Source organism: Pipistrellus hanaki (genome assembly GCF_964339955.1).
Source record: "Pipistrellus hanaki genome assembly, chromosome: 14".
Taxonomy (NCBI): domain Eukaryota; kingdom Metazoa; phylum Chordata; class Mammalia; order Chiroptera; family Vespertilionidae; genus Pipistrellus; species Pipistrellus hanaki.
The window spans coordinates 50,009,867-50,122,078 of NC_140516.1; the positions used below are offsets into that span (position 1 = coordinate 50,009,867).

The 112,212-nt window shown below is 59.1% G+C and overlaps 10 protein-coding genes across 17 annotated transcripts; 7 read left to right on the forward strand and 3 right to left on the reverse strand.

Annotated features, from left to right (window-relative positions):
- Positions 1-3,003: 3,003 nt before the first annotated feature.
- Positions 3,004-9,642, forward strand: ECHS1 (enoyl-CoA hydratase, short chain 1). The gene is made up of 8 exons (XM_084904607.1): positions 3,004-3,163; positions 4,866-5,063; positions 5,736-5,863; positions 6,866-6,965; positions 7,269-7,373; positions 7,768-7,887; positions 8,608-8,675; positions 9,501-9,642. Exons 1-8 carry the CDS (start codon positions 3,076-3,078, stop codon positions 9,564-9,566), a joined length of 873 nt encoding a protein of 290 aa, XP_084760733.1. The 5' UTR covers positions 3,004-3,075; the 3' UTR covers positions 9,567-9,642.
- Positions 9,643-12,908: 3,266 nt separating this feature from the next.
- FUOM (fucose mutarotase) lies at positions 12,909-16,747 on the forward strand. 6 transcript variants are annotated; one of them, XM_084904629.1, is made up of 6 exons: positions 12,909-13,026; positions 13,660-13,728; positions 14,969-15,039; positions 15,202-15,300; positions 15,990-16,063; positions 16,302-16,721. In XM_084904629.1, the coding sequence occupies exons 1-6, from the start codon at positions 12,942-12,944 to the stop codon at positions 16,366-16,368; spliced, it is 465 nt and encodes a 154-aa protein (XP_084760755.1). In that variant the 5' UTR covers positions 12,909-12,941; the 3' UTR covers positions 16,369-16,721. The 6 variants fall into 6 exon arrangements, with proteins under 6 accessions (XP_084760755.1, XP_084760759.1, XP_084760754.1 ...); XM_084904633.1 differs by lacking the exon at positions 15,202-15,300 and having other exon boundaries at positions 16,302-16,747; XM_084904628.1 differs by lacking the exon at positions 15,990-16,063.
- A 2,000-nt stretch (positions 16,748-18,747) lies between these two features.
- CALY (calcyon neuron specific vesicular protein) lies at positions 18,748-28,836 on the forward strand. Its single transcript, XM_084904611.1, has 5 exons — positions 18,748-18,960; positions 24,332-24,483; positions 25,556-25,669; positions 26,823-26,936; positions 27,953-28,836. The coding sequence occupies exons 2-5, from the start codon at positions 24,352-24,354 to the stop codon at positions 28,373-28,375; spliced, it is 783 nt and encodes a 260-aa protein (XP_084760737.1). The 5' UTR covers positions 18,748-18,960; positions 24,332-24,351; the 3' UTR covers positions 28,376-28,836.
- An 849-nt stretch (positions 28,837-29,685) lies between these two features.
- Positions 29,686-34,938, reverse strand: LOC311632750 (uncharacterized protein). Its single transcript, XM_084904578.1, has 2 exons — positions 34,688-34,938; positions 29,686-33,082 (listed from the first exon to the last, which is right to left on the reverse strand). Exon 2 carries the CDS (start codon positions 33,013-33,015, stop codon positions 31,789-31,791), a length of 1,227 nt encoding a protein of 408 aa, XP_084760704.1. The 5' UTR covers positions 33,016-33,082; positions 34,688-34,938; the 3' UTR covers positions 29,686-31,788.
- A 15,838-nt stretch (positions 34,939-50,776) lies between these two features.
- On the forward strand, positions 50,777-52,422 carry LOC311632776 (homeobox protein MSX-3-like). The gene is made up of 2 exons (XM_084904625.1): positions 50,777-51,070; positions 51,679-52,422. The coding sequence occupies exons 1-2, from the start codon at positions 50,854-50,856 to the stop codon at positions 52,089-52,091; spliced, it is 630 nt and encodes a 209-aa protein (XP_084760751.1). The 5' UTR covers positions 50,777-50,853; the 3' UTR covers positions 52,092-52,422.
- Positions 52,423-54,734: 2,312 nt separating this feature from the next.
- Positions 54,735-57,897, reverse strand: ZNF511 (zinc finger protein 511; the record flags this gene model as incomplete). The annotated part of the gene is made up of 6 exons (XM_084904621.1): positions 54,735-54,993; positions 55,686-55,820; positions 56,243-56,367; positions 56,510-56,711; positions 57,489-57,562; positions 57,745-57,897. The coding sequence occupies 6 exons, from the start codon at positions 57,895-57,897 to the stop codon at positions 54,915-54,917; spliced, it is 768 nt and encodes a 255-aa protein (XP_084760747.1). The 3' UTR covers positions 54,735-54,914.
- A 12-nt stretch (positions 57,898-57,909) lies between these two features.
- Positions 57,910-74,199, forward strand: TUBGCP2 (tubulin gamma complex component 2). 3 transcript variants are annotated; one of them, XM_084904427.1, is made up of 19 exons: positions 57,955-58,042; positions 58,450-58,645; positions 59,754-59,936; positions 61,177-61,305; positions 62,001-62,177; positions 63,239-63,398; positions 64,228-64,435; positions 64,639-64,838; positions 65,103-65,292; positions 66,221-66,366; positions 67,819-67,999; positions 68,464-68,644; positions 70,056-70,228; positions 70,438-70,566; positions 70,981-71,101; positions 71,637-71,780; positions 72,366-72,494; positions 73,345-73,508; positions 73,988-74,199. In XM_084904427.1, the coding sequence occupies exons 3-19, from the start codon at positions 59,787-59,789 to the stop codon at positions 74,121-74,123; spliced, it is 2,718 nt and encodes a 905-aa protein (XP_084760553.1). In that variant the 5' UTR covers positions 57,955-58,042; positions 58,450-58,645; positions 59,754-59,786; the 3' UTR covers positions 74,124-74,199. The 3 variants fall into 3 exon arrangements, with proteins under 3 accessions (XP_084760552.1, XP_084760553.1, XP_084760554.1); XM_084904426.1 differs by lacking the exon at positions 58,450-58,645 and having other exon boundaries at positions 57,910-58,042; XM_084904428.1 differs by lacking the exon at positions 58,450-58,645 and having other exon boundaries at positions 57,992-58,042; positions 61,985-62,177.
- A 2,090-nt stretch (positions 74,200-76,289) lies between these two features.
- ADAM8 (ADAM metallopeptidase domain 8) lies at positions 76,290-87,765 on the forward strand. The gene is made up of 24 exons (XM_084904457.1): positions 76,290-76,624; positions 77,402-77,505; positions 78,536-78,612; positions 78,721-78,799; positions 78,880-78,956; positions 79,276-79,459; positions 79,740-79,802; positions 79,878-79,946; positions 80,169-80,338; positions 80,450-80,531; positions 81,005-81,153; positions 81,251-81,428; positions 81,690-81,779; positions 81,914-82,103; positions 82,186-82,267; positions 82,547-82,706; positions 83,065-83,142; positions 83,501-83,585; positions 83,920-84,034; positions 84,503-84,671; positions 85,111-85,176; positions 85,365-85,415; positions 86,763-86,840; positions 87,241-87,765. The coding sequence occupies exons 1-24, from the start codon at positions 76,564-76,566 to the stop codon at positions 87,286-87,288; spliced, it is 2,505 nt and encodes an 834-aa protein (XP_084760583.1). The 5' UTR covers positions 76,290-76,563; the 3' UTR covers positions 87,289-87,765.
- A 362-nt stretch (positions 87,766-88,127) lies between these two features.
- LOC311632690 (sperm flagellar protein 1-like) lies at positions 88,128-93,970 on the forward strand (the record flags this gene model as incomplete). Its single annotated transcript, XM_084904394.1, has 7 exons — positions 88,128-88,272; positions 88,918-89,029; positions 90,013-90,181; positions 90,689-90,755; positions 91,156-91,243; positions 91,328-91,430; positions 93,525-93,970. 7 exons carry the CDS (start codon positions 88,128-88,130, stop codon positions 93,618-93,620), a joined length of 780 nt encoding a protein of 259 aa, XP_084760520.1. The 3' UTR covers positions 93,621-93,970.
- An 11,501-nt stretch (positions 93,971-105,471) lies between these two features.
- Positions 105,472-108,483, reverse strand: VENTX (VENT homeobox; the record flags this gene model as incomplete). Its single annotated transcript, XM_084904395.1, has 3 exons — positions 105,472-105,837; positions 105,932-106,086; positions 108,246-108,483. The coding sequence occupies 3 exons, from the start codon at positions 108,481-108,483 to the stop codon at positions 105,472-105,474; spliced, it is 759 nt and encodes a 252-aa protein (XP_084760521.1).
- Between the last annotated feature and the right edge of the window lie 3,729 nt (positions 108,484-112,212).

A 112,212-nucleotide genomic window follows, 5' to 3' on the forward strand; every position in this document is an offset into this window, starting at 1 on the left:
CCCAGGTAAGTGTGCAGCTCACCATTTTACAGTGGGTTTATAGAGGTGCGTGACAATCACCACTACCAGGCTTAGACCATTTCCGTCACCCCGAAAAGAAGCACCTGAACGGTGCTCCACAGCCCCATCGGCGGCCTCTGGCACCCCACGAGCCCACTCCCTGCCTCTACGGATCTGTCTGTTCTGGACATTTCCTATACACGGAATCATGCACTTTGTGGCTTCTTTCACTCAGCATAATGTTCTCAGGGTTCGCCCACATCAGAGCGTGTAGCATGTGTCAGGACATGTAATTTCTTTTTATTGCCAAATAACATTCCTTGGTATATCCTCATTTACCACTATATGGAGAGCTCACATTTTGTGTATTCATTCATGAACCGATGGGCAATTTTCCTCCACTTTTCAGCTGTTATGAGCATTCATGTACAAATTCTGTGTAGACATATGTGTTCACTTCGCAAGTATATGTAGGGATGGAATTGCTGGGTCATATGGGGACCTTCCTTTAACTTTTGAGGAACTGCCACACGTCTCCAAAGTGTCTGCATCATTTTTTACATCCCCACTGGCAGTGCATGGAGATTCCAGTTTCTTCACACCCTCACCAACACTTAACATTGTCTTTTTAGCCATCCTGGTAGGTATGAAGCAGTATCTCATGATTTTGATCTGTGTTTCCCTAACGACTAATGATGTTGAACATCTTTTCGTGTGCTTATTAGCCATTGGTATGTCTTTTTTTTAATTTATTTATTTTATTGATTTTTTTACAAAGAGGAAGAGAGAGGGATAGAGAGTTAGAAACATCGATGAGTGAGAGAAACATCAATCAGCTGCCTCTTGCACACCCCCTACTGGGGATGTGCCCACAACCAAGGTACATGCCCTTAACGGAAATCGAACCTGGGACCTTTCATTCCATAGACTAGGGGTGTCGAACTCAATCAGAGAAGGGGTCAAAATCTAAAATCCAGCCTAAATCGCGGGCCGAATGGTTTACTGAACAGTCATAAACTGACAATGTCATAAACTGACAGCGGAGTGCAGTGATGACAGCGCGGTGCGGGCCACATTGCAAGGCCTGGCTGGCCGGATTTGGCCCACGGGCCTTGTGTTTGACACATGTGCCATAGACCGACGCTCTATCCACTGAGCCAAACCGGTTTTGGCTGGTATGTCTTTATTAGAGAAGTGTTTGTTCAATACATTACCCATTTTAAAAAAATATATTTTATTGATTTTTTTTTTTAGAGATGAAGGGAGAGGGAGAGAATTAGAAACATCAATGAGAAACATCAATCAACTGCTTCCTGTACACGCCCGAAACCAAGGTACATGCCCTTGACTGGAATTGAACCCGGAACCCTTGAGTCTGCAGGCCGACGCTCTATTCACTAAGCCAAACCGGTTAGGGCAGGTTACCCACTTTTAATTAGTTTCTTTTTTTGTTATTGAATTCAAAGTGTTATTCAAATAAACAAAAATGTTCATTATTAAAATTTAATGAAAGCTTATATTTGTAAAAACTAAACTTTTCGTAGTCTAGCATTCAATAGCTATCTAGTTGCCAATGTAAAAAATCAGCATTGTGTCGCCCAGCTTGTGTGTCAGTGGTTGAGCATTGGCCCATGAACCAGGAAGTCATGGTTTGATTCCTGATCAGGGTACATGCCTGAGTTTTGGGCTCAATCCCCAGTCAGGGGTGTGCAGGAGGCAGCTGATCGATGTTTCTCTCACCTTTCCTCTCTCTAAAATCAATTAAAATATATTTTTTAATCTTTATTGTTGAGAGTATTAGATTAAAAAAAATTTTTTTTAAATCAGCATTGTGCCTGCTCCATTTAGACCTATAAATACATCCATTTCAGAGTGATATGCATTGTTTAATGTTTCTCAATCATCTTGTGCAACTGTTGTGAATAACTCACTACTTCATGAGTACCTCTGGGCCACCAGACAGGCAGAGGAACAAGGAATGTCTGGCCGAGACCAGTTTAGCTCAGTGGCTAGAGTGTTGGCCTGTGGACTGAAGGGTCCCAGGTTCGATTCCGGTCAGGGGCATGTACAATACTTTGGTTGCGGGTATATCCCCAGTCAGGGAGTGTGCAGGAGGCAGCTGATCTATGTTTCTCTCTCATCGATGTTTCTAACTCTCTATCCCTATCTCTTCCTCTCTGTAAAAAAATCAAAATATATTTATAAAGAAAAAAAAGAAAAGGAATGTCTGTCTTTTCCTTGTCTAAACACTCAGCTCTCCGCACAGCAGATTCACCTGGTTTCTACCACCAGCCGCTCTTCATGGGGGGCACTGGGTAAAAGAAGGGAAGTGCGGGAGCCTGAGCTATCGATCCTGAGAGCAGATTTCAGGCTCACAGGTTGTGTCCCTCCGGCAAGGAGGGCGCTCCAGAGCCTATTCATTCCCTAATACGGTTGGATTTCTGTGCCAGACAGCTTGAGTGCAGCTCAAAGTCCGGGCTTCCTGGGAACCCAGGTGTGGCGGGCCCTCTCACACCCGGGATTGTGGTGGGGCGAAGGGCCGAGGGCCGAGGGCCAAGCCGGCACACACCTCTGCCCAAGGGAAGCGAGGAGGCAACGGCCCCAGGTGGAGACCGAGGCGTGGCTGGACAGAAGCAGCGGGCCACGCCCGGCGTCCCGGGCCTAGGTCAGCCGGGGTCGCCGAGGTCCCCGGAGGACGCTTAAACCCCGCCGGGCTCGGGCGGGCGCCCTCCATGCGGGGTGGGGCACGGCCCCGGGCAGGCGGGCCCCCAAGGCACCAGGGGTCCGCACTCAGAGGCCTCGGGGCTACTTCCAACCGCTAGGAGCCAGCCGGCCGGGGCGGGGGTGTGACACCACCGACCCAACTTCCGCCCCCAGACCCTCGTCCCCGCCCCGGACCCTCCGCCCCTCCCTTCCGGCTCGTGGCCACGCCCCAGTCGCCATGACTGATCTCGCGATACGTGCGCGGCCTCGCGAGGCCGGGCTGTGGGCGGGGCCGGGCTGTGGGCGGGGCGTGCCCTGAATGGCTCGGCCGGGGGCGGCGCCGTGGGCCGGGCGAGTCGTCCCCGGAGCGCCATGGCCGCGGTGCGTGTCCTGCTGCGCCGGGCCCGCGGCCCGCTGCTCCCCGCTCCCGGCCGCATGGCGCTGCGCCCCTTCGCCTCGGGTGAGTGCGCCGAGCTGAGCCCTGGGGGTCGGTCGGGGCCAGTCGTGTTTGGAGCCGGCTGGGTTCACCTGACCAAGGGGCTGTGCAGGGAGCGCCGCGGGCATGGCAGTGGTCGCCGTTCGGTCCTGCCCGGTCCTTTCCCTTCACCCCTGTATCCAGGTCACGACCCAAGTGTAAGGTGATCAGACGTCCCGCTTTTGGCGGGACAGTCCCGATTTCTAACAATTTGCCCCGCGTCCCGCAGCATTTTAAAAAAGTCCCAATTTTTGGAAAGATTCTTTCCCAAAATCGGGACTGTTTTAAAACGCCGCGGGACGCGGGACAAATTGTTAAGAATCGGGACGTCTGGTCACCTTACCAAGTACCGAGTCGTGTCGGTGTTGCCCCGAGTCCTCCTTGACCCTCCTGCACCCTGGCTGCAATCAGCCACCGTTTCCAGGTCCCCTACAGGCAGCTGGCTGCCGCTGAACACCTTACCTGATATTCCCGTTTCTCCCCAGCAAGCCCACTGTGATCCCTGGGCAGGTACTGTGATCCGTGTTACCGTTCACGAAAGCGGCCTCTCCAACATGCAGACACACACACACACACACACACACACACACACACACGCCTTTGTCTCCTCAGGGTAACCCTCTTCCTCTCCAGGTCATTGCTGACCCCCACGTCTGAGCGGACTGCCCTCCGGGGCACTGGAAAGTCACCCTCGCCTGTGCGTGTCCCTCACTGTTAGGGTCACGGAAGGAGGAACGCACGAGGCCAAACAGGGTGAAGAAGTATGAATGCATTAGGGTCATCTGGATACCCAGATGGGCTGAGCCCCAAATGGCACCAGCACCCGAAGACTGGGAGTCAGAGGTTTTTAAAGGCTGGGCTTTTTCTAGGCAGAGATTCTCTGTGCAGGTCCTGATTCTGGGGGAGTCCAGAGGGGAGAGAGTATGGTCTTAGCAGGTGGAATGTGGTCTGAGCAAATGGAATGTCCACTGTGAAGTGGCCTCAAGGTCAGTTCCCAGGAGAAGGGTGTGGAGTCAATTATTTGATCAGACCTAACATCTTGCCAGCTTGCTGCCGCTAAACCTTACCTATTATTCTCATTTATCCCCGGCAAGCTCACGGGGCAGGTACTGTGATCCCTGTGTTAACCGTTCACAAAAGTGGCCGCTCCAACATGCAGACACATGCGCACACACGCCTTTGTCTCCTCAGTTAACCCTCTTCCTCTCCAGGTCATTGCTGACCCCCACGTCTGAGCGGACAGTTGCAGGTGGTGGAAGTCACCTGTCTGTCCCTGTGTGTGCCCCTCACCGGACGGTCCACTCAGCAAGGCCAGAACTCTGTTCTGTTCACAGTTTAAGCCCCTTCACCTAGTTGGCATTGGTTGAAAACATGAATTCCTCCTTCCCTTGTTTCTGCGGAATCACAAGTCTCTCATGCTGACAGGCCTTCAGAAGGAAGGCTGCTGTTCATTGCTGTTTTGTTGTTGTTGTTGTTGTTGTTAAGGAAAGATTCAAACATCAGTGGAAGCAGAGCGGTGGAAAGGCCAGCATGTGGCGGAGAGCTGCGTGCTGCAGCCTCCAGGGACTAGTCAGGGGTCCCTCAGGTCTGTCCAGGTCACTGTGTCCACTGATGGGGATACAACAACCCCCCCCCCCCCCAGTCTGATGCCTGTATGAATAAAAATATCTCCTTTCTTCGGTCCCAGGGGCTAACTTTGAGTACATCATCTCAGAAAAGAAGGGGAAGAACCAAAACGTGGGGTTGATACGACTGAACCGCCCCAAAGCACTCAACGCGCTCTGCGACGGCCTGATCAAGGAGCTCAACCAGGCGCTGGAGGCCTTCGAGAAGGACCCAGCCGTGGGCGCCATCGTCCTCACGGGCGGGGAGAAGGCCTTTGCAGGTGCGGTGGACAGCGCGGTGGCAGGTCGCCCGGGTGTACGAGGGGGGGTCTGACCGTGATCATGCCCATGGTGTGGTGTTGTAGACAGACTCACACCTCTGAGGTAGGGTCAGAAAAGCTCATACAACTTGGGGTTGACTTACATGTAAAACGGAAATGGGCTGGGGCAGCGGTCGGCAAACTGTGGTTTGCCACTCTGTTGACTAACAAGTTTGCCGACCACTGACCTAGACTCTCGATTCCAATAATTACAGGCTCTTGTTGTTCCTTGCGATGAAGCCCCTATCCCAGTGATCGGCAAACTCATTAGTCAACAGAGGGGCAAACCGCGGCTCCCGAGCCGCATGTGGCTCCTGAGCCACAGTTTGCTGACCCCTGGGCCGGGGAATTGCTTGGATGAGCTGCTCGGTGTGTTTCAGGTGTGCTCTGGCAGCAAAGCACGTCTATTCGGGTCCTCCATAGTCAGGTGTTGTGTGTTGAGGGCTCAGTGACCAATGAATAAGCCCAGCCTTCTCTGAGTCCACCCTGAGTCCCTCCTCTCACCTCTGTGAACATGTATCACAGCCATTTGCCAGGCCCCCCCAGGAGCCCCAGTGCCCGCTCACAGTGGACACTCCGTAGCTGCCTCTTGGGGTCTCTGCACTCTGGTAACTGTGGCCTCACTCCCACCAGCTGGAGCCGACATCAAGGAGATGCAGAACCAGCGATTCCAGGACTGTTACTCCACTGGGTTCTTGAGCCACTGGGACCATCTCTCCCGGGTCAAGAAGCCAGTCATAGCTGCTGTCAATGGTTACGCTGTGAGTGTCCGCCCGAGTCTCCTCTCACTCAGAGTTCCTTACGGAACCGTGCTTAGGAGTGTGAACTACAACCGATTTTATTTTGAAAAGGCCTTAGTTCCCAGGCCAGGAGGCCTTTCCCACTGGATGCCAAAGAGCCAAGGACTATGAGGAGAGGAGGTGTTTCAGAATCTGCTTTTGTGAGCGCCCCCTCTCCCCCTGTGACTCCCTGTAATGCTCCTCCCCTCTCCTACGTTAAAGGCATACGTGTTGGCTTTTGTACAGTGATAGTGACTTTCTGCCCTGCTCTGCACCTGTCAACTAACCTGTTTAATTACTGCTGGAAGCTGTGTGTCCTCTGGTGCACTGAGGTCTCCTGCAGGCGTGTTGGCTGCTCAGAGCTGCTGGGCTGGTTGTAGCCCGAAGAGAAGTGATGGGAGCATTTCACTCTGTGACTATTTAACAAAGCTCCCTTGGGGTAAGCCAGGATCAGCGATTAAGGTGTATCGGAACAGCCATGCCCGTTGGTGCTCACTCCCTGTAGCTGCCTTCGAGCCTCCGCAGAGAGATCTTCGGACCCACAGAGCCGGAAGTGTCTGCTGTTTGGCCATTTACAGGAAGAGCTGGGCAGCCTCAGCCATTTTATAGGAAATTCTTGGGAACGCTTACCTAACTTTGCACCAGCGTACTAATCTTTGCTATCCCCCAGGCTATTTCTTCATCTTCTTTTTTTGCTTTTAGAAAAATGACTTATTTAATTTCTTTTTAAACATATGTTTTTATTGATTTTAGCGAGGGAGAGGGAGAGAGAAACGTCGATCTGCCTCCTACATACCCCTTACTGGGGATTGAGCCCCAAATTCAGGCCTGGGAATCGAACCTGCAACCTTTTGGTGCATGGGACTACGCCCAATCAACCGAGCCATGCTCGCCAGGGCTGTGATTCATTTTACTAGACTATTTAAGTAAGAAAATGGAGTGCTTTTGCGATTGGGTTCCCTGATGACACCTCGTGTTTTGCAGCTCGGCGGCGGCTGTGAACTTGCCATGATGTGTGACATCATTTATGCTGGCGAGAAAGCCCAGTTTGCGCAGCCGGAAATCCTCCTGGGAACCATCCCAGGTAAAGCGGGGTGACGTCTCCGGCATCACCTCTTCAGGTCACTCCCCAGAGTCTGCCCACCTCTGAGGAGCTTGAGGGCTTTTCCAGGAACAGACAGGGCCTGTGGCTTGCACATGAGGAGGGACGTGAGGTGGTCGTGTGAGCACCGGACAGGTGGCTGCCTCTGTCTGCCCATTGCTCCCTCTGTTCCCCGCTCACTAAGTGTAAGTGGTCACAAAGCACTCAGAGTCATGGGACTCTGCTGGCTCCTTGGCTTAGACTGGCCACAGAGCCAGCTGAGACCACGGCCTTCTGCCCCTGCAGGTGCGGGGGGCACGCAGCGGCTGACCCGGGCTGTCGGAAAGTCTCTGGCCATGGAGATGGTGCTCACTGGTGACCGGATCTCAGCCCAGGATGCCAAGCAAGCAGGTACAGGCTGGGGTCACCCCACGAGGAGCGGAGAGGGGAGAGTTGCCTGCGGGTGCCCCAGGGGTCCTGACCACCCAGGGACCGCTGCCCGTATTGACATCCCATCTGTAAAAAGAGGCTGAAGCCTATGCACAGGTTACAGACGGTGTTAAACCACTCCTTTCCCAGAGCTCAATGTAAGCATGGGGATGCTCTGACCTGGCAGCACACCTGTCCCCGCTGCTCGGTGACATGGTCTGTCAGAGTCAGTGACCACACATGCAGCCAGCGTGGGGGCGAGGTGGGACCCTCCCTGTGTTGCTGCAGCCCCTTGCTGATAGCCCCAAAGACCGCTGCTGTCAGAGTGTCGAGACGTAACCAGAGCCGCTTCCTCATGTCCACCTTCCTGTTTTAGGTCTCGTGAGCAAAATTTTCCCTGTGGAGAAGCTGGTGGATGAAGCTATCCAGTGTGCAGAAAAAATCGCCAGCAATTCTAAAATTATAACGGCGATGGCCAAAGAATCCGTGAACGCAGGTAGGGCTGTGGCAGGGGGGAGGAGAGGCCACCGGGACCTGTGCGGCTTCAGCGGTTGGGCTCTGAATTAGGCACCCATCCTGGACAACAGTGGTTGGGATTCTCCGTATTTCCAACTTGGCTCTTTGTGGAGTTTTTTTTTTTTTTTTTTTTTTTTCTAGTTGCTCGCTCACAAATTCTGTTCTGAGCTCCCGTTGGTGCTGAGACCAAGAATATGTCATCCTGGGGGACAGACAGGCACGGGTGCTGGCTGTGCAGGGGGAGGGCCTGATGTCGGCTTCTGAGAAACTCCGTTTCCCTGGGAGCCTGGGTGGAGAGACTGCTCCTCAGTGGTCAGAGGCTGTGCAAATAGCCTGAGGCTTGGCCCAAGGGGTGCAGACTCCCTGGACCCCATGAGAGCCCGGACAGAGGCCACACGCTGCTGTCGCCCTGCACTCTGTTCTCTGATGGAGCTACCTGGCCAGGACCTTTCAGACTTTTAAAACAGTTTCATGGGCTGCCTCAGGTCCTCTGCGTTTGGACAGTTTGCATCCCACCTTTCATGCAGTTTCTCGGCCCTTTTTCTGGGGGAGGCACTGAGCTGGGGGGGTCAGGCCTCCCCAGGCCACGTTCTGCATCAGGTGCAAGTGCATGGGGCTGTGCAGACCGCTTCCTGCCACCTCAGAAAAGCACTCCCAGCTCCAGCGTCTCACTGCGTAACGTCAGGGTCCTCTCTTTCAGCTTTTGAAATGACGTTAACGGAGGGAAATAAGTTGGAGAAGAAAATCTTCTATTCAACTTTCGCTACTGTGAGTAAACAGCATTCAAGTAACGAATCACACGTGTTCCAGCCGTACAAGCGGCTGGGCGTGTCCTGGCAGATTTTACCAGCCGGCCCTGCTCCCCTTTGGTCAGCGCTGCTAGCGTCCATAGCTGGGTCAGGGGCTCCGTCTGTGAGTGGAAGTTCAGAAGGACGGACAGAGCAAGGCCATTTCCTGCCATAACAGGTCTTCCGGGCCCTTAAGTGCAGTCCGCTTACCCATGATTCCCTGTCACTCCAGTCATGGAATGGGGTTTAGAACAATGTTTTCTAGGATTTCTGCCAGTGGCAAAGGAAATTATTCTTCTAATACAGACTTACCTCTTTTATCATCAGAAGGTCATCTATAGGTGTTTTATGAAAGAAAGATAAAAAATGGCTTTGGCTCGTGAGGAAGTGCAGATGTGTGTGTGCAGGCATGTGCACACACAAGGGCATACACACATGTACACACAGGAAAAGAGGCAGATGCAGAGTCTGAATTCCTGCCTCGTGGCACCCAGAGTACTGCTGAATTCAGATGACGATTTGGTGAATGACCCAAATAGCGTGCATCTGAGGTTCTCTGTAGATGAGCGTGTATTTGACACAAAAGTTCGTGGTTCCTGAGTGAACATCCCCTGGGGGTGAGGGGAGGGAGCAGGTAAAAATACCCATTCCCAGGCCAGCCCTACTCGGTCAGGGAATTCCCAGGCTTCCAGGTGGTCCTGTGGCTACAGAGCCCTCCCCATTCCCCGCCTGTGAGTGTGGAGAGCCCTGCGCCTGACCCACTAGGACATGTGACGGCCAGCTCTGCTTTGTCCCCTCTCTCCAGGAGGACCGGAAAGAAGGAATGACTGCATTTGTGGAGAAGAGAAAAGCCACCTTCAAAGACCAGTAAGAGCTGCTGCCTTTGCCTTAAACCTCCACTGAAAGAGGAACGATTATTTTAGAACAAATAAACCCTCTCTTTTCAAGAGGCGTGTCGGTGCGTGCACTTTCTCTGCAAGTGGAGCTGTGAGAATCGGTGTCTGGAGAATCTTCATATTCTGACCTGAGCGTCGTCGTCTTTTTTCCCCCCTGTGTTTTTATTGATTACTGGGAGGAAGGGAGAGGGAGAGAGATAGGAATATAAATGATGGGAGAGAATCATTGACCGGCCGCCTCCTGCACACCCCACGCGGGATCAAGCCTGCAACCCAGGCTTGTGCCCTGACTGGGAATTGAACCGTGACCTCCTGGTTCATAGGTCAATGGTCCACCACTGAGCCACGCCAGCTGGCTAGAATTCTTTGTAATTGTGGTAAAATATGTTCCAGCCATACAAGCTGCTGGGAATTTTTCACCATCTTAAAATGTACATTTCAGTGGCATTGTGTCCGCAGAGTCCTGCAGCCATCACCACCATCCACCTCCAAGCTGTTCCATCCGCCCAAACAGACTGTATCTCCATGAACTCCAGCCCCCTTCTCCCCACCCCCGCCAGCCCCTGGCACCCTCTACACCACTTTCTTCCTGTCTCTGTGAATCCAGTGTAGTGTTTTCAAGGTCCGTCAATGCCATAACATGTAATATTTTCATTGCTGAACAGTATTCCTACTAGCATTCTTTTAAGTGGCCCTGGAATGTGTTATGATATCGGTATGTTGGAATTTACGCTTTCCCAGGTGTTGAGTATTCAGACTGCAGCGTTTCTTGCTGTCGGAATGATCATGGATAACCCTGGTGACTGCTGTGGGCAGGAAACCATGCCCTTGACTGGAGCATGTCTGAGATCGTGACAAGGCACTGCCCGTTGCAGGGCTGCACGTGTGGGAACTCGGGCTGTAGGTCAGCAGGGCCTCTTCTCGGTGCTGGGCTGGCTGAGTCTCCAAGACTGATGTTAGGACTTGCGTCGGGATCCCATTCCCGGGCCTGGATCGGAGCTGCTGTGTGCGTGGTGTAGGAGGTGCCCGAACAGAAACAAATGGCACTGAGTGTGGTGGTGGCTGTCACACTCAGTGCCATTTGCTGGGGGAGACAGCTTACGTACTGGATTCCCTCAGCTGGCCTCATCCTTGGGGCGGGCCAGCCCCATCCCCTGGGTCACTGTAGGGTCTGATACCACAAAGGACACTGGGTATCCGAGTGACCCTATTGGAAACCACCCCTGCCCCACTGGGTGTCTGCCGTTCAATTCTCACATCACAGCCCAGCTCAGAACTCGGGACCCTCCATCTTAAACCAGGCTCTCAAGTGGAAGAGAAGTCCTGGGCCCTGGGAGGGAAACCCAGGTCCTGCCACTGGGGAGGGCTTCACGGGTGAAGGGGGCAGTTACTGCCCTCAAGCCCCAGAATACCCTTAGACCTTCCAGGGTGAGGCACCCTGCTGGCTGCCACATGCCCCCCAGTCCTGCCCCGTGGCTGAGGTCACTTCATGTGGGGGTCATGGCCGTGGGCTGGGCTGGAGCCGAACACCAAGGAGAAACCCACCTGCATTTGAGAAAGAGTTGAAATGATCTGGAAGCTTCAGCTATCCGAACGCCTTAGACCACACGCCCTTGTGTTTTGGTTATATTTATGCAGCCAAGCGGGGCCCTGGTCAAAACAGGAGTTTGACGCCCTGTGCAGACTATTGGCCTTGCAGGCATTAGCTCTTCAGTCTCCACCAGATCTGTTTGGTGTTGTGATCCGAAATCCCGATCAGGCTGCAGAGGGAGCAGTTTGAGGAGGAGGTGGCGGGGTCTAAGTGATCAGCCCTGCTTCCTGGTGTGGGAGCGGAGACATTCTTCGGAGAAGCTCGGGTCCTCACCCTTCGACACGTGCTGATGACAGAAGTAGGTGCAAGGGGAGCGAGCTACTTGGCGCAGGCCGGCCCTGGGGCATCGAGCCCGGGGCAGGCTGTGCTGCACGAAGGCAGATGTGGAAATACTCACTCACTGAAGCTGAATGTGTGACCAGGGCTCTGCTGCGGGACATGCCACCTGGCCTAGATTTGAGTAGACAGGCTGAGTATCCAGCATGGAGCCCTAACCCTGAGAAAACCACCCGGCCAGCATGGCTCAGTGGCTGAATGTCAACCTATGAACCAGGAGGACTGGGCACGGGCCTGGGTTGTGAGTTCAGTCCCCACTGTAGGGCGTGCAGGAAGTAGCCAATCAATGATTCTCTTTCATCATTGATGTCTCTCTCGCCCTCTCCCTTCCCCTCTAAAATCAATAAAAATTAAAAAAAAAAAAAAAATAAGTAAAACCGGGACCGGTTTGGCTCAATGGATAGAGTGTCGGCTCGGGGACTGAAAGGTCCCGGGTTCGATTCCGGTCAAGGGCATATACCTTGGTTGCGGGCATATCCCCAGTAGGGGGTGTGCAAGAGGCAGCTGATGGATGACTCTCATAGATGTTTCTAACTCTCTATCTCTCTCCCTTCCTCTCTGTACAAAAATCAATAAAATATATTTTAAAAAAAAAATAAAAATAAAATAAAATAAATAAGTAAATAATAAAATAAAAAGAACCATTTGTTCCCTGGTTTACTTTTCACATATTTTGGACAGTGGCCTCCACACTTTGATTTTGAGCTGCGGGTCCCCAGAGTTGAGTGGGGCAGGCAACAGTAAGTACTCGGGTACTGCTGGGCAGGTAGGGGGGCAGGTAAGCAGGGCTGCCCTGCAAGGTGAGGGTGGAGGAGCCAGAGCAGGGAGGGCTAAGGCCCACTGGAGCTAAGCAGGAGCCCCTCTGCAGGCTGAGCAATGAGTCTGGTGGTGGGTTCTCATGTGGAGGGTGTGACTAGGCCAGTGCACTCAGGGGCCTGCTGCTGTCTGCCCCACAGCCTGAGTGGGGGGAAGAGGCCACAAGAGAGCAGACACTGGCGGAAGGCCAAGGGCAGAGTCAGCAGGGCACAGGAGCCACCTGCATTGGTCAGCTACTGCTGCATAACAAATGATCCCTAAATTTAGGGGCTTAACCCCAAATCAGGTATTCTTTCTGACAGTCAGAGTGGGTCAGGAATCCAGACAGACCACAGTGGCTCTCAGCGGTGCTCCCAGTACACAGACCCAGGAGTAAGTCCACCACGGGGTCTTCTTACCCCAGGACACCGGGAGGGAAGGGGGTAGGGAGCCCCGGCCAGAAACACACGCGGGTGTCCAGGTTTTGAACTGGCCAGGGATGAGGCCCTTAAAGGTAGGTGCGCCTTCTGGGCTGGGCCTTCTGGGCTGGGCCCCGCCCTCTTCCAGCTCCAGCGGCCCCGCCTCCCCTGCGGGCCCCGCCCACAGCCTCACCCCTTCCTCCGGCAGCATGGTGGTGCTTAGGGGCGTCCCTGCGCTGCTGTCCCCAGAGCTGCTGTACGCCCTGGCGCGGATGGGGCACGGGGACACCATCGGTGAGTGGGCGGGGGGCCGAGCGCTAGGATCGGGAGCCCCATCCTCGAGGCAGAAGTCAGGGGAGGCCCCGGGGCTGGGATGGGGACTCCCTGCAGGGGTCCTGGCCCGTAGGGTTCCCGCGCCCGGAAGAGCCGGGTCTGGAGGTGGAGGCCGCCCTGTCCGTCCTCGGAGCAGGACTCCACCCCCTCCGGAGACTCGGCTGGCCAGCGCCACCGCCCTGGCTTTGGTTGGCCCCAAGCGGTCAAGGTCATGGGGACAAGTGCTCTTGGCCCAGGCAGGGTTAGGTCGGGGCTGGGGCTGGTCGCTCCCGCAGCCGAGTAAAAGGGGTGGGGAGGGGCCTGACGGCCACGGCCCTGGGTGCTGCTCCTGCTCCAGACCCCTCCCCAGATGGCCCTGGAGGGTCACATCCCCGGTCCCTGTGGCTGTTTCTCTTCTCCTGGGCTGTGGGCGGGATTCAGGGTGCAGGCTGCAGTCCAAGCTCCGCCCTCATCCTGCTGACACCTGGACAGTTTCTCCTACACCTGGTCCCTCCCTCTCCGCCCTGGCCCTCGGGGTTCCCTGTTGGGAAGCAGATACGGTGTAACATAACGCCCATGCGGACCCCAGCCTGTCTAACCCGGCTGGCCCTTCAGTTCTTGCAGACATGAACTTCCCCTCCTCCTCCATCTGCAAGTGTGGCCCCGAGGAGATCCGCGCAGATGGTGAGCAGGCCTCCTGCAGGCGGCGCTGGAGGGCGGGCGGTGGTCCTGGCCCCAGCTCCGCCCATTCCCCAGGCACGCGCCAGAGACCCATGTGCCAGGACCCTCAGGGTGCTCCCTGCAGCCCCCAGCCCCCCGAGGTGACCTGGGCCTCCTGCTCCATCTCTGACACCCCTTGGTGACTTCTTGAAAATGGGGAAATGGAGGCCAGGCACCGTGGTGGCTGACTGAGCAGCTTCCCCTAGGTCAGTTAGGTTTTCAGCCTTTACCCTGATGTAAACATCCCAGTGCTGGTGACCTGGCCTCACAGGCTCCAGGTGTCCACAGACTCAGAGACCTCTGACCCTCAGGGTGGGTGGGAGGTGAGGCTGGGAGGGACCTTGAACCAGATTCCAGAGAGGATGGTAGGAGCAGAGTCAGCAGTACTGAGTAAGGAGGCCATGGGTGAGGGCCCCATCCTGACCCATCGCGTGCCTACCACTCCCCTCTCAGGGAGCTGAGCCAGCCTACCCGGGCCTTGGTGAGATCCTGGGCCAGGTGCTCTCCTTCCCCAGGAGGGTGGGACCAGGTGGGCCATGGGAAAAGCTGGAACATAAGGGGCGTTTAAGTAAATCACAGTGCAGCCACCAAAAGTCACACATACACACACACACACACACACACACACACACGGTGCAGTGGAGAACAAGCAATTAGGATTCAGGAAAAAACAGACAGAAAAGTCTAATCGTGTAGAAATGCGGAGGAAAAAGGCAGAAGAAGATGAACTTGGATGGTAGCAGGCTTCCTTTATGTGGTACCAGATTCCTTCTTTCCATAGGCTCCTGTATTCCCCAATTTTGTGTCACTCTATGGGCCTGGGAGCCAAGTGGGACAGGTTTGGGGGCACCTTGGGCAAAAGAGGCCTCGTCCCAGACCCCACTGTCCTTGTCACAGGCTAAAGGTGCTAACCCGCGGCCTCTGGGGTCAAGAAGATGGCGGGGCGCTCCTCCCGGTGGATAGGGTACCGCCACCAACCCTCATGGTGAAGGGGATGGTTAGGGCTGCCCCGGTGCCAGGACAGTGACAGGGGCAGTAGCCAGGGCGAGGAGACACCAGTGTGACCTCCATGAGTGTCACCAGGTGGGCAGCAGTTACCAGTGGCCCCTCTATCCTGGGACCGTGTGGCCAGGCCCAGCCACCAGGTGGTGCTGTGGGCACCTGGGTTGGGAGGGCTGGAGTCAGGCCAGCACTCTGCCCGCAGGCCTGGGCATCCCGCAGCTCCTGGAGGCTGTGCTGAAGCTGCTGCCACTGGACACCTATGTGGAGAGCCCGGTGAGCGCCCCTTTTCCAGACCTCAGAGGGCCCGCTGCCTTTGGGGGGCGGGGGGGGGGGGCATGTGTCCTCAAGGGTTCTAACCTGATCAGAAGAGCCCTGACCATCACCCAACAAGGGGGGCCTGGCGGCACCGGGGACAGACAGAGCCCTCTGTCCCAGGCTGCTGTCATGGAGCTGGTGTCCAGTGACAAGGAGAGGGGCCTGCAGACCCCGGTGTGGGAGAGCTACCAGTCCATCCTCCGGGCGGCCGGCTGCTCGGTGAGCCTGCTGCCCCACCGCCAACGGGGCTGGGCCCCTCTTCACTTCTCGGAGGCCTGGGAGGAAGGCAGGGCAGGCCCAAACTCTGCCCCAGGGCTGTGTGAGCGCCTCTTCACCCGCAGTGGGAGCCTGACCCTGGGCCACCCTCCTGCCCCCAGTTTTCCCGGGATCCTGACCTGTCTGCCTAGGCCCTAGGGGCCCTCACCCACCCCCACCTCTCCTAGAGAAACCAGGGCAAGTAGGGTACCCCAGGCCCCCATCTGTGGTCAGAGGCCTGGTCTGATTTTGTGTGACACCCCCCACGCCCTCCCATCCTGTAAGGGGTCGAGCCTGTCCTCCCGGGACCGCCCACACAGGCAGGTCTTGGGAAGGACCTACCTACCTGAAGAGAGGACACCTGGGGCTCCTGTCCCCAGTGGCGCTCCTACCCCACTCCTGGGGCAGATCGGGGCTCAGGTCCCAGGCAGGCGGCCACCAAGCACAACAGGCATCTCACCCACCACAGCCTGCCCCCCTCCCATCCCCACTCCCAGTGCCTGGTCCGTACAGGTAGGAGGCCGAGCATCCTTGGGACCCTGGCCTGCAGAACCAGAGAAATGAAGCTCAGAGAGACCATGCCTCCTGATGCCCCTGCTGGGCCCATGGGGTTTCTGGGCAGGGTCCCTCAACCACGTTGGTTTGCCTTCCAGAGGCCCCTAGAGAAGATAGAGAGGTTTGAGTTTTATCAGCAAGCCAAGAAGGCTTTTGCCGTTGTAGCAACTGGGTGAGTTCTGGCTGGACCCACGGGTCCTGATGGGTTGGCTGGGTCCAACCGGGTCTGGGCTTAGGGTGAGGCCCTCCCCATCCCCACTCCAGAGCCCCCCCTCCCTCGGCCCACTCCCTTCCCCCACTGAGACAGACGGTCCCCAGGCAGTGGGGTCACTAAGCTGTCTAGTGGTGGTGCCCAGCGGGGTTCTGGGCACCCTGGCTCGGCTCTGGGCTCAGCTCGGCTCCTTACGCAGGGAGACGGCCCTCTACGGCAACCTCATCCTCAAGAAGGGGGTGCTGGCCCCCGAAGGCCTGCTCTAGACGGCAGAGGAATCAGGACCCCAGAGCCGGACAGCACTACCAGCAGGCCCTGCCCTCCTGGCAGCACCCAGACCTCACCCAGCCAGGGCGCGTGGCCTGGCAGGTCCTTGGAGGGCTGCTGACAGCTGGGATCCTCTATCTGAAAACTGATGGAGCCCAGCCGGTGTGGCTCAGTGATTGAACCAAGAGGTCACCGGGTCTATTCCCAGCCAAGGCACATGCCTGGGTTTCGGGCTCGATCCCCAAAGGGGGCGTGCCGAAGGTGGCTGATTGAAGTGTCTCTCTCATCAATGTTTCGATCTCTCTACCTCCCCCTTCCTCTCTTTTTTAAAATCAATAAAGACATATTTTTTAAGAAAAGAAATATGATGAAAAAGTGTAATGACTTGTCAACGTTCAGTCCAAAGTTTCAGGCAGCAGCACCATTCTCACAAAGGCAGGGCGCAGGGCGGCTGCTGGCTCCCGAGGGCAGGTGCCCGGATGGAGCCTCAGATGGGAGGTAGGCCTCCACCTACCAATAGGTTTGGGCCTCTTGCCTCGGTGAGTTCCTGGGTGAGAGACCAGAGGTCACACAGGTAGACACCCTCCTGCAACCTAAGGACCGGGGCCCCTGGGTGGGGGCTGGTGACTCCGCACACTGCGGGAGGCCTGGAGGTAGGTGCGGCCGCTACTCAGGTGGCCCTGAGGGGAGTGGAGGCCTATGCATCCGTTCCCCCAGCTGCAGACACTGGGGTGGCCCTTAGAGAGGGGACCACGGCTTCTTCAGCCCCAAAGGAGGGCAGGTGGCAGGGCTGCTCTGGGGGTGGTGGTGGTGGGATGGGAGTGGGGTGGCCCAGGGTGGAGGGCTTGAGCTGCCTGGGGTGCCAGCTGGACCCCATGCCTATGTTCTCAGCCCAGTGGTTGAGTGCCTACTGACTGTAAAGAAGCCTGAGCTGTGCTGGGAAATGGGGGAGGGGTGGTACAAAGGAGGGGAGGAGAGGGGCTGCCCAGGCAGAGGGCTGGCCTGAGGGGTGCCTGCGAGGCTCTGATGGCACCGGTGAGATGCTCAGGCTGGGTCTCAGGGTGGAAGAAATGCCCACCAGCCATTGTGTCTGGTGTGTGGCTGTTACAGTGATGCGTGCTGTGCCCGTGCACACCCAGGTCTGTGGACAGACGGGTCACGTGGTAAGTGTGTGTGTAACTTTGTAGGGAACTCCCGTTTCCCACAGTCACCGCCCTGATGGACATCGCCCCACAGGAGTGAGCGCCCTCACCCTCCTCGCCCTGGCAGCCCTGGGTGCTGGTCCTTCCTGTCAGTGCTCTGGTGGGCGGGCGGGTGGTTTGATTTGCGTTGCCAGGTGATTATTTTTATGTCTTTAAATCTTCACCTGAGGATATATTTTTCCACTGATTTTAGGGAGTGTGGAAGAGAGAGGGAAAGACAGAGAGGAACATCGATGTGAGAGAAACACATTGGTTGGTTGCCTCCTACACGCTTCCCGACTAGGGCCTGGGCTGGGGAGGAGCATACAACCATGGTGCAGCCACTTTGGAAAATATTTTCACTTTAGCATTTTCTTTAAAGTGAAATGTGAACTACCATCCTACCTCGCAACTCCCCTCCTAGGTGCCCACCCAAGAGAAATGAAGCTGTGTCCACAGCAGGACTACGAGAGCACCCATGCCACACATCAGACAAAACCAGCATCCATCCAGAGGCCTGTGTGGGTGGGTGGATAAAAGGAGGCCCATCTGGCCCTAGCTGGTTTGCACAGACCATCAGACTGTGGACTGAAGGGTTCCAGGGCCGATTCCAGTCAAGGGCACATGCCTGGGTTGCGGGCTTGATCCCCAGTTAGGGGTGGGCAGGAGGAAGCCAATCAATGATTCTCTCTTATTATTGATGTTCCTCTCTCTTCCTCTCCCTTCCTCTCTGAAATCAATTTTTTTAAAAAAATTTTTTTAAAGGAAGCTCATCTTATCATGGGATGGTATTCAACAGCAAAAGGGATGGTGTGCGGATCCAGCTGCTGCCATCGCTGTCCCCCAGCTGTGGGCGGGGCTGAGCCCTCGGGGGAGGAGGGTCACGGTCACGTCTCCCATGACACGCACCCAACACCTGCTGAGCGCCTTCTCTGCACAATGAGCAAGTGCTGGGGCCACAGTGACCAGGGGGGCTGGCCTGCCCAAGGCCAGCGGACCGCCCGGAGCTCCAGACGCTGAAACAGGAGGAGGCCCTCCTCCGGGTGGTGGGGGCCAAACCCAGCTGGACCTCAACCCCGTTGTCCAGCCTGAGAGCTTGACCGTAGCCAGGACGGAGCGCCCGCACGCCCGGGCTCGGAGCAGCCAGGCCGGGGCTGGCAGGGCGCCTGTGCCCTGCGTGCGGGGTGCGCGCGCGCGTCTGCGGGGGCGGGAGGCTGCGGTGCCGCTGCCGCTCGGGTGGGGGGCAGGCTCCGGCTCCCCGCCCCCAGCCCGCGTCTCCCCAGCAACAGCAGCCTCGGTCTGGGGCTCGGCCCCTCCCCCGCCCCACCCGACTGCGGCGGAGAAGCGTCTGGAACCGCATCCTCCTCCTCCGGAGCCGCATTCTGCCGCAGCCGCGCGTCGGAGCCGCCTGTGAGCCATTCCCCCTTCATCCCCGTGGAGCCGGTGGGGGCGGGGGAGGGCGGCGGGGGGAGGGGGTGCGGGGGTGCAGTGCGTGTGCGGGGGAGGGTGTGGAGGGAGCCTGGGCGGACGGGGTCCTCCTGTGGGGTCTGCACGGCGGGGGGCCGGCGGGGCCATGCTGCGGGGACCGGCTAGGAGGGCCGCGGGGTCTGCCTCGCACACACCCCGCGTCCTCGGCAGACGGTGGGTCAGGACCGCTGGCCATCAGCCCCGCCATGGCGACCGCAGCCCCTCCCCGAACCGCTCCAGCCTCGCAATGTCAGCGGCACGGCCATCCTGAGATGGGGGGGGGGGGGGGTTCCAGGACCCCAGCTCTGTCTGGGGGGAGGGGGTCCAGGACCCCAGCTCTGTCGGGAGGGGGTTCCAGGACCCCAGCTCTGTCTGGGGGGGGGGTGTTCCAGGACCCCAGCTCTGTCTGGGGGGAGGGGGTACAGGACCCCAGCTCTGTCGGGAGGGGGTTCCAGGTCCCCAGCTCTGTCTGGGGGGGAGGGGTGTTCCAGGACCCCAGCTCTGTCTGGGGGGTGGGGAGAGGGGAGGAAGGGGTGCACAGGAGCATCACGCCACAGCGCGGAGAGACGCTGGCTCCCGGAGGGGGTGGGGGCGGGGGGCCGCGGGGCCGCGGGGCCAGGAGCGGGGAGAGGGCCTGGCTCCGAGCCACCGGCCGCAGCAGCCTCCGGATGCGGGGCCACAGGTGACGGGCTGGTGCGTGGGAAGCCCAAGCCGCCGGGTGCAGCCCTGGGTGTCCCCACCCCCGCACCCCTCCCCGCCGGGCCTCTCGGGGCTGGGCTGCGAGCCCGAGTCCACCTGCCCTGAAGCGGGAGCCACACCCCCGCCCGGCCTGAGGGCGAGGGGCAGGGGGGCGCCTGGGGGGGGGGGGCCGGAGGGGGGCGGCTGGGCGGGGAGGCGGCTGAGGGTTCCAGCGGAGATCGAGGCCCCTCACTACGCAGTTGCCGAGCGCGCAGAGCGCTGTGCCCGTGCCCAGGGCGCGCGCCTCTCCTGACGCAGCATCCATCCGGGGGGAGGGGGTGCGAAAGCCAGCCTGCGGCTGGACCTGCATCCACCTAAGAGTCCGTGGCCATCTCCCTATCACCATCAGCACAGACCCGCTCATCCTATTCCCCCTCCCCAAGCCTCGGAGAAGAGGCTGCACCACCCCCCGACCCCCGACTCCCGGCCCCCCATCCTCCCAGGAGCCAAGGGGGGGGGAGCAGGCGCCCCGCCGGAGAAGACACAGTTACCGCGCGTGGAAGGAGCGGATGGGAGGATAGAGACGGTCCCTCCCCCATCCCAAGGGGTCTGTGTCTGTCCTGTGAATGCGCCCAGCCCGCCTGCCCATAGGTCCCGTGGCAGCGAAGGAAGGCGTGTGTGTGTGGGGGGGGGGGGTACCTACACGCAGCCAGCCCCCCCCCAGCATTCTGCCCGGGGGCGCGGGGGCCGGAACCTGATGCGGAGGGTCCAAAGGGCCCCACAGCCTCTCCCCCTGAAGACCAGGCAGCAAAGCTCATCTCGTTGCCGTGGAAACCGCGATGATGTAACCTGGACCTCAAGCTGCTCTGGACCTTACGCTTGGCTCAGAGGGGACGGACCCCAGAAGCGGAGCTCCTCAGGGGGTGGGGGGAGACTCTCGGCCTCCAGGGGCATGGGCGCCAACCTGACCCGGACCACGCTTAGTCCTCAGCCTCAGCCAGGGGCCTTGAGCCCCATGGGGCGTCCACTACGTGCAAGCCTCCATCTCCTTCCCCGGCGGGCGCACCCCTCCCTCCCCCCAGCCCTGGGCATGGCCGCCCCCCCGCTGCCCCCTCCTCTGCATCCCCCGCGGTCTTCGGGCCGGAGTTCCATGTCTCCCGCGCTGGGCCTCTTCCTAGTCACTCTGATGGCTGCGTGGCCACCTCTGCGCCCTGAGCGCAGACAGGGCCGCCTGGAGAATGCCCGCCGCCTGGGCCAGGTGCCCAGGTGCCCCCGCGCCCTCCGGGCTGAGCCTCGGCCGGCCCCGCCCCTCCTCTGGAAGCGCCCCGCCCCCAGCCTGGAGTGGGTGTTGGGGGCGCTTTGAGGATCAGTAAGGGCCCTGAGCTAGGCTCACCCCCCTCCCCGCCAGGAAGGGCCGTAGGCCTCCGGGGAGCGCTGAGTCCATGATGGGGGCAGCCTCTCTCTGCCCAGCCCGCGGCTCCCAGTCTGCTTACAGTGGTGGTTCCTGACTGCCCCCACCTCCACCCCCAACCCCACCCCCATCCCCAATACACACACCCGGCATCTCTCCGTCTCTCTGCCTCCTGTGTTCCCACCCAGCATGCCACCTGGAACCCGCAGGGGCAGACAGTGGTCACCTGAGGCCCTGGTGGGAACCAGCGCTGGTGGGGCTGTTACAAGGAGATGGCGGGGGGTGGTGAGGTCACCCTAGGACAGCAGGTTGGGGGTTGAGATTCACAGAAGTCTTTGCAGGGGGGGGGGGTGCAGGCAATAGAGAGGGAGGGGTGATGTTCAGAGCCGTTGGCTTCCTTGGGCTTTAGTGATAAATTACTACGATTGGGTGGCTGGAAACAACAGACATTGATTCTTTCAGGGCTCTGGAGGCCGAACGTGGGAAACCAAGGTGTTGGCATGCTCTCTTTGAGGTTCCGGGGGAAGTGCTTTCCTGCCTCTTCCAGCTTCTGGTGGCCCTGGTGGCCCGTGGCTGAGGCCCATCACTCCAATTCTGCCTCCTTCACTGGCCTCCTCCCCATGTGTCTGTGTCCAAACTCCCGCTTCTAAGGAAGGACATCAGTAAGCGTGACCTCAGTGTGACCTCATCTGAGCCTTAGCACATCTGTAAAGACCTTATTTCCAATCAGGGCCACATGCACAGGTGCCCAGAGCTTGTTAAACCCATAATAAGCCCTTTGTCATTTTCGGGGTGCAAACACCTTCTTGGTTTCTGTACCCATTTTTTGAAGGCTATGTCTCCTGTTTGTGTGTTTGTTCTTAAATATATTTTTATTGATTTCAGAGGAAGGGAGGAGAGAGAGAAATATCAATGATGAGAGAGAATTATCGATCGGCTGCCTCCTACTGGCGATTGAGCCGGCAACCTGGGCATGTGCCCTGACCAGGAATCGAACCATGACCTACTGGTTCATAGGTCGATGCTCAACCACTGAGCCACACCAACGGGGCTAAAGGCTACGCTTTGATGAGCAGAAGGTTTTTTTTTATTTTAAGGTAGTCCTTTTATCAATGGACTCCTTATGGTTAGTGCTTATTTATCACATTGAAGAACTTGTTCTGTCCCTGAGACCAGGAGGATATTCTGCATTATCTTGAAGACACTTTTCCAACTTAGGCTGGTTTACTGAGAGTAGGCTTCTATGTGTGGTGTGAGGTAGGGGCTGGGGTCATTGTTTCCACATGGGTGTGTGTTTATCAAAAGGTAGTCATCCTCCTTGCTTTGCAGTGACATCTCTCATAAATCTGTGGTCTGAATGTGTAAGCTGTGTCAAGTAGGTCTTTGTCTACTACATCAACACTGAGCAGCTTAGTCCCACTGCATGAATTCCCCTCGTCCTTCTCAAGAGGTCAGGTGTGTTCTTGTTCCTCTGACTTCCGTATGAAATTACAAGGTCATACACACAAATTCTGTTGGAATATTTATTGGGATTTATTGATTCCACATACACATATACATCTTTTTGTGTTGTTAACCTCACCCGATGATATTTTTCCACTAATTTTTTTTTTTTTTTAGGGAAAGTGTAAGGGAGGGAGGGAAAGAGAGAGAGAGAGAGAGAGAGAGAGAGAGAGAGAGAGAGAGAGAGAGAGGAACATCAATGTGTGAGAGAAATCGATTGGTTGCCTCCCAAACAAGCCCTGACCCGAGATGGAGATCAAACTTGCAATCCAGACACTTGCCCTTGAACAGAAATAGAACCTTTGACCCTTTGCTCCTTGGGCTGATGGTTTTCTACATGGAGGTCCTTCTCATCTCTTGTTAGACCTATTCCTGAGCATTTGCTATTTCTGATACTGTTTAAGGAGTCTTTCAAAAAAAGCATTTTCTAATTTTTGTCACTGATATATAGAAATATAATTGATTTCTGAATTCCATAAGTCCATCAACTTGCTGAGCTCTTTTTAAAAAATAAGTTTATATTGATTTTAGAGAGAAGGGGAGAAATAGAAACATAGATGTTACATCAATCGACTGCCTCCTGCACTCCCCCTGCTGAAGATTGAGCCCACAACCGAGGCATGTGCCCTAACTGGGAATTGAACTGAAGTCTACACTCAACCACTGAGCCACACTGAACTCACTTTTCAATCTTCATCATTTACCTGTAGATTCTCTTGGATTTTCTATTTCATATTCTAGTCATGCATGCTTGACCTCCTCTTGTCCAGGCCTCTCCTCTTCTTCCTTTTCTCTGCCCCGCAGCGTGGCTAAGCCCTCTCGCACCATGATTTAGAGACATGGCAAAGGGGCTTTGTCTCCATCTCCCACTCATCCTCCTGACTCTCGCTCTTGTCAGGGATGCCCGCTTTCCAGGTGGCCCAGCGCTGCGTACACCACTGCTCCTCTGTCCTCCCAGCTAGCATTTGGGTTTACTTACCAACATCCTCTCCTGTAGATCCTGTTACTTCTTGCATCTTTAGGAGGGTTGCCAGTTAAAACACAGGATGGCCAGTTAAATTTGAATTTCAAATAGACAACAAATAACTTTAGAATCAGTATGTCTTATATTGCATGGGATGTTCTTATACAGAAGAAGAAGAAGAAGAAGAAGAAGAAGAAGAAGAAGAAGAAGGAGAAGAAGAAGAAGAAGAAGAAGGAGGAGGAGGAGGAGGAGGAGGAGGAGGAGGAGGAGGAGGAGGAGGAAGGAAGGAAGGGGAGGAAGAGGAGGAGGAGGAGGAAGAGAAGGAAGGAGGAAGGGAAGGAGGGGGGAGGAGGGGAAGGGGAAGGAGTAAGAGAATCCTTTTTGTCTGAAATTCAGATGTCCTGTATTTGTATTTGCTAAGTCTGGCCACCCTACGCTCAGGCTTCTGTCAGAGATTGTTTTCTGTTGCCTGGAGTCACTGCCTTTAGACTGTCCTCTAGCAGGTCAGCCAGTGGAAGACTCTGTAGCCCTTGTGTGCTGGGCAGTCACTGGTTTGAAGTGCCACCCCTGGGCTGTAGGGCCCTGAGGGAGCCCAGGGGCCAGGAAGGGAGTCTGGCCTGGCCACTCACGGCCCACCCCAGCTCTGGTATGAGGAGCACTGGGCCAGTCTTCTCTGAACCCTCTCTGTTCAGAGCCTGCTGGGGTGGGCATCTGCTAGGCGGCCAGTGTGCAGTGACCCCGTGTTTGCCTCTGGACAGGACAAGGACCAGCATCCACCATGGTGAAGCTGGGCTTCAGCTTCGGGAAGTTCGGCAGAGACTACGGGTACCAGGATGGGGTTACCATGGACAGCGTCCCTCTGATCAGCCCCCTGGATGTCAGCCAGCTCCAGCCACCATACTCTGACCAGGTGAGTGGCCTGGGCCAGCGGGGGGGATCCTTCTCAGCCTGCGCTGGGAACAAAGGGGTGCAGAGAGAGATTTATTTAGATATGGCCTCCTCCAAGGTGCAGGAGGGCAGGCAGAGGAAGGGCTGGCTGGGTGGAAACCTAGAGCCACATACAACCAGCTCCCTCATCCCCCAGAGCCACCCTGTCCTCATCTGTAAACAGGGTGACCTGGTCACGGGTGACCGAAGATTCACACACTGCTTAGAAGACAGCACCCGGCCCGGGGTGCTGCCCCGCAGGGACTCAGCAAGCAGCATTCCCGCCCTGTCCTGCTGGGCACTCTGTGTCTTGGGTCAAGCCTCAGACGGGGTCCTGGGGACAGTGGCTGTAGTGGGGGAGCTTTCAGCGGGAATCTGTGAGAAGCAGAGCTCCGCGGAGCCCTGCCTGATCCCCTGTGAGCTCCGGAGTATGAGTGACAGTGAGGCTTGTCCTAATGGGGGTGAGGAGGTGGCCATCGGAACCCATATCTGCCAGCTATGGGCTGGGGACCATGAGGACAGCCCCCCCTCCCCGCTCAGGCATCGGCTGAGAGCAGTTCTCCAGCCATCTGGGCTTCCACTGCATCTGCCTCAGTGCTGGGCCCGGGTCTCAGTGGACTCCTTGGGAAGGCTCAGGCCTTGCTCCTAGGTGACACAGAGCACGGGACCGCACCTGCCCAGGCCCTCTATGGAAAGGCCCTCAGGCTCTGGGACCCAGAAGAGGAAATCAGGGTGACTCTCTGGAAGGGGAGGCAAGCTGTGGGGCCACTGAAGGGGAAGCTTCTGGCGGGAAGAGGTGGGACCCTCAGAGCTGAAGGCAGCCAGCAGACAGAGGGGCTCCGTCCATGGTTTGGCCAGGCCTCCTGGCTGCCATGGGCCCAGCAGACGTGCAGCCCCCACTTCCCCTTGGCCTCCGCTTGTAGTCACTGGATCCCAGCCATTAGACAGCCCTGGCAGATGGTCAGTACTCTCCCTACTGCTGGGCAGCTGAGCCCTGCCCCGCCCCTTCCTAGCCCTCCCAGCTCAGGGGCCTCCCGGGTCATCTCTGTGCACAGGTGGTCATCAAGACACAGACGGAATATGGACTGCCCCCCACAGAACCGATGAAGAAGTTCCCAGACCTGGAGGCCCAGAAGCTGGCCTCCACCAACCTGGACGAAGGACGCGGGGTAACCGAACCCTTCCCACCCAGGGCTTCTGGGGCTCAGTCCCGTGGAGAGGCAGATGAGGATCGAGGTGCTGAGGCAGCCACAGGCCTGAGCACCCAGGGCCGGGCCAGGTGGGCTGGGCCCCCTTCCTCAGGCTGCTGCCGTCAGGGAAGTTGGACAAGGAAGCGCCATGCGGAGGCACGCTGGGTGGGAACGAAGGCTGGGTGCTCAGGGGTGAGGGTGCTGAGGGAGCTGGGGCTGAGCAGCGCCAGGCTGACCTGTGGCCAGTGGGACCCAATCCTCCCTCCTGCTGTACAGTGGCTGACAGCCACTGTGGGCCGTGCGTGCATCCGCCTTCCCAGCAGGCCATCTGTCTCTTCCTTAGTGACTCGTTGGTTTCCTTTCTTTTCTAAAAAAAAAAAAATATTTTTTGATTGATTTTAGAGAGAAAGGAAGAGGGGGAGAGAGAGATTATTGAAATATCAATGAGAGAATCATTGATCGGCCACCTCCTGCAAATCCTACCCTGGGGATGGAGCCTGCAAACCTGGGCATGTGCCGGGACCAGGAATCAAACCGTGACCTCCTGGTTCATAGGTTGACGTTCAACCACTGAGCCATGCTGGCCGGGCTTGTTGGTTTTATACATACTATAGACAGGCACGTTTCCTGCTAGGTGCTCCCACCCTTTTTTTTTTTTTTTTTTTTTGGTAGCATTATTAATTTTTTAAAAATATATTTTATTGATTTTTTTTTTTACAGAGAGGAAGAGAGAGGGATAGAGAGTTAGAAACATTGATGAGAGAGAAATATCGATCAGCTGCCTCCTGCACACTCCCTACCGGGGATGTGCCCGCAACCAAGGTACATGCCCTTGACCAGATCAAACCCAGGACCCTTCAGTCCGCAGGCCGACTCTCTATCCACTGAGCCAAACCGGTTTGGGCTATTAATTTTACTAATAATGATTTTTCACATTGTTCCCTGTACTATTTCTAAAGCCTTCATGTTTCAATAGTAAAACCTGCCTCTTCTCCCCATTGTTTCTGAGAAGGAAAGCCAGCCTCTCCCGGCCCAGGCTAGCAGGGTTGGGGGAGGGGGGTCTCAGCTGGGTTCTCAGCCCCATCATGAGGACTGCCCCCCCCATGGGTTCCTCTCCTCCCCTCCCCTGCAGATGCCCCCGGCCCGTATGCTGGCCTTCGCCATGGCGATCATGGGCTGCCTCCTGATCATGTACAAGGCCCTCTGGTATGACCAGTTCTCCTGCCCAGAGGGCTTCCTGGTTCGGGTAAGGAAGGCAAGCTGGGCCCGGAGTGGGGGAGAGGGGGTGTCCAGGCAGAGTACCAGGGAGCGGCCCTGGGGGTCTCCATGGGGACGGTGCCCCCGGGGGAGCCCAGGGCACGTGCTGCTCCTGTGGGAATATGATCTCCAAAGCTCCCTGTGCTCCCGCTCCCTTCCCCGAAACATCCAAACCCTCTTCTGAAAGATCCAAAGAGAAGGGTGAGTGAGGACTAAGGAAACCTCAGGGAGGAGGGCAGGGACAGAGGTGAGCGGGCCAGGCAGTGCTTCCGGTCAGGTCAGCACCTGCTCTGCACCGGAGGGAGGTGTGGGGGCTCCTGGTCCCTCCTCGCTGACCTGTGCTGGGGAAAGGGGGGGGGGCCTGCTCTGTGTGACATTAACATTTCCCCACGGCTGGCAAACACTCTCTCCCTTCTCCTTTCTCTCTCTCAGCGTTAGTAAGGGATTCTAGCCTTTTTAGTGTCTTTTCCTACCGCCTCTAACTTTTCAGTGGTGAAATCTGCTCAGCGATCCTGAGATGGGGCCTGGGAGGCCTGTCTGTATTCCCAGGGGCTTTTTATTTATTGGGATTTTTTTTAATGTTTTCTGGGTGGCGGTGGGCTGGGGTGTGCCTGTGGGGCCCCCTCCCCTTCGCTCCTGAGGAGGGGCCGCCACCCTCCCTCTGAGAGGGGCTGACCTCCATGGACCCCCACTTCTGAATCGGGGGCCAACTTGGGGGGCTGGACATTAGGGCAGAAACAAACGTGTTTGGGGTGATTGTGCGCAGTATTATTGAACTGCTCCAAAGCAGAAGGGACAGGAAGACCTAGAGGTCACGCCCCCACCCCCAATCCCTCCATCCTATGGCGCATACATGAGGCTGCCGCTCAGTGGTCAGTGGCACAGGGACAGCTTGCCCCCATTTTCACACCGGAGCCCAGGGGCAGCCCCTCCCCACCTCTGCCCGCCGGGGACCCTCTGGCCCCGTCCCCTGACCCCCCTGACCCCCCCCCCCCCGCCCCACAGCCGCACAAGATGTGCACCCCGATGTCGCTGGAGATGTACTACGCCGAGATGGGCCCCGAGCGCCACCGCAGCATCCTGGCGGCCATGGGCGCCTACCCGCTCAGCCGCAAGCCGGGCACCGAGGCGCCCCTGGTCTGGAGGAAGGTCCACCCCATGTTCAAGGAGGGGCTCAAGGCGTCCGCCCCGGCGGGCCCGGCCGCCACCGAGGCCCCCGCGAAGCCGGTGGCGGGCGCCGGGGAGGAGAAGGAGAAGGAGGAGGAGAAGGAGAAGGAGAAGGAGGAGGAGAAGGAGGAGAAGGAGAAGAAGGAGGAGAAGGAGGAGAAGGAGAAGGAGGAGAAGGAGAAGAAGGAGGAGGAGAAGGAGGAGGCGGTGGCGCCCAAGGCGGAGGGGAGCGCCCCGCCCCCGGCCCAGGCCCCGCAGTGAGCCCGCCTCCCGCCCGGGGCACCAAGCCCGGTAGGTGAGCCCCTGGGGACCCCACCCAGAGCCAGGGACCCTCCTCCCGGCACCCCGCCCCCTGCGGGACCCACTCTGCCGGCGGCCTCACCCTGGGGCGCTGTCCCCCCTCCCCACGCGGCTGCTGGGACCGCGTCTGAGCGCCCGAGGCGGTGTGTGTGTGTGTGTGTGTGTGTGTGTGTGTGTGTGTGTGCAGTATGGGGTGGGGGGACCCGTGGCAGGCGAGGGGGGTCCCCACGGAAGTGGGCACTCTCACCCCTCTGCCCTTCTCCGCAGCGCCGCTCATCCCCCCCACGGCCCCCCTGACCGCTGCCAGATGCTGCCCCGCCACGTGGTCGTGCCCCCGTTCCCCGGACCCCGCTGCCGCCTGCCACCCGGAGCCTCCGCTCTGTCTGCCGCTTTTCTCTAAATAAAGAGTCACACCCACCAGGCTCCTGGCCTCCTGAGTATCCTGGTCACTCCGGCCTGTTCCTGACCCCCCCCCACACACACACACACACACATACACCCGCCATGTTCCCCTGAAGAACTGGGTGGGACGGTGAGCTGGGCCCTGGGCACTGCGGCTCAGGAAGTCAGGAAAGGGGGGACCCTGCGGGAGGCCTGGGGGTGAAAGCCACCCAGACACGGGCCTGTGGTTTCTCTCAGGTGCAACACCTTCACCTGCACCCCCCGAAGCTCCCAGGCCTGGGGGCGGGGGTCTGGGCGGCCTAGGAACAGTAGGTAGTGCCAAAAAGGGGGGCTGTGAGGGAAACCGGGGCACGATGGAGGCGAGGTGGGTAGTGGAGTGGGAACAAACTTGGAGGTGTGAGGAGGAGGGTGGTCCTGCGGGGTCAGGGAAGGCTTGGCCATTCACAGTGTCTTTAATGGTTGGGCTCCTATCTATCTATCTATCTATCTATCCATCCATCCTTCCATCCATCCATCCATCCATCCATCCCTCAGTCTATCCATCCATCCATCCATTCATCCATCCATCCATTCCTCAGTCCATCCATCCATCCATCCATTCCTCAGTCTATTTATCCATCCATCCATCCATCCATCCCTCAGTCTATCCATCACTATCTGTCAACCCGTTCACGTGCCTGTCTGTCTGTCTGGCCTGTATCAGCTCTCTATTTATTCAAAGTTTTTTCTGAGTCAATGGAGAGGCAACTACTTCTTCAACACCGAGCCCGCCGTTGGCTCACCCGTGGGCCTCCCCGCTGAGCTGTGCGGTGTGGCCCCGGGGACCTTGAGCCCAGCTCGCAGACCAAAGGAGTCTCTTGGAGAAGGTGTGAGAGCAGGTGAGGCTTTAATTGTGTCAGAGAAAATGCCAAACGTCAAACCCACAGTTCTTATGCACAGAGTGCATCCCAGGTGCATGGGCTCCCTGGCGGGGGCCCGGTGATGGTGGGAACGGGTTCAAGGAGAAGGTGAGAAACTCCATGTGTTCATCAAACTGACTCGCAGAGAGAGACGGCGCGGGGGACAGGGGCACAGGGGAACCCTGGCCTTGGGGTCATCCTCTTAGGGGTCGGACCGTGTACAACATGTTAGTCACCTCCCACTCTGCTTCCCCACTTCCTGTCACACCCTCCATCCCTTCACAGTAAATCACAAGCGCAATCCTCAGGTGCCCATGTCCTCAAGGTCGTTTCAAGGTTACACGCCCTTATTCATCAGGCAAACGCTCACCAGGGCGGGGCCTGGGGACACGGGTGGGATCCAGGAGGTGGCGCTCCCTCTCAGGTCAGTCATCACAGCCCCTCACGGAGGTGGCTGCCCCAGAGACACACGTCCGCCGTCGGGTCAGTCCCCAGCACAGAGCAGGCTCTCCGCCAGGCGCCTAGGGAGCAGCTGCGGGAGGCAGGAGGAGCTGGGACCCTGCAGGGGGTGATCCGAAAGAGGCCAGGTCACGGGGTGACGCCATGCCTGTGCCCCGGTGCTCAGAACCTCCTAGAACTGCAGGTTCCTGTGGGACTGGGCAGGACACACTGTGGGTCGCATGTTGGGGTCATGCTGAGAGGCCACGTGCCCAGTCCCACAGGGAGGTCACTCCCAGGGCCCTGGGGCGATCAATGGGGAACTGCATGTGCGACTGCAGCTACTGCCTGGACCTGTGCCTGAGGGAGGGAGGGAGGGAGGGTCACTCTAGGGCCCTGCAGGCAGCGAAACCACAGAGCCGAGGAGCTGCTCCCACCAGCACAGCGTCTGGTCAGGGCCCACAGGCTATCACCTGCCACTGCTCTTTCGCAGAGGGTCCACGTTATCCTGGGGCCAACCCTCACCTCCAACGCCCTGTCTGTGCTTGGGCCGGAGCAGAGAGGGGTCTTGGGGAGAGGAGTGAAGCTTAAGGTGTGGGGATCACATTCTCCCAAGGGGGGCAGCTCAGGGAGGACTCAGCCTGCTGCTGCTCCCTGCTGTCCCCAGCGCTCAGAACCAGTTCCTAGTTACCGCCCGGGGATGCTGCCGGCTCCTCTGGGATGACTGGCAGGTTACATGCGAGGATGAGGATGCTGGCACCGCCATGGTTGGCCACGGTTCTGGAAGGCACTGCTGCACCCCCCTCCACCCCCCGCCTGCACACTCTGGAGACCCAGAGGGAGGATGAAGACAGGCTGGGGTCTTTATTTCAGGGCCCAAGGCAATGCAGAGCAGCAAGGGCTCACAGATCTGGATCAGAAGCCACAGACGCCAACCAGACTGTGCCCAGTACAACCCAGGTCTCCCATTTCCAGCCAAGGATGGCTGTGGCTGGCACCCTACAGGCGCTCAGCACTGAAGGCAGGAGCTCAGCGTGTGTGTGTGTGTGTGTGTGTGTGTATCTTTCTCTGTGTATTTGTGCATGTGTGTCTGTGTGTGTATCTCTATACATGTGTGTGTGTGTGTGTGTGTTTGTGTCTGTGTGTCTGTGTTTGTGTGTGTCTGTGGGTATGTGTGTGTGTGGTGTGTGTGTGTGTGTGTGTGTGTGTGTGTTTGACCTGTTCCCATCTCCGTGTCCCAGAACAAGGCGCAGTGCCTGGAGGAGCTGCATTCTGCTCTGGCCCCTGGACACTAACCGGACATCCCGAGCGGGCCAGTGCCTGCCTCCCCGGGGGGTGGGCCAGTCCTGGGGGCCCCTGTGGGGTCCTAGGCGAACACACTTCTTCCCTGGCCTCCTCTCAGGTAGTCTGACCAAAGTCCCCCTCCCCAATCTGTCGGGACAGAGCAGGACACCAGGCCCAGGACTGGTGGGTTGACAGCAGTCACCTCTGCCCTCAGAGCGGGCAGTGCAGGCTGCCCTGCTTGGCACAGCTAACCGGCGGTGAGAGGCCGTGCACCAGGCAGGCCTCACGGCGGCCACGGCCACGGCCGAGGGGCGCTGGATGTCCACACCAGGCCCTCCCGCCTCCACGGGGCTAGCCCCTCTCCAGCTGCACAGAGACGTACTGGCAGAAGCACAGGCCAGGCTCCAGGTGGCCCCGGGCGGCAGGGGCGGCCTCGCAGTGCGGGAAGTGCGCCTGCACCAGGCAGCACGCGTAGGCGCAGGAGAACCGCAGCAGGGCCTCCTGGAACAGGGCCTCGCCGTCGCCCTCGGGGGCCTGCAGGAAGGTCTGCCGGCACTCCTCCAGCTGCACGAACACGAAGGACAGCTGGTTCAGGGTCTCGCAGCCCATCAGCACCGAGTGCGGCGCCAGCAGCAGGTTGGCCTCCCCCACCCGGAGGCCCACCTCCCGCATCTTCCGCCTGGAAAACCTTCTGAACCAGCACAGACTGTTCACCGCCAGGACCAAGGGGAGGAGGCAGAGGAACACGTGGGCGGCGATCAGCAGGAAGGCCCTTTTGTGATTTCCCTGATGCGTTGTAATTTCCCCGATCCCAAATATCACAAGTAAAAACATCGAGATCACGGAGAGAAGGATGAGGAAGATGCTGAGCGGGATCCTGCAACCCAGATAGCGGAGGCAGGACCTGGGGGACTGCACCCCGTTCAGGATGCCCACCGCGTGCTTGTACACCTCGGGGTCCAGCAACACCTCCTTCAAGGGGTCCGGGATGCTCAGGGTGCTGAAGGTCCCCACCTTCCACGAGGGCAGGCTGTCCCTGTTGACACAGTTCAGGGTCAGGAGGGTCTTCCCGCTGTAGAAAGAAGGGGCGGGGCGCGGGCCGGGCAGGGAGCGCGCCATGCAGTGGCTGGGCGTGCACAGCAGCTGCGCCACCTTGCTGTAGAAGCGGCTGTCCCTGGCTTCCAGGTAGGTGAGGTGGCTGAGGTGCAGCGGGACCTGGCAGGGTCGCAGCAGGACCGGGATGACCGGCTTCCTCTCCAGGCAGTAGCCGAAGAGGGACAGGTCGGCCTCGAGGAGGCACCACCTGCTCTGCACAAAGTCCTGGCTCAGCACCAGCAGCACCTTCTGGCTCTGGTGGATGCACTCGGCCATGTTCTCCAGGATGTTCCTGCCCGGGGTGAAGTCCCGCTCGTGCAGGCAGACGCGCAGCCCCGCGTGGTCGGCCTCCAGGCGGCCGATGAGCCCGTGGGTCCACGTGGCGTCCATGCTGCTGTAGCTGACGAACAGGTGGAACTTCTCGCTGGGCTTCAGCGGGGGGACGGCCACGGCCACCCCTTTCTCCTCGGAACCGGAATCCATAGGCGCTGCCCCTGAGCTGCTTCTGCTCAATCCACCCGGGGCTGCGAGAGATCAGGACAGGCTCATTCTGCAGAAAGACAAGGCCAGCCAGCCGTAAAGGTGGAGCCAGGTCCACCACCGGCAGCACCCAGCCTGGGCAGCCACACACGACCCCTGCGATGCCCTAACAGCTGGCCCTGAGGCATAGTAACCTCCATCTTGGGTAAAAAAATTGCTGTTTAAAATTTCAACCCTGCTATTCTTGCTTCTGTAAACTCTTGCTTGCTTAAATAATAGGGAAAATAAGACTGCTCCCATTCCAGAGAGGCCATAAACTGTGCCCCAGACAGAGCTGTCAGTGCTGGCGCCAGGTCAGGCCTTGAGATGTGGTCTCTCGGCCCTGACCCAGCACAGAGGGCTTTTTCTCAGAAGGTCCGGAGGTCTCATTCCACATTTGGAAAACAAAGAGCTGAAAAACATAAATTGGAAAGACTTCCACCATATTGGGCCCCAGAATTTGAGAGGCAAGAGTCCTCTGGGCCCGCTAGCACTAGCGGAAATGAACAGGACTCCAAATAAGTTTGGCTTATTGATTAAGGCGTCTTCTGATTTACAATATACCTGCCCCGGTCCCCAAGCAGCACACAGACCACAGAGCATAGCACAGAGAATAGCACACAGCACACAGAGCATAGCACACACAGCACAGCACACACAGCACACTCAGCACACACAGCACACACAGCACAGCACACAGAGCACAGCACACAGAGCACACACAGCACACTCAACACAGCACACACAGCACACACAGCACAACACAGCACACACAGCGCACACAGCACACACAGCACAACACAGCACACACACACACACAGCACACTCAGCGCACACAGCGCACATAGCACACACACCGCACACAGCACACACAGCACACACAGCACAACACAGAACACACAGCACACACACACAGCACAACACAGCACACAGCATGCACACACACACACACACACACAGCACACACAGCACACTCAGCACACACAGTGCACACAGCACACCCAGCACAGCACACAGAGCACACACAGCACACACAGCACAACACAGCACACACAGCATGCACACACACACACACACACACAGCACACACAGCACACTCAGCACACACAGCACGCACGCACACACAGCAGGCACACATACGCACGCACACACAGCACACTCAGCACACACAGCGCACACACACACACACACAGCAAACAGCACAACACAGCATACACAGCACGCACACACAAACAGCAAACACAGCACAACACAGCACACACAGCACGCACACACAGCACGCACACACACACACATACACACAGCACACACAGCACACCCAGCACAGCACACAGAGCACAGCACACACTGCACACACAGCACACACAGCACAGCACACACAGAGCACACAGCACAGCAGGAGTCTCTGCGACAGGCCACCCTTTCTGCCCAGCGAGCCCACAGGTCTTGGGCACCGTTCCTCTGACCTCACCCTGTCCCTTCCAAGAGGTGAGCGTCAGGTGAGCAAGGCTCTGAGGGACACGTGGGAAAGCCCTCCCCTGCCCTCTGTCTCACCCAGCAGCCCAGTGGGTAACAGCAGATGCTCCTCACCATGTCCCAGCCCGGCCCCCTGCAGCCCTCCACACAGGAATCTCACCAGGTCAGGCGCAGACCGGCCCGAGTGCAGAAATGCCACAGCCTCTCAGGCAGCCGCACTGCCCACCGCACCTTCAGTCCTCAGAGCACTGTGGGCAGCCGGGACCCTCCCCCAGAAGGAATTTTGTGAGCTACGCTTTCTGGAAATCTCTCTGCTGGAACTAAGGGTGGGAAACGAAAGAAGGAAGTGGGCAGGGGAGGGGCCCGTTTGGGAAGGGGAGGAGTCTGGGAGAAGACAAAAATCTGCCTCGGGCCTAGGAAATCTGCCTCGAAGTGCCAGGACGCTCTCAGAAGCCTCTGCTGCTGATGCTGGCCGTTCCCTGGCGGAGGCAGGAGGCAGGAGGCAGGGACGGGAAGGGCCACTGGGAGCCGGGAGCCCCTGGTTGGATCCAGCGGAGCATGTCCAGCCAGGATCAGGGTGAGAGTCACCCCCCGTGTCCCCAGCGCTGGCTGCATCCAACAAGGGAAGATTCTGGGTGACCCTCCCCAAACAGCCATACTCCGGGGTCCAAGGACAGGCAGCAAGCACCCTGGCACCCAGGCCCCTCCCAGGGGCTCCCCTAAACCCATCCATAGCTTGTAACTGGCCTCTTCACCAATTCTGCTCGGTCGCCCAGGGGACGGGCTCTCTGTGTCCCTCTGGGCCCTGCCTCAGTTTCCTCATCTGTTCTGCAGAGGCTGATGGGGGTCCGAGGTGGTTTACTAGAATGCCTGCAGGCATCCAGGGCGGAAGGGGGGTAAGGAGGCCAGGTGGGAGGGGGGCAGGGGTGACGTCAGGGCAAGGCGTCACTGCTCTTTGCTCCAAGCGCAGGGTGGCTGGGGCGCAGCTCCCAGGCTCCAGGGTGGGTGTGCACCAATGGCTCCGTGAGGCGCAAGGCTGCAGGTGAGCACCCTGCGGGCCCTCTCCACGTGGATCTGGTAGATCCACCTGGGCCCAGGGACAGATTCTGGGGGAGCTCTGGGCCCTTGGTCCTGGCGGCACAGTCATGGGGATGTCCTAGAAGCCCCACCCCCAGCGGTTATGCAGAGATATGGACCAGGCAGCTGGATCTGCGGGGCCTGGGCCCGCCAGCGGCTGAGTGAACCTTGCAGCCAGAGAGCCTGTGGTGGGGGCCGGCTCTTCATGGGTTCCCTTGGAGCCAACACATCACCCTATGTGCTGGGTACCTGGCCTAGCAGGTCCACTGGAGGGAAGGTCCGGGACCTGGGTGGGGCAGAGGCCCAGGGCCGCATTTTGAAGTGAACAGAAAGCCCCTGCAGGTGGGCGATGCTGTCCCCTCTGACGCCCCTCGCTCACGAGTCCCATGTTCTGGGACACGTCCCATCCTGCTGCGGAGTGAGAGGGGTGGGCATTGTCAGGCTAGGGCAACCATCCCCGCATCCATCCCAACACACACGAGTTTGTGTGCTTTTGTGTGTGTTTGAAACGCTTCATAATAAAAAATACCTGCCGAAGCTGGTTTGGCTCAGTGGTAGAGCGTCGGTCTGCGGACTGAAAGGTCCCAGGTTCGATTCCGGTCAAGGGCATGTACATTGGTTGCGGGCACATCCTCAGTAGGGGGTGTGCAAGAGGCAGCCGGTCGATGTTTCTCTCTCATCGACGTTTCTAGCTCTCTATCTCTCTTCCTTCCTCTCTGTAAAAAATCAATAAAATATATTTTTAAAAAAATAAAAATAAAAAATACCTTAGCCCTGGCCAGTTTGGCTCAGTGGAAAGAGTGTTGGCCCTGGGACTGAAGGGTCCTGGGTTTGATACTGGTCAAGGGCATGTACCTCGGTTGCGGGCTAGATCCCCGGCCCTGCTCGGCAGCCAATTGATGTGTCTCTCTCACATCGATGTTACTCTCTCTCTCTGTCTCGCCCCTTCCTTTCCACTCTCTCTAAAAATCAATGGAAGAATACCCTCGGGTGAGGATTAACTAAAAAACAAATAAGCACACCAATACCTTAACAGTGATGAGGAGGGGGAAGGGAACCGGAGGGTGGGGGAGTGAGATGGAGGCGGGGAGGGGCCAGGCGCTTGGGGTGAGTGTGGAGAGTCTGGCTGGTCGCACGGGTGCACAGACATCTCTCGCCCAATTGGACGTGAGCCTGAAGCCGAAACCTGAATGAAGGTGTCAGGCTGCTTCGCTGTCTCAGCTGCCAAGAGCTGCTTCCATGGTCCTGGGAGGTCAGAAGATGCTGGGACTGAAGCCATTGCTGGAAGCTGAATTCCCAAAGGGTGGTACCTCCTGGGGCGGGGGGAGGAGGGGGACTGGAGAGAAAACCCACGGCAGCAGAGGCACTCAGGGGGCTGTCCTCCTGGCCTCAGCCCAGGTCTGGGTGCTGGAAGCTGCAATCACAGGACCTAGGGGAGGGCTGGGTTGTAACTGACTGTGCGGCTCAGCAAGCAAGCGGCCCTAGGTCCCTGGCGGGAGCAGCCCACCGCCCTTCTGGAAGAGCGTGGCCCTCCAACCTCTCACGGCACAGGATTCCTCTGCGAAGCCACCCAGCTGTGAACTCACAGCCAGCGCCACGGAACACAGAAGCAGGAAACGAAATTCAGCAAAAACAGCCAACTCAGCAATCTTCAGAAAGTGAAATTAGAGGATTTACAGATGAAATACTTGTGTTTAAAACCTTGACAAAGAAAAGAACTGAAAACATGAAGCAGGGTCGAATGCATTTAGAAAAAAACAACAACAAACAGGCAGATTTGAAAAAGAATAAAATACTTTTTAGAAATCAAGAAAATATATTTGCTGAAAACTAAACACTAGGACAGTTAAAAACTACTAAATACGCTGGAGGGAAAAAAACAAAAATGGGGATGTGAAAGGTACAGCTGACGAAATGGCCCAGAATGCAGCGTGAGAGACAGAGACAAAAAATGAAAGATGTAAGGAGGTTAGGAGACCCACAGATCACATTGCGAAGATCAGGCCTGTTTTTTATTGGTTTCTAGAGGGGGAGAATTAGGGAAATAGCAATATTTGAAAAAGTGGCTGCTAATAACTTTTCAGAATTACTTTTTAAAAAAATTGACCTGCATTTTCAAAAAAACACCACCTGTCCCAAACAGAAATAAACAATAGAAATAGTGTTCAACTTCCAAGCCACAGGCAGAAAAATAATTATTATTTATTTAAAAATATATATATATTATTGACTTTTTTACAGAGAGGAAGAGAGAGGGATAGAGAGTTAGAAATATCAATGAGAGAGAAACATCGATCAGCTGCCTCTTGCACACCCCCTACTGGGGATGTGCCTGTAACCAAGGTACATGCCCTTGACCAGAATCGAACCCGAGACCTTTCAGTCCACAGGCCGACGCTCTATCCATTGAGCCAAACCGGTTTCGGCGAAATAATTATTTTTTGAAAGTATCTAAAGAAAAGCAGAGGGGGGGGGGGGGGAGAGCAAAGACACAGTGAAGCCAATAGAAAGCACACAAAAAAGATCTCACAGCTAAATCCACATAGGTCAGCAATTATATGAACTATCAAAGGTATTTGATATCTCAGTTAAAGCAGAGAGTTGCTCAGGTTGGCTAACAAATAAAATTCAGCTACATGCTTACAAGAGACCTGCCTTAAACACAGACACAGAAAAATAGGAAGTAGACTGGGCGTGTGTCCAAGAGCCTGCGGGCCGTCTCAGAGGGTGCGTGGCAGCCAAGCGCTGGGCGAGGAGCCGGAGCCGGGCAAGGGGCAGCTGGAAGAACGGGGTCATGGGGAAGCAGGCCCCAGAATTGAGGAACTCCCCTCCTTGCTGGGCACGGGAAGTGAGATTCCCCCTTTACTCCCTGGTTTCAGAGTCGGGGTGGAGGCAGGGCCGGTGGACGGGTGGCGGCTGGGAAGGTGTCTCCAAGGTACATGCCCTGACTGGAATCAAACCCGGGACCCTTCAGTCCACAGGCCGACGCTCTATCCACTGAACCAAACAGGCTTCAGCTGAAATGTATATTTTAAAAGGGTAAAATTTATGGGTATATTACATCTCAACTGAAATTAAAAAAAACAAAAAAAAAACAAAAAAAAAAAAAACCAAAATGGCACATGAGGAAGAAGTTAATGGAGCCCTGGGGTAACCAGAACATTGAGTGCCACCGCTGGCCGCTGGTCACGTGCAGGGCCTGGGAGACGCTGACCTTGCAGAAGCTGCTGGAATGCAGGGAGAGGAAGTGCCACCTGCTGGAGCCCAGCCGCCAGGCCCTCTGGGCCTCTGCGTGTTTTCCTAAAGCAGAGCCAAGCGGGCGCCGCCTCCGGGGGACGGGCTTTCCGTTTCTGCTGGGGTTGCAATTCTCCCCTGCCTCCCCTGGCCCTCCGGACCTCAGCCTGTCTGTCCTGCTCCATCACGGCCTTGGATCTCCTTGACCCCTCCCTCCCGAGGTTGGTGGTCACCCCTCCTCATTAAGGATGATCTCAGCCCGTGGCCCTCTGAGCCTCTTTGAACAGGGTCTGGACAGCCACAGGAGCTGCAGGGAGTGGACCCCACTGGCCTACAGGACTCAGAACGGGCTCCCCTGGGCTCCCAGGGCCCCGTGGCCCCTCCTCCTCCGCACCCCTCGCTTCCAGGGCTGCAGCCACACCACGTGCTCAGTCCCCAGGTTCACCCCTCCGCCAAGCCTCCGTTCCCCGTGCTGGTGCCCTCCGCTCTCTGCTTCTGGGCCCCAGGTTCAGCCTGTGAGTTAGGCCCCACAGTATCTCACCCTACCCCCAGCACGGGTGCTGCGCCCCAGCTCCCTGGCCCTGGCTGACTGGGCCCCATGAGTGGACACTGTGTCTGTCCCTCCCCCTGCCCCCAGCCCGCCCCACTCAGCGCGGCCTCTCACTTTCTGGCTCCTGAGGAGCTCTCGCGGTGGGGAGCTGGGCACGCACTTCCTCTCTGCTTTCAAGGCCGCAGTGGGATGCTGCCCCAACCCCAGGCCTGGCATTTCCTGGCCAGCAGGGCAGCACCAGTCAGCTTTCGGCCAAGCAGCGACACTGAGCACTGAGCTGGTGTCCTCCCTAGCCACAGCCCTGGGGGCCCGGAAGGAGCCCTGGGCAACAGAGTGTGTCCCATGATTGGGGTGTCCCTCTCAGCACTGGCCCTTGGTCTTTCTCCTGGGGAAGACTCTCCAAGGATTTATGCCAAGGATTCAAGGACATCTTCTGCCCTACCAAGGTGCCACGTGGACACCTATGGCACCGTGTCTGAGTGTAGGACAGGTGGGGGGACAGGCCAGGGCCAACCCTGAGGTCAGAGGACAGGAAGGACGTGAGGGGTTCCTTGTCTGTGGGCCCCGGGACTGACCGGATGCAGCTCTGGGCAGGTTGGTACTGACCAGAGCAGGACCCCATGAGTCTGAGTGCAACTTTAGAAAAACTGAAGCCCTAACCAGTTTGGCTCAGTGGATAGATCATCATCCATGGACCAGGATGGGCGGGGCAGCCTCCCAGACCTTAGGCCCCGCCTCCCCCGCCACGGCCCCGCCTGGCCGGGCCCTCCACCTCCGGCGAGCAGCCCCTCGGAGCCGCGCTGCAGCCCGGACCCCGGGCTGGTTTTAATCAAGTTGAAAAGGATGCAAAGGAGCTGAAACCGAGCGGCCGGCCGGCAGCCCCGGGCGCAGGGTGGGAGCGCTCTGGGCGCCGCGCCGTCGGCTGGGCCTTCAAAGGAGCAATGACTCCGGGCGGGCGGCGGCGGGATGCCGGGGCTTGGGGGGGGCGGGGGGAGAGTGGAGGGGACAGGGTCCGAGAGGAGGGCCGGGGAGGACGGGGAGGAGCGGCCGGCGCCTCGCACCCGGGCTGCCCCTCCCCGCCGGAGCGCGCGGGCGGGGCGGCCGGGGCCGTTGAGTGGCGCGTCCTTTGTGCGGCGCTGCGAGCGGCGACACGCCCGGGGCCCGCTCTGCGGCGCCGGCTCAAAGGGCCTTTGACGGGCGCCCCGGCGGGAGGGCTCACCTGCGGGGCGGCTCTATGGAGCCTTTGAGCGCCCGCAGCTGCCGGGGGCTGGCGGCGGGGCACCTAGGGCGCCGATGAATGGAGGCCGCTCGGAAACAGCCGGCTTGTGCCAAGCCCGCGGGCTGGGAAAGAGCAGCCTCTTCGGCGGCGGCGCGGCGTCTGGCGGGGACCTTTCTCCGCGGAGCCTCATGTGCATGACAAAGGCCCGGCCGCCGGGCGGGCGGCGGCGGTGCGCACGCTCGAGGGTGGCGGGTCCACCCCGACGGAGATGGAGCCCGGCCTGTGCCCGCCTGACCCGGGCCTGTGCCCTGGCCGGTGCTGCCCTGAGCCCCACACTCCAGGGCGCGCCTGCGGGACGCGGAGGGTCTCCTCCAGCGGAGGGTCTCCCGCTCCGCTCCCTCGGGAAGTGGGGAGCGTTGCCCCCGGGGCCATCCCCGATGTTGCCCAAACCTGCACTGCCTGCTAGGTACCCACCAGGAGAAAGTGGGCCTCGGAGCCCTGGTGGCCACGGCGCCCTGAAGGAGGGAGCCTTGTTTTCCTTAGCCCCCTGAGACCGCCCTCGGGAAAGACAGGCAGGCAGTGGCCACCTGAGGCCAAAGGACTGAGGCTCTAGGACAGCCTGAGCCTGGGGGAGGGGAGAGCAACTCCCCACACACACACTCAACCGCCCCCCAACACAGTTAATAGACCCAGAGGTGCTGGACCTGGGCCTTCCTGCCCTCCCCCAGCCCAGCACCGCCCCTGCCCTGTGAAGGAGGAGCGGGAAGGCTCTCTGGGGAGAGGCAGGGCAGTGGAAATGCTACTCACCAAAGTGTCCTCAGGGGGAGAGCCCCCTGGGAGGGGACACCTACACTCAAGCTCACCCCTCGGGTATCGGGGACCCAGGCACCCATCCCCACCCCGTCCTGTCCGGTGGGGTGCCTTTTGGAGCACTGTGAACCCCAGTGCACAGGGAGCCCCTCTGCGTTGGCCCTCCAGCCCTGGCATCCTGGGCTGCCTGCTGCCAGCTTCTGGTCGGACGGGCGCCTCCAGGGTTTCACACACGCGCCCCAGAGCTGGTCCAGTGACTTGGTGCCAGCAACGCAAGGAATGGGATCCCTGCTCAGGCTTGGCCATCAAGAGAGTAAAGAATGATCTAGAACCCACGTGTTAGACAGGGCCCAGTCCGTGGCTGGCCCAACATGTACAGGATAAACGCTGCTGGCTGCCAGGCCCCGGCTGCACAGAAACCACACGTGTGGGTCAGAGGTCTGGGACACATGAGGGCACCTGGGCCTAAACACTCCAGGCAGACAGGGGCCAACTTCCATGCTGGCAGTGAGTTTCCCCCGCTAAGATCCTGTTACCCCGTTCCATGTGGCCTATCCCATCTCCAGCCCAGACACCCACCCAGCAGCCTCCTGCCCGCAGGACTGGGGGAGAAATGGTGGGCGGGCAGACCCACAGTTCACTCAGCTGCTCAGTCTTAAGTGGTCTTTTAAACCAGAATTAAATTAGATACTCGACTGGTAATGTCCCTGTATCTTAGATTGTTTTCAAAGTAACAAGCCCTGGGCCAGAACCATCTGCAGACATGCGCCACTGCCTGCTCTCTTTGATCAAGAGGAATTCCGCAGGCCCTAATTGGCCCCTACTCCCTGCAGAACTCCTGATTGCAGCCCCCTCCTCCCACCACTGAGGGAGGGGGTGGGCTCTGGGGCAGGTCTCAGCAGTCCCCGAGGAGGACGGGGCAGACACTGTCAACTGCTGGAGTGAGCTGTTTGGCAAGAGCAGATAACAGCCCTCTGATGTGAGCACCAGAGTGATGCTGACCCCCACCCCCACCCCCACCCCTTTAGAACAAAGCTCAAAATCCCAACATGGTTTCCATGACCCCATGATCCTGCTTTCCCTCGGCCTCATCTCCTCCTTCCGCATGGCCTCCCTGGCCTAGCCTCTGTCCCTACAACACTCCGGCATCAGAGTCTCTACTTCCCCCACCCTGTCATTTCCTGAGTGTGGGGAGTGTGCCGGTGTGACCCTCTGCCCAGTGCCACCCTGGTGTACTCTGTCCCCGGAGCAGTGGAGGCACTTACCCAGCAGCCACTGCAGAGGGTGGCCAGGGCCTAATGGCCTGGGGCCGCCTTCCCCGTGACCGGGCATGGGCCCGGGTGGTAAGGGGTGGCCTGGGGAGGCTGCCCCCTCCAGGGCTGGCCTGTTTGGCTCCCACACCAAGTTCCTGCTTCCAACTTGGCCATTCCCAGGAACTAAGGCCATCAGCTCAGAGACACACTTCTTTTCGAGGGCTTCCCGCGTGCCCAGTGTGAATGATGAAACTCCAGGAGAGCCCCAAGATCTCCCATCTGGTCCTGACTCACCGGCCCAAGATGGAGGCCCCAGCTCTGGAGTCCGGAGATCCTGGACCTTGACCAGGCTGAGCATGAGCCTCAGAGAGCCGGCCTGTCCGCTCGATGCCTGTGTGTGCCGGTCCTGGACCCAGACCCCAGGACCCCAGAGGCTCGGGGCTGAGAGAGAGCAGCTGCCCTGGCCTGTGGCCATGGCCAGGCTGCATCATCCTGAGGCCACATGTGTGGTCTCGCAGGGATCTGAGGCCCAACAGGATTAGGCCGGATTACAAGCCTCCCACAGAGGCTCGGCAATGACTGGCCCTCCCGCCGGCCTGTCCTGGCTGGGCGCTGCTATCCATGCTGCGAGGTGGGTCCGGGAGGGCTGAGGGCACTTTTGCAGCACCCCCATGGCTCAGTGGGCAGGGAGCCTGTTGTTCGTCGGCGGACCCAGAGGCTGGCCATCGGTACCCTCTCCCCTCGAAGCTCAGGCAGCCAGAGCCGGCACCATCGGTACAAGATCCGGGACCCGGATGGCTGTACCCTTCCCTCCTGTGGGCGGTAGGACCGAGTAGCACCTGCTTCTCCATGAGCTCACTGGAAACCGTCTGGCTGTTGCTGACTACCCATCCTCCTCAGGGCCTCTGGGCCTGGCTAATGGCGGGGCGGGGGCAGGGGGGTGAGCAGGGAGGAGGGTGGGAGGGAAGTGGGCAGGGACCTTGCTGACCAGACTAATGGATTGCTTTGTAAGTTTGCTTCTGCTTATGTCGGGGAGACTGAGCAGGAAACTGAGGCCCAGAGAGGTTAAGATGGCGGGTCAGATGTCACAGCCCCTGAGCAGAGCCAGGATGAACCAGGAATGCAACTTGAGCTCCAGGTCTGGAGGCTGCAAGCACCACCTCGGACCCCCCTTGTCACCCCTTTCGAGTCCCATGTACCACCAGCCCCTGTGCTCAGCTCTGAGCTCCAGGAAGGTGGGAGAGACCAGAGCTAGCACGTGCCGGCAATGCAGGGCAGTGCTCAGGGCGGGTGAGGGTCTGAAGCCTGGGCACCTCTCAAATGCCAACTCATAACCACAGGCCTCAGCAGCTAGGTCCTCCAGCGTGTGGCGCTCGGCTGGCCTGCTTTTGGCCCAGGACGGTGGGCGGATGGGCAGCCCCAAGCAGGGCTCCCAGGCCTCTCTCCCCAACCTCAGGCTTCTCACAGTCTGAGTTCGCTCCTTCCTGGGGACACAGAGATCTTCCCTTGGGATGGAGGGAGAAGGAAACAGAAGACTTTGGAAGGAAATGAACATTAGCAGAGTTGAGACTGCATTTGTTTTGAAACTACATTTTTTTTTGTTATTATTATTATTATTGATTTTTTTATAGAGAGGAAGGGAGAGGGAGAGAGTTAGAAATATTGATGAGAGAGAAACATCAATCAGCTGCCTCCTGCATACCCCCAACTGGGGATGTGCCCTCAATGAAGGTACATGCCCTTGACCGGAATGGAACCTGGGACCCTTCAGTCCATAGGCCAATGCTCTATCCACTGAGCCAAATGGGTTAGGGCGAAACAATATGGTTTTTAAAGTGAGTGACTAGCAATAAGGAGAATTCAAGAAGGGGCTGTGTCAGCCCTCAGGCTATGGGGATTCTCCCCTTGGCATGGAATTCTGAGGGTGGCACTGCCCTCCTGTGTCCTCCATGGCCCGCCCTGCCGAGGCCAGAGCCCCTCCTTACCCCTCTGTCTTGAGACCACGCCCCTCGGAGGCACAGGCCTTCCTTAAACCACGTCTAGGCTTCAGGAAACCACCGGAGTGGGGGTCTGGGACCAGGTCTCAGCTCTGAATTCCAGGCTCAACTAGGGAATGACCAACAGATCTTCCGGATGCCACGTGAAGGCCTGCGTGGACTGCCTGCGGTGGCCGCTCCATTGGCACGGTCCTGGGCCCAGCTGCTCGGCCGCAGAGAGAGGTGACACGCCCTTGGACTTCCCCTCCCCGGCTCAGCTGGCCGCCCCCCCCTCCCGCCACCAGCAAGCCTGTGACAAGAATTCCGAGGCCAGCTGCCCTGAGTCAGCCTGTTTTTCAGAACATGCCCGTCCACAAGAGCCAGCCCTCACCAACGTCACTGCCTTTCATGTCTAAGCGGAACGTGGGGAGAGAACAAAATAAGCACCAAAGTGGCAGGCACTTTCTGCTCGGAAGTCGGTGACATGTCCATGACCCTGTGACCCCTTTAAGGACCTTTCCTGTGATCTGGATGGGCCAGGGACATGCATCGCATGGTGAATACGGTGTTTGGGCCATGCAGGGGCTAAGTGGCAGTAGCCGCCCTTCTCCTGGGGCCTGGGGTGGGGCTGGCCCATGTGGACCTCCTGGGGGAGGGGCCAGGCCGCAGTGTCCATCCCTAGGGGCTGACACAGGAGCAGAGGAGCCTCTCTGGCCTGGTCCAGGGTTCCAGGGCTGTCCTTCCCACAGGCCCGCCTTGGGGGCATGTTATTCCAGTTTACAAAAGCGGGGACAGGGTGGGGGAAGTGCAGAAAACGGGGAGGCAGGAGAAAGGCGTCTGCTGTTTTGTCTGCTTTTAGAGCCTTCTTGTCCCGGGTTCCTGGCCGAGTCAGTTCTTCGAAGGCGAGGCGGAGCTCTTTGAGGTCTCCCCAGAGGAGGCCCTGGGGGTGGCAGCCTCTGCAAGGATGTGCTGGCCCCGGGGACAAAGGAAATCAGTTCTGGGTTCTCCCAGCAGCGAAGGGATCCGCTGCCCCAAAGCGATTTTCACAGCCCGGGATGCCCAATTGTATTTTCCAGCTCATTAACCCCGAGCACAAAGCGCCGAGTCCCCAGGCCCCAGCCCTGCCGGTGCTTCCACTCCGGAGCTGGGATTCCACCGGTCCCTCCCCCCTGGAGACCGAGCTGCCCATTGTCCCCGCAGGTCCTGCCTGTTTATTCAGCCCCTTTGAGCACTTCTCCCACACCGTGGGCAAGTCCGGGAGGGCCCTGCTTCCCCCAGGTGACACCCCCAGCCGTGGTTAAAGGAGCCGGGCACCACAGCAGAAACTTGGATGCAGACTTCTCTCTAGTGAAGGTGTGCGGTGCTCCAGGCGGGGCTGGGAGAAGCCTTTGGGTGGGGAGCAGTGACCCAGGAAGACCCCTCTGTCTCTTCCTCGGGTGGGGTTTGGAGTGTCTGCCTTCCCAGCCCATTCGACTGGCCTGGCACCCATTCGTGGCACATTCACCCATGGTCCTTGAGGGCAGGTCCCTTTAACAGTGAGATGGCTGGGGTAGGGGTAAGCCTGGTCCCTGGCAGCAACCAGTTCGGACCACTTCTTCCTGCAGCGCCAGGAAAAGCCAAGCAGTAAGGCCTCGAACTACAGAGGCCTGCCTCTGCCTTCCCTCTTCCGGAAGTGGGAGGCGGCCTCAGGACTCCTGGCTGGGACACCAAGCTCCAGGCTGGCCCTTTCTCCAGTGGCCACATCATCCCTCTGCCCAAGTGCCATCGACAGACGTCCGTGAACTTCCCAGAGTCCTCATAGTAGACTTGCAGGTGACCTGTAGGTAAGAGGGGACCGGGGGCACCTCAGTCCCTCCACGTGCTTCCAGAATATAACCCCAACTGACAGCCCAGGACCCACCCTCTCGCTCCCCTTCCCCCATGCCCACACTCCAACACAGGGCCTCCTACTGCCCTGCATTTCCTCTTTCCCGGCTGCTCCTGCAGGTCCCTCCTCAGCCAGAGGGTCCTGACAAAGGGCTCTTTTCCAGAGAGACCTTCCATGTGCAGTGCGTTTTCCAAAATGGCCGGAGCAACACACGCCCTTTCATCCCCTAGGCTCTAGGCTAGGGGAGGCACTGACAGCTCCTCAGGCTTCCACCTGGCTCGCTCCGAGCACCTGGCTTCTCTTTTCGAGCACTGAGGACCCTCCCTGGAGACCCATGGCCCCTCCTCTGAGCACCACGGCTCTGGCCTCTGCCCTCAACACCTCTTTTTCCAGCTTTCCCTGTCCTCCTCCTAAGTCAAGGCCTGTACAAAGGCCACTTAGCATGGCTTGCCCCCAGAATGGACCCTTAGCACTGCCTTGCTGACCTCCCTATGGTTTCTGCTCCGAGTGATGCAAATGCACCAAAAATTGTAACTACGTGGAGAAATAGAAAAGACTTCTTAAAAAATCTCTTTAAAAATAACTGCCCATTTAAACAAATGACAAGGATCAGCGTGGGATTTATAACATATAGAAGTAAAAAGTCTGACAATAGCGTCAGGCTCCGGAGGGAGAAATGGAGATCCCAGATATCACGGTAAAGTTCTTGTACAGATACAAAGTGGGATGACATCACTGGCAGGTGTGCTGTAATAAACTGAAGATGTATACTGTCAACCCTAAAGCAGCCACTAAAATAATAATAAAGTAACTAAGTCAACAACAAAGGAGATATATTAAAATAAAAAAAATATTCAATTGATCAAAAAAAGAGAAAAGACTGAACAGAGAACAGATGGGAATTTATAAAATAATTAGTAAGGTCACAGATTTAAACTTAACCATATCAATAAGCACCCAAATGTAAATAGTCTAAATACCCAATTTTTAGAGAGAGAGGAGGAGAGAGGGAGAGAGAGAAACATCCATTGGTTGCCTCCCACATGAACTCTGACCCAGGAAAGAACCCATTACCTGGGCATGTGCCTTGACTAGGAATTGAACCAGCGACCTTTTGGTGCAAGGGATGACCCTCAACCACCTGAGCCACACCAGCCAGGGCATGAAGTACTCTTTAAAGATAAAGACACAACTATGTTTAAAGTAAAAACATTAAAAAGAGAAACCATGCTAACATGGTCAAAAGGAAACTGGAGTCTCTATTCTAATATTAGACAACGTTGATGTCAGAACCAATAAATTAAAGCAATAAAGACTACTTCATGTTGATAAAGGAGTCAGTTTGTCAAGAGGGTATAACATTCTTAAACATTTGTGATCCTAATAATGAGTGAAGTAAAAACAAATAGAACCATAAAGAGAAATAGACAAACTCACAGTTACTGTTAAAGATTTCAATACCCCTCTCTCAATCACTGATGGAACCAGTAGGCAGAAAATCAACAATGATACAGTGATGGGTGCATATCAACCAACTTGACCCAAGTGACACTTACTGACCTCCCCCTTACCCCCCCAGCAGGACAACAGAACACTGACTAATACAGGCTATATTTGGGGCCATAACATAAGTCTCAATAAATGTAAAAGGACTTGTGTGAGACAAAGTGTGTTCTCTGACATGGGAATAAACAAAAAATCAATACAGAAACATCCCTGGAAAATTCCCAAGTAAATACACTTTAATCCAGGGCTAAAGAGGAAATCAAAAGGGAAATTCATATTTGGAATGGAGTGAAAATGAAAGCATATCAAAACTGTGGGATGCCAGCCCTAACCATTTTGGCTCAGTAGATAAAACATCAGCCTTCGGATTGAAAGGTCCCAGGTTCGATTCCAGTCAAGGGCATGTACCTTGGTTGTGGGCACAACCCCAGTAGGAGATGTGCAGGAGGCAGCTGATTGATGTTTCTCTTTCATGGATCTCTCTCCCTTTCCCTTCCTCTCTGTAAAAAAATCAATAAAATATATTAAAAAACAAACAAACAAAAACTGTGGGATGCCACTAAAGCAGTACTCAGGGGGAAATTCATAGTACTGGGTGTTACCCTAGAAAGGAAGAAAGGCTTTGCCATCATTTCAGGGGCACACCTGGGATGGGGATGGGCACCAGCCTGAGCATCTACAAGCCTCAAGAAGGACCAGCTGTGCCAGCCTCCGGTCCACACAGCACACCTGGCTGGCCTGCTCCTGGGCCCTGCTCTTTGTCCCACCTGGGTGCCAGACACGGTGTCTAGGCTCCCTTTACACATGGGACATGGGTTTTTGAGCCCAAAGCCTCCATAGGACAGAAATGGGGTCCCTTCTCACCCCTACCACCCCACGCTCCACCTCCCATCCCAGGGCCTCTTCTGGCCAGTCCCCCATCCTCAGGGGCTGGAGGCTGTTTGTGCTGAGCATTGGGTCTGTGTTCTCGTGGCCAAACCCCCTTTTTTTCCCCCCTAGGGGCTCTGCCCCACCTGCATCCTCCCTTCCTCCCTCCTCTACTTCCCCGTGGTGCCATGCCAGATAGGGGCTTAGTCAGCACCAGCCCAGCTTTACTTTCTTCAGGAGGGTCAAACATTAATTCAGACACCCACCACAAGGAAGGGCAAGACTGACAAAAGTTGGCACGCCTGCCTGGCCCTGACACCCCATCCTTCCCTTTTGCCAGCCAGGCCACAGCTCAGGCACCCACTCATCCACCCAGACACCACCTTCCCAGAGTCCTGAGCGGATGTGGGGCAGGCTGGGGCAGCTGGCTGTCATCCTTATTAAAATTCTTCTTCAAACACTCCCGTGAGTGGCCTGCTAAAGATAAACTACCAGGAGAGAGACCTTCAAAGAAAATGCTTTAATGATGCAATTATCTTCAATCAACTCAGAACATCTTTATTACATTAGTAAGGGGCAATCCATCTTGGGATACAGAAAGAGCTGATCCTGCAGCAGACACCAGGCCTGGCCCTGGAGCCGGCCGGAGGGCCCCTTTCAGCCTTGCTTGTACATTTGCATGGAGGGAAAAAAAAAAAAAACTTTCTAATTGAATTTTTCTGGCTGAGCTAGACGGTTACACTGTCCCCAAAAGCTGGATTTCATTAAGGCAACGTTAGTTTCTCAAAAATAAATATAAGTGGGTTTGGGTTGCCGTTTCTGTGTTCTGGGATATTAACAAGATAGTAAGTCGTTACCCGCAAACCAATCTCACGGTTTATTCGAAAACTCAATGGGAGATTGCGGAGGGGCGCCTCCTCTTGTAGCACGCAAGAAAGGGTTTAAACCAAAGGTTGGTCCAGTTTTGGAAAAAGAATCCGAGGAGGCACGGGTTTCTGTCGGGCCTCCGCTTTTCTTCCGAGCCAGGTCCCGGGTCTCAGGACGATTTTCCGAGCAAGTGCGGGGCGAGAGAGACTGAAGACGAACCCAACACCCAGAGGCGGACTCCGCGCTCCTGCCCAGGCGCCCCTCCAGGGTCCCCAGCCCGGCGGGCGGCAGAGGCGGGTGGGAGGCTGGGCCCTGTCGTCTCCCCCTATAGACCCCTACCGGCTGCTCCTAGAGCCGGGCCTGGACGCCCGGGCAGCGGGCGGGGCGGCCCCTGACCCCAGGACGCTCTGCAGCTACAGGTGCGTGAAAAGCGCTCAGAGGCGAGGGCACCTCGGCCTGCTTCAAGGCCATGGTGGCGTGGAGGAAGCCCAGTGTCCAGTCTGCGTGCGGGGTCCGTCCAATGGGTCTCCAGGGCGAGGCGAGAGCGCCTGGGCCAGAGGAGGCACGTGCCTCGGGTTCCAGGTTGGGTCGGGGCGCAGCGGGAAGAACAGCCTGGGGTTGGGGTGCAGCGGGAAGAACAGCCGGCGCGGGACCGGGAGACGGCGAGGCGGGAGGAACCTGGCGCCAATCTCTTCTCTGCGCGGGATGCGCGCGGTCAAGGGCGGGTGCTGGGACCACGAGAGCGCCCCGTGGCCATCGGCCCCCTGTCCACCCTTCGGAGTGGGGAGGCCGGGGTCAGCTCCGGGTGCTCCCCGGGAGCCTCAGCAGCCTCCTGGGCAGCAGGAGGAGGCCGGGCACGCAGCGGTGCCAGGCGGCGGCCCCGCCCTCCCCATCCTTCCGCCCCCGGGGTCAGCAAAGCCAATGGCCGCCTGCCCAGGCGACAGCGGCCGAGGCGATTGGACCGCGGCTCATGAAAAGGACGCCGCCTTTTTATAGGGTGCGGAGGGCGGGGGCGCCCCCGAGTCCCCGGCAGCCGCACGCCTGCAGCCCCCGCGACGCGCCCGCCGGGCCCCGCACGCCCCGCGCCCGCCGGCCTGCGCATGGCCCCGGCGTCGCCCTCCATGAATCCCTCCGGGCTCGGGGCGCGTGGCGGGGACGGCGCGGGGCCCGGCCCGCTGCCCTTCAGCGTGGAGTCGCTGCTGGAGGCGCAGCACCGGCTGGGCCCGGAGACCGCGGCGCCCCGGGAGGAAGAGAGGCCGCGGGGCGCGGCGGAGTCCGGGGCCAGGTGCCCGCCGGCCGCCCGCCCGTCCTCCCCACGTAAGTGTCCGGTCGCGCGGTCCCGGGCCGAGAGGGGGCCCGCCTGGGGCAGCTCCAAGGAGCAGGGCGGGAGGGCGCTGTGGCTTCTAACTTGGGAAAGTAACCAGCCACTCGCCGCCCCGCCTTAGGACCGAGAGAGGAGCCAGCACACCCACCCGAGCCCCCGGGCGCGCGCCCCGCAGCTGCTCCCGCGCCCCACACAGCTGGGCTCTCGCTGTCCCTGGGCGCGGAGTGGGCACCCCAAAGCCCCGAGGCTTCTTGGAGCCCCGGCCGCCCCCCGGACGGCGAACTTACGCTTCGCCAAGCCCCCCTCTCTGCGCTCCCCGCCGCTATGGAGGCGCCTCCAGCACAAGCTGCTCGCCTCTCCCAGTGGGCAGCGTTCCCCTGCTCCCGGGGGTGCGGGGCCGTGGATTTGGGGAGCAGAGCCCGAGTCCACAGTGGCCCGGCCCCTGCAAGCACTGTCTCCCCGGCGCCTGGCTTCTTACCCCTGTGGCGCCTGGGGTCTCATTTCCGCGATCACAGAGCCCGGGAGGGGATCCGAGAGCGTCGGAAAGGGGAGCGCAGGGCCCGGGGTACCCAATGTGATGTGTGCTTCTCTCCCCTCCCAGGCGCCCCCAGTCCTCCGCCCTGCACCCTCCGAAAACACAAGAACAACCGCAAGCCGCGGACGCCCTTCACCACGGCGCAGCTGCTGGCGCTGGAGCGCAAGTTCCGCCAGAAGCAGTACCTGTCCATCGCCGAGCGCGCCGAGTTCTCGGGCAGCCTGAGCCTCACCGAGACGCAGGTGAAGATCTGGTTCCAGAACCGCCGCGCCAAGGCCAAGCGGCTGCAGGAGGCCGAGCTGGAGAAGCTGAAACTGGAGGCCAAGCCGCTGCTGCCCGCGTTCGCCCTGCCCTTCCCCCTGGGCGCCCACCTTCCCGGCTCCCCGGGCGCTTACGGCGGCGCTGCGGGCGCCCTGCCTCAGGTGCCAGGACTCTTCGCAGCGCCCGTCACCGCTTACGGCGTGTATTACCTCTCCTAGGGGACTCGGGCACATGCCTGGCCAGGTGGTGGCCTGGGGGACTGCGGGGGAGGGAGGCGAGCTGCGCGCCCCAGTTCTCCAGGCAAACCCCCTGCATCCCGTTGGTCCTTTTTTGTTTTGCTTTTCAGGTTTTGTTGTTGATACAATGTTATTATTGATGCCTCAAGCCTATTTGTGGGTATCTTACAGCTATTTAAGAACTTTAAAAAATCATGTTCGTTCTAGACACTTTGCTGAAAGACAGTGAACATAGTTTCGTGCGGTGCCCTGGACATGGGCCGGGTGGAGCTTCTATTTTGTACAAGGCAGCCAATAAGTATTCTGGAGTTTCCTCTGTGAGACCTCCCTCCGACGCAGCCGGCTCCTCTCAGAAGGATTGTCTTGGGGCAGCAAGAAGCAGATCCCGCAAAAGAAATGAAAACAGTTTGGTGCCAGAATACTGAAATGAAGCGCACTGATTACTAAGGAGTGCGTTGCCATCGTGGCAGAATGGAAACTTTCACTCGTAGTTGAGGGGATTTTTTCTGTATTTGTTTTTTATCGAAGCCTGGGGTAAGGTGCTGTCTGTGGACCGTGTGTCTGTGTATGTGTGGGGATGTGGGTGTGTGTCCACGCAGAGAGGCAGGATGGCCACGGAGCTGCAGATGGGCGTGGAGAGCAGGCTGGCGGTGTGCACCACACGCCCTGTCCCTGGGCTCCCCAGGATCCTGGGCTGTGGTAGGCTGGGAGCAGGAGGAGTTGCTAAGGCTCAGGGTCCTTACAAAGGGCACTGGCTAACTCGGCCAGGATGGCCAGGACCTGCTGGTCATCCTGCTCTGCTTCTTTGCAACACATTGTCAGCTCAGGTCTCCAGGGCCGGAGGGAGGAAGGGGCGGGTCTGACCCTTCCTGAGGCTTCTCCCAGCTGCCTCAGCTCTCCTACTAGACCCTGCACTGACTGACCAGGTGCCTGGGGCTGGTGGAAGCCCCCTGGGCCATTCAGCCTGATCCTCGCTGTGGGCGGCCCCTCTCCGCCTTCACCCTGCCTCCCAGCTGTCGCCAGGCCCTGGAGGTAACCATAGGGAGGGGACCCAGGCCCCTTCCCCTGGGTCACTGGTGCTGGCTCTCCCGGGCCTGCCCCTCAGTTTTACTCACTCAGGGGGCTGCGGAGGTGCTGCCCCATAGGGAACAGCCACGGGGAAGTCCCAGAAGTAGTGATGATAGTGCACTAAACTGCCTATGACTGGCCATTCTCCCTGTATTTCTGGAAAATAATTCATGATGGATTTTAAATGGAAACTAACCCAATTCTTGAAGTAGAAGCTGCTGGAAATGAAGGCTGATAATGAGAGAGGCGTCCTCACATCCCACACTGCCATCCCTCCCAGGCCTGTGCCCAGGGGGCTGAGCTGTTTAAACTCAGGGCCCAACTCCTGTCAGGGTCTTCAAGGACAGACCCACCCTGTAAATACACCCAGAAGGGAGCATGAGAGGGGCCAAAGGGCCTGAGAGCCATGACCCATGACCCGACCTGACCCATGTGCCTTACGCCTCACAGAGCATAGTTGTTGCTTTTTAAGGCTACTCAGAACCTTGATCCTCTTCTCACATCTGAGGTTTTGTTGTTGTTTTTTAATTATACTTTGTATTGATTTCAGAAAGGGAGATAGAGACAACAGTGATGAGAATCATTGATCAGCTGCCTTCTGCACACTGGGGATCCAGCCTGCAACCTGGGCATGTGCCCTTGACTGGAGTCAAACCTGGGATCCTTCAGTCTGCAGGTCAATGCTCTAGCCACTGAGCCAAACCAGCTAGAGCACATTTGAGGTTCTTAAAAGCACTCCAGCCCTACTAGAGAGGAGGCCTCTGGAGGGAGGCCCTGCAGGCGGTCCCCACTCTGCCAGGCCTACCCCCAAAACCCCGATTTGATCAAAAGAGAGCTGACCCGTTGTTTCTGTCCACGGGCTACCTTCAGCATGGGTCTGGGTTCCACATGCCTACCCAAGCCTGCTTCTCCCTGCTGTGGCTCCACGTGCCCCTGGGGTGCGCTCTCTCCTTAGCCAGTTGGTGACCACTGATGGGAGGACTGCAGACTCTCATCTGCTCTGTTCCCTCCAGGAAGACACAAGCCAGGCACTGAAGCTCTGGTGCCAGCCCTTCCCTCTGCCTGTGGCTGTCCTTCCTTGGGGAGGCTGACGGCCCTGCCCCAGGCGCCACCTGCAGGTCTTCTCTGTCACTGCCTCTAAACAGGTTTGCTCAGAGCTCAGTAGAGGATGACCCAGGATCTCTCAAATAGGCACAAGGTCTCACTGATGGCACCCTGCCCACTCGCCCCTCCAGAGGTGCCAAGACTTCACAAATCTTCCCGAGAACTGCCCAGGCCAGGTGGCTCAGTTGGTTGGAGCGTTATCCCGCAAACCAAAAGGTTGCAGGTTCAATCTCTGGTCGATGTTTCTCTCTCTTTCTCTCTCTTTCACTAAAAAACAAAACAAAACAAAGAAACATATCCTCAGATGAGGATAAAAAGTAATTATAATAAATAAATAAGTCTTTCTGGAAGCTGAATGCTGAAAGCAAAATGCTCAAACGTAATTAGTGCTCATTTCCCTGCTTAGTTCAACAATATAGAAATGACGACTAGAGACCATAAATAAAACATAAATAAAACACATATGCTTTATAAAGAACATTTGTAGGATAGTCCCTACAGAGGGAGGGGGGTGGAGCAAAGTCACTGCTGAAATCTGTGGTCTCTCTGACGATACTGGCAGCTGGTGTCATCCGCCATTCCCAAAGGACCGAGACACGAAGGGTAGCAAAGGCCCGCTCTCCGGCTCAGTCCTCACTGGTGCTTGTTTCTGTTCTTGGTGCTTTTAAATCCTCGCGATGCACCTTGACCAAAACAGATGGTGGAAGGTATTCTGAAATGGAAAAAATCTTTAGACGAGAAAGTCATACTTCTACCAACTAACAGCCCAATTCCTGCTGTCTTTTCCTCTTCTCCCAGAATGCGCTTTCACTCATGGGACATTGCTAATGGCGGCTCTTCCTTCCTGCAGACTCTGCTCTGGGGCCCTGGGGCAGCTCCTTACTGCAGCTGGCCAGTGCCTCTGACCCGCTTCCTATGGGGACCGGCTCCCACCAAGCTCTCCAGAGCTGACTTCCTGTCGCCCTCCCTGTACTGAAACCCTAACTGCCCACTGGCATCTGGACTCACTCACTGGCCAAAGTCCAGGCAGCTGTGTAACAGCAGCAAAGGGACACAAGTCCTTTTCACATTAGTCTGGATTCCTTGGTGATTTTTTTCATTTGTCCAACATTTCCCCCAAATCAGATGTGAACTCAAGTTTAACCCAATAAAAATGCAGTTATACTAGAAAGACAGACTCACAGTTGTAACCTAAGCAATTACAACTAAGCTGCTCTCTAGCCAGAAGAAAAGGGGGTGGTGGCCCGCATTCCTGCGCTGCAGGGCTTCTCAAAGCAGTAAGCCAGAGACACTAAGTTATCCTGGAGAACCGAAACAGCCAGACTCCACCTCCCACAGATGCTCAGAGGAGCCGGCATCTTTTTCTCCTGGTGCCTGCACAACCTCAGCAACGCAGCCACTGACCTGTGGCGGGAGGTCCGCTTCTCGCCCACGGGTTCTGGGGGCGGCGTCACGTGGTCAGAGCAGACTTCCATGGTGTCCCCATCGTCCCCCACGGCTTCTGTCGGCACTGGCGTGGCAGCCACGGGAGAGGCTGGGCTGTGGGAAGCAGAGGGGCTTGCAGGGCTCAGCCGTGCTTTGGGGCAGCTCAGTCCCATCTACCGCAGAAATGAACTCACCAGAAAGAGACTTTTCCTGTAGACATTTTACAACTATGTTGGCATTGTGTGATTTTTAGGCTACCAGAATAAGGAGAAGGATTATGGCAAGGTCAAAAGTGAACATTATGATGCCACTTTTTATAAATTTAGGTATAACAATTTCACTTTGCCTTTATTTATTTATTTATTTATTTACTTCCTGGTTAAACGTCACCAGAGGCTATTTTTCCATTGTTTTTTAGAGAGACTGGAAGGGAGGGGGAAAGAGAGAGAGAGAAACATCGATGTGAAAGACATATATCGATTCTGTGTGTATATACTCAAAAGACTTCTCTGAATTCCAGGGGCGGCCACACATACCCTTTGGCTTTCTTTGGTTTATCAAACCGGAAGTCCCCAGGGTAGAGGTGATGTCTCACGAGGTGGTCCTTCCTGTCTTTGCTGGTCTTGAACTTCTCTGTGCAGCCTTCCACCAAGCACTGATACTAAAACAGAAATGGTGTCCTGCCATCCACGGGATGGGGCTGGAGAGGAAAGGTGCCCTGGTCCTGCCCCTCCCAGGAGTGAGAGCTCTGACCCTTAGGCAGACTGCTCCAGCCCAAGCCCCCGGCTGACTGCATCACCCACCATGTCCTGCCGCTCAGACAGGACCTGGAACAAGGAATCGTGCCACTCCAGGATGTGGATGTCCAGCAGATGCCCCGAGGGGAAGGCCCGCTTGCAAAAGGAGCACACGTTTCTGTGCAGAGTGTGGTAGTGATGCTCATAATCCTCCAGGGTGTCGAATACCTGGCAGCAGCCCGCCATCTGACAGGTGAACTCAGGCACCCTGGCAAAGGAAACCACGGCTGGCTGATGAAAAACATTAGGCTGTTCACAACTTCCCTTTAAGTGGTCTGTAAAGCTCGGAATGTTTCTTTCCCAGTTCCAAATCTTGCTTTCTTTTTTGTAGATTTCTTTTGCTTTCTTTTAAAAAATTATTGATTTTTATTTTTTTAAATAATTTTTTAAATTTCATTTTATTTTAATATATTTTATTGATTTTTTACAGAAAGGAAGAGAGAGGGATAGAGTTAGAAACATCATGAGAGAGAAACATTGATCCCCTGCCTCTTGCACACCCCCTGCTGGGGATGTGCCTGCAACCAAGGTACATGCCCTTGACCAGAATCGAACCTGGGACATTTCAGTCCCCAGGCCAATGCTCTATTCACTGAGCCAAACCGGTCTCGGCAAAATTATTTATTGATTTTTAGAAAGAGAAAGGGAGAGGAAGAAAGAAACATCAATTTGTTGTTACACTTACTTATGCATTCATTGGCTGATTCTTGTGCGTGTCCTGACCAGGTTCCCTGAAACCTTGGCCCATAGGGATGATGCTCTAACCCACTGAGCTACCCCGCCAGGGCCCAAATCTTTCTTTGTTGAGAAGTTAATTTTCAAAGACCAGCCAGGTAGTGGAGAACTCAACAAAGCGGGGCTGGGATGGTGGTTCAAGCAGAGAGTGAGCGCTGTGACAGGACACCAGGGAGGGGCAGGACTGGGGGCTCGGGAGGGGACAAAGTGGGGTGCGAGGAGAGGCAGCGCTGGATGCAAAGCAGCTCACCTGGGCCTCTCGGGGACCCCGGCGACCCCCGTAAGCACATCCTGGAGGTAGAGGTGCCGCTGCACGTCCCCTTCCTGCAGAACACGGTGGGCGCAAAACTCAAGGTCCCGCCCAGCCGGGCTCCGCCCCCGCCCCGCCCGACAGCTGTAGGCCCCGCCCCGCGGAGCCACAGGCCCCGCCCAGACCCCGCCCAGGCCCGGGCCCCACAGCTGTAAGCCCTGCCCCTAGGTGACTCCCCTTTCCTCCACTGACGCACCTCAAAGAACTCATGCTCCCGCGGGAAGCGCACCAGGCGCGCTGCAAAGCGGAAAGGCGCGGCCCCGGCCGCGGGGTCTCGCTCCACGGGCAGCGGCTCCGCCGCCCCGGGCCCCGCCGCCAGGCGGGCGTGCACCGCGGGCGGCAGCTGCATCGTCCAGTTCGCCGCGCAGCCACAACCTGTCGGCCACCGTCCAAGCGCTTACCGGGGCCGGAAGTGACGTTGCGCACCGCTTCCGCTTCCGGCTCAGGCTGCGCGGCGGATTTCGGCGGGTGTGAGCAGTGGCGCGGCGCTGGCGGTGAGTGCGGACGGGCGCTCGGGGGCCGTGCGCGGCGGGGCTGCCTCGGACCCGACCCCAGCCCGTGCGGAGCAGAAGCCGTGCTTTGGGGCAGCTCAGTCCCGGAAGCGAGCGCCGCGGTCCTTCCCAGATCCCAGTGGTGCAGGATTCCTCTCGCAGGGGCTCCCACCCCGTCCCTCCCGGGCCGCTGCCGGCACCCTCGCCCGCACGGCTTTGCCTCTGGCTTCGGCGGCCTCTGGGCCATCGTCGTCTCCAAATCAGTCAGCAAAGAGGTCCCCAGGAGACTCAGGCTTTATTGGAAGCCTTCTTTGTCCAAGGCCTTCAGTGGCTTTCCTTGCCTTGCTCGTACGTCCTTCTCGCGGCTGGTCTGGCCCTGCACGCTCCGCTTGCCTTTCCGTCTCCTGCAGCCGCTCAGCGCTGTCAGCGCCTCTTGTAGCAGCTCCTGTGTTGGCAACCTGGGTTCCAGCTCGCGCTGACTCTCTGCCCTCATGTTTGGAGACATCTGCACCTAGCCGGTGTTTGGTGCTTGTACATTGTGGACTGTAATTACATCCGGAGAACCTGTTTTCCACCCCCAAGATCACAGTTACAATTAATTCATTGGTAATTAGCTGTGGAGTGTGGGCTGGGTCTGCTTGGTGTTTTGTTTGACTTATGGTGTCTTCACTGCAGCTGTCAGCACAGGGGCTCCTAACCTCTTTTGGGTCACAGAGCCTTTGAGGATCTATTGAAAAAGCCTCTCAGGAAATTCACAGAGAGACTTGACTTTGATAACAGTTTTTTGTTCATGAATCTGAAGTTAAGAACATGACGTAGATAGATTGAAACATTTATGTGAAGCGTGTAAAATTTGCTCATCTTTATTTTTTTAATCTATAGTTAATTGCCACTGTGTGTTTATTCACTCCCTTTTATCAGCACTGTTGATGGTGATGGCTAACTGGGCCAGTCATCAGTGAGAGAACAAGCTGCTGCTCAGGCCACTACTGTCCCCTTGGGAATATAATATCTCAGTTATGACTTTGGTGCCCGAGGGTTCTGTATCTAATGGGAGACCATGGGACAACTGGTTGACAGGGTAGACTGAGCTGAAGTGGAATCCCACCCAACTCAGATGCACAGGAAATGTGTAGCAATTTTCCCCAAAGCTGCTGCATACACAGCCAAGCTTGGCCAAGAGAAGGAAATGTCCTCGGTACCAGAGTGCAGAGAACACACAAACCTGAAACCGCGCAGGATTTGAGAACCAGGTGTGGGCCTCGTGGACTGGAACAGTTTAATACCCACCTGGGACAGGGGGCAGTAGCTTAGGCCCGTGTAGATCAGGTCCACTGGTCTGCCCAGCCAAGACGAGAAAATTGTCTGCCAGCCGCTGGCCCCGAGCCCTGCGTGGTGATGTCGCCCGGGGTGAAGGAGGGCCCAGGCCTTGGAGTCTGCACTGTGCACCTGCCCGCTCGGAGCTGAGGAGTGGGCCTAAGAAATAACAAACCCTACCAGAGGGTGCCGCCTGCAGGGAGAGGAGAACACTCCAGTGAGCCCTACGGGGAGTAGACAGCCGGCTGTCGGTGGTTATGGTGGGCTACGAGGGCCATCGTGTGGCCCACATGGTGATTTTGTTTCTCATAGACCTGACATTAGCCAAAACTGGTTGCTTTCAAAATTTCTTATTAAAAGGGTTTTGTTTTATAAATAGCTTTCCTCCTGTCTTTAGGAGAACATACTGTGATGTCTCAGGGCCAAAACCATGAGTGAATTTCGGATTCACCACGATGTCAATGAGCTGCTCAGCCTGCTGCGTGTGCATGGAGGGGATGGGGCCGAGGTTTACATTGATCTCCTGCAGAAGAACAGGACCCCATACGTCACAACGAACGTGTCCGCACACAGTGCCAAGGTGAGTGCCCATCCCCGCGCTGCTCTGTCGCTGGGCACAGAGCTCACCTTCCTGGCTCCTGGGTGGTGCTAGCAGCGCAAGTGATGATGTCAGACAACATGGCAAGTGCTTTCCATGGACCAGGTGTCTGCTCAGCTCAGTGCTTCTGCTGACGCAGTGGCCACACTGAAATCTCTTTAAAGTGTATTGTTTTTCTTTATTCAAAAAATATGTGGTCCAAAATCATAGATCTGCAGTAAAAGGTAACTTTGAAATCTTTTTAAAAACACATTAAGAAGCTTCAGTTATTTAACCAGTTTAATACTGGCACAGGATAATTAGAAAAATTCACTGAGTCCTGGCCAGTGTTGTTAAATGGTTAGAACATTGGCCAGACACCAAAGGGTTGTGGGTTCGATTCCTGGTCAAGAGGGACAGGACGTATTCGGATTGCAGATTTGATCTCCGGCCCTGGTTGGGGAATATGCAGGAAACAACCAATTAATGTGTCTCTCACATTGATATTTCTCTCTTTCCCTCTCCCCCTCCCTTCCCTCCTTTCCACTCTAAAAATCCGTGGAAAAAATATCCTTGGTGAGGATTAACAAAGAAAAGAAAAAAGAAAGACTCACTGAGCACACTAATTGAGGAACACACGTTACGTTTAATCTATTTCAAAGGGAGCATTAACAGCCACTGGGAAAACTTAACCCCTGAACCAGTACATGATAATAAATAAATTCAAGAAGGAACAGAAAAATTAAGGCATAAGCTACCAGGGGGAAAATTCATGGTTATTCTGTGACATATGGCTTGGGAAGGGAAACCTTGGAGGGAAACGTTTTCACAGATTATTTGAGGAGTTTTCTTAGTTTTATTTCCGCAATATATGATTTTTTTTTTAAGATTATGTGTATTTATTTATTTATTTTAATATATTTTGTTGATTTTTCACAGAGAGGAAGGGAAAGAGTTAGATAGCCAGAAACATCGATGAGAGAGAAACATTGATCAGCTGCCTTCTGCACACCCCACACTGGGTGATGTGCCGCAACCAATGTATATGCCCTTGACCGGAATCAAACCTGGGACCTTTCAGTCCGCAGACCGACGCTCTATCCACTGAGCCAAACCGGTTTTGGCTCAGCAATATATGATTATTATTTAGCCTACCTAATTTTACTCCATTTGGTTTTTTGTGTTTAATTTTCTGAAAGTTCTTAGTGATCGTCACTAAATCACTTGTATTTGTTCTTTTGAGGTTAAAATAGCAGAATTTTCTCGTACTCCAGAAGACTTTCTGAAGAAATATGATGAATTGAAATCGAAAAACACAAGGAACCTTGACCCACTGGTGTACCTGTTGTCAAAGCTCACAGAGGACAAAGAGGTAACTGTGGTGCTCTGGGTCAGGCACATCAGGGAAGGCGTGTGGGGAGCTTGCCTTGTGGGCAGTTCGGCGAGTGTTGTAAGCACACAGGTTTGCACGGTGGGGGTAACGCCTCGTGACCCTGCTGTCGCAGGTGCCCCTCCTGTTGCTCCGCCCGCCGGCCAGAATGAAAATAGCTCAGAGTGGTAGTCAGGAACACGGGAAGTACTGACAGTTACTCAGGGTGGGGGGAGAGCTTTTTTGTTGTTGTCTTGTGCTGTGTTTTTTGTTAGTTTAAAGTTGTGTACTTGATGCTAAGGAAAGCACATATCGAGCTGGATGAGCCGTGGCACATGGGCGCGCTCAGGAATGCATTAGGTCCTTCCTCCTGCTTCCCAAGCTCAGGGTCTATTGAGAGGTGCAAGCCAAGTACAGATAGGGGGCCAGTCATGTGTAGAGAAAAAGCAGTGTCCCTGGGAATGGAGTTTGGGAATTGGCTGTGAAAGCAGCTATAGTGTCCCTCCTTGTGAGCAGAAGAGTTGAACCTGGTGGCAGGAAGCATTGGGAGAGCAGACTGCAGCTTGAGGACTGACGGGAGCCCCTGCTCTCGTGCTTCATGTGGTCCTTGGGGCTGGGAAAGCGAGGGGTGGGGTGTCGGTGCCAGGCAGAGTGCAGACGTGTGCGGCCCCTTGTCATTCAGGGTTCTGTGTGCGCAGACTCTGCAGTATTTACAGCAGAATGCGAGAGAGAGAGCCGAGCTGGCAGCCACGGCGACCGCCGGCAGCACCACCAGCTTCAGCGCCCCCGCCACGGCCTCCAGGATCTCCATGCAGGAGCTCGAGGAGCTGAGGAAGCAGCTTGGCAGCGTGGCCACGGGCTCCACGCTGCAGCAGGTACTGTGACCCGCCGCCCACAGGCCCACACACACTGCAGCGGGGCGGGAGCGCCAGCAGAGGGTGCACGTCTCCCCGACATCTGTTAAAGATGAATCTGAACGTGGAGAGCTGATCGAGCCCAGCGGGGTGTGGACAGGATCCTGGGCACGGTGAACGGCAGGAAGTTCTGTCCCACCCAGGCAGTTGTGTGGGTTCAGCCAATGCAATTTCCATTTCCCTCTGTTAATTTTTAACCATTAGTTCTTTTTTAAATTTATACCTCATAGACATTTTTCTCTAGATCGTTTTCTTCTATACTTACTGCTCTTCCTTGCTTCTGAGTTTATGTACTGCCCTCTCCCTTTGATGTATGTCATCCCCTCACAGCACTGCCTCTGGCCTTCCAGCCCCACAGAGCTGTGTCCCCGTGAGGGTGTGCGCTTAGTGTGTGCTTGCTGAGCACAGCAGCTGTGAAAGGGACAGTGGCCAGCACTGGTGGGCACGTGCCTGTCCACACCTCACAAAGCCCTCACACCGACACCCGGGTGACAGATGAGGAAACTGGGTTGGCACCTGCCCTTCTCACTACTCCTGAGCCAGTGCTTCTGAAAGCCACCTCCATGGCCCTGGTCATCTTCTGGCGGCCAGTCCCTCAGGAGGACACTGCTCCGTGCATGTGCCTGGAGCCAGCCTTTGCTGGTGTGGCCCTCTCCATTCGTCCCTTGTACCCAAGGGGCTTCCCTTCTCCAGCCATCTGTTTCTAGGGCCTGTCTTCACCCAGCAGCTCATGTCTAGACCTTGAACTGCCAGGAGAAAGCACAGGTGTTCCGAGGGTCAGCCTGCCCTGGTGAGGTGCCCTCACTGCCAGTGCTCCTTAATATGTGGGCCTGCACAGACCGACACCCTGTCAAGGGCCTGGGTCCCATCTCTTTTGCCCCCAGCCCCTTGCATGGGGACGGACTGGGAGTCATTTCATTGATACATGTACTTATCGAACCCTCGTGCTCAGTGATGTTAGTTTTAACTGTTTGTACTAAAAGTATCTCTTTGTTTTTCACTTTAAAAAAAATTCTCACCAGTCTCTGGAACTTACAAGAAAGATGCTTCGAGACAAGCAGAACAAAAAAAATTCAGGCCAACGCCTCCCCGTCTTCCCTGCCTGGGTGTACGAGCGGCCCACGCTGGTCGGGGATTTTCTGACCGGCTCAGGCCTAAGCACGGACACAGCTGTGCCTATAGGTACGTGAAGCAGTTACTTCTAACTGCCTGTGTGGTGACTCCATGGGCAGGTGGCCACTGTGGTCAGAGCCCGTCCTGTGCCCACAGGTAGAAGTGGGGTGGGGTGTGTGCTGCCAGCATGTTTGTAACTGCAGATGTGGTGCTGTGTGATCATGCTGCTGGGCCGTGGTCTCGAGGGCCCCAGGGAAGCTTGTGTATGGGCAGCAGGGGTGATTCTCAGAGACACCTTTCTCCTGGTGCTGCCTCTAGCTCCCATCTGACCCAACAGATGTCAGGGAGGACACTGAGGGTCCTTCTAGGGCTGGGAGCTGCCTGGGCCCTGAGGTCAGTCCCAATGGCCTGGGACTGACCTCAGGTCTGTTGGATGGTATCTCATTGTGTGTTTAGTTTATGATAGAAATTGTGTTTTAGGTCTTTAAGGAAGACCTTTTATCCCAGAGCAACCAGACTTACTGAGTGTAACAAACACTGCATGCAGACCCCATGGGACATGCTTTTCGGATTCCTGACTGTTCTTTTAAGTGCAGGCAGGTCCCTGTGTGTAGAGGTTTCTGCCTGCCCAATGCTTTCAGGCTCCGGTGGGCGCCCAGCCTGCTGGATGGTCAGCGCTGTTCCCCCTGGTGGTTTGGAATCTCGGCCTTTGGTGCCCTGATGGGATCACTTGAAGCCAAATGAACAGCTAGTTCTTACGTCCGTAGTTATTTGAGGCGATTAGAGGAGAATGAGTGAGAGCTTGACTCCAGCAGGTAGATTAGGTCAGAGAGAGGCAGTGGGAACGGGGAGCTCTGAGTCAAGGCGTGTGGCCCCAGCTGGTGTTTGCCACCCACAGGCTCCCTGCCCCTGGCCGCCCAGGAGTCGGCCGTCGTGGAGGACCTGCTCTACGTGCTGGTGGGTGTGGATGGCAGATACATCACCGCCCAGCCCCTCACTGGGAGGCAGAGCCGGACCTTCCTCGTGGACCCCAACCTGGACCTGTCCATCAAGGAGCTGGTGAACAGGATCCTCCCGGTGGCTGCCAGCTACTCCACTGTGACCAGGTAGGCGCTGCACACCGGCCTTCTCGGGCACTCTTGGCCCAGAGCCTGTGCCAACCAGCTTCACTCCTGGCACGATGTGAAGGGCCTGGGGACAGGTGCAGGGAGCCCAGTCCGGGCCTGAGAGCGGACACAGAATGTCTAACCTCATCTGCAAACGGAGCTCGCAGCTTCTCCAGGGTGCTGGATACTTCCTTTCCTCGTAGGTTCATTGAGGAGAAGTCTTCCTTCGAATACGGGCAGGTGAACCACGCGCTGGCGGCTGCCATGAGGACCCTGGTGAAGGAGTACCTGATCCTGGTGACGCAGCTGGAGCAGCTGCAGAGGCAAGGCCTCCTGTCGCTGCAGAAGCTCTGGTTCTACGTGCAGCCGGCCATGCGCACTGTGGACATCCTGGCCTCCCTCGGTACGTCTCCCCCAGGCCAGGTAGTGTCGCAGGAGGGACCCCTGGGCCAGCTTGCTAGTCATTCGTGTCTTGCTTTTGTCACTGTGGTTGTGAGGCCAAAGCTGTGGAGCTTCAGGTTTTACTGATTCTCGGGAGGAAACCGGAAGCTCTGCACCTACAACTTTGGGTGTGTCCCATAAGGAGCACCCGTCCCATGGCGAGGTTGGAGGCGAGGCTCTGCGTGGCCTCCCCCTTCTCCGCACTGAGCACCCCTTCCCCTTGCAGCCACCTCGGTGGATAAAGGTGAGTGTGTTGGGGGGTCCACCCTGAGCCTCCTCCACGACCGGAGCTTCAACTACACGGGTGACAGCCAGGCGCAGGAGCTGTGCCTGTACCTCACCAAGGCCGCCAGCGTGCCCTATTTTGAGATTCTGGAGAAGTGGATCTACAGGGGGATCATCAATGACCCGTACAGGTAGGGCTGGGACTTGGGGCCGGGACGTGGAGGGCGGGCAGGCAGCTCTTCAGCTCATTCTGTTGTGCGGTGACGTGAAGGACCCAGGTTGGACTCTAGCTGCCTTTGTGTGGGCTCCTCAGTGTGACGGATATAAATGCATACGATGAAATATGTCAGCTCTCAGAGTTCTGTTAGGTTGAGATTTATTTGTCAGAACATTATACACTTGATTTTAGCCAAAAGGCTAAGGAATGTATTTGTCAAAATATCTTTTTTTATTATTATTATTTATTTATTTATTTTTAATCCTCACCTAAGGATATTTTTTTCCCATTGATTTTTTTTTTTTTTTTTTTTAGAGAGAGAGGAGGGGGGAGTGAGAGAGAGAGAAACATTGACATGAGAGAAAAACATCAAATGATTGCCTCCCGCATCTGTCTGAACAGGGGCTTGGGATAAAACTGCAATGGAGGTACATGCCTTTGGCCTAGAATCAAATCCAAGACCCTTAAGCCCATGAACCGACGCTCTGAGCACTGAACCAGATGGCCCAGGACTTGTCAAAATAGACTTGTGGTCTAAGAATAGTCTCTTTTCTAACGACCCAAATAAAAGCTGTTGCGATGGGCTGAGTAAGGAATGCAATTTTGAGGTCCTGGTGTGTAGATGATGTGAGGTGTCAGCTCTGGTGGACAGGAAAGCGTCCCCAACATGTCCTATTAGCCACATGCATGGTGGAAGGACAGGCTGGTTCTGTTGAGAGGTGAACCAGCCTCCCAACCTGCTCTGTGACCCCAACTCTCTCTGTTCCCAGGTCACCTTGCTAGCCCAAGTGAGGTTGGCAGGTTTGATTAACTCACAGTTGAGAATTAACGGTAGTGAGACTGTGCTTGGCCTCCGTGGTTGGCCTCCATGATTGTGACCCAAGATGCCTTTCTGTTTTCAGCGAGTTCATGGTCGAGGAGCACGAGCTGCGGAAAGAGAAGATCCAGGAGGACTACAACGACAGGTACTGGGACCAGCGGTACACTGTGGTGCAGCGACAGATCCCGTCCTTCCTACAGAAGATGGCGGGCAAGGTGCTCAGCACAGGTGATGCCTGGGGCGGGGGAGGGGGAATAGCAGGCCTCAAGAGGGGCCCATCCTCCCGGACATGCCCAGTGTCCCCTGTGATTGTGTCCTGGGGTGGGCAGGGGTGGGTAGGCAGGCAGGCGCCGGGCTGTGCAGGCTGTGTCTGGTTCCTGTGGTCTGGTTGACTGCATTTGTTCCCTGAGCCTAAGAGGTTGTCTAAATAAGTGCCTCTTCTTCCTCATAACTATTGCATTTTTAGAACTCTGTTGCTATAAAGGAAAACTTGCTCACAACACTGCACCAGATTTACACACCAACACCCAGGTCCCCAGTTCTCTGTGGGCAGCAGCTGGGTGTCCTGCAGTCTGACTCAGTCCAGACACTACCCGATGCCACGCAGGCCCCATAGGTTAAGGGCTCAGTCACTCAAGACTGTCCCACTTCAGATACCAGCCGTGAGTCCCAGGCCACCAAGTTGACTACAAACTGGGGATTCCCATGGCCCCTCCTCACGTTTGATAATTCGATAGAGCAGCTTACAGAGCTCAGGGAACCAACTTAGCAACTAAGCTTCTGGTTTATTATAAAGGATTTGATAAAGGATTCAGATGAACAGCAGGTGAAGAGGTTTGTGGGGTGAAATCTAGAAGGATCCCCAGTACAGGAGCATCTGTCCCCAGAGAGCTGGGGTGCACCACCTCCTGGCAGGTGGACATGTTCACCAACCCGGACGCTCTTCAAACCCCTTTGTTTAGGGTTGTCCTGAAGGTCCCATCCTATGGGCACAATTGGGTAAAGCAGTGGCCACTGGTGATTAGCTCAGTCCCAGCCCCTGGCCCCTCCCCAGACATAAGGGCAAGGTTAAAAGTTCCAGCCTTATCATCACTTGGCTGGTTCCTCTGGCCACCAGCCTCACCTTCAGCTCTCTGGGGCCTGCCAAGAGTCACCTCATTAGCATAAACTCAGGAATGTGTGAAGGGGTTTCTAAATAATAAAGATTTCAAGGGTTTTAGGAACTCAGTGCTGGAAACAGATGAAAACCAGTATTGATTGTTATATCACAATATTGCACACATTATAGGGAAAGCCACCAAGGACACAGGCCCACTGGGTTCTTAGTCACCCCACGGGGCCAGGAGCCTGACTTAGAGACGTGAATGGGGAGTGACTGAAGATGAGCTGGCAGCAGGGTCTGGGCATTTGGTGAGCCCGGGGCTGTCTGGGACGGGTTGGAAGATGGTTTAGAAGCTGGTTCTCAGGGCTTGAGATTGCTTCCGTGCTCTCCATTAGAGAAATCGGATGTAAACAGTCACGGCAAACCACTGCTTCCGACCTCGGCTGGTCACGGTGGTGTCTCCACTATGGCTAGAGCAGGCTCCAGAGTGGTTCTCACAGTCTGTTCTGTGCCCAGTCCTCTAGCTTGTGTGTGGCCACTACAACAGAATTCTTAATTTTGCCTCCATCTCTTTTCAGGAAAATATCTCAATGTGGTCAGAGAGTGTGGTCATGATGTCACCTGCCCAGTGGCCAAAGAGGTCATCTATACGTTGAAGGAGCGAGCATATGTGGAGCAGATTGAGAAGGCATTCAACTACGCCAGCAAAGTCCTGCTGGACTTCCTGATGGAGGAGCAGGACCTCGTGGCGCACCTGAGGTGTGCGCTTCTACCCTGTTAGTGCGGGCAAACGTGCAGAAGGTTTGGCCAAGACACGGAGCTCCCAGCAGTTCCATGTGTCGTTTCGCAAATGGGCACATGGTCAGGTCATCTCCAGTCTTACTGCCTGACACCTGTGGACACATCCTACCCAGCCTGCTCCCTGCCCAGGCTCCTCCTTGGCTCCCACAGTGACGCCTCTGCACTTCCCTCGTTGGCCTGCAGTGACCCCTTTATGGCAGCTGTCCTGCAAGTCCTGGCACAGTGGTCTTGTGCCCCTGCCTGAGAGAGCTCATTGCAGCTCATCATAAGCTGACCATGCATGTCGCTTTGCATGCATGGGGCTGGAGCCCTTTGTGTGCATGTGGCTTTTTCTCGTCAGTCACCTGCCCCCGTTTCTCCAGAGTTTGGGCTGGCCTGCATGCCCGGTGGTCTCACTGATGTCTGCCTGTCACCTCTCCAAGGTCCATCAAGCGCTACTTCCTGATGGATCAGGGGGACTTCTTTGTGCACTTCATGGACCTCACAGAGGAGGAGCTGAAGAAGCCAGTGGACGACATCACGCCCACACGCCTGGAGGCGCTGCTGGAGCTGGCCCTGCGTATGAGCACCGCCAACACAGACCCCTTCAAGGACGACCTCAAGGTGGGCCTTCACCTGAGAAAGATGCTTGAAATAAAGCCCAGGAGCCTGGCCAGTGTTGCTCAGTGGTTGAGTGTCGACCCATGAACCAGGAGTTCATGGTTTGATTTCCAGTCAGCACACATGCCCGGGTTGTGGGCTTGATCCCTAGTAGGGGGCGTGCAGGAGTAAGCTGATAGATGATTTTCTCTCATCACTGATGTTTCTATTCCTCTCTCCCTCACCTGAGATAATAGTCTATTTTCCCCTTTCATTGTGTATTAAACTGATTTTTGTGGGTTGAACCATCCTTGCATTTTAAGTCCCACTTGGTCATGGTGTGTAACCCTCTTACTGTGCAGCTGAATTCAGTTTGCAGCGTTAGGGATATTTGCATCCCTGTCCTTCAGGGTCATTGGCCTGGAATGTCCTGTGGTGTCTGTAGCTTGGTTCCCAGGTAACACTGGCCTCATAGATTGAGCTGGGAAGTGTTCCCTCCTCAGTGTTTGGAAGTTTCAGGAGGAATGGTGTTAGGTTCTTTAAACGTTTGGTAGAATTTTCCATTGACGACGTCTCAGTCTCCTTGCTGGCTGCAGGTCTGTGCAGAGTGTCTGTTGTTTCTCAAGTCAGTTTGGTCATTTGTGTACCTAGCACAGGTGCTAGAATTAGCTTTCATGATCCTTTTCATTTCTGTAAGGTTGACATTTCTGTAATGTCTCTGCTTTCATGTCTCAGTTTCTCATTTGAGTCTTCTTTTTTAGTTAATGTGGTTACAAGTTTGTTAATTTTATTGATCTTTCAAAGAACCAATTTTTGGTTTCAGTTTCTCTGGATTCTTGTTTTGCTTGTTTTTCTTTTTAGAGAGAGAGAAGCATGGATTTGTTCTTATTCATGCACTCATTGGCCGGTTCTTATATGTGCCCTGACTAGGGATGGAACCTACGGCCTTGGCTAATCAGGATGGTGCTCTAATCATTGAACTACCCGGCCAGAGTGAAAGTGGTATTATTTTTGAAGCAGTATTTATTGAATGGTTGGTATTTTTAAGCCAGCCTCCGAGATTTAGAACCCATCTTTAGAGGAACTTACCTCAGTCCTGGGTTTGCTTTTCTAGCTGAGATGCACGGGTTGGGTAAGGGTCACGACTTAATGCTTTTTAAATATAAGTTATTTTAAATTTTAAGTGAAAAATTTTGTGCTCGCTTTGGCAGCATGCATATTAAAATTGGAACGACACAGAGAAGATTAGCATGGCTCTGCACAAGGATGACACACACATTTGTGAAGCGTTCCATATTTTTTTAAAAAACACACTTTTTTCAGTTACAGTTACCGTACATGACTGCACTGCCTCCAGGTGAGAACACAGCGATTAGACATCTGTACACTTTACGGAGGGATCATACTCCATGTCCTTCTCTTTCTCTCCCCCAAGATTGACCTGATGCCTCATGACCTCATCACTCAGCTTCTGCGGGTTCTGGCCATTGAGACCAAGCAGGAGAAGGCGATGGTGCAGGCCGACCCCACGGAGCTCTCTCTCAGCGGCCTGGAGGCCTTCTCTTTCGACTACGTGGTCAAGTGGCCCCTGTCGCTGATCATTAACAGGTGAGTGTGGGCCTGGGCACCAGCTTCAGAGAATAGTTTGCAGGGAGAAGGATCAGAGGTGCCTGCCCCCGGCGTTGTTTTGTAGCCATTTGTGTGCTGTGGGGGTTACCTGGCAGCCTGGTGCCCTGGATGCAGAACGGTGTGTCTGACAGCCGGAGCCTGTATATGATGTCAGGTGTCGGTGGGATCCCATGCCCTCTCCTCCGCAGGAAGGCCCTGACGCGGTACCAGATGCTGTTCCGGCACATGTTCTACTGCAAGCACGTGGAGCGGCAACTCTGCAGCGTCTGGATCAGCAACAAGGCCGCCAAGCAGCACGCACTGCACTCCGCCAAGTGGTGCGTTCTCTGTCCTCACGGGGAAGCGGTCCTAGGTGCACACCATGCAGTGCAGGGCTATTGCCGACCACCAGGTGCACCGGCCCTGTCCCCCAGCCGCCTGCACAGACCTGTGGGCCTGCCACCACCCCTGTGTGGGCGGGAGCCCTCAAAGGACCGTGAGCCTCCTCCTGGGATGGGACCCTTGTGGTTCAGCACTCATCTGTTTAAGCCCGAGGCACTCTGCTCACTGGTCTGCGGCCCCAGGGGTTGCTGTGCCTGTGTCTGAGCCTCAGGAGCTACATCATGGGTTGTGCTCAGAGCAGGGGTACCTGCCGACCACCAGCACATGCTGCGGCTGGGTGGGTGGGGAGCAGGAGAGTTCCGTACAGGTGCCAGCTCCATAGCGCCGCTCGGATGTCTCTGTTCACCCAGGTTTGCCGGCGCCTTCACGCTGCGACAGCGGATGCTGAACTTCGTTCAGAACATTCAGTACTACATGATGTTCGAGGTCATGGAGCCCACCTGGCACATCCTCGAGAAGAACCTGAAGTCCGTGAGTCCTGACTTTACTGTGACACTTGGGCTCTGCAGCGACCAGGCCCTCACATTCAAGGCCCTCAGAGAGGAAGGTGCTGGGTGGGTGTCAGGGCGATGCCACCAGCGAGGCCTCATCGGGAGAAGCTGCGCCCCTGTACACATGCTCTCCTTCCTCACGTGACACGGGGGGTTTGTGTGTGTGTGCGGGATCTGCCCCAGGACCGAGCTGTTGAACATCATGGGTGCCTTGTCCTCTGGGGGCCCTGCACTCCCCCCAGCACGTTTTGGGCCCTCGGGGGCTTCTCAGCCAGAAGAACCAATTGTTACCAAATTCCAGAAGCAGGGAGTGGCAAGTGGCAGTGTTTCCTTCTTGCTTCCTGTCGTTAGGAATCAAAGCTTGGACTTTGGGCATGTTCAGTATTATTGCCTTTGAGTGGTGTAGGAGTTTCCCCCAAAAGACCACAGGGCCAGTTTTTAACTGGGACTAACACAGACGTGCACAAAGCCAGGGCTGAAGCCCCGGGCACACGACAATCGGGGTGCTCCCGCAGGCCTCCAACATCGACGACGTGCTGGGCCACCACACAAGCTTCCTGGACAACTGCCTGAAGGACTGCATGCTCACCAACCCCGAGCTGCTCAAGGTCTTCTCCAAGCTCATGTCCGTGTGCGTCATGTTCACTAACTGCATGCAGGTGCGTGCCGCAGGCCTGCCCACCCTGTCCCTCTCCGTCCGTCTGTCCGTCAGGCAGCAGGTGTTCCTGAGTGTCCTTCCTGAGCCCACCTGGCCCGTGGGCCGGACCCCGGCTGCAGGTTCTGTCCTGGCCTGTTCCTGAATACCTGGCTTCCTTTTGTTAGAGCTTACTGATTCCATTTTTATTGGGCGCCTGTCAAAAGCAGTGGCTCCAAAGCAGTGGTACCGAAAACAGTGCCAGGAGGCAGAAGGGGTGACGTGGGGGTTCACAGGGCTGAAGGCTCCTGGGACATCTGAACCAGTGGGAAGGTGGAGTAAGCCTGCGATGGGATGGCTGATGACCAAGGGGTCAGGAGTAGGTGAACTCGGTTCTGTAGATATTTAGGAGCCATATTGGGTTGCAAACTGGAGAACACCATGGGAAGCGAGTGTTTCCAGAAAAATAGGCCCATAAGCCTGGAAATGGTGAGGCCCGTCTGCAGCCTCCCTGAGGGCCCACCCTCTAACCTCGAGTCTGCAGGTGTCCGGTGTGCAGGGGGTCAATGGGAGCAAGTAGGTTGTAATGAAAGGTTTTTGGGGCCCCCAGAGGTTTACACAGAGCATGCGATTGGACGACGAGCTGGGCCGCCTGACTCTGGAGCATGGCACGATGCAGGGGCCGCCCACTGAGGCTGAGCGGGCGGAGGAGCGCACCCGGAAGGAGCTCGCCAGGAAGGTGCGTGGCCTCGGGGGTTAGTCCAGCGGGTCCTCCATTTTCCTGAGAGATTGGCAGTGTTAGGATTCTAACACTTAAGAACGAAACCTGCTACTACCCTTTCGTTTCTGCCTTTTGTTTGGTTAAAAGACAACCATCTTAAAATTAGGTTCCAAACACAAGCCACAGAAATCCCCTCACCCTCAAACCCCAGCCCAGCTGAGCGCCAGCTTGTCTGCACAACAAGCTGTAGGGCTGCCCTGCAGAACCTGGCGCTCAGCAAGCGTAGGTTAGAGTTTACTTACATGAAGGTCAGGCCGCTCTCAGATGCCAGGATGCGGGGGTGTGTGTGGGTGTGTGGGTGTGTGTGCACGTGTTCATGGGTTCAGGTGCCAGCTCCAGTGGTCCCTGTTTTGTCCCCCTCACGAGCAGGAGAGAACATGGACTGTACTGAAGTCTGAGCTGCACAGAGAAAACCCTGGTGCCCTGTGAGAGGCCCAACTGCCCGGGGCGGCTCCATCCTGTGGTCCCAGGAACTTTATTTTATTTTTTAATATATATTGATTTGAGAGAGGGAGAGAGAGATAGAAACATCAATGAATGATAGAGAACCATTGATCGGCTGCTTCCTGCACGCCCCGTAGTGGAGATTGAGCCCACAACCTTGGCATGTGCCCTTGACTGGAATTGAACCTGGGACCCTTCAGTCCACAGGCCAATACTCTATCCACTGAGCCAGATCAGCTAGGGCGGTCTCGGGAACTTTTATGGTGCCCTACCAATACTGTTATCACTTGGACACTCCCTGAGGTCCGTTCTACTGGAAGAACCTAAAAGGACGGTAAAGGCGAGCTGGGCTCCTGTCTTCCAGCACCTGGCCGAGCACGTGGACACGCCGCAGCTGGCCTCCAGCTTCGAGGCCACCATCAATAAGTTCGATAAGAATTTTTCAGCCCATCTACTTGACCTCCTGGCCCGGCTGAGCATCTACAGTACCAGCGACTGCGAGCACGGCATGGCCAGCGTCATCTCCAGGTGGGTGAGGGCAGCTTTCCTGTCCTGGGCACTGTCCCTGCCCCCCTAGACTGCGAGCCCCAGGCTCCCTCGCTGGCTCCCTGCCGTCTTCTCTCACCTCACCCGCTTGGGTCACCACGGGCGACGTGAGGCCAGTTCTGCTCAGGCCTGAGGGTGTCTGTCCTTGGCCTCCTTACGCTGCTGCTGGTCCCCCGTCACTCCCTGAGGTGACAGCACGCATCTGTCGCCTGGTGTGCATTCCCCAAGCCGCCCGGCAATGCCCCCATCGGTCCATGTCCACAGGCCTAGGTCAGCCTCACTCTCCGTGGTGCTCCCAGAGCCAGGACCCAGGGAGGACCCCCTTCAGCCCTCTATCTTCCCCCATCAGCAGTGTCCCCCGAGTCAATGAGCAGTGAGAGGGGGCCAGTGGGAGGACGGGGATGGGAGGGTGTCCCTGCCGCCTAATGCCCACACGCTCCCGCTCTGCCCTCACCCTTCAGGCTCGACTTCAACGGCTTCTACACGGAGCGCCTGGAGCGCTTGTCTGCAGAGAGGAGCCAGAAGGCAGCCCCCCAAGTGCCCATGCCGCGGGGGCCCCCAGCACCAGCGCCCAGGGTCGCCGTCGCCGCCCAGTGAGGCCCTCGGAGCCCTGCACCACACGAAGGAGGGCCGGAAGATGAGTTCGGGTTTCTAATAAACTTCCTGAAGGACGTGTTGGTGCGCTGTTACCATTCAGTGTGGAGTCTCAATGTTTCCCCGCTCAGCTTGTCTTTCTCGGGCCGAGAGCCTCCCAGACCAGAGTGGCACTCCGGTGGGGTGCTTACCTGCGAGCTGCTTAAGTAGAGCAGGGGCACTTCAGGAGGTTTTGTTGTTGGCCTCAAAGAAAAAGGCATTTGAGCAACATTAGGGTTAATGGCCAAGGTGCCTTGTGGAGCAAGTCCCTCAAACCCATGTGCTGGGTTCGCTCCTGGCGCTAGGGGGCAGCAGCTCCTCGTGCTGTAGGTGAGCTGTGATCTGCGTCCACTGATACGCAGCCTGGGGCAGTGGTTGAGGCGACTGCCCCCAGGACAGCCCGGAGTGGGCATGCCCCCCGCGGCCCATTCCACAGACCTGGCTTCCCCATCGGGCAGTTCCTGCCCATCGGGCTGCCCCATCAGGCTGTTCCCACCTCCCCCGTTTGGCAGTAGATGGCACACCAGCTTGAGGATGCTGCTGCCACGAACACCTCTGTGCCACTGCTGGTTCATACATGTCACTTTTGAAATTCAGTTTGAACCACCTGCTCCAGGTGGCGTCCTTGGCAACTGAGGAGGAATGAGACTAGAAGCAGCCTGGGCACACAGGTCCCTGGGGTGAGGGTGGGAGTGGCGCTTGGCCTGGGCTGCTGCCCTGCAGGGCTAGGCAAGCCACAAACGGTTCTTATTTGTATGTTGCGTAGATACCATCTGTGAGCAAACAAGCTTATCTGCCAACCCCGTTGCCGGTCGTGGTGTTATGCAACTTGGGGATTGAGCAGGGGAACCCCCTGGCTCTCAGTGAGAGACCTGCCTAGCCCTGAAGCCCAGGTACCCTGTCCCCGTCCTGGCCTGCACCTCCAGGCTGCAGGTGGTGGCACCCCAGCAGCACCTGCCACTGGTTGGGGGAGAGTTAGATGCATCCTATGGGTGGGTGGAGGGTCCTGTGTGACAGGAGCCCCTGGACCCTCGTGGGTCCTGCTGCTGCTGTGAGGTCCCTGCCAGTGAGCTGCGCACAGGCGTCTGGTCAGCTCGCTGGAAAACCTCATGGTCACGGCAGACAAATTTCTGTGAAACAACTTGGAATGTGTGACAAAGGAACAGAAGTAAAACTGCGATGGGGGGGGGGGGGGGCTTGAGGTTCACACAGCATTTACCAGTGAACAGTCATGAGTAAGCACAGGGACGGTCCCCACGGGCCTCCGCAGGGGCCCACTCGGTCCAGGCCTGGTCACTGTGCCCGCACTGCTGCTGTGGCCAGGGCTTCCCTGGCACCTCTGCCCAAGATGCCCCCAAAGTCTGGGCCGGCCCCTCTGCCTTTCCTTTGATGCCATTGCCTCTGGGGGAAATAATGGTCCATTGAACTTGAACCTCTGGTCTGGAACCATCTGTGGACACCACCACCACCTGCGTCCCTGGCATACTCTCCCCCCAGCATCTCAGGGGGCATGTCTGGAATGTGGGCGAACGCACTTGGCTCAGCTGCAGGAGGCCTGGACCCCAGCCTCCATGTCAGGCCAGAGTGGGGTGGCGCCATCCAGCAGGACAGGGAGGGCAGAAACCAAGGGGAGGCCCAATGGAAAAGCTGCCTCTGCTGCTATTTGGCGACCAATAGAGCAAGGCTGGGTGACCCCCATGGACAGGCTCACCCGGAAGTGGCCTCGGCAAAGAACAGGGTCTGTGAAGGTGAAGTGGATGGCACCCCAGGTGCTCCCCTCCCCACTGGGTGGATTCCATGCTGCTGCAGAAGCTTTCTGTTCCCCAGGAAGTCGGGGTATCCCCCACCTTCAGAGGCACCCACCAGACAGCCTTTCACACGCCACTTCCCCCACCAAGGCCCAGGCTGTTTGCCTCCCCCTCCCTTAATTCGGTCCACATTTATGAAGCTTTTCCACGTGCTGGACAGCGGGCACCATCCAGGAGCCCCCAGGGGACCAGCAGTAGCCACAAGAACACCAGAGCATGGGGCAGGAAGGATGAAAGGGAGGGGCGGGGCACCCTGACTAAGGTGCCCAGACCCCGCCCCTCCCAGCATCCGGGGGGCGGGGCCTAGTGGGTAAGGGCTGGTCTGGGGCGGGCCGCCTGGGAGAGCCTCCGGGCCCAGCGCTGGGGCCAGACGTGCCCCATTGATCGCGGAGCCACATCCTGTACACACCGCTGACTTTGGACCTGGATCCCCACGTCCTGTTTGCGCCTGCTGGCCCCTGGACCCCCCATCTGTGCCCTTGGACCCCAGACCCCCGGATCTCCATTCAGGCCACCGGATCCCCATCCTCACTCCACCACCCTCCCCTCCTCCGGATCCCAGACCTCCACCCGCACCCCCGGACCCCTGAGTTCCGATGCACACCTCGGCCATGCCCCACCTCGTGCTCTGGCTGCTCAGCGCGTGGTGGCTGCAGGGTGAGTGCTGGTCGCCTGGCCTGTACCCGCACCGGGCACTGCTCTGCGCTGGTCCCGCTGGGAGGGGGCAGACGGGCCTTAAAAAGGGAACTGAGGGAAACCCGTGCCTCGGTCATTGCTGGGCTCCTAGTGGGAACTGGGGCCGGGATAGAGCAGTGATTGCCCATCCCTCCCCGGACCCCCACCCCAGGAAGGAAGGGAGGACTGAGGAGCAGTGAGTGGCCTTGAGCTGAGAGTGGGGAGGTCTAGCCACATGGGGGCCTACCCCCCCACCAACCCGTTTGGGGAGAACCAAGCATACTGCTGGCTCTGGCCCCTAACTGGCTCCCCGAACCTCCTGTCTGGATTCTGTGGTGTCCCATCCGCCCCCTGGAGGCAAACAAGAGCGTGGCTGGGGCCGCAGGACTGAGTTGGGCGCCCCGGGGCCTCTTGAGCCTGGAGGTTTGCAAGATAACGGTCACAAGATTTGGTCCCCTGATTTTGGGCTGTTAATTACCTTAAAAGGGAAGGGACGGGGTCTTGTGTGGCCTGCTGCCTGTGTGGGCTATGTGGGAGCTTCTAGTGCCAGGGAGGCGGGTCAGCTCCGTTAGACGCAGTTACTCGGTTACTTGTAGGCTCCTGGAAGGACAGGGTTTGCCTGGCCCCACCTGCTGGGGTCCTGTTGTCTTCCCAATGCCAGGTGCAGGTCCGGTCCCCACCCTGTCTCACCAGGAAGGGGCCTCCCCGGACAGGAGGATGGGTGCCCTGCGCACCTGCCGACACCTCTCTTTCCCTCAGTGGCCGCCCCCAGCCCCCCCTTGCCCCATGTGGAGCAGTACGAGGTGGTGAGGCCCCAGCGCCTGCCGGGTCCTCGTGCCCGCCGGGCCCTGCCCTCCAGCGAGGTGAGTCTTGGCCGGAAAATGGCCTGGTGGTGGTTTCGGGGGGTCCCTGTCTGCTCCCACAGTGCCCAGTTAGAAGATTGTAGCTCCTGTGTGTCCCAGCCGGTTGTGAGGGTCCAGCCTGGGGGCTGAGGGCTTAGGGGCAGCGCCCTGAGGGGGCTCACTGCCCACCTGGGCTCCGCATCCTGGACCCCCTGTTTTCTGGGTTCGGGACCTGTACCCGGAAAGGGTGAGTGACGTCCTTGGTGCTTGGCTTGGCTGTCCTCCAGGCCTCACCTCCTGGCACCCTGCCTCTCCCTGTGGCACTCCCCAGTTTCGATCAGCGGTGACAAGTCAAATTCTTCCTCAGACTAGCGGGGTGGCTGGCTCCCCGGAGCCTGTTGCAGTGTGTGGTCACAGGGACACCCTTTCCTAGGGGCTTTGGCCTGGGCTCAGATACCCAGAGCTGCCCGGGGTCATTCCCATGTGGGGTGTGCAGTGTGTGTGTGTGTGTGTGTGTGTGTGTGTGTGTGTGAAGTGGATGTGCCTGCCTGTGTAGTGGGGGTAGCCCTGTCCTGTCTTTGGAGTCTGGGAAGGACACTAAGCCCCCTGGACCCTCACCCCACCCTGAGGGCCAGGTGCATGCTGTCCCTGACAAGGAGCGGAGGGTCTTTGTCCCCTGGGAGTACGGGGCTGGGGTGTGGGTGGGAGGGGCTGGGGGGCTGTCCCACCCACAGCTGCCCGTAGGGCTACATCTCCCCTCCCCTTGCTCCCTGGGGAAGGGGCATTATTGTCATTGACCTTGTGTGGACAGATGGGGAAACCGAGGCCCGAGGCCTGGCAGGACCCCTGCATTACAGTTCAGCCTGGCCCAGTCCCCTTCGCCAGCCTGATGCTGAGTGACCTCTAGGGTCCTCTGAAGGGCTTTCGGGCTGGGGGCCCTGGCCTTGGGCTGCATCCCTGTCCTCTGAGCTCCCCTCCCCGCCCCAGGTTTGAGATGGGCGCAGCCTGAGACAAGGCCCCCACCTTAGACCCCTCCTGTTTCCCGGCTCAGGGCCTGTACCCAGAGAGCGTGAGCTACGTGCTCGGTGCCCCAGGGAACACCTTCACTCTGCACCTTCGGAAGAACAGGTGAGCGGGGTCCGGGCCCGCCCAGCGCCCCTGTGTCCCAGGCACCCTCCCTGGCATTGCCCCTCCAGGGCTGCAGGGGGCCAGTGAGCAACAGGGGTTTTCTCCTAGGGACCTGGTGGGCTCGGGCTACACGGAGACCTTCACGGCTGCCAACGGCTCCCAGGTGACCGAGCCGCTGCAGAGGCAGGTACGGCCTGGCGGCCTCCCCAGGGTGGCTGGGGGCTCTGGGGGCGGGTCCTGCAGAGCCCTCATGCCCGCCTCCCGCAGGACCACTGCTTCTACCAGGGCCACGTGGAAGGGCACCCGCTGTCCGCTGCCAGCCTCAGCACCTGTGATGGCCTCAGGTGGGTGCTCCGGACCCGGGCGCCGTGGGTCAGCATGTCAGGGCCCCAGCACACGCCGTGCCCTCCAGGGAAGTGAACTGAGGCTGAGAATAGAGGGGCCAGGGCCAGACTCGGGGACACCTTTGTGCACCTGGGCGTCTGGGCTCTGTTTACGATGACAGGTTCCCCACCTGCAGGGCTCCCCCTGGGCCTGGACACTGTCCGCCTGCATGCCCCAGGGCCGACTGGGGGCCTCCTGTCCTTCCAGGCTTCTGTCCCTCCCTGGGCAGCATGCCGGGGCGGGCACTGACCGGAGCCTCCGGCTCCCCTCTGCCCACAGGGGCTTCTTCCAGGCAGGCTCGGCGGTGCACCTGATCGAGCCGCTGGGCGGCGGCGGGGAGGAGGGGCGGCACGCACTCTACAAGGCCCAGCACCTGCGGCAGAAGGCGGGCACCTGCGGGGTCAGCAACACCAGCCTGGAGAGCATGCTGGGCCCTAGGACCTTGGCCGCCTTCAGGCCCCGGGTGAGCAGGCCCCGCCCAGCTTCACCCCTGTCCTCCTGGGCCTGCGCGTCCCCCAGACTCCCGGGCACTCAGCGAATGAGGGCGCTGCCCGCCATCCGGACGGCCGGGGGGCCTGACTGCCCGGAAGCCGCGGAGACGGCTCTTTAGTCCGTGCTGGCACCTCCTAGCCCGGTCCCCTGGCACTGAGCAGGGGCCCTGGACGTGGTCCGTGTGAAGGCGGGGCCGGGGTGAGGGGGGCTGTGCTGGGGCCGCTGACCGGCTTCTCGTTGCTGTTTTGCAGAACGGGCCGATGTCCCGGAAGACCCACTATGTGGAGCTCTATGTGGTGGTGGACAGCAGCGAGGTGCCATGGGCAGGGGCGTGGGCGGGGGGGGGGCGGGCCGCCCATGGGCTGCTGACTGAGGGTCTGTGTCATCAGTTCCAGAAGCTGGGGAGCAGAGAGGCTGTGCGCAGGCGGGTGCTGGAGGTGGTGAACCACGTGGACAAGGTGCTGGCTGTTTCTACGTAGTGGGGGCAGGGGCGAGGGGGGGCGGGAGTGGGGTCTCCCAGGGGCTCCTCCCCGAGCAGGGGCTTCCAGGACCCAAAGCAACACAGGCCCGTTCTGGACCAGATGCCACCCAGCCTGCCAGAACCCTGGTTGTCAAAGAGGAGGAGCACCTGGAGGGCGGTGTGGGCGGCCCCTGACCCGTGGGACCCTGTCTCCCTGCAGCTGTATCAGGAACTCAAGTTCCGCGTGGTGCTGGTGGGCCTGGACATCTGGAACTACGGGGACAAGATTCAGGTCAGCCCCGACGCCAGCATCACGCTGGACAACTTCCTGACCTGGCGGACGCAGAACCTGGTGGGCCGGCACCCCCATGACAACGTCCAGCTCATCACGTGAGTGGGCGGCAGGCGGCGGGCAGGGAGGACAGCCGTGGCCAGCGAGGGGCTGTGGGACCGCGGCAGCGCGCAGGGGAGCCCGCCTGCAGACACTTCTCTTGCTCGCAGCGGCATCGACTTCGCGGGGACCACGGTGGGACTGGCCAGGGTGTCCGCCATGTGCTCCCAGCACTCAGGCGCTGTGAACCAGGTGCGGAGGGGGCCGGCGGGCTGGGGTGGGGGGGAGCTGGGCTTGGAGCGTGAGCTGAAATGCATGCCGGGGAGAGCTCGGGGCTCAGTCCACCTGCGGGTCCGCAGTCTGTCCCCGTGAACCCCTGACCGGCTGCCTCTCCAGGAGGGTGCTTGGTGTTTTTTAAAATCCTCACCCCAGGATATGTTTTTCATTAGTATTTATAGAGGGAGGAAGGGAGAGAGGGAAACATGGATCCCCAGCACCCCGACTGAGGATCGGACCCAAAGCCCCTGGGTGCGCGCCCTGACTGGGAACCAAACCCGCAGCCCTTCGGTGCGCGGATAACGCTCCAGCCAGCGGAGCCGCCGGGCGGCGCTTTACGTTTTAAGAAGCGTTCGCAGGAAGTGATGCCAGCCTTGCTCGGGGCAGCAGGGCCGGCAGGAAGGTGTCTGGGCCCAGTGGGCACCGACCAGCGCAGCCTCTCCCTGCAGGACCACAGCACGAACCCAATCGGCGTGGCGTCCACCATGGCCCACGAGATGGGCCACAACCTGGGCATGGACCACGATGAGAACGTCCAGGGCTGCTACTGCCCCGAGCCTCGCACCAGCGGCGGCTGCATCATGGCAGGCAGCATCGGGTGAGGCCCACCCCGGTCCTGGCAGAAGGCCCCCTGGGGCGCAAGCGGCCTGCCCACTCACTGCCCACCTCCCCCTGAACCACCCCTCTCCCCACAGCTCCACGTTCCCCAAAACGTTCAGCCACTGCAGCCGGGCCGACCTGGAGACGTTCGTGGAGAAGCCCCGCATCACCTGCATCGAGAATGCCCCGGACCCCGACCGCCTGGTGGGCGGCCCCGTGTGCGGGAACGGGTTTGTGGAGCAAGGGGAGCAGTGTGACTGCGGCTACCCCCAGGTACCGGGCCCCGCTCCGCCCCCTCTGCCCCGCCCCCGCCCCGGGTCTCACTCCCCCAGGTGACGGCGTCCTTCCTGACCCGCCCAGCGGCCTGCATGCCCACGGCCAGTCAGAACTCACCCCTACCTTCTGACACCCCGTCCGCCTGCAGGGGGTCTGTGGGAAGGCCCCGGCCCTGATGGGGGGGTCATGGAGGGAGGTGGGCCCCACGGCCACTGGGGCAGGTGCTCACACCCTCACATTGCCCTGTCCGCCCCCCAGGACTGTCAGAACCACTGCTGCAACACCACCACCTGCCAGCTGGCCGAGGGCGCCGAGTGTGCCCATGGTCCCTGCTGCCACGAGTGCAGGGTGAGCACAGGGCCCCTTCCGGACCCCGGCCCGGCTGTGCCCCGGGGCAGCGGGCGGGGAGGGGCCCCGGGGATGGCGGGGACGGAGAGCAGCCTGGGCCTGCTGTCCCCATGGTGACTTCGCTCTTGGGCCAGGTGAAGCCGCCGGGCAAGCTGTGCCGCCCCAGCAAGGACGCCTGCGACCTGGAGGAGTACTGCGACGGCCAGCGGCCCTCCTGCCCGGAGGACGCCTTCCGGGAGAACGGCACGCCCTGCCGGGGCGGCTACTGCTACAACGGGGCCTGCCCCACGCGGGCCCAGCGGTGCCAGGACCTGTGGGGGCCAGGTGAGGCGGGCGGCGGGGGGCCCACCGGCCGGGGGTGGCTGCGGGCCCCCTGCTGGAGGGCTCACCTGCTCCTGGCCTGCAGGTGCGCGGGTTGCCTCGGAGATTTGCTACTCCCGCAGCATCTCGCCGGGCTGCAGGGGCACGGTCCGCCTTAGTGCCGACAGGTGAGCGTCCGCCACGCCCCGCCCCCTGGCTCCGGGATGTCCCCACAGGCGGGGTCTCCCAAGAAAGTCCTCTGCACAGAGGGGGAGGGGCCCACCCTGCCTTCCAGGACCGCCAGGCCTGGCCGCCCTGCCCTCGGGGGAGGCGGGTGGATGCCCCATCAGTGAACCCCACAGCCCGTGCCGGGGTCCTGGGCCTCGTCTCCTGGCAGCCCCCTGGGTCCCCACGGAGCACGTCAGCGTGCACGGAGCAGGCGACCACGCGCCTGTCTCTGTTCGCAGGGCCGGGTGCGAGTTCCTGCTCTGCGACGGCGGGCAGAAGCCTCCAGAGCGGGGCTCCTGCTCCTTCACCTACAGCTCAGCCATGTGCCAGGCTCTGAACCTGGTCGGTAGCTCTGAGTTCGAGCGGGTGCTGGAAGGCACCAAGTGCGGCGATGAGCGGGTGAGTGACCGGACACACGCCTGGCTGTGCCCCCGAAGGACTCCGTGTCCCCGGCGTGTGCCCCACACGCACACTCAGGTGGTCCCAAGCAAGGCTAGCATGATTTGAAGACCTTTCCGTCTGCACGTCCCCCCAGAGGCCGGGGGGGGGGGGGGGCGGGCGGTCCTCGGTGCCCCTGGTGGCCTGCCTGCCAGCAGAAGGGCTGCAGACCAGGCCTGCCTGGCCGTGGTGGCGCGGTGGCCGCGGCCTGCCCCCTGAAGCTCACCGGCAGGTTCCGGGGGGGCTTCCGTCCGCTGCTGGGGGAGAGCGGGGGTCAGGGGTGGAGAGCGACTTCCTAATGAGGCCCCCTGCCTTCCAGGTGTGTTGGGAAGGACTGTGCCGGGACTTCCACGTGTACCGCTCCAGAAACTGCTCCGCCCAGTGCAACGGCCATGGGGTGTGTGGGCCCTCGTGGGAAGGAGACAGTGGGCCACGCTCAGGGCGGGCCTGGGGGGACAGAGGGCGGAGGCCTGGAGCTGGTGAGGATCTGTGGGCCCCGGGTGGACCCCGAGTTCCGGCGGTGGTGATGCCCGTGGACACATCGGCTGGGCTGCTGCCGTCAGCGTGTGTGACGGCCAGGGACGCCTGGACCTAGGAGCCAGGTCCGTGGACAAGCCCAGCCTGTCCCCGTCAGTCACAGCAGAGCCCTCACGGGCCTCGGCTGGCCTGGTGGGACTCCTGTGTGGGCACCGGGCGATGTGGCACGGGCACAGGCAGGGCCCGGGGCCCATCCCTGACGCCTGGCTGTCCCGCAGGTGTGCAACCACAAGGGGCAGTGCCACTGCCAGCCGGGCTGGGCCCCACCGCACTGCACAGAGCTGCGGGCCGAGCTGCACACAGGTGAGAGCCCGGGGCCTGGGCCTTCCCACCCGACAGCCTGGTGGGCAGCGGGACGGGACCCCCTGGGCAGTGAGAAGGAAGCTGCAGCCCCCAAACCATTGGTGCGATGTTAAAGCGTCAGACTTGCAGGCCTGGGCATCCTGACCTCACGGGTCTGGGGTAGGGCCTAGAGCCAGTAACCCCCACTCAGCCCCACAGGAGACGGGTCTTCGGGTGGGTGTGTGGCTGCAGGGGAGGGGCCAGGGCTCCAGTCAGGAAGGGGCCCCAAAAGGGCCCCTGTCTGCCCTCTCAACCCCCACAGCCCCACTGACCCCTGGTCTCGTGCTCCCCACAGCCTCCGGGAGCCTCCTGCCGAGCGTGCTGGTGCCTGTGCTGCTCCTGGTGGCCCTGGCGCTGGCTGTGCTGGGCGTGGTCGTCTACCGCAAGGCCGGGAGCCACATCCGAGGGAGGTGAGCGCCTTGGTTGCTCCACATCCCCGTGCAACAGGCACATCCCCTCCTCCTGTTGGGAAACGGCCTGCTGCCGCGGAGGAAGGAGAGAACCACAGCGGTCCCCAGGGCCTCTCGTGGGGCGGGAACAGGTCACAGATTTGGTGACAGTGGGGGATAAGCCCAGAGATGGTCCCGGACCCCCACGCACACCTGACCCTGGTAGGCGTTGGCACTTTGGGGATAGCATGGGCTCACCAGCCGCCCGCCCTGTCGGGACCTGGACCCGGTGCGGCCGCAGGAAAACACCCTCGAGGCTGCCTCCCCTTTCTGAGTGGCTGTGACTGCTGCCCCCCGTGGGGGATTGCAGGGACTGAGGCAGCTGTGAGGTACCTGGCCAGGCCAGGGGGTCTCGTGCTCAGGGGACCCCACATCCCTGGATAGCACCCTGAGGCCAGGATGCACTGACTCATCTTACTTTCTTGGCAGGAACAAGACACCCAAGACCGCCCTGGGGCGATCCAACCCCCTGTTCCAAGAGGGGGGCTTTGGGCCAGCGAAGGGCATGGCTCCGGCCCCCACTGTGCCTACCGTCCACTCCGGCCCGCCCCCCCGGCCCACAGCTCCCACAGTGACCCCTCAACGGCCCCCCCCTGCTGTAAGCACCAGCCGGCTCCCCAGACCACCTAGTCCCAGGGCCAGGGCCTCACCAGGGCCCTAGAGCAGCAGCCATGGCCACCATGGGGAAGGCAGGAAGGAGGCTTGAGGATGGGGGGTCTGAGGACCCACACGAACTGATGACAGAACTGGCCATTGAACTTGAATCAGGTTCGAGGGCTCTGCAGGGCCTGAGGACAGTTCAGAGGGCCCATCTCCCTCTGTTGCCACCCAGCGCCTCAGAGCGTTCACCCGGCTGAGCAAAGGGAACGTGCGGGTCACATTCGGGCTGTGGGCTCTGCTGGTGGCGGGGCAGAGCTGCCATATGCACACCTGGAGCTTTAGTCTCCCTCTGGGAGGGGCGGAAACCTCAGGTCCTGAGCTGGGGGGCTGGGGTGACAGCGAGGGGCAATCCAGGCTCACGACCCTGTTCCCTCCAGCCTCCAGCCGCCATATCCAGACCACCCTTCCCAGTTCCCATGTACACCCCGCAGGCCCCGGCCCAGGTGAGAAGGGCCCCCAACCAGGCAGTCTAAGTGGCAAAAATGGGGTCCCAGGAGGTGGGGGGCCCAAGGGATGGGTTTGGGAGTCTGGGACCCTAGGGTATGGCCGCCCCACTTTCAGAAGGCTGATCACCTGGGTCCAGTGAGGACATTAACCCGGAGCCTGGGCTCCTGACTCTTCCTCCCTCCAGCTCAGACCTCCTCCTCCCACCAAGCCCCTCCCGGAGCGGAAGCCCAAGCAGGTGAGAGGACCTGCCCTGTGGCCACTCAGTAGACTCCCCTGGCTGTGCCTGTTCCCTTCCCCTCTGGCCAGACCCCCCACCTCCCTGCAACCCAAACCCCACAGGCGAGTGTGGGGTGCTCTTCTCTGGAGTGCCCCCTGCTGGCCTGACCACCTTTAGGCTTACCCCAGCGTCTCTCTCACCACCCACCTTGGCCCTGGACCAATCCCAGCCTGTGCTTCTGACAGAGTGGGGGTGGCAGGAACGGCCAGGCTTTCTCGCCGGCACCACCCGCTCCCGGGTCAGGCTCCACCCACCAGGTGTCCTGTTGTCCGCCTGTCTGTCATGAACCCGAGATGTTGACTCATATAGGTTTCTCCCTGTGGCCTCGATATCTTGGAGGGACTTTGAGAGATGCAAATCGTATAACTTTTTTGTTGTTAACCTTCACCAGAGGGATTTTTAGAGAGAGTGGAAGGGAGGGAGGAAGGGTGAGAGAGAGAGAAACATCAATGTGAGAGAAACACGTCTATTGGTTACCTTCCCCACGTTCCCCAATCCGGGCTGGGACCCTTACGTGTGTGGGCCAACACTCTAACCACTTACCACACTGGCCAGGGCTCTGTTAATTTTTAAACTGACCCACGTGGATCTCCCTACAACAGCCTTCACATGGTGCTTGCTTAACAGATGTTCCCTATTGCTTTCTTTTTAAGCCTTTTATTTAGAACTAATGTTAGACTTACAGAGATTACAAAGATGGTCCAAGGAGGGGTTTTGACCAGCCAGAAGGGGGCCAGGGTGGGCAGAGATTTCTGGCCCAGGAAGTGGAGATAGCCAGGCAGAGGCTAGGAGGAACCGGCTGCTCAGTACGGTCCTTCCGGGTTATCAGAAACGACAGATGCTGGGCCCACCCAGGCCTCCTGGATGCTAGGGGGTGTGGCCAGGGCTGAGCAAGGCTGGGCCAGGCCTGGTCAGCCTTCCACCTCCCTCCCGAGTCCCACCCCCGTCACCCTGGGAAAGCTAAAATGAAAAAAAAAAAAAAAAAAAAAAAAAAAAAAAAAAAAAAAAGCCAATTTTAGTAGCTAATTTTTGGTTTTGAACTTCCAAGACCCACATTCTAGCAGTTTTTAAGGCTTTTTCTTGGTAAGGTTGGGTCGGTGTAGGGGAGAGGGCAGCCATGGCCTGCTGGTTCGGGTTTCATTCTGCAGGTGGCCTCGGGGGAGGGCGGGGGTGGGACGGGACTTTTCTGTGGAGAGCTCAGCAGAGAAGCCCTGGGAGCAGAGCAGAGCACCTGGGAAGACAGTGCTTTGCCTGGGCCGGGACAGGTAGGTGTCATCCACTGACACTGTGTCTGCTTCCTCCCAGGTGACCAAGCCAACCTCCGTGCCCCCAGTACCACCAGTCAAGCCCAAGGCTGGAGGGGCCAACCCTGGGACCACTGAGGTGAGCCTCCCCCCGCCCCAGAACAGTGTCCACAGCAGGGGCAGTGGAGCAGGCTGGCCAGGGCACTGCCCCGAGGGTTACACTGTCGGCTCAAAGGAGAGATGTCAGCTGTAGGTATATTCTAGCCTCTGCTTCATACTCTGCCAGAGGGCTTTTCAATGGATGGCTGCTCCACTGGCTGGTCATTTGTCTTCACCCACTAATCTAAGTTCTAAAGTCTGTCCTTTATCCGGTGTCCTCTGTGAGCACGGAGGCACTGTTACTGCTATTGTTGTGTGTAGGGGCCATCATGCTGTTGGCTGAACTAAGAATTAAATTTTATTAAGTGTAAAAGGAAGTAAGATTCACTTGTACTCTTTGTAGCAGGTGGTTTTTATTCTTTCTTTTTTCCTCCTTCAAGGGAGTTGGCCCAAAGGTTGCTCTGAAGCCCCCTGTCCTAAGGAGATGATGCCCCTTGGGGCACCTGCGCACCTCTCTGCAAGTTGTTGAAAGAACCCAGTGCCAGCCCCTGCAGTGCCTCTGCCCAAGCCCTCGGTGCCGCCCCGGGCTGGTCCCACGATGGAAAGTCCCAGCAGAAGAGCTACCTCCTTGTGGCCAAGGTCTTGGCTTCAGCAGCCCAGGGTCACAGCCAAGGGCCTCTCGGTCAGGACTCTGCTGGGTTCCTGACCTCTCACCCACGTTGGCCACCCCAGCTCTGACGGCCCCCAGGCCGGGGTCAGCTGCTGTGTGGCCTGCGTATGGGTGTCTCTGGACTTCCAGGGCCCTCCGGGCGGGAGGCCCGTGTGCTGTGCTTCCGGGAAGACCTCTCCTGCTGGTGTGCTCCAGCACCCCCAGACTTTGCAAGCCCCTCCATTTTCATTTCCTGTTTCCCTGCTATTTAAGAAAAAGCATGTTTTTACAATTAAATTATTGATAAACTTTTAAATGACTGGAGATTTTTATTGGGTGGAATGTGGAGGAAGCCAAACCACGTGGGATTCAATGTGTAATAGTTAAGGTTCCGACGCTTGTTAAAATAAAACGTACACTGTACAAGGACGGCGGCTTTTCACCTTCTTTGCTCCCTGACGTCATCCTAAGCCACCCCCGCACCCCCAAACTGAGCATCCGGGGGTGCCCTGACCCAGGGACACGCGGGCAGCACCCTAGGCCGCAGCCCAACCCTGACCTCCTCCCTCACCTACAAAACTCCCGCTCTTCCGGCCCCGCCCCCGGTCTCCCCGCAACGGCCCGGCAGCCCGCCCCTTCCGGCGCCGTCTCCTAGCAACGGTCAACAACCCTGCAGCCATGCTGGGCGCCGCCGGGCCGAGCGCCCCGGCCCCGCCGCCGCCGCCGCTGTCCCCGCCCGCGCTCCGCGGCCTGTACGCCTGGCTGGACCGGCTCCCGCTCAGCCGGCCCAAGCGCCACCTGGCCCGCGACTTCAGCGACGGCGGTGAGGGCCCGGCCCGGGCGGAGCGGGTGCGGCCGGCCGGCGCCTCGCCCAGGGTCCCAGCTCCCCGGGCTCCCTGCGAAGTGCTGGAGCCCCCAGGACAGGGTGTGAGGGGCGCCCCCAAAGTAAGGTGACCAGACGTCCCGATTTTTAAGTTTGTCCCGCGGCGTTTTAAAAGTCCAAATGATTTAAAAGATTCTTTCCAAAAATCGGGAATTTTTTAAAACGCCGCGGGACGCGGAACAAATTGTTAAAAATCAGGACGTCTGGTCACCTTACCCTAAGGGATGCGCAGGACGCGGGCAAGATGGGGGTATTGACGCCCCAAGAGGAGGAGGAAGGTGGCAGCAGAGAGAGGCCGCGCTGTGCATTCAGCCCGGTCACTCGGCAGTTCCCTCCGTCTGTCCGGCATTCCCTGCGGCGGGTGGTGCAAACTCGGGGTGTCCTCCAGCACCCCTGAACCCAGCCCAGTTTCCACACCCCTGCCCCAGGAGCACCCACACCTTGGTCCCAGCGATCGCTGCCCCAGGACTCCGCTCCCTGTCCTCATCCACCTCGGGGCCGTGGACACAAGATGGAAGTAAATGGGGTTCCTCGCTGGGCGGGCCAGGCTCACCTTGCGCCCCCCATCCCCACGCCCCCCCGCAGTGATGCTGGCGGAGATCGTGAAGCATTACCACCCGCGGCTCGTGGACCTGCACAACTACGTGCCCACCTGCAACACGGACCAGAAGCTCAGCAACTGGAGCACCCTCAACAGGCAGGCGCTCCGCCTCCTCCCTGCCTTTCCTGTTGGAGCGCCCAGTCCGTGCTCAGGGGCTGGGGGACTCCCTCTCCCCACCTTCCTGGTCTCCGGGACAAGTTCTCCGGCTGTCCCCTCGCTATGGGCTTCCCTGACGCCGTGCCAGTATCCCTGTTCCTGGCTGTCAGAATTTCACCATCAACCTGGGGCCCTGGGGGTTCCCGCCACGAGGACAGCACTGGTCAGCCTGAGACTCACCAGGGTACCGTCCTGCGCTCGGACCGTGTGTCCAGCCTGTCCGACCACACCTCTCACTCAACAACAATCGGGGTGCAGGGCTCTGTTCCTGGCACCTCGGACATGGCCTCTGCCTTCAGGGGATGAGTCTAGAGGGAAGACACATGTCAGGTGTGATGAGTGCAATGGAGGAGGAGGCAGGGCCCCCGAGCAAGTGACGGAACAGTGATGGGAGGCGACCTGTGGGTGCGAAGGGGGTTGCAGTGGGGTGACCCGAGGGGCTGGAGCTGGAGGGGGAGGGTCCTTGTATTCAGAGCCACCAGGGGTCCTTGGAGACGGTGCTGAGGACCCTCCTCCTAGCCTGGGACTGAGAGGCCCTGCAGGGTTGAGGCCTATTCCGGAGGCTGTGCGGGGGGGGGGGGGGGGGGGGGGGGGCGCGGGGTGGTGGCGGCGGCAGCTGCAGGCAGATGGGTGCTGTGGCGGCGGTGAGAAGCCAGATTCTGGGCACTGGAGGTGAACCTCAGACTTCCTCAGAGCAAAGGGTGACTCAAGCAGGAAGGTGACTTCCCGTGCAGATCCCCGGGGGACGCTTAGGAACACCAGGCCTGACCCCACAGGGCACCCCGTATTCTGTGGGGTGGCCGGGAACGGGACGGCCTCAGGGCCTCTGCAGGTGCAGGGCGAGGAGGAGCCCTGGTCCCCGCGCCCCCTCGGAGGAGAGCCGGGCGCACTGCTCTGAGGGCCACCCGCCCCTTCCTTCACAGGAAAGTCTTCCACAAGCTGCGTTTCTGTGTCTCAGAGGGCGATATCCGAAAGGTGGTGGCCAACACGCCGGGGGCCATCGAGCCCATCCTGTGCTCGCTGAGGGACAAGGTGGCGGCCGGCGCTGTCCGCGAGGACCCGCCGGGCGCGGGCGGGCCTGCCGGTGCATCTGTACGTACCGCCTGGGCCCGCCGCCCGCCACGCGTGGACGTGGTCTCCTCATCTGCCAGGGAGAGCTGGACGCAGGCAATAAGGGCTATGAGCCGAAACCGGTTTGGCTCCGTGGATAGAGCGTCGGCCTGCGGACTGAAAGGTCCCGGGTTCGATTCCCGTCAAGGGCATGTGCCTTGGTTGCGGGCACATCCCCAGTAGGAGGTGTGCAGGAGGCAGCTGATCGATGTTTCTCGCTCTCTGTCCCTCTCCCTTCCTCTCTGTAAAAAATCAATAAAATATATATTTTTTTAAAAAATAAGGGTGATGAAGCCCCCGGTCCCCTGGCCGACCTGGGACAGGGAAGCTCACCTTTCGCAGTGCTCGTCCCCAGGCTGGCACCGGCCATCCCCCCTCCCCGTGGCCCTCCCTCGTGGCTGGGAAGTGCAGGGAGGCGAGTTGGCTATGCGGTCAGGGGTGAGCCCTGGGGGGCCGCATCTCACGGTCCCTCCTCTGAAATCGTTGCAGGACCCGGGAGTCTCCGGTGCGGATGCGGATGGACTGTGGGCGGGCCTCGCCGCCACCCCCCACGCCGGTAGTACCCAGACCCCCGGTGTGGGAAACAGCCTCAGCGCCACAGAGACAGGCGTGTGGTGCCCTCGCGTTCACGCACCTGCAGGGGAGGGCAGGGGTCCTCGGGTGGCCCAGGGCCCGGCGGGCGGGTGGCCTCCAGGAGGGCAGCTCCTCGGTCTGAGGGTCCGAGAGGGGCCCTGATGCCGTCGCCTCCTGAGTGGGAGCCCCCGGCTTCTGTCCCGGGGCCACGCAGGGCGGCGGCTGTTCAGTGGGCACATCTCCAAACGGAAGCCTTTCGGAGGCAGCCAGCTGCACCTCGGGACGGCGTAAGGCCGGGCGGGCCCACAGGGCGCTCCCTGTGTGGCTCTGCCTCGCCCCGGGTGCTGCTGCGGGGACCTGAGCCGTGTCCACTTGTCTCCCAGGCCTGCCGAGCTCCCCAGTGGCTTCCGGCGTGAGGACCCTTCCGAGTCAGAGGGCTTGGGAGAAGATGGGACACTGTGCGTGCAGAGGGTGGGCCCCCGTCTCCCGAACCCTCTGCCATTGCGCCCCGGCCACCCTGTCCTTCGGGTTAAAGGCCAGGCGTTTGCCTTTCAGGCGGGACCCAGCCGGTGGGCCCTGGGAGCACCCGGACACCGGGGTGCAGCAGCTGCTGGAGGAAAAAGAGCAGGCGCTGGCCATTCTGCAGGAGACCGTCAAGGTACGGAGACCGGGGTGCCCCTCCGTGCCACCCCCAGGAAGCAGAGGTTGTGGGCATTATGGGGAGGCACTGCTTTCCCTTCTGTGCAGCTCAGACCCACAGTGGGGGGCATGGCAGTGGGTGGGGCAAGCAGGGTCTCTAACCAGGGAGAACCCACATTTATCAATCATTTGATTATTTTTATTTAAAAAATTTCAACTGAGGGGGAGATAAGAGACCGAAGGACTTATATGCATGCATGTAAGAATAACCAACGGATGCAAATAATTGGGGGGTGAGAGCATGTATGGGAGTGGGGTGGGGGGAGGCAATGGTAAGATATGTACACATATAATACCTTAATAAAAAAAATTTCAACTGACTTTAGAGAGAGGATGTGAGAGAGAGAGAAACATTGATATGAGAGAAACATTGATTGAAGGGTCCCAGGTTCAATTCTGGTCAATGTTGCCACCTGCACACCCAGACCAGGGTATGTGCCTTGACCAAGAATCCGACTCACCACCTTTGGGTGTACAGGGAGAGGTCTCAACCCACTGAGCCACACTGGCCAGGGCTTGGTTATTTTTAACTATGGAATATGCAAAACACATCCAGAAGCGTGGAGAAGAGTTTAGTGTCCCCTCCCCAAGAACTCGCCATCCAGCCCCCCAGTTCCCAAGCCCCAGGGCCCACATTCCAGGGGCTGTAGACAGCTACAGGCATCACCACCCAGATGTGATGGACAGCAGGCCCAGGACCGAGTCAGGGAGCAGAAGATGGTCCTCACGGTGCAGAAGATGGTCCCGAGGGTGCACGCCTGCTCTGAGAGCACCAGGGTCTGCAGTGGTCCCGAGTTCAGGAAGTGCGCAGGCCCCTCGCTGCCAGACAGTGACCACCCTGTGAGAGGACAGGTCGCAGCTCCCGGCCTGAGACGGGGGTGAGAGGGGAGTATGTGTGTGTGTGTGTGTGAGGGGGCAGCGCAGGCCACAGCAGTCTGCCCCGAGTCCGAGGGGCCGGAGGAACTGTGATGACAGGGTGGTTCCCGGCCGGCCCATGTCCCGGGCTGGGTGAGCTGTGTTCCCGAGAATGCAGGACGTGACGTCACCGTGTGGTCTGCCTTTGCTGAGGGACGGCAGAGAGGAAGTGATGAGATGTGAAGCAACCACCTCCGGAGGTCTGACACAGCCCGGGGCTCTGGCCCGCGTGCTGACAGAGTGGATTATAACTGAGTTATTTGTGAAAGCCGGAGGGGGAAGCAGCTCTACGTGCCATTCAGGATGTTCCAAATGGGGGACAGGTGCCCAGGGGCCATGGGGGCAGCAGCTGAGGGCCTGGGCCTGGGCGGGGGGAGCAGGCACCTTCTGTGTTGGCCCAATGAGGAAGCCTGCACGTGGGCAGCCTTGGGCCGCCCCCACCCTTCGCTGCATGTTGCTGGGGAGTGGGCCCTGGGGGAGGGCGGGGAGTGGGCCCTGGGAGAGGGGGTGGCCAGGACGCGGTAGTGTGGACAGCCACCGGGCGGCCCACGCCACGCTGGGCCCGGGGAGCGGTCTGTGCCCAGCGGAGTGTGGGCCGGCCGCTGCTGACCTCACTCAGCACACGGTGCTGGGGGCAGAGGAGCCCTCTCAGATCCTCTCTCCCACTCGCCTGTGCTGGTGGTGGGCCTGCGCTTCCAAGAAGGGGAGGCTGGTGACATGGCCGTCCCTGGTGGAGGAGGCTGCGGTGGCTCCTTGTTCTTCACGAAACTTCTTTTCCTGATAAAACAGGATTTATTGGCAGGTTTTTAAAAAAATGACTATTGGGTTACACTGGCCAATGAAATCATATAGGGTTCAAGTGTACAATTCTACAGCACATCACCTGCACATGGACATGCACTTGACTGTTAACGCTTAGACGTAAACCTGGCACAACGGGCCTGCACCTGTGGCAAGGGGGGAGGAGGGCCCCCCTCCCGTGACGTCCGCGGGGCCTCTCCGGGGGTCCCCCTTAATGGCCTTGGGTCTGGCTGTGGGCCGTGTGGCCTTGCAGCACGGCCGGCCGGACACTGTGCTCGGCCTGGAACTGCCCGGCGCCAGCAGGGGGGCGGGGCGAGAGATGCCTGTCTCCCTGAAGGTTCTGCAGATGAAGGTGATGAGGCTGGAGCACCTGGTGCAGCTGAAGGACCAGCGGATCGGTGAGCTGACCCGACGGGGGACTGAGCCCCAGTGAGCACGAGGCCTCGGGGAAAGGCTCCCGCGTCAGCCAGACCTGGAACTGGACCCCGCACGGACCTCGCCCAGACCAGCCGTGGCCGCGCCCTGTCCAGCGGGCTGAGGGGCATCGTGCACCAGGAGCCGGGGTGGGCAGCAGGGTGCAGAACTCACGAGCCTGGAGGCCGGGCCTCGGGGCTGCACGCTGGCTCCTGGCTCCGGGCTGTGTCCTCTGAGGTTTGCCCCACCCCCAGCTGAGTTTGGAAGTGAAGACTTGGGTCCGGTTACCTGGAGCCTTGAGGGGTTTTGTCGTCATTGTGTCTGTGAGCGTGGATATGGACAGTTACCCCTCTCCCGGGCGGGCGGTGTCCTGTGCCCACCCACCTGAAGTCCTGTGGGAGGCTCTGCCCACAGGAGCATGTGTCCCCCGGCTGGTCCAATCTGCCCGGGGCCATGGGGCGGGAGGAGCCGGCAGGGGCTGTGTGGCACCCTCAGTGGGTGGTCCTGGGTGCCTTGGTGCAGTCCCTTGAGAAGAACGGGTCACCCTGCTTTGTTCGGGGTGTTGGGGATCGAGGAGCAGCTGGGCCTGCAGGATGGGCCCCACCGGTCCTCCCGGAGTCTGTGTCCCTGGGAGGAGTTTGCCCCGGGGCCCTGCCTGGAGGATGAGGAGGGAGGTGCCAGGCAAGCAGCCTCTGGCCCTGAGACGGGGCTCCAAGTGCTCCCAGGCCCTGAGGTTGGCTGGGGGGCGGGCAAGGGCTTCCCTGTCCTGGCATCCAGCTTCCCTGCTGCTTCCACACCTGGAGTCGGGGGCTGGGGCCACCTCAGTCTTGGTTCAGTTCCTGGATTCCACTGCCTCATGGCCCGCCTCCACTCGCAGCGGCAGAAGCAGCATCAGGCTCAGAACCACAGCCTCCGGCAGGGTTTCAGCCTGAGTCACACAGCCACGCACACGCTGAGTCAGAAGGCGTGGCGGGCCCCACAGCACAGCGCTGAGGGCTCCCAGGCCCGGGAGGACTGGGGATAGAGGATCTGCTGGCCCAGCCTTGGCACTCACGGGTCAGGCAGGCTCCAGTGGCCTCAGTGCGGGGACCGGGCCGCCATGGTGGGTCCTGGGTGGGTAAGCCTAGGTTGGGGGACCAGACCCTCTGGTTGCGGGGTCCGGGGCTACAAACAGCGCCCGCTGGTCCCTGTGTTGAGAGAAGGAAAATCCACCCAGAGACGGGGGAGGTGGCTCCACAGCTCCCGGCTCCCAGTGGCTAGCAGCTGGGGGAGGGGCAGGAAGTAGCTGGGGAGGGCTCGGCCGAGAGCGTGAGTCAAGACTGGCCCAGGCAGCTTCGCGCCCCAGACCCGGCTGCCTCCCTGAGAGAAGCTCAGGAGCCAGAAGGTGGTGCCCTCCCTGCAGCCTCCGTGTACCGCCAGGGGCTGCCCTGGCTCCAGCGCCCAGACCCGCACGGACACACGTGCACCCCCCGGGCCTCATGCTGAGCAGAGACTGCGTGTGTGTGTGTGTGTGTGTGTGTGTGTGTGTGCCGTGTGCTCTCCAGTGTCTCGGGTGGGTTTGGGTCCTGGCAGGGCAGGGAGGGCCCAGAGGCTGCAGGAAGGAGGTGGGGCGAGGGGGCACCCCTGAGGAGGACTCCCTGGCCCCCTCCTCCCTCCAGGGCCTGCCTGCCATTCCCCAAGGGCTGGGGTTTGGGTGGAGACAGAGATGGAGTCTGGGGAATCGGCCTCCGGCAATGAAAGTCCCTGGCAGGGCCCTGGGAGCAGGTGCTGAGCGTGAGGAGCCTGGAGGCCAGGGACTAGGGGAACTGCACCCCAAACACACCCCAATCGCAGGCCCGGGCTTGCTGGCTGCAGACAAGCCCATTGGCGGCCTCTGTGAGCCCCAGCCTGCTCCAGGCCAGCTTCAAGGGGGCTGGGCCTGGGCTGGAGGTGGGGCTCAGGCCTGGTCTCCAGCCCCCCAGGAGGAGACGTCCTGTTTCGGTGGAGGTCCAAGAAGCTGACTCCCGAGTTAGGAAGTGGCTGTGAGTCACGCTGGCCAGTGCCTTTCCCGGTTTACCGTAGAAAGAACCCAGCCTCGAGGACAAACTTAGGACAAAGTCGGAAGCCAGTCCCTTCCCGTCCTGTCCCGTGGGGTGAAGGTGCCGGCACCGCCTGCTCTGCACTTGACTTGGGTTCAGCGATCACTTCAGAGAGGCGCCCAGGCTTAGGAGGGAGTGAGGGCCGACCCCTGGACTGGCCCCTCGGTGACACAGGTACCAAGGAAAATACTAGAACCTAGTGACTGTCTGCAAAAGCGATCCCTGGGGACAAGAACCTTCGTCCCTCTTCCAAAGATGAGGCAGCACGAAGCTGGCTCAGCTGCTCCGAGCGCGGGAGCCGCGAGCCTTCCCCAGGGCGGCTCCTCGGGAAGTCAGGTGGACAGGCCCTGGGGCGGCCGCCGAGGGCCAGTGCTCGACCCTCCTCCACCCGACACCACACAGCTGCTGCCCTCGGGCCCAGCCGAGGCCTTGCGTGTACAGATTCAGGTCACTCACTCCGCTTCCTCTTGCTGCAAACCCCGCAGAGAGGAAGTGGGGAGTGAGAGCCAGCTCCCCACCCCACGCCCCAGTTTGGACAGCTGAGAGTGGATGTGTTTCCTCAGCGGGGAGGCGGGTCTTTCTGCCCGGGTTAGACATTTCATAACTGAGCAATAAGAGGGGAACATTAGGATGCACACAGGTGATGTGGATGGTGATCAGAAACCCATTCCCCGCCCCAAGCCCAGCTGGCAGGCCCTCGGCCTACCCCCAGCCCCCACCCCTGGGAGCCCGGGCATCTGGAACCCACTTCCTCGTTTGAGAAATGGGGAACAAAAGTGCCCTGGAGTGGCCGGTAATGTCCGGCTGGGTGAGCCTGGCCACACCCACACCGCCCCAGGAGCCCAGAGGGGCCGGCCCAAGGGCGACCCCGTGTGGCCGGTGTGCACATCTCGCCGTCTTGGTCCTTTAAAAAATGGCAACACCTGGGGCTTTAAAGACCAGCAGCCTGCCCTCCTCAGCTGGGCAGGAAAGGCCTGAGAATGCCACTTCACCCAAAACCCTGCGTGAGGGTGAGCGGTGGGCACACACACGGGCCCCCTGGTGGTCTCTGCTCCGTGGGGCCCCCACCTGATGCTCCAGCTCCTGAACTTTGAAACAACCGATTCAGCTTGTTAATACTCGTGCACCCAGGTTCTCATCGCTAGGTGTGTCCTTGAGAGAGCAGGGGCCAGACACACGCTGCTGGGGACACACCTCAAGGGTCAGGTGACCAGACGTCCCGCTTTTGATGGGACAGTCCCGATTTTTAACAATTTGTCCCGCAGCGTTTTAAAAAAGTCCCGATTTTTGGAAAGAATGCACGACAAGCTAGGGAACAGCAGGAGAACGGAACGGAATATATGATGTGGTTTTCGGCGGCCACGTGAATATTTAGCCAGGATATGAGTTTTATTTTTGTTAATTTTATGTTAAACTTTAATAATAACAAATAATTGTTGAGAACTGATTATCGAGAACTGCTTATCAAAGTTCGCATTGTTGATCAGTTGTTAGAATTCGACCACCATTGTTTGGATAATGAACAATGGCATTTTTTGGGATTGGCAATGGTGTCCCGCTTTACCAATGTTAAAATCTGGTCACCTTACTCAGGGGGCTCCTGGTCCCTAATGGCTTCAGTGATGGCAGAAAAGTCCGTTTTTAAAGTGTTTTTATTGATTTCAGAGTCAGGAAGGAAGGGAGGGAGAGGAGGAAACATCAATGGTGAGAGAGAATCCTTGGTCCTGCACGCCCCCTGCTGGAGATCGAGCCTGCCACCCGGGCATGTGCCTGACCGGGAATCTAGGGGAATCTAGCCGTGCGGGGCAGAAAAGTGATCTCAAGCAGGCCCCGGGGGCCAGGGATGTGGAAACAGGACCCTCTCCCCGCGGATTGCTGGGCTCCGTGCTCAGGAAACCTGAGTGACAGCGTGAGCGCTAGGTGCACGCCCCCCAGTGGCGGAGAGCGCACAGGGCGGGATGGAGACGTGGAAAGCGGGGCCTGGTGCGGTGTGGGGGGTGGAGGAGGGGGATAAAACAGGGCCTGACACTTCAGAGTGGGTGGCCGGGGTGCCCACCAAGACCGACTGAACGAGGGGACGGGGGTTGAGACAGAGGAGCAGCAGGTGCAAAGGGCCTGGGGCAGAGAGCCAGAGGTCAGGGGGTTCACGGGGTGGGGTGTGGGCTGTGGTCACTGTGGGGGGTGGGAGGTAGGGTTGGGACTTTGCCCTGAGGAGGGTGGGAGCCTTGGAGGGGGCCTGGCAAGTGACAGGCTGGGCAGGGCCATGTGGCCCCCGTGTGGAGGTGGCCCAGACTCAAGGAAACACTCAGACGCCCAGCAGACAAGGCCAGGGAGGAGCGCCTCTGTGGAACCCACCGTTGCTACAGACCCCGTCCTGCCCCGTGGGCGCTCAGAGGGGGTGCCGCTGTCCCAGGAGGGGGCGGGGGGCGGGCCTGCGGGATGGCGGTGAAATGATGCCGGAAAACCAGGTGGTTCACAGGGTTCCCGTGATGGCAAAACGGTGGTTTCTTCTCTATATTCCTGCACCTTCCATAAGAGCAATGCGTGCTCTGTAATCGGGGAAAACGGGAATCCAGCGTGTGGGAGAGCCACCCCTCCCGCAGCCTCTGGGATCCGGCTCAGCTGAGGGCCCTCGGGTTAAAACACACTCCTCCGGTCCCATGGAGCCAATGGCCAGGGGAAAGGGTCTCCTCAGAGGCACCTTGAACCTGGAGGATATTGGATCTGACCCTGGCTGGCCCTTATCCCCGGGAACCGAGCTCAGCCTGCTAACCCGGTTCCCCTTCAGCAAAGTAGGGGAGCCGGGACCAGGGCCCCGCAGGCCCGGCCAGCGCCGATGTGGGCAGGGGCTGGCTGGTGTCCGGCTGAGCCCACTCCAGCATTCTCAATTCCTAACCGACGCCCAGGCCAAGGCAAGGCCCGGCGGCAGCTGTGGAAACCCTGGGGGCAGCAGCCGAGGACGGGGCTAAGCCTGGTGGCTGGACCCCAGAGGGAGTGGCTAGGAGAGGGGCAGGCTCAGCATGCGTCTGCATGTGTGAGTGTGCGTGTACGTGTGTGAGGGTGCATGCATGGGGGTGTGTGCATGCCTGTGTGGCAATCCCGCGGCCCAGGGTCTGGCCAGGTGCTCAGCTGGTTCCCCCCGCGGTGCAGGCCGGGCTGCCAGGTCAGCAGTCCAGGCAAAGCGGCCTGGTCCTTCCAGAGGGCGGGGGCTCCGGAAAGGCCAAGGTGCCCTGGGGAGGGCCGCTGCACGGTGGCCTTGGCAGGCAGGGGAAAGTTCCCAGGGCCGGTGCGTTCCTGATACGGCCAGCGGCCAGCGAGAGAGAAAGAAAATATCAAGAAGCCAATGTTATCTCTCTCCCCGGAGGGAGTCACACAGACCAGCCTTGAAAGCCCTGACGCAGAGGCAGGCCTCCCAGGGCTCAGGCTTAACCCTTTGTCCTCCTCTCTCACCCCTGTCCCACCCCGGAGCCACGGGACACGGCCAATACCCCGAACTGCCCACCTGGAGCACAGGTCTCGGGGACCCAGCACCCACGAGGGCTTCCCACAGGACCCTCTGATCCTGGTCACATTGGCCTTCCAGAGACAGCTCCAACTCGGGCCCCTGCCCCCCCACTCCCCAGCTCAGACCCCTGTACCGCAGCTCAGGCCCCTGTACCGCAGCTCAGGCCCCTGCTCCCCCAGCTCAGGCCCCTGCTCCCCCAGCTCAGGCCCCTGCTCCCCCAGCTCAGGCCCCTGCTCCCCCAGCTCAGGCTCCTGCTCCCCCAGCTCAGGCCCCTGCTCCCCCAGCTCAGGCCCCTGTACTGCAGCTCAGGCCCCTATACCCCAGCTCAGGCCTCTGCACCCCAGCTCAGGCCTCTGCACCCCCAGCTCAGGCCTCTGCTCCCCCAGCTCAGGCCCCTATACCCCCGCTCAGGCCCCTGCTCCCCAGTCAGGCTGCTGCTCAGGAAGCCTGGTGCCTGGTGCCCAGGAGCCACAGGCACCTCTGACTTTCTCCCAGCCCCCAGGTCCCCGTCCACACGCTGAGGCCTGGGGTCCAGACCTTGTTCCCTGTCACTTTGCCTCTTTGAGCACAGTCCTCTGCAGACTGAACAAATCCGAGTTCAGGATACCCAGTTCAGTTCCAGTTCCAGATACGCGGTAACTTATATGAATGTGTCTTCTTCGCCGCTGAGCTGTGCTCCACGGTGGGCCTGCGGGTCAGTGGGTGGGCATTGTCCCTCTGAGAGTGGGTCTGGGGGGCCGTCTGGTCAGGGACGTTCTTGTCCGGTCCACTTGGGGCCAATGCTTCTGTTTCTCTGGGGGAGACCCCTGGGCGTGGAATTGCCAAGTCACAGAGTCACATGCTTAGTCTTATGTCTCCAAAGGGGTGGCCATTTTCAACGGCCGCTTGGACAGGTGGGGAAACTGAGGCCGGGAGAGGAGGTCTGCACAGCAGAGCGGGGTGAGCCCCGACCCAGGCCTCAGCTACTCTGCGGAGGGGCCACTGAGGCTGCCTGGCCCGCCCCTCGGGTGGGGAGCTCAGTGGACAGTAACCAGGGGCGTGGTGAACGCCGGGGGCTGCAGGGCAGCCCGGGAGCCAGTGCAGAGACCGGGGTCTCCGAGTCTCACAGGGCGGTGGCCACCCTCTGGGAGGGGGCCTGGAGAATCCACCAGGGATGAGTGGCAGGGTGCCTTCGGGGGGCTGGCAGCGGAGGCCCGAGCTAAGCAGACAGTTGTGGGAACCCCCTCCCCCCGCCAGGCACGGAGCAGAGGGAGTGCCGAGCCCTGAAGGCCACCCCTTATCGCCGTCCGCTGCAGCTCCGTGCCAAGCACGTCTTCCCAGAGCCCACAAGGATACTCTGTCTCATGGGCGCGGGGAGGGCCGGGCCGGGCACGTTTGATGTTGCAGGGGCCACTCTTGGGGTCCACAGGGCCAGGATTTGGCTGGATCCCACAGGGAGCCCTGCCCCGGCCACATTCATTTTATAATCAGGGAGTTTAAAAAACAAAGTGAAGAACCAGGCCTTGGGGCAATCTCCCTCCCCACCCCCTCTGCCTCTGTCTCCATCTCTCTCTCTCTCTCTCTCTCTCTCTCCCCACCAGGCACAGAGGCCAGGCTTCCTGGGGGTTGGGGGTCTGTCTGGAGGCCCCATGTGAACTGGAGCCCTGTCCCTCGTCTGGCCTCTGGCCTCCAGTCTGCCCAGCAGGACCATCCTCATTGTTTGGGGAGGAGGCTCAGTGTTCCTGCTCCACACCGCTCCCGGAAGTCTGGCCTGGGTCCCCGGACGGGTGCAGCCAGGCTGTGTGGCCCAGTGTTGGCGCCGAGCTTAGCGTAGGGCAGGGTTGCAGGCACACCGCTGGGGGCCTCCTGATCTCAGCTCTCTGGGCGGAAGCAGTCCCTGAGTCCATCCTTCCCCTCCCAGATCCACAGGACAGACATGTGAGGGGCTCAGAGCCTGAGGAGGCCTCTCCAGGGTCCATAGCCAGTGGGGGGTGGGATCGGAACGCTGCACTGGGTCTCCCACCACCACCCGCGCCCCCTCCAGTCACCTCCTCTATCTGACCAGCTCCACAGGGCACCAGTGGGAGGGACCTGGACTCAGAATCTACCTGTCATCGCCTGGCCTCCGGGAAACACAGACAGTGGGTCTGGTCCCCTCCTCCCAGTGGGTGGGGAGTTGCTCAAACCCCCTCCCCCACCCAAAAAAATAAGGACAGTCCTCGGCTCCTGAATTTCAAAGGGAAAAGCAGCTGCAGAGGGCTGGTTGATTGCCTGTCTGTCGTTGTGTTTACAGTACACCTCTCTGGAATTTAAAAGTGCTTTACAACCAGCCACATTAATTTTATAATCAGGAAAAGACTAGGAAAACCAAGTGAAGAACTAGGCCTTAGGGCAATCCAGGGCCTCCATCACCCCCACCCTCTGTCTCTCTGTCTCCATATCTCTGTCTCCCTGTTTGTCTGCCTCTGGCCTCCTTCCCTCCTGCAGACCCTGGGCCCCAGGAGCCCCAAGGTCAAGAGCAGCAGCGCTTTCCCACGCCCTGGAGACAGCTGTGAGGGGGAGGACCAGTCCCCTCTCCCCTCTCCCCACGGGCTTCACTGTCAGCCCAGGGCTCAGTGGAGGGCTCCCCTCTGAGGCCTCCGTGAGTGTGGGAGTGTCTGTGGATGTCAATAGGTGAGTGTGCAAGCATGAGTGTGTTTGTGTGAGCATGTCTGAGCTCCCCCTCCCCCACAGTGCACCCCTCTTTGTCTCCCACCCCCAAGCCTCAGGGAGCGTCCAGCCCAGAGGTCCTGCGTGGCCCAGGAGGCTCCTGACCCACTCACCATTGGTCTCTGTCCGCATCACCCACAGAGCAGCGGCCTGAAGTCCCAGTCCGCGTGGGGGGGGCCGGTCCCGCCCAGAGGACACATACAAGCGGCAGGGGAGTCACCTGTTGTCCTGCTCAGCTGGGTCTGCAGTTTCAGTCACACCCCTCCACCCGCCCAAACGGGGGTCCAGAGCACCTGGGGTCTGTGTTAAGAGGGCATGGGCAGCCCTAACCGGTTTGGCTTGGTAAATAGCGTCGGCCTGCGGACTGAAGGGTCCCAGGTTTGATTCTGGTCAAGTGCGTGTACGTTGGTTGCGGGAACATTCCTAGTGGGGAGCATGCAGGAGGCGGCTGATTGATGTTTCTAACTCTATCCCTCTCACTTCCTCTCTATAAAAAAAAAAAATATATATATATATATATTAAAAAAAAAAAAAAAAAGAGGGCCTGGGTGTGTTCATGGGACATAGATGGGAACACCCTCGCCTGACTCCCCCCACCTGTCCACTTGTCCCTCCACTTGAGGGGCCTGTCTTTGTCCGCCCAGAAGCCCGGCTCCATCAGAGAGATGGATGTAACAGCCCAATGAGCCCCCAGACCCCCAAACAGGGTAAGAGCCTGAGGGGCTGCTGCTGCACACAGAGGCACGTGGGCACACACACACACACACACACACACACCCCAGGAGCTGGGCAGCCTGTGTGGGGCACCTGCCTGGCAGTGTGTCTGCATGGGCTGTCTGCGGGCAGCCCTGGGTTTTAGCTCTCCCCTCAGCGCTGCATTCTCACCCTCGAGACTGCAGACACCCCCAGGGGCCCTGGGAGCAGAGCTGAGCACACCAGGCAGGTGATGGGGGTAACCCCCCTGGTCCTCTGGGCAGACTGGGGGGGAGCGGTGGTCCTGGGGCGCAGTGCCCTGGCAGGGGTGCTGCTGTCCCCGGCTGGGAGCAGGGAGGGGAGGGGCGGGGTGGAGAGACGCCAGGGTGCACGTCCGGCCCTGACGCAGGCAGTCGCAGGTCGGGAGATAAGTGCCGGAGGAGGGCGGCCGGCCAGGGCTGGCCCCGTCCCAGCCCCGCCAGAGCCCCCAGCCCCCGTGGGCCTCCCGCCCGCCCGGCCGAAGGCGCAACTCAGCACTTTGCTGAGAGCAGGGCTTTGTGCCCCGATCCCGCAGGTGCGGGGGCGGCCGGGGCCTTGGCCGGCACAGCCCGCAGCCACGTGTGCCGGCCGCTGCCCCTGCCCGGCGCCAAGGTCTCCGGCTCCCATAAATGGGCGCGGCGGGCAGGAGCCGCAGAGCGCCGCGCCCGGCGGGCCGCGCTCCTGGGCGGCTGCCGGGACCCGGGACCCGAGGCCGGACGAGGTAAGGTGGAGGCTCGGGGCCTCCCTGCCTCCCTGCCCGGCACAGCGCACGCCCGCGGGACGCACCGAGCAGCTCCTCCGGCCGGCACCGCGGGACCCTCGCCGGGACGGCCTCCCCGGAGCCCGCAGCCACCCACAGTCTCTCTCTCGTGGTTCCTTTTTCCTATGCGTATACTTCTTTGAGGGTCTGGCCTAAAGAGGTGTAAGGCATGGGAAAATGGGGCGGCGAGGTTCTTCTTCCGCTGCACCGGCCTCCACGGGACCCAGCGCCCTTCCTCGCCCTCCTCCTCCTCCTCCTCGGCGGGCGGCGTGGTCAGTATCCCGGGATGAGCCATCAGGAAACCTTTGTTTTTCTGTGTGTGTGCCCTGGAGGGTTGGGGAGGACGGTGCGGGCCCCCAACCCTGCCTGATCTTTGTCCCCAGGAGCCGGGTGGGGCAGCCGAGACCCTTCCCCGACTCTCCCTGGGGGCAGAAGGCCACGCAGGGCGGCGGACTGGGTCTCCTGTGGAGGCGAGGATGGCCTGAACATCAACAAGCCCTTTCTGCTCCTGGCGCCCTCGTTACACTTTCGTAATCGCCTTCGGGAGCTGATGTGCTGACCAGGAATGTCAATAAAGCGGATTCCGCAGGAAGTGTGGTGTTGTTTTGACCATCAGTTTAAAACAAAGTTGCTGCTGCTGTGTGCTGGCTTCCTCTCGGCTCCATGGGTCGGGGGAGGGGGTCGTAGTGGGAAGGAATCAAACACACACACCAGAGGGTAAAGAAAGGACTCCCACCCGCATGGGTGGTGGTTCCTGATGACCTTCTGATAACAGGGTGGCCGGAGCGGGATGGGCCTGCCAGGAATGCCGAGGCCAGGCCCCCAGGGCACAGCGGCCCCAGCCCCGGCTTAACTTCCAGGCGAAGAAAAGGACGCAGGCCTGGGGATGGAGCTTAAACAATTGTCCGCCCACAGGGAGCAAATGGAGCGATTAGCTCTATCAGCCAGGGTCCCGCCCAGACGGCCTCTCCCCTAATCTCCCCGCAGGAATCGGCTCCTCCCTCCAAAGACCCAGACTCTGGGGGAGGGGTCAGCGCCGCAGGGACGCCAGGCCCCAAACAGGCCCTTCCCCTCCTTCCTGGACGGGGCTGGGGAGTCGGCTACGGTGGGACTCTCGAGTGAGAGGGAAGCAGGTGTGAGGGACCCCAATGCAGGCGAGGTGTTCCCGTCCACGTCCCATGAGCAGACCCCACGATGGTCTGGCCCCGTTTGGGCGGGTGGCGGAGTGGAACGGCTGTGGGCCGGCTGTAGGCATGGCTGAATCGAGGATGCCAAAGGCGCTCCCTCGCTCTCCATCTTACCCTCACAGCCGCTGCAAGGCTCCTGGGCCCAGGAGAGGCGGCTAGCACCCCCCTGGGTCCCTAACTGGCCTGCGGGTCACATGCTGCACACCAGCCCCAGTCGGGGGAGGGTGGAGGGAGGGCTCTTGCCCACAGCTTCCTGGGCAGGAAGACACCAGAGTCCCAACCAGGAGGTCAGGGACAGCACTCGTGTCCCAGAGAGCCCGATGGAAAAGGTCAGGGTGGAGGGGGCGTGCAGGGTCACCCCGATGCCCTAACGGCTGCATCTGTTGCGGGGGTAACCACCCATGCCCACTTTCCTTGTGGGGTTTATGGGAGGGGGTCTGAGCAACTTTTCCTTGCCCACCCCCCAGATCGTGGCCTGAGCGACAGACTGGGAGGCTCGGGATGGGGGTAGAGAAAGGGTCCACCTTTATTTTTTCCAACCGGAAAAACATGTTTTCGACACCTTGGACTGAATGGGTTACCCTCCACCAGGTGCGAACAGCCCAGCCCAGAACAAGTCTACTGCTTTCCATTCTGTTCTCTGCGCCATCACAAACCCTTTAATAGCTTTCAGTAAAGGGGCAGCTGTCAGATGTCTCCAGCTGTAAACCCTCCAGAATCTTCGGGCGGGCCAGGGTTCCAGGTCCCCCCTCTGCACCAGCACACACCCCACTCCGGGGTGTCACGGGGGCGTAAACCGACACGTGGACGGTCTGTCTCTCCAGGGGGGTGCCGGGCACGCTCTGCACGCACCCAGGGCGTGTGGGATGGCTTGGCTTCTGACCCACCCCAGCTGCGGGCTCCTGGGCCACCCTGCTTCCTCAAAAGGCAACTCGGGGCTCCGGCGGGACACAGAGGGGCCAGGTTTCCCCGGACAAGGCCGGGCCCTGAGTGTGCGCCTGGCTCCCAGGGTCTGGCAGGCAGCACACCCGAGGCTGGCTGCGGCTCGAGGCCCATGCGGAGGCCAGGGCGGCTTGTTCTCCTTGGCAGGGGTCCCAGAAGGAGCCAGGGGGCTGTGCTAGGGCCCAGGGCCCAGGCAGGGCTGCCCACGGCTGCAGCAACTGCAGGGTGCCGTTCATGGAACGGAGGGGTGGGCAGAACGCCAGGGGCAAGTAGGAGCCGTTCAGCTGCGAGTCCTGCAGTTGGCGTTTATGTTTCATGCGGCGATTCTGAAACCAGGTTTTGATCTGTGGGGAAAACAAGGTCAGAGCGGGCAAACAGGCTAACCCCTCACCCTCCCCCGTCCCCGCCCCACTTGGCTTGCTGAGCCCAGGGGCTCACCTGCACCTCCGAGAGCCCCATGGTCTGGGCCAGCCTCCGCCGCTCCTGGGGGCCCAGGTAGCGGTGCTGCTGGAAGGACCTCTCCAAGGTGCTGACCTGCTCCTCCGAGAAGGCTGTGCGGACGCGAGGAGGCGGCCGAGGGCTGCCTGCCAACCCTGGGGGAGGGAGGGAGGGAGGGAGGGCACTGGATCCATTTGACGGAGTTTACCAGGGACACGGCTCACAAGAGACACCTCCCCTTGCTCGGTGGGTGCCACAAGCTCTGTGGCTGAAAGTGACAGACACATGCCTCACGGCCCTCCCTCGCCTCGCTTTCTGTAACAGCCCCTCAGGGTTCTGCTGTCCACTGGGGGTTGGCAACGGCTCCCCCGCCTAGCCACGTGTGCAATGGGGTCCAGAGGCTGTGGCCCAGGACAGCACGGGGGTGTGTTCACCGCAGGAAGGTCACTGGGGAGGGAGCAGAGGTTCCGACACAGACCCTCACCTGCCACCCCAGGGCATTCCGTTCCTCCCAAAAGAATGACCTCCACCCACCCCACCTCCTTCCCGAAAGCAGACAAGGAACTCCTGTCACCAGGTTTCTGTTGCCTGCGGACAGGGAACTCTGTTCACCAAGCGAGAGGAGGTGAGAGGGGCTGGTAGGGGTGGGGCGGATCGAGTCCATTCTATGCAAGGCCTAGAGCAGTGGTCGGCAAACTCATTCATCCGCAGAGCCAAATATCCAACAGTACAACGATGGACATTTCTTTGGAGAGCCAAGTTTTTAAAACTTAAACTTCTTCTAACGCCACTTCTTCCAAATAAGACTCGCCCAGGCCCTGGTATTTTGTGGAAGAGCCACACTCAAGGGGCCAAAGAGCCGCATGTGGCTCGAGAGCCGCAGTTTGCCGACCACTGGCCTGGATGGACTGACTGGGAAGGCAGCCTTCATCACCAGGAACCAGGCAGTCCGCACCAATAGTGTGTCTGGAAGTCTGTCTTCTGATTTCTAAATTAGGAGGTGGGGCCCTGCGCTCAGCAACCCCCCCCTCTCCCCCTACCTCCCCACCGCAGGGCCTTCACATGCTCTTTATTGAACAGAAATCTGACCAATGAGATACACCAATCCTTTGCTTTGGGAGGAGCAGATTTTACAAAACTGGTTTTAACACTTTCCTGAAGTGTCCACCAGAGGGGCGCACTCACTCTGAGGGGCAGTGGGGGGTGGAGGGGGGACTGGCCAGCGCGAAGGATTTTGATGCTGAGCTGGGGCCATCGGTTGCTGTTGGTTTTTGTTTTTGTTTTTTTGCGGGGAGCTCCTGGTTGCAGAGAATACATTTAAAATCCGACCTCATTAAAATATAAAACTACTCCATAGGAATTAAACTTTTTAAAAAACAAAAGCTAACAGATAACATAAATGCCCACTCTCAACCTACAAGCAATGACCAAGTCACGTCCAGTAAAAGGCAAACTGGGAGAGTGTGGCCGGTAAATGACGAAGGGTTGGGTAAGGCTCAGGGTGCGTGGGCCGAGGGCAGGGAAGTCACAGGTACACTTCGCATGCACGCGAAAGCAGAGGCTGTGTCCTCAGGAACCGGGGTTGTGGCTGCCCCCAAAGCAAGCCTGCAGGATGCCAGGGAGACTGGAGTGACAGTCTACATGCCAACCTGGGCGCCCAGCTTTGGGAGAGAGGGGAGCAGGCACAGCCACCTTCTGACTTGGGCAGGGGTCGCAAGCTTTAAGACATACTTATCCGCGGCCCTGCGCCTCTTGTATAAGGTGACCAGACGTCCAGATTTTTAACAAATTGTCTAGCGGCATTTTAAAAAAATTCCCGATTTTTGGAAAGATTCAGGACTTTTTTTTTTAAAACTCCGCGGGACGCGGGACAAATTGTTAAAAATCGGGACCGTCCCGCCAAAAGCGAGAGACGTCTGGTCACCTTACCCTTGTAGAAATGGGTCCAGGACTGTTAGGACTAGAAACCCACAGCCACAAAGGTGCTAACGTCGGGGTGATGGCCCGGAGAAGACCTGGGGAGGGTGGAGACTCCTGGACAGGGTCCGTGGGCAGCCGGGCCTGGGCGGGAGGGAGGGCCAGGGCCGGTCCCCCGGAGGAGGGTGCAGAGGAGGAGCGCCAAGGGGCTTGCGGAGGGAAGACCCACGCTGTGGCTTTGGCTTCAGAGGGATCAGGGACCCCAGCCCGCAGGCCCTCCTCCCACCTGAGCACTCGGGGAGCCTCAGTGAGTGTTCGGCCTCCCTTCGCCCGGACCCTCCCCAGCTCTCGGCCCGGTCAGGGAAGGACGGATCCCTCTGCCCACCCCCAGACCTACCAGTCGTGGACGTCCCTGGCGTAGACAGTGCTGAGGACCTCACCTCCTCCGTGCCCACGGCCTGCCGGGGTTCCCCACTGCTGGACACCCTGGCCGGGGCGGAGAGGCTGTGCCAGGAGCCGTCGGTGGGCGTGGAGGTGTGGGACGGCCCGGCGTGGCTGCTCCGGGAGAGCCAGTCCACGGAGCTGAAGCTGGAGGTCAGCTTCTGGCCGCCAGGCAGGTCGGAGGAGGGAGGCATGGCTGGACGCCGGGGACAGCTCTGGATCCGTCTGGGGATGGACGGCGGAGGCCGGGCTGGGGTCTTCGGCGGGACAGACGGCCGGTGGGGGCTGGCGCCGTGTGGGCGGGGCAGGGCCCAGCGGGGCGGGAGCACGGGGTCTATCTCGGGTTTAGCAGGGCCGGGCGGCATTTATATCTCCGGAGGAGGAGGGGGTGGGAAGCGCATTTGCATGGACGGCTCAAATGCCCCCCAGATAAGTAGCATCTAATTGCCTTCAATTCGGAGGCACAAAGGAGGCCATTCACACCTCCCCCGGCTCCAAGATGTCTGGGGGAGGGCGGGGCTGTGTGGCTGGGGATTTGCTGGATCCTTTCATCTCCCCGCCCCCACCCGCCGGCGAGGCTGAGGGTGGCCCCCACCGTCGGCTCCTACACTGTCCGATGGGCTCCTGGGACCACCGTCTTTCCCCTCTTCGTCCTCCGAGCCGTCCCGGAGGTCTACCGAGGTGACAGGTGTGCGACTGAGAGAGGCCACTTCCAGCGGGGGAGCCAGCCTCCATCCCGCTTCCGTGGCGGTGGGCGGCCAGTGAGAACGGGAGTCTGCTGCCTCCAGGCGTCTGGCTGGCAGGAATGCAAAGCCGGCCAGACGGGGCAGGGAGGGGCTGTCCGGAGAGGGGCTGCCCGGCTCCTGTAGACCCTTCTGTCTCGCTGTCTCCAGCCCCCGCCCAGCTCCTTGGCTGGGGGTCTTTAGGTGCCCTAGGAGTGGCTACCAAGTTCCAGTGCCTCAGAGGAGGAGGGGCCTGCTGGTTTAGGACGTGGGCACCTCCCTTCTCTGCTCCCGGGAGGAACCCGGCAGGAAGGACAGCACAGCCGCATCCTCTGTTGAGGGTTGAGGGTCAGCTGCTGCCCCCTTTGTGGCTTTGGGGGGGGGGAGGTTATGCAGCAAGAGCTTCAGGGGGTGCCCTAGGGACGGCCACTTTGTCCTCAATGCTGCGTCACTCCTGAACGGGCCCGGTCCGCTCCCAGGTGCCGGTGCTCTGGGGGAAGCCAAGGGCGTGGCCAGGTGGGCCCAGCGGGGTGACAGCCGCTCTGACTACCGCCCACCCCAGGCCGCACATCACCGGGCCTCTCCTCCCCAGGCCGGCTGCGTCTGGTTCCTGGTCACCACTCTGCAGACGCATGCCAGGTCCAAGGCGGAAGCCCACCAACGGGCCCCCGAGCTCGGGCTCCGGGTCGAGTGTGGGCACCGGTCCGGCCGCCGAGCCAATGGCTGGTTTTCCGTGCTGTTAGGTCAGCAGCCTGGGCTCTTGGGGCGCTGGAGCCAGTGTGGGCCGGGCATCGACGGCCACCCCGGGTCCCCCAACGCCGCCTGTGGAGTCAAAGGGCTCGCGGGCCTGGCCTGGGGATTAGCACCCCAGCCCTGCCTCCCCAGCCGCTCAGGCCACAAGGATCTTGGGATGTGGGAGCCGGACCCCCACGGACACAGTGGGAACTGACCGGCGCTGACCCTGGGCTTCCTCCAACCCCCGCTCCGGCTGTGCCCGGCCACCAGACCCCAAGGGGTGAGGCTGGGGATGTGGGTCACTGGCCTGCGTCCCGAGGGGGGCCTGTGCAGAGATCCTCTGGGACTGGTGCCTCACGCCCGGCAAAGGGAAGTCTCCCCGCCCCCAGGACTGCTCCGCGGGCAGACCGGGCTCCGGAGGAGGAGGAGCAGCGCCCGAAGTGCAGATTTATGAAATGTCAGCCATTAACATGCCCGCAGCTTCCCAAGCCTCGTTAGCACCTCCTTTCTGATCTCTCAGGGCCGGTCCTTTGGCCTCTGACGCCATACCCACACCTTCCCAGCACCCCCACCTCTGCTGGGCGACTTCCTCCCTGATCCAGACCCTCCTGCTTTCCCTTTCCCTCTCCCTTACCTCCCCCTCCCCCCACAATCCCTTTCCCTAGACCGAAGGTGACCCAGCCTCGGCAGGTCAGAGACCCCCCCTCCCGGCTGCTGCCTGGGCTGTTCCCTCCAGCACTGCCGCCCCCACACCTGGCCGCCTCCTGTCCAGTGGGGTCTCCCCTGCCCGCCCCAGTCTGGGTCCCTCCCGCTAACCCAGCTACTCCGTGCCATGCGTGCCTGGCGGCAGCTCCCTCCCTTGGCTTTGGTGGAGCATTTGGGGCAGCCTGGCCCTTCCTCCCCCGCCTCCCACCCCAGTTCCGGGAGCTGCACCCCGGGGGTGTCTGCCCCTCTTCGGAGACCTCGTGATGGCGGGCGTGGCCTCGGCTCCGGACCTCCGGCCCCAATCCCACGCATGCACGACTCAGAGTCGCCTCCTGCCGGCCTCTGCGAGGGTGACTGGGCCTGGAGGGACCCCCGTCTGTCACTCGGAGGCTTGTCGGCCCCGCCCCCACACCATTCCCATGGCCCTGACCCTGCACCCCACCCTGGGCCTGGGGTCCTGCTGCCTCAGCCCCGCCCTGTTCTTGCTCCTGCATTCACTGGCCTGCCACCTCACACTCCATCCCTCACAGGGGCATTCCTCCCCTCCACTCTGCCATTCCCCTCCCAGAGCCCCCCAGCCTACTTTGCCCCCGTCCCTCATACTTCCCTTGGGCCCTCCCTCGTGCCCCCCAATTGCTTGTTTGTGGAAAGAACCAAGGGGTGAGTGGGAGCGAGGTGGGCATGACCCCACACCAGCTGGGTGAGAGTCTGGGAAGAGCACCTGGTGGGTGGATGGGTTGGAGGTGGCAGGTTCCCAGATGGTGGGTGTCCACTTGTGGGTAAAGAGAATGGTCCATCCACACTGAATGATGGAGCATTATCCAGCCTTAAAAAGGACGTTCTGACACAGGCCACGAGGCAGCTGGACCTGAGGACCTCATGCTCAGTGCAGTCAGCCAGTCACAAAGGACCGGCACCGTGTGATCCCACTGACAGAGGAGTGTGATCCCACTGACAGAGGAGCCGGGCTCACAAGGTGGAATGCTGGTTCCCAGGGCCTGGGGGCGGGGAGGGGAAGTGAGTGTCTAATGGGGACAGGGTTTCCGGGAAGCGTTCTGGGGATGATTGGTGCTGCTGCACACCAATGCCGTGTCCTTGCTGCCCATGAACAGCCCCCTCGCCAACAGGTCATGTGACTCGTATGTGTATTTACAATGACAGAAAAAGTGTGACCAGCAGCCTCTTCGTGAGACGCAAGGGGGCCTGATCTGGAGCGCGGCCCTGGGGGACTGCTGGGGACACTGCCCAGCACCGGTGGCCAGCAGAGGGAGGGATGTGCCAAGGGCGGGGGATGCTGGTCCCACTGGGGTGTGTCCACCTCACCCGACATTCCCAGAGCCAAGCCCAGGAGGCCCAGCTTAAGACACAAAGCAAAATGGGTACCTGCCTCACTCGCCTCATAGACCCTCAAAGCCCTGGGCAAGGGAATCACAGGCCGGGCTCGTCAGAAGCCATTAGGACCATAGGTTTGACTCCGTGTATAGAGCGTCGGTCTGCGGCCTCAAGGGTCCCGGGTTCGATTCCAGTCAAGGGCACATGCCAGGGTTGTGGGCTCAATCCTCAGTAGGGGATGTGCAGGAGGCAGCCAATTGATGATTCTCATCATTGATGTTTCTAACTCTCTCTCCCTTTCTCTCAAGAAAGAAAGAAAAAAAAAAAAAAGACATTGGGCATCTCCAGGGCAAAGGTGGTGGTAGAGGAACTAGCCAATGGCACCGCGAACAGCCAGCACCTCTGCCTCCAGGATGGAGGAGCACACTG

Bases quoted from the DNA above. Each gene is read 5' to 3' on its own strand.
- ECHS1 (XM_084904607.1), top strand. From the start codon at position 3,076: ATGGCCGCGGTGCGTGTCCTGCTGCGCCGGGCCCGCGGCCCGCTGCTC. The intron at 3,164-4,865 runs GTGAGTGCGCCG...CTTCGGTCCCAG, and splicing joins GCTGCGCCCCTTCGCCTCGG to GGGCTAACTTTGAGTACATC. The intron at 6,966-7,268 runs GTAAAGCGGGGT...CTGCCCCTGCAG, and splicing joins CCTCCTGGGAACCATCCCAG to GTGCGGGGGGCACGCAGCGG.
- FUOM (XM_084904628.1), top strand. From the start codon at position 12,942: ATGGTGGTGCTTAGGGGCGTCCCTGCGCTGCTGTCCCCAGAGCTGCTG. The intron at 13,027-13,659 runs GTGAGTGGGCGG...CTGGCCCTTCAG, and splicing joins GGGGCACGGGGACACCATCG to TTCTTGCAGACATGAACTTC. The intron at 13,729-14,968 runs GTGAGCAGGCCT...CTCTGCCCGCAG, and splicing joins CGAGGAGATCCGCGCAGATG to GCCTGGGCATCCCGCAGCTC.
- CALY (XM_084904611.1), top strand. From the start codon at position 24,352: ATGGTGAAGCTGGGCTTCAGCTTCGGGAAGTTCGGCAGAGACTACGGG. The intron at 24,484-25,555 runs GTGAGTGGCCTG...CTCTGTGCACAG, and splicing joins AGCCACCATACTCTGACCAG to GTGGTCATCAAGACACAGAC. The intron at 25,670-26,822 runs GTAACCGAACCC...CCTCCCCTGCAG, and splicing joins ACCTGGACGAAGGACGCGGG to ATGCCCCCGGCCCGTATGCT.
- LOC311632750 (XM_084904578.1), bottom strand. From the start codon at position 33,015: ATGGATTCCGGTTCCGAGGAGAAAGGGGTGGCCGTGGCCGTCCCCCCG.
- LOC311632776 (XM_084904625.1), top strand. From the start codon at position 50,854: ATGGCCCCGGCGTCGCCCTCCATGAATCCCTCCGGGCTCGGGGCGCGT. The intron at 51,071-51,678 runs GTAAGTGTCCGG...CTCCCCTCCCAG, and splicing joins CGCCCGCCCGTCCTCCCCAC to GCGCCCCCAGTCCTCCGCCC.
- TUBGCP2 (XM_084904426.1), top strand. From the start codon at position 59,787: ATGAGTGAATTTCGGATTCACCACGATGTCAATGAGCTGCTCAGCCTG. The intron at 65,293-66,220 runs GTAGGGCTGGGA...TTCTGTTTTCAG, and splicing joins ATCATCAATGACCCGTACAG to CGAGTTCATGGTCGAGGAGC. The intron at 72,495-73,344 runs GTGCGTGGCCTC...CCTGTCTTCCAG, and splicing joins GGAAGGAGCTCGCCAGGAAG to CACCTGGCCGAGCACGTGGA.
- ADAM8 (XM_084904457.1), top strand. From the start codon at position 76,564: ATGCACACCTCGGCCATGCCCCACCTCGTGCTCTGGCTGCTCAGCGCG. The intron at 76,625-77,401 runs GTGAGTGCTGGT...TCTTTCCCTCAG, and splicing joins CAGCGCGTGGTGGCTGCAGG to TGGCCGCCCCCAGCCCCCCC. The intron at 78,957-79,275 runs GTGGGTGCTCCG...CTCTGCCCACAG, and splicing joins AGCACCTGTGATGGCCTCAG to GGGCTTCTTCCAGGCAGGCT.